The sequence below is a fragment of the Gallinula chloropus genome, assembly GCF_964237585.1.
Source record: "Gallinula chloropus genome assembly, chromosome: 7".
In the NCBI taxonomy this organism is placed as follows: domain Eukaryota; kingdom Metazoa; phylum Chordata; class Aves; order Gruiformes; family Rallidae; genus Gallinula; species Gallinula chloropus.
In genome coordinates this window covers 21,043,348-21,185,264 of record NC_140092.1, presented here as the reverse complement: position 1 = coordinate 21,185,264, position 141,917 = coordinate 21,043,348, and the positions used below count along the sequence as shown (strand labels likewise).

At 40.8% G+C, this 141,917-nt stretch overlaps 4 protein-coding genes across 4 annotated transcripts; 3 read left to right on the top strand and 1 right to left on the bottom strand.

Moving 5' to 3' along the window:
- Positions 1–5,502: 5,502 nt before the first annotated feature.
- Positions 5,503–20,851, top strand: ASAH1 (N-acylsphingosine amidohydrolase 1). Its single transcript, XM_084267000.1, has 14 exons — positions 5,503–5,603; positions 10,212–10,258; positions 10,453–10,543; positions 11,786–11,872; positions 12,833–12,911; positions 13,824–13,898; positions 14,706–14,751; positions 16,178–16,322; positions 17,353–17,407; positions 17,576–17,657; positions 18,241–18,372; positions 18,635–18,758; positions 19,332–19,388; positions 20,048–20,851. The coding sequence occupies exons 1-14, from the start codon at positions 5,526–5,528 to the stop codon at positions 20,135–20,137; spliced, it is 1,188 nt and encodes a 395-aa protein (XP_084123126.1). The 5' UTR covers positions 5,503–5,525; the 3' UTR covers positions 20,138–20,851.
- A 3,976-nt stretch (positions 20,852–24,827) lies between these two features.
- Positions 24,828–34,875, top strand: LOC311193962 (general transcription factor IIE subunit 1-like; the record flags this gene model as incomplete). The annotated part of the gene is made up of 5 exons (XM_084266954.1): positions 24,828–24,864; positions 31,217–31,678; positions 32,953–33,154; positions 33,903–34,129; positions 34,502–34,875. Exons 2-5 carry the CDS (start codon positions 31,231–31,233, stop codon positions 34,873–34,875), a joined length of 1,251 nt encoding a protein of 416 aa, XP_084123080.1. The 5' UTR covers positions 24,828–24,864; positions 31,217–31,230.
- Positions 34,876–36,808: 1,933 nt separating this feature from the next.
- Positions 36,809–76,857, bottom strand: PCM1 (pericentriolar material 1). Its single transcript, XM_084267048.1, has 36 exons — positions 76,843–76,857; positions 72,270–72,388; positions 71,424–71,669; positions 70,070–70,243; positions 65,543–65,720; positions 63,155–63,264; positions 62,518–62,734; positions 60,904–61,087; positions 60,442–60,618; positions 59,592–59,749; positions 59,165–59,379; positions 58,427–58,581; positions 58,215–58,345; positions 57,408–57,535; positions 55,031–55,221; positions 54,443–54,640; positions 53,242–53,464; positions 52,976–53,121; positions 51,871–52,064; positions 50,435–50,624; positions 49,437–49,792; positions 49,015–49,173; positions 46,827–46,999; positions 46,614–46,742; positions 45,941–46,061; positions 45,517–45,654; positions 45,149–45,282; positions 44,677–44,811; positions 44,250–44,447; positions 41,252–41,390; positions 40,363–40,511; positions 39,755–39,830; positions 38,545–38,795; positions 38,216–38,308; positions 37,976–38,099; positions 36,809–37,126 (listed from the first exon to the last, which is right to left on the bottom strand). Exons 2-36 carry the CDS (start codon positions 72,363–72,365, stop codon positions 37,101–37,103), a joined length of 5,712 nt encoding a protein of 1,903 aa, XP_084123174.1. The 5' UTR covers positions 72,366–72,388; positions 76,843–76,857; the 3' UTR covers positions 36,809–37,100.
- Positions 76,858–89,671: 12,814 nt separating this feature from the next.
- Positions 89,672–106,720, top strand: FGL1 (fibrinogen like 1; the record flags this gene model as incomplete). The annotated part of the gene is made up of 7 exons (XM_084266789.1): positions 89,672–89,737; positions 95,613–95,793; positions 98,213–98,372; positions 100,362–100,459; positions 101,420–101,508; positions 101,984–102,171; positions 106,546–106,720. 7 exons carry the CDS (start codon positions 89,672–89,674, stop codon positions 106,703–106,705), a joined length of 942 nt encoding a protein of 313 aa, XP_084122915.1. The 3' UTR covers positions 106,706–106,720.
- Between the last annotated feature and the right edge of the window lie 35,197 nt (positions 106,721–141,917).

The window sequence follows — 141,917 nt, the reverse complement described above, 5'->3', positions numbered from 1 at the left end:
AAATATGGTTACCACAATAAACCATTAAGAAATCATAGAATCTCAGGGGCTGGAAGGGACCCTGAGAGGTGATCGGGTCCAACCTGGTGGGTAACTGCATTGAACAAGAAGAAATAATTGCAAATGCATGTCTTAAAACATCATCCTGCCAGGTCCTGAGCAGGACATCTGTGGGGCATCTATACTGCATCAGGTAGGGACTGGGCCAGAATTCTCAGGCTTCATAAGACAATGTCCCGAAGAGACACGCTGTTGGGGTTGGGAAGCGGCATAATCCATATGCTGGGAAAAGCGCTGACAAGTCACGAGAACCCTATGGTGAATGAAAAATGCAGGTGCTCCCTAAGAGAAGGGGATGGCTCTTCTGTGTTAGCAGGCCACTTATTTTACAAGAGGGGCAAATTAATGTTGAAAGCTTGGTGGTTTCTCCACAGCATGGACTTTAATTTGTGTAATAAACCAGCAGGGACTTTTCCAGGTCATACTACAGAGCACATTCTGAGTGTTTCATAAAATATGGTTACCCTGTCTGCTCTGATTACACAGACTCTTTTCAGAAACAGCATCTCTGTAGGAACTACCTCAGTTGGAGCAAGTCCTTACTCTGTCCATAGCTTCTGAAATCTGTATTATAAAGATAACTTGATAAGAACGTTGAGGATTTTTATGGTGATATGAATTGTCCTTACGGAGCATCTATCTGTCAGGTTCAACTGCACATGTAATACAAACTGTAAGCTCCCACAAGGTAATGCTGTGTCTAAAAAGAGCACAAGAACAGACCACTAAAGTGCAGTCAGTAACAGCAACTTATATCAGTCTGATTTCATAGGCAGTTGGTCTTGAGGAAGAACCACAAAGAATTTAAGTACATCATAATTGTTTAAACCCTCTATTGACTCTTAAGCATGAAAGCAAATGACAGCTGGTATGGGAATGCTAGCTGAGGTCAGCAATAAAAGCATTTATTTTGGAAAAAAAATTAAGAAAAAATCTAGCCCATACAGATTTTTATGGAACTGAAAGAAGAAAATCACAGGCTGGGCACATTGGTGATATAACAGGAATATATATATATATATTTATTTTTTTACAAACTAATTGTTTCCAAGCTTTTCTTTGATGCTATTTTTAAGCTTTCCATACCCAGCTTTATCCCACTGAGGACAGACATTTTTGCTGCAGGGCCTTTTGCTCTAAGGCAGTAGATCTTTCTTTTTTTAGACCTGCTAAACCTATTGTTCACTTAATACCTATTTTACAAGAATAGGCATGCTCACTAGTTCCTTGTATTGATATCTCTGTTGAAAGGAGTGCCTTTCCACTTCAGCTTTTTCTGTTGAGATACTAAATGAGAACTCAAAATGCTCACTCTCGAGCTGGTTTGTGGCAGCTGTGTTGGGACAGTTGTGCTTGTAGCTTTCTTGTGTGGACAAATCCTTGGAGACCTTCCTATCATTCCAGCTGCTCTGTAAGATTTGGTATCTTAATGCTGATAGAAGTTGTTAGAAATTAAATAAAAGCTAAATTAAAAAAAAAGTAAAATTCTTGTTTGATAATTTCCCTTTACTTTTTTTGAGGTACAAAAGACTTCTCAGTTGCCAGGGTGTTTAGAACTTACATGACCTGCTAGAGAATTGTCTTTTCCCTGTATCTATCACTTACCTGATTAATATTTTTTGGGAAATACTGTTAACCAAAATGTAATAATACCAGATGGTCACATAAATTGATTAAATCTTTTACCTGTATCAAGTTCAACAGCTTCATTTTAACTTGCCCCATAGCAAGAATGGCTCAAAGTTATTTTTATTTCCCATTAGTTTCTATTAACTATGCATTCTTTCAAAGGAAGCAATAGCTGGGAGTGTTGATGTGATTGTAGGGAGACTGCATTAAAACATTTGTAAAAAGAAACTACCTAGCACAACTGATCTGTCATTTCTAATTTTGTAGATATCTCCAGAATGGTGTTAAAATTCCCTCACAGATCAATAACCCAGTTATAAAGATCTATTAACTGTATCACTTGTGAATATTTGGCTTGTATGAAGGGAATGGCTCCAGGAACAATTAAAGGTATACGGATTGCCAATGGTAAGCTGTTTGCCATATAGCTTAACCTGTGGGAGGCAGACTGTACAAGCTCCCTGGCTTTTAGTGATCTTGGGAGAGAATAGTTAAGCTTTTCCAGGGAATTCTGACACCTTATCAGTCAGTGCTATGTAAGCAGAGGTTGTGGCTAGGCTTTGTCAGCAGCAGCAGTGGTGAAGCAGATAAAACTGATTGTATATGTAGTTCAGAGGCTTTTGAATCGCCGTGCGTATCCATGTGTGCTGGGGCTTGGGTTTTGTGAAGAAGAGGGCTGTGCTGCCTTTCCTCTGGTGAGTGAAATCTGTATTTGGAGTTCTTACATTGTTAGAAACACGCATTGTGCTCGCTCAGGAGGTCTGGTGTGTGGACACAGATTTGTGGGGGGAAGGCCAAAAGCAGGAAATAAATAGATAGTTGTTGGCAAATGCTTCTGGCCAAGGTCTGAGGAATTACTGGATGAAAATGCAGCGTAGCTGTGGGTATGCTGCTGAAGAAAAAATTTAATTTCCCCACCACCACCTCCCCCCAAGGCTCCTCAGTATGTTTAGGACTAGGAATTAAAGCTCATTAAGTAGTTCTGATTGTAGGTATCACACTACATGTCCCTCCCCAGAAATGTAAGCAAGCTGATGTACAACCGTTGCAACATCATGGACCTGGAAGTGGCCTCCTGCCAAAACTACTCCCAGAGACACTGGGAAAGATGCAGCACCACAAGCAGCAGGCTGAGGGACAGAGTAATTACCTGTTGCAGTTGAGTGTCACTGATCCACAATCACTGTGAATCCTAAATACACCTGAAGTGAATGGTGATGGTTGAAGTAGAGCGATGTTACAGGGTTCTGGTTTTTCTTCCAGTAATACATTGGTTTTAAAAAAACCCTGTCTGATAGAAATCATTAAAAATGATTATTCAGCTGCAACTCAAAGCAGAAATTTGTGGTGGTGGAAAGGAGTACTCAGAATCTGAAGAGCCTTGAGAATCACCTGGAATTTTCCTTTTGCTATCTATCACTGTAAATAGAAGAATGCAAGGTATAGGCACTCTAAGTAGCTATGGGTGATAATAAAGGAAAAATGGAGATGAAAGGCATGTATTTGTTAGAGAGCTAGGAATAAATGGAGCAAAAAATGTCAGGGCAGATGAACTGACACTGTCTTAAGCAGAAGAGAAAGTACAGGACTGGGAAAGAGATTGGCAGCCCTGCAAGGGATAAGGATGTTGTAGTAGCATAGGGGTTGCCTACTGTGCTGGGATTAATGATTTAAAAAAAAAGAAGATAGAAAAAAAAATATCCTAAGAACACATAAGCAGAGGACGGTTCCAGGAAAAAGAAATGAAAGGTATGACAAAACAGTGAAGATGCTCTGACTTGGCTGGCCCTGTGTGCAGTAAGGAGTTGGGACTTGATGATCCTTACAGGTACCTTCCAATTCAGTGTATTCTATGAGTAGTGTATTGGGATATTTTTCCCATTTGAGGTAATCATGGAGTCTTCTTGATTCTGTGTCCTGCCAGTAGCACAAGGAGCTATAATTTACCTGCAGCAGAGAAAAGGGGAAATAATTTGTGCAGGTTCTACTTCTGGAAGAAGGAACAGATCTGGGGGAGTGGTGGTACAGTACTGGATAGGTGAGTATGAGAAATTTGTGGGATGGCCGTGAAGGAAAGGGTACAGGTGATACCAGCTGTGAGGTAATAAAAGATCATGACCAAACTGCATGTCTTAACAGGCTTTTTTTTCTTCTGACTTGACTTAGATATTTGAAAACTGACAGAAGTAATAAGACAACAAAGTGGAAGACCTAAAGTATTGTGGACCCAGGGAACACAGCAGAATAGCCATAGTCAGAGCAGGACAAGTGCTGGAGGATGTTAACTATTCCTAAAACTGTGAATTTCATTACCAGTGAAAGAACTAAACCAGAAGTACAAAGAGGCTTCAAAAAAGTAAGTTGTGAATGTGTAGTGAGACAATGGCACTGTTTTGTCTTCAGAGTATTCAGAAAGAGGTTTTTTCCTTTTCCAAATCATTTTTTTTCTGCTGTTAAAAAGTGTCATAAAGGTAGTAAAGCACCTAAAAGCTGTTCAAGAGATAAGGCTGAGCAAAAGGTCTGCAGATGTTATTTTCTACACAGGATCAATTTAATCTATTTCTTACATAGACTCTTAATTATCAGCTTCCTGCAAGTAAATACAGAATTGTCTTGCAGGTATTTCTTTTCAGTCAAAGAAAAAAATTGCCTGGGCCTTATAGAAACTGCCCAGCTTCCTCTTTATGAAAATCTCGAGGTTTCTCCTGTTACGCTGTAATTTTCCTCATTTCCTAGTTGCCCAGATGGTGGGTTCTGTATCTCCCAGTGTTTAACACTTCCCAGCCTTGGTCTCACCCGCTTGGAATTGCACAGAGCTTTAGCCTGAGCCCGTTTCTTCCTACGCACTGCTGCACGCCTTCCCTTTGCCCGAGGCTTCCACTCCTCACTCCTCTTACCCTTTCCTGGTGCTTAATTTCTGCAGTGCCATGCAGCTTTCCAGTCAACCATGTGCCAAGGCCTTGGCAAGACTTCTTTTTAATGCCACCTCCCCTAACACCCCCACACCCCCTGTTTGTTTTGTAAGAAAGTTAATTGCACGGCCAATTAAGTCATGATCTTAAAGACACTGTTGCTTCTTTTCTGTGTGCACGTGGCACGTCTTGGGCGCTGTGTAAAGCATGAGACACAAACACCACCAGCCCAGGAGGTTTTTAGTGTTTAGTTGGGGTGCGCCCGCTGCCTGTTGCTAACATAGCCAGTCACTGTAAGCTTGTTTGCTCGCACTAAAATGATACTTTTATTATTATTATTATTATTATTGTGAGCTGTTTGGAGCATGCCCCTTACTCTGCTGCTGGGTTTTACTCAATATTACAACAAATACAGCCTTTGCATATGGCAGTAAATAAATAATAGGCGGTGTGCTTAGCCAGATGCATCTTGTACCCTGTATTTCTCATTAGCCTGTCTCACCAGTTTTAAGCAGGCAAGATGGAGAAAACTCCTTAAGGTGCCTGGTCTGGCATCTCCCGTCACCATAAAAACCTGCCTACACTTTCCTGAGGGCACAACAGCAACTAAAAATCAGAGTGTTTATGAAGCGAAAGCCAGTGCTGTGGGTTTGCTTATAGCGTTGCCTAAAAGAGGGGAGTTTCTTGTACGGGGCTTCCCTCTTTTAGAAGTATGACTGGAAATCAATTCTTCTGCTTTATTAAAAACAATAAAGAGGGTCGGGGCGACGAGGGCACGGCTCGGGAGGCGGTGGCAGGGCCGGGGCGGCGACTGCAGGGACCCGCCGCCGGCCCGGCCCTGCCGCCGCCTCCCTCCTCTGACAGGCGGGGCGGTGTCATGTGGGCCGCCACACCGGGAAGGGCCTTGCCGAGCCGGGAAGGAGGATGGCGGGTTGGGGCTGGGCGCTGCTCTCGCCCGCCGCTTTGTTAGTCGTGGCGCAGCTCGTTTGGGCGCCGGACCCGGTGAGTTTGGAGACGTGAGGGGAAAAGGGTGGGCGCGGATCGGACCGTCCCTCGGGAAATGGCGGGGTGGGATCCGATCCGGCCCGGCCCGGCCCGATCCGCCGGGTGGGTGTGAGGGGAGCTGCTCGGCCGGTACCCCTCTTCCCCCACGCAAGAAGGGCAAGAGTGCCTTTAAATTCACCCGTGTGGATTTAAAGTAGCGTCTCGCTTCACTCACGGACTTCGTAACTTTTAAATGGCTCCTCTGGCAACCGGCGCGGCCGTGGCTGCGGGTTACAAGCCTCGGTGTGTTTCACTAGCCCTTGCGCATTCCTGCTTTCAGTTTCATATACCCGATAATGTAAATAACACAACGTTACACCACGGCAACGATTTGTGAAAGGAAAGTTAAGAAAGGCTGGCTAAAAGCGCGTGGTATCCCTCAGTGGTTTTGCTGTAGCTTCACCCAGTGGGAGAAGTGTGGAGCAGGTGAGCGTGGGGGTGTCTTTTAGGGTGCTTAGTTTTGGGGTTTTTAGCTGAATAGATGAAGCATTTAACTTCTGGTGGAATTGGTAAATCAGGGGGGAGTTGTTTGGAACAGGCCGACTTCCATCTTCTGGGCATGTAAACAGCTGTTCTGGCTTCCTGGTGGATTTTCCATTCCTTGAAGCAGCGAAGCAGTCATTCGTCTCGTCAGCTTCAGAACCCCCCCATCCTCTGTGAAGGGGACAGCTTTTTAAATATCTCAGGATCTCAAATATTCTTTTGCAATGTGTTTTTAAATATTTTGAGAACGTATTCTTTGGTGTTTGCTCTAAGCCAAGCAGATTATACTGGTTTCAGGAAAATGGCAATGGGTTGAGGGAGAGGGCAGAACTGCAGGAAAGGCTGTGGAGGGCTGTGGACATCTGGATGTCCCATGTTCCCTTGGCACCCTGACTACATAGAATTAAGTCCTCTTCTCTTCTGTGCACCCAATCCCATCTTCTCCCCCCGCTCCCCAAGAGCAGCTTCCCTATAGTGTAAATCAGCTTCAGCTTAAAACACCTTCAGAATTTTAAGCTTCCTGGGGTGTGGAGTGGGAGAGAAAGTGCCAGCCATCAGCAAAATCTATCATCAAAGCTTGATTTTGCATTTGATTGCACTTGATGTGGTATATTTTCACACTGGGACTGCTGCAGCATGATACAGTGCTGCATTGGCAACGTCCCCTGTGGGAAGAGGAGTGGAGAGAAAAATGTGTTAGACCTCAGAGCCCATAGACCAGCAGATGCTAAATACAACAGAAACACTTTGTCTGGAAGAGATTGAATGCCACGTCTTTAAACAATGGAACTGTATTTCATAGTGCAAAGAGGGCATTTTGTATTTATTTTTTTCTCATGAAGATGAGAAATATTAATGAATATTAAGGGAGGATGCCAGAGGTGGTTCACCTTAAAAATACTTTTCACAGTAGTAAAGAAAATGCTGGAATTCTGTAGGCTGGACAGGCTGCATTCAGCCTACTTTATATTAATGAAATCAGGCCAGGTTTTAAAATACTCAGGAGTCATTAAGCCATGCATTCATTTTCTTTACTGCAGTGCATAATAACTGTTATCACTTGGTATTTTTCTTCCAGGTAGCAATTCATCTTGTCAGTTTGCTAGCTATTTAGTTACTGTCCTGCTCAACTATTTTTTCATATAGTCATAAATATTCTACTTCTATTGCTACTTCCATTTTTTCTTACTATTTCTGTCTTTCCCCATAGCATGCTCTGTTTCTCCTCCACTGTGGTGTTCTAGTGCTTTGATCCTGTGCTGCCACACATCTGTATGTGAATCATTACATACATGCAAATTCAAAAGTCCACAGCCCATCAGATAATCAAAATATGAGGCCTATTAGTAACAGGAGAGAAAGGAAAAGGAAAGGAAAGGGAAAAGGGAAAGGGGAAAGAAAAGCAAAAAAGCATTTAATCACCATTCAAGAAGAGCTATATTCCTCCTAGGGGTTCAATGCATGTTTGAAAAGCAAATTTATAGTGATGACCTCCAGTTTGGAGCCAGTTTCTCGTGACTCTCTCTAGAAGACCATCTCTGATTTGTCATGTTAGAAGCTCCAGGCAATCCTCTCACACTGGAAGGCTGCTCCTGCTTCTCTCAGACAACATTTATTGTCCTTCTTGCAGTGTCAAGCCTCTGCAAAGAGGAGGATCTCACTGACCACAGCAGTAATTTCATGGCTGTTTATTTTGGTCTGGTGATAGAAAGTCCCTGGTGTTTTTTCTGCTGCTGTAAGAAAATCCTTTAGGTGTCTTTTCTGTTTACCTTGCCAGAAATGTTTGCAGTTGGTTTTGCTCATTTCCTCGTTAGAATTTTGTGGAAAAAAATACCCAAAGCACTTCTAGTTTTCTGTTTGTCTTTTCAAATTAGTGCTTATGTGTCTGCATATCATCTAAAGAGACTGTTAATAATCTTGCCTTTCTTCAGACAGTTCAATCAGTTTTGAAAGATGTCTGGGTTGTTTTGGGGATTATTGGTTTCTTTAGCTTGCTTCCTATCTAGACAGGTGTAGAAGTCTAAAATAGTACTGACATGGAAGGAGGAAACATTTTCTCTGTATCTCTCCCTTAAGTCTTCATTTAGCTGTTGCTTTCCCCACCTCTTTTGTGGCTTAGGCTGCACAGGGCTGGGAAGATAAAAATAGCTTCAAATACAAGATTAAAATCTCAGGACAGAACATCAGGAGTGACATGACATTCAGCACCTGGAACATCATGGAAAATCCTCCAGAGTCCCTTGCCTTGGTCAGTGCTGTGTAAGCGTGGGCTGTGCTGACAGAGCAACTGAACCTTTCTTACCTTCCTGACAAGTTTTTGTCACAGGCTTCCTTTGTCAAGAAAGGTATTTTGACAGCAAATATTTGCTGAAGGTCCAAATATCTGTGTCCATTGCAGTAGGGTGTCTGTGCAATGTCACTTTTTCTGATAGATTTTAGTACTGCACAGGAAAAATCTCACAAGACAATTGCATTAACATTTTTAAGTATTTGCTTGGCTTTGTGTGAAGCCTCTGACTTTTGTTGCCTAATTAGTCATCGGACAGCCTGCCTTGCCCTCCTTGCCTTGAAACTTCCTCATTTTGAAAATTAAATGGCCTCTTCTGCTGACCCTTTGTTCCAGCTAAGCAAAGGCTATGACTGCACCACAGTGAAGTGTAGGAAAGACATAGCTGCTGGTCCTACACCTTCATCCCGCGTGTAGGGAAACCAAAATTCACCTCATGCTTTCTCCCAGCTAAGGGAAACCATACAAGAAGAGAACACTTTGATAACACAGAGCAACCAGTCCCACTTTAAAATTCCTGCTTCCCACTGTAACAAACTACACTGGTGTTTAAAGTCTGTGGCATTGGTTAAGACATTGTGTTTTCTAGACAAATGCATCAAGAACAGGTAGTGTTGATCAGCCCAAAGAGAACAGGGACTTTAGTTCTCTCGTTTGTCCCAGATCAATAGCTGCTAGAGATCTTGCCTCGGTTTTTACTGGAGGCGGAACACCTTTTAAGGACACACTAGTAATCTAATTAGTTCAGCCAAATTGGAAATGGAGGGTGAGGAGGGGGAGAAGTGGTGGAAGGTCCCTGCCCCTCTGTATTCTTGTTTCTGTTCTGTCTCCCAAACACCTGTGCATTGGGAGCCTTTGTATGGGCCGCCAGATGAGCAGGTGACCTTTCCTTTTTCCCAGTGGGGGACACTGTGCTTGTAGGAGCTTCCTGCTCTGCTCAGATAGCTTGGGGACCAAATCTCGTCTGCTCTCAGCTGGCTGGAAGCACGAGTGTGGCTAGTAGGCATTTGCTTGCATTTCACTGGGTAAAACATGCAGTTATAATTGTGGCGTGTATATGCATATGTTTATGTATGTATGTGCATGCTTTATGTGATTGATGGGAAAACACCCTTGCATTCACTGAGGCCTAAATATAGGTCTCGGGCTTTCACTTGTAACTTGCCATACTTTACAGGAAGGCAGGCAACTAGTTTTTAGTGATATTCCTGAAATGCTCCTCTCAACACTTAGCACCAGTTCAGCAGCACATGCCTGTGCTAGATAAAGCCATGCTGTACAGCTCATCCCTCTGGCTGAGTAATTTGCCCAATGTCCAGTGCACTTTCCCTGCCCCAGCTGCACAGTGAAGCCTAACACTAAGCACAATTATGAGTGAGGCTATAAAATGAGATTATGAACTGAACAAAAGGAACAAACTGGTCCATACTGAGATTTAAAGTTTCTGCAGTTGTCTGAAGAAAGACGCTTTTGAAGTGCTCTTTGTTGAATCATGCCGAGTAAGAATGAGTTTGTATATTTATCATAAACTTGTGCTTGCCTCAGACCAGACCACATTAGGCAAATTGCCTGAAGGTCTGTCAGACAACAGGGGGAAGTTGCTGTTTGTCACCTACCTCTTGTATTCTCCTCTGCACCCTTTCCTAAGTCCCAAGACTTTCTCTTCCTTGATTATCGAATCATCATGAGTTGAATTAGCTGGCTAGTCCTAAAGACTTTGTTCGAAACTAAGTCTGATAGATCAATCAAGTGTTTTAATGAAGCAGCTAAATAGTAATGTTTTACTGCCTTTACAGTATGGAGAGGAGTGCAGAAGTAACACATACCCTCCTTCAGGACCAACGTAAGTAATCTGATTCAACTCGTCTAACAAATGACAGAAAAGCAGTGATTTGCAAGTCTGAACAGGACTTTTTTGGTAACTTGTCCCTGCTGCAGATCCAGAACATGTAACATTACAGGTGGGGAGCACCTACTTTGTCATTTTATCTTTTTCAAAACATTCTTTAAATTTGAACACTGGTACTTATCTTTCAGGTTCAAAGGGAATGTACCCAGATATGTCATAAATCTTGATTTACCTCCCAGCAAAAGGTGGGATAACTTGATGCGTGACAAAAAGACAGAGGTATGAAATGCAGAGGTTGCTTTGAAGCTTAGCAGGTATAAAACTAAAAGTCTGTGGCCTTTTATTTTGGGGAGAAAAAAAAAGGTTTGGAAAGGAATACCTGTGCTAAAATTCTCTGAAAGGGATAATATTTCTAGTTGACTTGTTTAGTATGATTCTAGACTAAAATAATTGCTTGAGTAGAACTTTTTTCTGTTCAGAACTTGAGCTAGCAGCGTCAGGTCTGAGGGCACTGATGTTTGGGATGTAGAGGAATAAAAGTTGGTGTGGCATAAAGCAGGTTTTAATTTCTCAAAGCTCTCTGGTTATGAAGTAATACAGAATGAAGGGGGAGGAGTACACCAAAGGGGTAACCTCACTAAACTGAAGTGAAACTGAGGCAGCATCCCTTCTCCTCTGCACATCCCTGCTTCTCTCAAAACACTGCATGAAATGAGGAAAAAGGGGCAATGAAGACCTCCTGTGCCCTTCTCAGGGATACTGTTTGCAGCACTCATGTTTAGATGGTGGAAATATCTCTTTAATACTTGAGTCTATTTCAAACTATTTAGAACAGCAGTTTTTCTGAAGTTGCTGAAAATTCAGTTCAGGAATGCTTAGTTTCACAAAACAGGCCAGGGATTTTTCCCATATCCCTGCTGACTTTGACCTTTCAACTCTGAAAACCAGACAAATTCTACTTACACTGTAATATTTATTTTTAAAGTCTCCTTTAAACCAGTGGGTGTTGGAAGCTTCAGGTTGCACCTTAAATTCTGAAAGGTTTTATCTCTCATGTACTTTGGAGTTAGATCACATAGAGTGGAACTGTTATTTATGGCCATTCACCTGTCACAAAATGGAAAACATGTACTTTTATAAGAATTTATTCAACCTTTTGGCTTTGAGATCATCAGTGCTTAAGTAAAGAGCTTTTCATTAACATTTTTAAAGATAGAAGAGTGCATAGTGTTAAAATGTATCAAAGGAGCAGAGGATTAGGGTGGCTTTTTCCTGTAATTTGTTTTCTCTGGTAGAGGGACATGTTGGAGCTAATCTAGAAAGTTAATAAAGCTTGACGTGTGACTCTTTAATGGGGAGTTTGGGGTGTTTTTCTCACCAAGTACACTACATTTAGCACTTTCTTTAAATATATAGTTTTTCAACAAAATGTGTTTTGAAAAGCATGTTAAGGAGTTCTGTTTGTATTCTAGGAAATACGCTCTATATCTTCTACTCAGTAAAAACCCTTGTTCTTTTTAGCTGAAGACTGTGGTTCAGAATATTAAAGATATAGCAAATACCTTCTTCCCCAGTGGCAAAGTTGTTGACATAGTGGATAACAAAGTAGTAAGTATTTTCACTTTAATTATTTTGTTACTGTGTTCTCTGAGGACCAGAATTAGAATGATACTACATTTGGCAGCCAGGAACTTTACAAGTGATAATTCTTCCACTTCCAAAACAAAATCCTGTTTTGAAGACACTGAAATTTTGTCTTCTTGCCTCCTCTGAATTACTCTGAAACCATGAAACCTATAATGTATGTGTCTCTTCCTCCTCTTTAATTTTTTCAGAGAGTTTTACAGGTTTGGATTAGTAGTGCTAGGGATACATACTACTGACTTCATCCCTGTAGTAAATACATCACTGAAATTCTCTTTGCCGTGTTCAACCCCTTTTAAAGAGTAAAATAAAATCAGTCTTGAAAACTGCACTAAATGTCTGATCACAGGGGCAGCTTTGAGCAGGCCTCATCTTAAAAAATAATTTGGTTCTGGCTAAAATAGGCATTGGTGTAGAACCAGGATGGGGGAAAAGAGTGTGGTGGTAGAGACAGTGTAAGGTCACGTCTGTCCCCATCTTCCTTTACAGCCGCCTCAGGTCACGCTGGCCACGCTGGACTTGTACAGTGTGCCTGAGTGGGGTTGGCATAAAGGTAGCATACACAGGTAGGGAGCAAGGGATTACCTTAAATGCTGACATCAAGCTCGGTTCCAGTTGTGCTCTTAACACATAAGAGTCCTAATTCATCCTGTTCTGTCTTACTGCTGCTAGCAGTAATTAAGAGACTGTGCTAAGTGCCATTGCTCACACATCAGAATTTTGAGAAGTCAGAGTTGTTGCTACCCCTGAGTGTGTACTGTTCTTCCAAGTACTCTACAAACACACTCAAGTTCTACAGGTTGCAGAGAAATTAAACACTAAATTTAATCGCTATGAGAAGGATATACCTACTGAGGAGGGGCTGAAGTAACAAAATAGTCTTAATTTGCACTTACTAATTTACTACAAAACTTTGCCTTTCAGGCTCATCTGACTGCCACGCTTCCTTATCCTTTCAATGAAGAACTCCAAGGGATTGCAAATTCATCTGGGATTCCTTTGGGTAATGGTTTCCAACACTAGTTCATGTAGTGGAAAACTAGGAATCCAGTTTCAAATCAGTATGTGTACCAATCTGCCGCATAGTTGTAGTCATCTGTGAGTTTAACAAGTAAATAATTGATTAATAGATAAAGCAATAAATTGCAAATGAAAAATGAAAACGCAAAATGACAACTGTTTTAGAGGTGAATGGCAATACATCACATAAGTCTTTCATCAAGCTGAGATTTCTCTGTGGAACTGTAGCCTCTTGCTTCTGAGATTTGGGAACTGGAGCAAGTCTCAGCTCCTGTGCACCAAAATTTGGGGGAATCCTTGGTTCTCACTGGTTTTCCATTGAGCTGTGTGGCTGGTGTTGACATAGTAAGAACTCAGGGCTCAGTTTCATGCAGTGTTTACTTTCCCTTGTGATCCTTGCCACACCACCCCGCCTTTCTTCTGCACCTCCTGCAAAAATTTCAGTCCCAGGTGAGAAGTCATCACTGAATTCTCCCAGCATCAAGACAGAGGAGGTCCACAGACCGGATTTCACTGCTTCCCTTATACAGGAGCAGGACCCTCTGGTGCTAGTCAGCAGCTCTTAGATGGGAATAGTGGCACACATAGCAGCTTGCTGCTTTAATAAAGTGAATTTCATAGCTTGTTTTAAAGTTTCCAGAGGAGGAAGTAGCAATGACTGTCAGCTTTCTGCGTGGCAAGGCAGAAGGCCAAGGCATTCTGGTCCTTCTCTTTGCCTTTCAGGAAGCCCTTGGCTTTACTGAGCTGGTTGTTTCAAAGATCAAATGAGATTTAAGTGGAAATTCTTAAGAGAAACGTTACAGAATGCTGAACTTTGCAGAATGCTTTTTTCTATTTTTTTTTCCTGTTTGTGGCAAAAGTTTCAAATTATTGAACTCTGTTTCTTTTGTTCTAGGGGAAATTGTTATTTTTAACATCTTTTATGAAATCTTTACTGTATGTACATCGATAGTGGCAGAAGATAAAACAGGTAATGCAACCCAGAATAGTGTTAACAGTTTCCTCTTACGTAGGAGAGGGTCCTCTTCAATTATACAAACATAGTCCTTGTCAGCTGTGGGCAAGGTCTAGTAGGAGAGACAAAAGTGATGATAGTAAAAAGGTGTTCCTTGAGGAGGCAGTAAGGGATTACAGGTGCCTTAGGTTAAAGGAAAAAAATACTTGCCTTTGCAAAAACCATGGCTTGGGGTTGGTTAATGGGGGGGCGGGTGTGGTGGATCTGGGAGTGGGGGAGGGATGTGGGTTTGTTTTTTTTTTGATAAGGAGAGGGTTTTTTAATAGGGAGAGAAGAAACACCATCCAGGCACCTGGTTGCCATGGGGGATTGTAGTGCAATACACGTCACATCTAGTTCCTAGCTATCGCATACATATGGTGCTAGGGAAGATGGGTGGTGTGTTTTAAGAAAGAGAATCTTCTGTCTTTGTTGTGCAGCTCTTGTCTGTGCCTGTTCCAGCTTCAGAAATTTCTGAGGGGTTCTCACAGGGCTTACAAATGTCTCACAGAATTACCATTGCATTAAGATAATGTGGAAAGCAACTGAGGCTGAGATAGAGAGACAGCAGTTTATGAGATTGCTTGATTTCAATTACGGCAAAACACTTCTCTGATCCAAAGAACCTCACCATTGTGTTGTGCTTATGAAAAGAGCAGCCAGACAATGTTACTTTCCCGGGTTATTTTCCTGCTTACTCATTTCCTGGTTTTCTAAGCTGAAGTTTATGTCTCTTTCTTTCCAAAAAACTATTTATTTATTTGTTTATTTGTGGTTACATAGGGAAGCTGTACCATGCCAGAAACTTGGATTTTGGACTCTTTCTTGGGTAAGTACCCAAACTTGTGCCTTTTTCTTTGGGCTTTTTTTAAAGCCAAAGGAAAAAATAGCTGCACCTGAGCTCTACGTGCATTTTTTGAGTCTGAATGATGAATTAATGTTGAATCTGAATTATGTCATATAGACTGTGACAAGTAACTCCCCATGGCATGTGGTGAGAAGGCTGAAATGGACAAAAGGATTGTTTTGCTGATATTATATCAACCTACACCAAGTTTTACCTCTGTGAAACAGTTTTGTTCTGTGTCACTCAGAGTTTTCTCAGCTCCAGTTAAAACTGTCCAGGAGCAAAGAGTGGTCCATCTACCCTAGTCTCTAAGCCACAGTATATTGTGTTCTTTACATGATGGGACAGAAGCATCAATTTTAATATATGCAGTGAAACATGGACTGGATTGGGGCTTGGTTTTGTGGTTGTTTTTTTCCAAATTATCCCCCAGTTTGCTGTACTGTGCTCTCCTGGCACTTACTGTCATTCAGCATTTCTACTCAGAGGCCAGTGATTTGTATTCCACCAGTCTCACATTATCATTTACTTGGATACAAACGCTGCCCTCTGTTTCCCAGCACTGGATTCTCCTTTAGTTCTCATTTCATATCTCCTGATGAGGCAGTTCAGTGTTTGCTTTTATTACCCCAGTATATTTCGTAATATCACTCACCCAGATGACTCTCAACACCCAGGCAGAATTTAAACATCCATCTTCGTTAAAACTCTTACCTGTCTGTCAAAAAAAATGTTATAAACTGCCACTCTACCTGTCCTGTGGTTTGGCTTGTGGTGAACTTCTCCCACTTGTCAGAAATACTGGGAACATGCTCCCTGAAAATTAGGGCAGCTTTCAAAGCTGTTCCCAGACCCTGAGAGAACTTAATTGTCCGCTAAACATTCCTTAGCATCTCTTGCCTACAGCCTGTTATGAATTATTTTACAAACTAGGATGGGGACTTCCCTTCATGTAGAGCAAATCTCCAGTAGTTTATAGTTTGTTTTCTGCCTTTGAAAAGGACGAATTTGAGGGAACCAGCTCATTCTGCTGCAGAAGCAGCTGCAGATGCTTTCAGGATGCAGTAGGTTTGGTGTCCCAGGCAGTACCTGTAGCAGCCTCCCTTTGCCAGCAGGAATAGAACCAAGTTATGTGTGTACAGAACAAAGCAGCTGCAATGGTGGTGCTGCCTAACACTGAGCAGTGTATCTGCTCTTGGTTCCAACAAGACCTGGTTCTTTTCACTGCCTGCCTGTGCATTTAGACGTCCTAGCTGCCCCTTGCTCAGGTAGTAGCACTTGGCAGCGGTGTTGGATGACATGAGAAAGATCAGAGGGCAGACATCACACACAGAAAATCTGCATGCTGCCAAGGGAGGTTTAAGCAACTGAGGGGAGGAGGTTTCAAATGCTGTACCATCTTCTGCAGGTGGGATGTTAAAAATAACTCCTGGACTCTAACTCGGGAACTGAAGCCTCTAGTGGTAAACTTGGACTTCCAGAGAAACAACAAAACAGTATTCAAGTCAACAAATTTTGCAGGATATATAGGCATGGTGTCTGGAGTCAAACCAGTAAGTATGGGGAAGGGGGCTTGTCAATTTGTTAATGATGCTTCAGGCTTTCCTTTAACATGTCAGTGTTCCTGCTTTCACCCTCAGCCCTGGGGTGTGTGTTTAATTAATTGTTCTGGTACACAGTATAGCTCTTTGAAGAAAGGTAAAAGAAAAAAAATGCTGCACTCTTCCTTATGAAAGGTGGTTGCCTACATGAAACAGTGATGTTCAGACAGCTCTTAACAACCAGTGCTGAATTCTGAGTGTGAAGAGGAGTCAATACAATGTGCTAATGTGGTTGGAGTTTCTTGCTGGACAGCGATCCCAGAGGTGAAACCACATGCTTGGGCTGTTTAGTTCTTGCTCAAGCCCTTCTTGGAAAAAGGCTCCTACATTGCAGGGGTTTTTAATTTACTTCTCAAATGGGCACCTGAAACCTGGGGTTCATCTACATCTTAGAAAGCACCAGTATGGAACAATACCTGGGTCTCCAGCTTACCACAACTGCTCCTTTTCTACACGCTTTGCCACCATCCTCTATTATAGGTGGCCCTTTCATAGCAGGGCAATTCTGGCATAACCTGTGTTATATCCACTTATTTTTGTTTTCTGGCCAAATAAATTGGGAATACTCCATTTGGAAAATGCTCCTGTGTAGCTGAATTCCCCTTTTCTCTGAAAGAAACCCTAGTTGGAGGAGACTGGGATTTGAGTTTGAATTGTTTGTTGGATGTAGCACAGTGTGGGCTTTATGCCCACACGACAGTGATAAGGTATCAGGGTGTATGTAGCACTGGGACTTAAAAATCCACCTCCATGTTGGGATAGTATTCTGAGGTCTGAGAGGAAGGGGAAGGAAAACTGGTAATCGAGTGATGCAGCAGGGACCAAGGGGGAAACGTCCACAGGCTTGACATGCTCAGCATAGAGGCAAAGTCTAGCGAGCAAGAATCTCAACTGGCACATGAATTGCCACGCTGCCTCTTGTTAATTACTGGTATCAGTGGGCCAGTGATGGATGCAGCTTGACTTGTTTGATGCTTTTCAGGACTTGTTCACCCTGACAATGAACGAGCGTTTCAGTCTCGATGGTGGTTACGTGGGTGAGTAATGCTCATTCTCATTATTCCCATACACCGGTCCCAGGCCTCACGGAGGGAAAAAAGGTTCCAGATGAGTGAGATGAAGTGGTTTGTGTTAAAGGCTGTGAAAGTTAGAACAGTGAGTGAACCTTCTGAAAACAAATTACTGTAACCAGTGCTGTTTTGCAGGAATCTTTGAATGGTTTCTTGGTAGAAGAGATGGTATGTGGATGGGCTTCCTTACAAGAACAGTATTGGAGAATGCTACCAGGTATTTGTCACCCCCCACACAAACATTCTGCTGCTTTAATCTGCTTTCGACTGCCATGAATACTGCAGGTGTATGCTGATAACGATGCCTTCCTAGAAGCCTCAGCATTAAACAGCTCTGTGTTTGCTGGTACTCTGGTGGGGGGAGGCATCACACATAATCCCTTTAAACTCCCCAAATGGTTCTCTCAAATTGAAATTTTTTTCCTAATGAACCTATTGGTATCTGAATGCCTAACAGCATTCTGCATCAGAACACATCCAACAAGTACTGTAGGAAGTAAATAGAAACACAGCTTTCATGCAGTAAACTAATTAGGTGGAATAGATGTAGCACATTATTCCTGTTTTAAATGTAGAAAAAGTGCAAAGAGCCCCTCACATCAACCTTACGTTCAGAGGAAAGTAAGTGGAGGAGTTTTGCTGAAATGCATTCCTTCACTGTGATGCTGTCTGCCCATATGTGCATGAAAGGGGAAGCAACACGTAACTACCCAAACTTTTCCTGGGTCCATGAAACTCCTTTTCCTGTACTTGAACCATTTGTAGCGTTTGGTCATCCAACAGCACTTTGTTATCTGCAGTTACCAGGACGCCAAAGACAGACTGGCAAAAACACGACTGCTGGCTCCAGCTTACTTTATACTGGGTGGAAAAAACTCTGGAGAAGGGTGTGTGATAACTCGTTCCAGGACAGCTGCCCTGGATATCTGGGAGTGAGTATGCTTATATCTGGGAGTGAGTATGCTTGACCTGGCACCTGACTCAGCCTGCCAGAAGAGGACAGGTTCCACCAATAATAGTGTCTTAGACTCTTGTGACTTCTGCTGTGCAAGAAGTCGCTTCTTTAGTGTCACTGAAAAATACCACAGCAAACCTAAAGAAGTCTGCCTGTAGATAGTGTATGCTATATATATGTGTGTGTGTACTTACTGTATACTTAGAGAAGCAAAACACATATAAATACCTCTTTTGCAGCCTTGATATCCAGAAAGGCACGTGGTATGTGTTGGAAACAAACTACGATCGCTGGAAGCCTCCGCTGGTGTTGGATAATCGCAGGGGACCCGCAATGAAATGCCTGAACCAGACGATGCAAGAGGTAAACATCCTGCCGATACCTCATCATGCCGTTTTGAAACTCCCAAGTTAGGGTGCTGATCTGATGGAGCCCAGAGCGTTCAGGGTGTTTGCAAGCCCAGCTGCAGTGATGGAAGCAGCTGATGGTTTTGTGACAGTTTGTCTGTGCTTCTGGATAATGAAGTGCCAGGCAGGTCTTCACGTGGATGTTATTTAGTTTTCAGCTGTCACTTCATCTAGGTGGGTTTCCTGCAGGTGTTTTCCATGGCTGCATATGCAGGGGGCTAAACCTGGAGACAGTATGAGAGAGATGTTCATTGTTTCCTGAGCTGTTGTATCACCAGTGAAATTTGGACATGCACTGTCAGGCAGCAGACACTGACACAAGTGTCCTGTGCTGCACTGAGATCTGGTCTGCTTGAGTTTCTGCAGCCCACGTTCTTCCGATCTCCAGATGTATGGGTACCTTATTATCTGATCCCATGTTATTGATAAGCCTTACCTTATTATCCCATCAAGCAGTAAAAGTTACACGTCTTAGCACTTACACTAACAGGCTAATGTCCATTCACATCAATGTATTATTTTCTTTCAGAACATCTCCTTACCAAGAATTTATGATGTCCTCTCCACAAAGCCTGTCCTCAACAAGGTAATGCTTCTGTCTTTGCAGAGGGTTTGGAATGAGGGGTGAGGGCAGACTGCTGACAGCTGTGCATTGAAGAAGGAGGTCACAGTGGTACATTCAAGGTTTTAGGTGAACACCTGCATGTAGCAATGAAATAAGTGCCTCGTTATGGTGTAACAGCAAGATCTAATTGCTGGAACAGGGTTTTCCAAAGGCCCTACAGCTTTAAAGCTCTGCATAGCCTGAGCCCTTTCCTCATGGCTGCCTCTGCCTTCGGGCAGCATTTGCACTACAGAGATCTTAAGGACCTTCTAACTGGCAATAAGCTGTGACACACGTCCTTATAAGGAGCATGAAGCAGGTTAATATACACCATGGGTCACACATACTGCAGTCACGTGCTTCCTGAAACAGAAGATGTTTTGGTCTGAACTTGAGGTTCTGGTGTTTAGGGAGAAAAAAAAGACTAAAGGGGTGAGAAGAGTGTTTGAATGAGAAGTTTGGTTACTGTGTTCAGTATGGCAGCATTTTGGCTGAGGCCACGAGCTGTTCATACTTGCATGTTGATGACTAAATAAGATAAATGCTTCTTTGACCCATTCAGTCAGTGTCAGAGCCAGTTTTTCACTAATTACCGTAATGAGACTTTCTCTTTCTTTCTTTCCCCTCCTCCCTCCGGCCAGCTGACTGTGTGCACCACGCTGATGGAGGTGTACAGCGGCCACACAGAGACTTACCTGCGGGAGTGCCCAGACCCCTGCAGTCCCTGGTAGTCCCTCTCCCAGGCTGGAACCTGCTTGTCTGCACTGAAGGTCCTCCAAGAAAAAAATACTTCTGGAAAAAGATTCCTCAGCCTAAATCCTTTCCTCAGAAATCTGATGGCTATATAGAAACATCAGTGAGCTTCTAACACTGGAGGGCCCTATCTCACACTGGACTTGCTTGCAGTTCTGCTGGCGAGAAATGAATACTAACGTACGTCTGGTTTGATTTCAGCCACTTTACCAAATGAGTTCAGCAGTTAGCTCTAGATCTCTCCAGTCTTTATGGTATCCTTGGCTTGGTTTGTTGTTCGTTTGTGGGTTTTTGATCTTTTGTTGTTTGGTTGGAGGGGTTTTTTTTAAATTAAAACACTCCTAAAGCACACTTAATTTAAAATGGCACCTTCCAAGCGTGAAAAAGAACTAGGTATCAGGCAGCCACCTGGGACAGTGCTGGTCTGTTCTTCTTTCCTACGCACTTAGGATGAATTGGTAGCGTTCTGGTCCTGTATGAGGGTAAAGGCTAAGCTGCCCTGTTGTAAAATAACTAAGTGTCATATCTAATCACAGAAACAAGTTCTTAGGGAAGTACCAAAAATGAGATCTGAGCCAAAAGATGTCTTCACACTTACACAAAGATTTACAGAACTTACTTGGCCTGTTTAGATATATTATTTTCTAATACAGATTTTTCTGTTGTATCAAAAAAAAATAATAAATACTAATACCATAAATAATCTTAAGAACAACTTACTTTCAGTGCAGCGCACATGTGCTGACTTCGTGCCTCAGTGGAAGTCAGCATGCAGGTTGTATCCTATGGCAAAAAGGGCATTTGCTTCCAGACCCACTGATTTTAACAGTGTGTGAAGAGCTGCTGGTTTTCTTAAACTGGCAGTTAGAACTGTTACTATAATGGGAAGGAGCCAACTACCAGCAGTGCTTGGGCTGTCTTTGGGAGTTTGGTAGGGTTTTGGGATGTAGGGGAGGTGAAGCCAAGTCAGACCCCACCATTGGCCAGAATTCAAATAAATTAAGAAATGAAAGGTCCTTTAGCACCGGAGAGGAGAACAAGCAGCCTGATATATCCCAGGGAGCAGATAACATAGAAGGCAGCATTTGTGTCTGTGTCACTGGCTGCATCGCTGCGACATGTTTCCCATGCCCATTCTCATGGTGTGTAACACACAAGGAGCAGCCCCTGGAGAGCGAGCTCAGGGACTGGACTGTGTGGTGTTTCGCTGCTCATCTTCCCTTGGCAGCCAGGGAAAGAGGTGCTGCTCATACTCCCGGTGAGCTGGGAATTGCAGGGAAGCGTTTGCTGTCTCCTTGGCGTCCGCAGAGACACCATCACATGGTGTGTCCCAACTAGAGCCTGCCCATTCGCCACAAGGGGACTGGTGATGCCCAGGACACGCAGAAGAGCGTCAGTGGAGCGCGGAGGTTCAGCACAGAGCACGATCCTACTACCGGGGTCTGTCTTACATCTCTGTCACCTGTACCAAACCTATGTAAACCAACACCTCTGTGACTCAGTCACAGATGCATGTGCAGTGTGAAATGCAGCTTCTGGGGCATCTGATTCATGGCTTAAACCAAAGGAAACGTTACAGTCTGTACTGTGAAGGGCATGTCCTGCGCTGCTGGGTTTGCACCTTAATCGGGTAGGGGCTTGGTCGGATTTATTTGGAAGTTGGTTGTGTAACAGCCATAAGCAAATTACTTTATCACTTAAAAATAAGGAGTAAGTTTACTTGCTTAATTAGTCTTGTCCCACTTTAGCGTATGTGGAGCAAGGCAGTGCAGGCTATTTACAGTCATTAACTAATAAGCTTTCGGTATGTCCCTTGTGCAAGGCAATCCGCATTTCCACACTGGAAATTGCTTTCCCATTGCAAAAGCCCAGCTAAATCCCAGGGGTGTCTGGCCTGAGCCTGAACGCCTCTGCCTGCTCGTGACCGAAATGCAGCTCTCAATCAGCCTCACTTCTGTCCCTGGAAAGGTGATGGAACAGCCCGTGTCCATCACCAGGTGGACTCTCTTCTGCTTCCGGAGGACCAGAGGCGGTGGTGAGAAAAAGGGCACACCCAAGCTCTCCAAGCAGCAAAACCTCTCCTCCTTTGCACCAGGAGAATACGATGAGCCAGAAAGAGTATGTTCAAAGCAGTGGCAGAAACCACAATTTGCCTTGGGAAGGAATCTTCAGGTACTTAGGCATTTTCTAAGCAGATGCTTTTGAAGCTCAGAGTCTGGGAAGACAACATGCCAGTTGGCCAAATACTCTGATCAAGAAGCAAGCAGACCACGCACTTGTTCCCACCCAGTTTTTCAGAGCATCATAACTTGCAGCATCAATGATTTTAAAGGTCTTTTGTAGCTCAGTCTGCTCCCACACTCTGCCTTAGAGAGGACAGTAATTACAGAGTAGAGTTCGCCTGTTTACGTACCGAGAAGTGCTGTGCTTGGGACACCTTCTGATCTACACTGAATCAGCTCTAGATGGTATTAATTGTCATGGGGACAACCTCTTCCAGTCTAATTTGGTTTGCAAAGTCTGGTCTCCTCCTGAGCCAGGGTTATGCATGAGCAATAGGAGAGTCCCAGCAGCGGGGCTGCCTCTGTTGGGTATTCTGTAGCTAAGGCAGTCGCAGGGCTTGCTTAGCACTTCCCACCATTAGCCTTGTCTGTCTCGTTCTGGCTGAGCTTTCCCTGTTAGGCAGGTACTTGCTGTAGGAAAAAAAACAACTCATCCCTAGAGTTTTCCTTCTTTATATTTCAGTGAAAATTTTTCATCAGACAAAAACTTAAGTAACTAAATAAATTTGCCTATAGTAAAAGAGCACTGAGGTGTAGTGGAGCGCTGAAGTGCCACCTTGTTTTTGAAGCGGAGCTTTAATTCAGGTACCTGGAGGCATTTGGATTAGACATGGCCTTTTCTCAGGCTACACCCACCATCTGAATTACACCAGTGTTTAAACCTTTGAGTAGTTACGTACGGTTTGCACCAAGCTCCCAAAATGCTACATCTGCGCTCCTGCAAGAGGTGTGCGTGCACCATCTCCTGAGAGCTGGAAGCGGTTGTGTTGTGAAAGCCAGGACCAGCTGCAGGAGGTGTGTATGGCTTCTGCAGGGAGAGGGTGGGAGGGAGCAGCAGAATGACAGGGGGGGAGTGGGGAAACAGGAAAAACAAAAGTCCCCAAACAAAAACCTGAGAAGGAGCAGGAGCCAGAGTGTCAGGAGCTGTCTGAGGAAAGAGAAGAAAGACAACAAGAAGACAGCTGAGAGTGGCAGGCTGTGGAGACGTAGAAGCTGCAGTGTAGTCCCCTACTGACCCCACCATCCCGAAATGAAGCATTCCTCTGTTCTCATCTGAAACCCCAGCCAAAACGGGCCTCCCCTCCCACAGCGGCCGAAGTAACTGCCGTTACCTCATTTTTCAGATTACACTGAGGGGCAGTAGGTCTAACTGAGCCTCTGAGAAAAACACACTGAAATTAAGAACATTTTTTATCCCAATCAGCCATGCTCTAGGTAGAAAAGCAAGGGGCGTTAAATGAGAAGTGCAATGAGGCTGTGAAGTGCCCAGAAGCCAACAAGCCACTTGTTCCCCTTCCTCCTTGGATGGATACAATCTCTTTGGATCATTCCAAATTTCCTTTTGCAGAGATCCCTCGTTTCACTTGGGGTTTTTGTGATGAATGAGGATGCCAGAATAAAGGAGAAAGGCTTCTGCCCTGTTCCAGCCTTCAAGACAGTGAAGATAATGCCCTGCAAGAGATTGGGTGGTGTGACAGACCAGGCAGGTCTAAGTACCTACTGGGACAACTGAATTCTCTCCCCGTATCTGCCCAGTGCTGCACAGGCACCCCAGCAGGCTGGTGTCTGGCAAGCACCCTGTTTGCGGTACCAATGGTCACGTTCTGGAAGTACCAAGCACAGCTGCCATCAAGATGGAGGGAGCTACACTGCAATCACACCAAGCACTGTAACATGGAAAACAGGGAACATTTCACTTCTCAGTTCAGGTTCTCAGAATTATCTGGCGCTCTTGGTTACAAACCCAGTACCTCAGAGCTCTGTACATGACACAGTCACGATGCCCTCCAGCTTTCCAGATAGTGGGAAGACGACAACATGAACTAGTCTGAAAAAGTGGTCTAAAGCCCTCAAACAAAGTTGATCTAGTTTGGTACTGGCACATCTTCAAGGATTTAGGTAATACAGGGAGAGCACCATAGGAAAACTGGTGAGAAAATGAATGGTCTCAGTGTGAAGTTTGGGTGGTTCACAAAATAAGCTGGGCTCAGGGCCGCGCACCGAGCGCTGAACATTAACACCCCGCGTGTTGGCTTGGGCAGAGACTGAACCGGCCAGCACGGGGAGAAAGAGGAGAGATGTAGCTGGGCAGCAGAGCCTTGCATGTGCAAGGCAGCAGGTTACATCCAGGCATTTACTATGATCCTTGGTGTTTTCTTACTTTGCAGTGCTTGAGCATATGAGCTAGGCAGCTAGAGCCTGTACTTTGTAAACTGGGGGCTGGCTGTCAGTTGGTGTGGAGAATACAGAACACAGCAGAATGTAGCTTCCACGTGCCTGTCCAGAGACTGGCAGAGCAGCAGCTGTTGGGCCTGGAGAGACAATAAAGAAACTTGGAACAGTTCCCCCTTGCCTGAGATGCACATTGCAGTCTCTCAGCAGGCCCTCTACACCAACCTCTGCTCTGCCAACAGGGAAAACACGTTGCTGCATTTGCCCTGTGAGGATCTTGCTTATACCTTTGACCCCCAAAGCAGCGACCCACTACCTCTCTCCTTCCACCTCCAAGCAGGCTCTACAGACCGCTCCATCAGTTACCTGCCTCCTCTCAAGCTGCAGCCTGTGAGTGCAGTGCAAGCCCATACCCTTTGATGTCCCAGTCACCCACATGACTTTGAAATGAAGCCAGGAGACTCTGCCTATCCCCATCTCAAGCTCACACTTTCAATAACGTCTCTGTTACACAACAGCACAGTAGCACGACTCCTGCTTCCCACGGTCCCCGGTGCCAGGGCCGCCTGCAGCCAGAATTACCTGCTGAAGCCAAACTCTAGGTTTTTGGGTTGTGATCTGCCCTCCCGCTCCAAGCGCGCCCCAGCCCGCACAGAGGTGCCTCCCAGCTGCCAAACAGGTAGTGCCTGGCCGAGCAGCACCCCTGCTACCTGCAGACCCAGCTCTGCTACGTGGAGTTTAACTGTCCGTGTACTACAGCCCAGGCTCTGTCAGCTGCAGCAGCTCCCTGGGATTTCCCGCTTCTAGAAGCTGCGTTACCAGCCAGACCGTCACTGTCCTTCATTTAGAAAGCTGTTCGGTGTTTTCTTGTGATCTGGTTCCACAGCTCCACACGCAGGCTGAGGAGTGTCACACAAGTAACAGCACTGAGGTTACACGGTGCTTTCCCTGTCCAAAACACTCAGTGAGGAAACCCACACGTATCCCTTGTAAACATTTCCCACAGACCCAGCCCAGCAGGTACCAGCAGGTACCCTCCTGCTCTTCCCATTTTCTGCTGCGACACAACAACAGAGGAGCACGCTCAGGAACCACTGCAGGGAATGAGGTGTATCTGCCTGATTGTACCTGTGTGAATGCCTTGAATTTGCAGTAGAAGGCTTGCACCAGTTACACAACTCACTTGTGGGTACCTGCCAAGGGGGTTCTTACTGGATGGAACAAAAAAGAGCAGTAGCAGGGTTGTTCCCAGCATGAGGCATGGAACTGATCCCTGCTGCTCTAAATCACAAGGATTTTTTCTAGTCCCTTGTTCCTGAAGCTCCTACACTACCATCTAAAACCTTTTCAAATCTAAATTCTGCTACATTGACTAAAACATGAGGTTTCCTTCCCAGTACTGAGCATTTCTCAGAGGCACTACCTTCTCCAGTGATGTTTACAGATGCCAACCCCACAACCTGCCCCATGCTGACAAACTCCCATGCCTCTGGGGCTCTCTGTGGACCCACGTTCCAGGTAAGCTGAAAAGTCAAAGTTCCAGCAACAAACAGGGGTAGTGAAAGCACAGTATGTGCTGCAACACATACTGAGATGACCCAAGTCACATCACCACAAAACTCCAGCCTCCACTGTGCCCGTATTAAAAAACCCACACAGAAGAGAGACACGTAGATTTGAGATGGAATGTGATGATCTCAATCCTACCTCAGTTCAGCATGGTAACCCTGGACTGTACAGGTCAACCCTGTTCTCAAACACAGATACCCACCCACAAAAGTAAACCATTGATTCCATAACTTTGCCTTCTAAAGAAACAGAGTGAAAATGTGCTTTTTGTTTCCTTTTGAAAGCATAAACCACCTAAAAAGACTGATAAGTAAAAATTCAGAATCTGGTAAACATATAAATCCCACCTTTTCCCCCCCCCCCCAAGATACTCAAGTCTCTAGGTTTGGTTACAAAAGCTTCTGAGCACAACTTACATAAACTGCCTGTATGGAACATTTGGGTTACAACAACAAAGAAAGAGTTAATTATTACGTTACTTTTAGTCTCCTCAAGTCATGCTAATGAAACCACTCATCAAAGATTGCAGTCACTGACATTTTTCAGCCCTTGCCAGTGGTAGGTGGATTCTGTTGAGCAATAAGATTTAGAACTTCATCGTGATGCAAGGTACACAAAGCCAAATTCATGCAGCTGCTCATGCAATGTGCTCTGGGGACTCTTGCTCCAGCTGGGTGATAACGAGGGCTTATCACAGATAGGTCTAGGAAAGGCTAGGAACTACTTAAGCTTGTTTTGGAGTTACTTTGAGCTCTTAGGAAAGGAGCTACAATATCAACCTGTGGTTTTCTGCTGGTACAAGAAAGGTAATGACAAGATTTGTAACTTATTTGTAAATGATGTGGCTACTTTAACAAATCTTTCTGGTTTTAGTGTCCTTTAAAGCATGAGATGGGGAGTTTGCCTTCTCAGGTAGCTCAAGTAAAATGTTAATTAAGCAACTGGCTTGGGAGAGACCTTGCAGAACTTGCTCCATATGATGAATGTTAACTTGAAATTCTGCTTTTGATAGCTGCACACCAACATGCCAAGCAGCTCTGGGAAGGTTTCCCAGAGCATAAAGAGGATTCTAAAGGTAATCCCTGCTTACAGGGAAAACAAAGTCTCTGTAATGAAGACTTTAATGTCTCCATGTTACCTACAAGCAGAAAGGCCTCTCAGGCATTTAAGTTACTGAGTAATCTTAAAAATTATCAATGTAGTAAGAAGGCAGCTCCAGCTCTTACAAAAACGAGTGCTTTAAAAGCAGATAAAGGTAGAAGCTAGACTGTGGCTTGTAAGATACCTTGTCTGTACATGCTTTTAGCTGGGGGGGAAGAAAAAATTCAAAGTAAGCAGCAAATACCTGTGTAACCTAGGCTGTAGCTCAGCTGTGGAGCTGGTTCCTATTTAAAGCCCTTAGCAACTGCAGGGAGCTACTGCTCCTCTTCCTCCTCTTTTCCTTGACGTGAGTGATCTCAAGCTCTGCTTGAAGGACAGCTGCAGCTTCTGAGCTGAAAACCACACTACAGGGAGGTTTTTCCAAATGGTCTGGAGAAATACAACCCCAGATACACCAAAGCACTCTAGGGAAAGCTTCTCCCTGTTTTGATTTTCTGTAGTTTTTACTATAAAATACATAGAAATGTTGTTCTTTTGTAGTGTAAAGAAACATTTCTTGAGGGGGGTGTATTTCCCATGAAGGTTCTTCATTCAGGGCAAGTCCATTCATTGTTGTGAAAACAAGCTGTTTCCTTGTACACTGAATCAAGGGTTTGCATATCTAAGCTTCCACTGCAAACAGACAGGGGGTTCTATAGATTGGCTGCTGAAGAAAGCTTTTTTCATTCTTCTCCCAGGATATATGAATGATATTTACACTACCTGTGTGCACAGGTGGGTTTTGTCTGGGTATGGTGGGGTATTTGTGGGTGACTTTTGGTTGGGGAGTTTTGGGTTGGGTTCTTTATGTTGGTTCTTTTTTCTTTCCCCAAATAGTTTATGTAGTTGTAAGACTCTGGCTGTGAAGAGCTTTTGACATGGAGGTGCTTGGAAGCACTTCAGTGCAGCCCAGATGACCTAGCACTTAGCTCTGCTTGCTTTAGAGATGCAAATACGCCGCGTAGCAAGCCTAGGATAAGGAGTCATCCAGGGAACTGGTAGGTCAGTAAACCTCAAGCTCACAGTTCAGGTCCTACTTCTTGCTGAATGAGGCTATCTACTTGTCACACTCCCTTTGAAACCATTTCATCCTGTACTTGACTTAGAGTAAGAAAAATCAGTCATGAGACCTACTCTTAAGAAAAGTCCTTGAAGTGTCCCTGTGCCTGCCAAGGACTAGGTGCACAAGTGGTTTTGTTGTTTTGTCCTGTAAAACTGACCCCCACAGGGGGCACCTTGGCCCTTTTTAAGGTGCTAAGCCTGGAGTAGTGTGTGTGATTGGCATCATGTTCCATACGGATGCTGGGGCTGCACTCAGCACTCCTCAGTGGGGTTCTAGAAACACATGATGGCTGCTTGTCTCTGGGCCTGTACTTGAGGCTACTGTGGCCACAGCATAGGAGGACAATGCCCAGTGCTCTCCAGAGCCTGAGGAGACTCAAAGCTGCACTTCTGATCTCTGGGGCTGGCTGAGGACGCTGTCTGTCCTTCCTTCCTTCCTGCTGTGCATAAGTCACTGCACGGAAGCAAATTCTAAATTTGTGAGGCCAGAAAGAGAATCTTTCTGTGGAAGAAGCCTGAGGTTTGTCTTGTGCTCCAGAAATGGTGTGGAATATGCTCAAGTGCCCCTGGTGTTAAAGCACTACGGACCAGAGGTGCGAATTCAGCTTATAGTCCCCAGTCATCAGCAGTCATCTAAGCTGTCCTGCACACTGGTAGCTTCTCTGGTGTCTGAAGCTTCTTGGCCATTTTTACTGCATAGGTTACATCCTCTGCATACCCTTATCCTGACTGGAGAGGAAATGCTTCTCAGCTGTAAGAGAAATGAGCCCTGGCTGTAGATGGGGAAAGGAAAATTGTCTGCTGAGCACTGCAGGGGCATGGATGTGGTTGAGTGGCTCAAGGACACCTGCCATGCTCACTGACTTGCTAGCCAGTACCTGTGCAGATGGCTTTATGTGGCAGAAAGTGCACTGGTGCTTTGAGGTAGCTCATTCATCAAAGGGCAAGCTGGAAATGGGGTTGCAGCCAAAAAGATTTCACTGAACAGCTGTTCACTTTTCAGCTGATGGAATTGCTGGCTCTTGACTGCAGTGTCCATGCCCCACCACAGACACACCCACATGCAGGTACACAGGCTGTGCCATCCCCTTGCTAGGGCCTGGCTGGCAGCTGGAACAAGATTTAGCTTCTGGGAGACATGAACACAAGCTTGAGACCCCAGGCATTCCCACCTGTGGACAGGGTCGGTCTAGTCATGCGATGAGCTGTGCTGCCCTGCTCACATGTGACAGTCAGGAGATCTGTTAGTTAAGCCTCTTTTGAGGAGGACAAAGGAGAAGTGAAAGAGTAAAACTGTCACAATAAGAAGCCCCCCCCCCCCCAAATGATTCTTCCTCAAAGCTGATGTGAAAAAGCATAGAAATGATCTTCTTCCAGTCTCAGGGCTATCAACTGACTGAGGCTCCCAAAGCTTACTATGGTCACATTTAACTCTCTTGGAACAAAAGAACATAGGTTGGATTATCTGGTCCAACAAGCTGCTCATGGCAAACTACTCTCAAAGCAGAGTCAGGCTTCTTGGGCTCTTGGGCAGCCTATTCCAGTGTTCTCCCACTCTTCCTGTGGGAAATTCAGGTCAGCATGGTGCTATTTATTGCCTTCAAGGGTTTAGAGCCTCAGACCAGCAGGTTTACGTTTAGTTTAGGTCAGCCAAAATGTACTGCTTCCCCTGGGAGATACAAACTTAATTATGGCTCAACTACTAAGCTACTGCGAACAGGTGTTGTTAGAACCCCTAGTTAAACAAACAAAGGTCACCTGGAAGCTCTGTGTAGCAATCTGCAACGACCTGGGTTTGAGCAAGGTCCCCCTCAGCAGTGGATGCCAGTGGGAGAGCCAGAATGTACCATGTGCAATGTGCCACCTCACTCCCTGCCCGCCTTCGATCCAGCCAGTGGCTACATCAGGAATACTGGCTGTCAGTAAAGGAATCTGGCCAGAGACTGTGGCATTGGTATTACTGTTGGATTTTAACATGCCTCTGAGAAGGGAATTGGGATGTGGCTTTATTTAAACACACCTCAGTTTTCTTTCTTCTCCCTCCATTCCTCACAAGTCAGGTTACATTTTAGCTAACAGGATTAGGAGTTGCTTGTTGCCAGAAGCCCTATTTCTATAGTGGAGAAGAATACTTAAGGAGGAAAAAATTCTGGTGCAAATATTCCCTGGTGATGTAGCGGGGTGGAACACAGGCACAGCCCCAGATGCACTGTGCTGTGTGAGGACAGTGCCAGAGAAGATGTCCCAGCTTTGCTAGGCCTTTGTTTGACCACAGCAGCCAGCAGAAAAAAATCATGAAGAGCGAGCAAAAAGGTGCTAAAACACCTCTTGTGGCTTTGCCACAAAGGGAGATAAATCTGTCTCATCTATTTCACACTTTGTTATGAATTCAACTAGAAGTATTTTGCCCAGCTTGTGTCCTGAGCTTTACTTTTGAAGGCATAAAGTGTTTGCTTCAGATCTTGCATAGCTGGCTGTAAATGAAAACAGAAACCTCAGGCAGACTTAGACATTTAAATTAACTGTGGCATCCCCTGTAAAGAGGATTATTCTGAACTTTCCATAACCCCTTTTCCTAGATGTCTTCTGTGGGTTTTTACACAAGAGGACATGAATATTTCAGATGCAATCTTTGTACTCAAAGATTAGGTAATCTTTGATATCTGCTGATACCTTCCCCGTCCATGGGCACAGGTTAGGGATTTTACACTAGTCTGCTCAGTGAGGGCTCTTGTAGAAGTGCAGCACAGCAAATTACCTGGCCGTGAGCTCGGAGAAAGGCTCACTACAGCTCACCTCCCTTCTGTTGTACAGCTCTTCTCTTTCTGACAGTGGTTCAGCTCCTGATGGAAGAGCAAAACATTATCACTGAGGTCCCAGCGACCCTAAAGCGCCTGGCCAAATACATAGTGCGCGGTTTCTATGGAGTGGAGTTCTCCCTGGCTCTGGATATACTCATCCGCTACCCCTGTGTGAAGGAGGACGACTTGCTACAGCTGCTCAAGTACGAGCGCAAGCAGCTGCGGCCCATCCTCAGCACGCTCAAGGCAGACAAGCTTGTGAAGCACCATGTGCGAGTCGAAACGGGGCCCAGCGGGAAGAGCACGAGGCACAGTTACTATTACATCAATTACAAGGTGCTGGTGGATGTTGTCAAGTACAAACTGGATCACATACGCCACAAGATAGAAGCAGCCGAGCGGGATTTGACCACCAGGTCCTCTTTTAAATGCCCCTCTTGCTCCAGCACTTACACAGACCTGGAAGTCAACCAGCTCTTTGATGTGTTTACAGGTATGTTGCTTGTTTGCTCTTAGAATCAATTTTGTGCTAACTCTGCAATAAAAATCATTTGTTAGGATATACTTGTCTGCTGGTGGATAGGGGCCTGGGACAGAAGCTGGGAGGTGACAGTAAGAGGAAAAGCTCTCTCTGGAGAGCAGGCCAAGGAAATGGAAGAATAATCTTGAATATAAGACCTGGAGTTGGGGATCAGATTCAGGCTAGGAATTCTCCTTGGAACAAGATGCTTAACCTGGTTTAAGATCACTCATCCAAGCCCTCATCCCCTTCCTCACATGGAAACCAGAGTACAGTACTCCTTTTACTGTTTTGAATTTGTTAGTTAATGCATCTGTGTGATCAATTCTTCTGATGGAAGAGCTGGACAAGATGGATAAAGCTGTTTGCAGCCACCTATGGTAACAAGTGTCTTGCAGCTGGGCAGCAGCAGGGAGGCATTTCTGTCACTCCCATGCTGGAAACAGGCAAGTTCAGGCTCCTGGGCAACGAGACCTGTCCACAGCACAGGTGGCATTGCAGCTTATGGGTTTCCTCTTCTCTAAAGTAACTGGAGAGTACTCTAGTTATGTACATCGAATTGCAGTATGTTACTCTAAGCACAGCTACTGTGTGAACATGCAGGCCATGGTACTTGCAAAGGAAGGCAGAGCCAGGGAGAGAGAACTTTATGCAGCTAACTGGAAATGTCAAGGGTGAAGCAAGGCTACTGTCAGTTAGCAAAACTCACCCTTTGCTCTAAATGAAGGGATTCTGTCAAGTTGCTGAAATGCAAACATTTGAGGCTAGTGATGTATTTAATAGAATATACTTCACTAGTTTTTTTGCTTAAGACCTAAATATAGGGTTTTAGTATATGCTTTGACTCAAAAAGGATTCATTTAAACTTCAGAACTTTGAACAGCTAAAACCAGATGCTATTTATGCTCACAAATGTGTGGGTTTTTTTTTTCTCCTTACGTTATGAACTAAGATGAGTTCAGAGCAGGAAGATAAACCTTATCACCTGATGATACTCTCTGCTTAGCTGACTAAATTTTTTCCCTCCCAATATAGACATCTCTCTCAAGTCCTTCTCAAAAAAAAAAAAAAACCAACCTTCAACTTGGCTTGCCTTGTAACTCGAGTTCCCCTAGTTAATGTGAATGAAGGGATTCTGTAAATAGATAAGGTCTAGTGATGTCAGAACACTGGGGTCGTTACCCAGGCTGTGGATTCCTTACCAAGGCACTGTTAACAGGAGCATTTTCAATTCGCTGCCGTTGCAGAGACCTTCCGCTGCACTTTCTGCAACACTGAAGTAGAGGAAGACGCCTCGGCGCTTCCCAAGCGCGACGCCCGAGCCCTGTTAGCCAAGTTCAACGAGCAGATCGAGCCCATCTTCGTGCTGCTGCGCGAGACAGAAGATATTGTTCTGCCACACAGCTTGCTGGAGCCTCAGCCTACAGAAATACCAGAGCTGTCAGAAAGGTACAGATTTAGATTAGATATTAGGGGGAAGTTTTTTACAGAAAGAGTGGTGAGGTGCTGGAACAGGCTGCCCAGAAAGGTAGTGGATTCCCCGTCCCTGGAGGTGTTCAAGGACAGGTTGGATGGGGCCCTGGGCAGCCTTGTGTAGATCCAGGCCTGGAGGTTGGTGTCCCTGCCTGTGGCAGGGGGTTGGAGCTCTGTGATCCCTGGGGTCCCTCCCAACCCAGACCAATCTGGGATTCTGTGATTCTATGATAACCCTGGAACTTATGATCAATACAGAACTCCCCGTCTTTCCAGTCGCAGGATCTTTGAAACACTCTTGCAGCCTTTCCTCTCCGTTCCTGCTTTGTTCACTACTGTCAGCTGCTGAAAGAAGCTGGCAATACCTAAAGCATCCTAGATTGTTATGCATTTATAGTTTGTTTTGCTATCTTCTTTTAAGTAAGTAACTTTCCAGGCTTCTCCCTCAGCTAACGTTCACAGCCATGTGAGGAAGTAAGGTTTCCCTGTTGGTGTGCTTCATCCAGAGATGCACTACTGAACAGACCATGCAAAAATCAATGGCTCAGAATCAGTTGCCTCTGAGATGAAGTAATAGGGAATGAAAATTGTGATTAATACAGGGCTCTTGTTAAAGCCTCTGTTGACAAAACATGTTTGTTTTGTTTGTTTTTTAATGGGAAAACGGGAACTGGGGGGTTGTGCCTGAACTTAACCTGTCCCAAATGGGTGACACTTCTCACAGCTTTGATCAGAAGGTGAGTTCCAGTGTGCTGGAATCCTGCAACCGACCTGAAAAATGGGCCAAAAGAAGTTCCTCTGTTGGCAACATGTACACTCAGAATGTAGTGATCAAGGTCCAAGACTCGGAGCCCGAAAAGAAAACAAGAGAAAAAGCTGCTAGAGAGCAACCTATCTGGATGACCCGGAGCACTGTGGAAGGAGCAACAACAGCCACTAACAATAGTGTTGGTAAGTTTTAAGCATTGGCAAAAACTGAATTTCAGCAGCCTTACTGCATTTAAATATAGCTGTCCTGATGCTAGTGTAGTGAGCTTGGCTTAGAATATGAGTATGCATCAGTTCTTCACTAATGGCTATTGGATCGTCATCTTTAAAAGCCAGTCCTTAGCCTAACTTAGGTAGCACACCTAAAGCCAGAGGTCAGGCCTAACCTTGCAGTAACATTAGTAGTAATTTTAAAAGTGGAAACTTCTTGGAAATGGCTGCACTTTCAAGAGAATGCTGATGGGTAAAAAATACCCAGAGTTGAAAAATAATATATGTAGTATGGCTGTGGTAACTAAACTACTGGTATGACTAACACTTTGTATTGTGTATTAGGAGTAAATGCTTCTGAAGAAACTGTTAAAGAAACTGTCACTGATCATGAAATCATCAAGACTCTTCTGATCCATGAATTCAAGTTGTCATCTAACACAGATGTTGTTCAAAGCAAACTACCTGAGTCAGGCAATGATACCAGTGAGTCTGAAGCTGTCAAATACCCAAAAAGAGAGAGAATGAAAGTAGCAGGCACCAACTTTGAACAAGAGGAAGAACAGGAAGCACAAGGCCCTGTTGTAATGGTTGGTGGCCAGCCTCGTTCATATGATGAGGTCAGTGAACATCCAGAGCTTGTGTCCCTCATGACAAGTGAGGAGAGAGAAGCTTATATAAAAATAGGACAAGAAATGTTCCAGTCTGTCTTTGAATAAATACTGCCTGAATATGCAAACCAGTACAGACTGGGTGAAAGCTTCTTTTGAAATAGGAGTTTATTAGTTCAATTTATATTCTTCAAACTTTACCACTGAAAGGTTTAGTTTTCTTTGAAGTCCTTGCTGTTGTGCAAGATGGTAATCCTGTAGTAGGTAACTACAGTTCAAAACACTGGCATTGCAAAAAAAGCACCCCGAAGTTACTAGGGGGTTTCTGTTGCCTTAATGTTTACTTTGTGAATGTTGTAATGAGTTTTGGAGCACAAACTGTTTTAGGTTACAAGGGGATATAATCTGACTAAAATAAACATTTCAAAAAGCTATGTTGCAATCTATTGTGAGAGATCACCTATTCTACCTTCCTCCCAGAAGCAGCAGCTATTTCTAGTAGTACAAGTGGGTCAGACTTCATTGTGATGGGGTTTTGCTCCATCCTATTGTTTTGTTAGGTCATTCACTAGAGAGCACTTGACAGGCAGGTGTCACACAGCAACCAGCTCGGAGTGGCCCTGCTTGAGTGGGGGTTTGGATAATGTGACATCCAGAGGTCCCTGACAACCTCAGCCATTCTGAGAAAAAAAGAGTGAAGAGAAAGTATAGCAAAAGAAATACCATTTCAGTGCATTGTTCATACATTCCAAGCCAGGGCAAGAATTAGGGACTATACTCATCCTACTTCTTAAGCTAAGAGTTTATAGGGTAAACCATTAAACTACATTTGTCTCATATGGACAAATCATCTTGTTCTAATTTATGAAAATGTAGTTTTTTTACATCTACCACGTTTCTAGTGCTGAGTGATCAAAAATTCCCAAAAACCTGTTGTTTCAGATTGACTGTTTTGCCTATAGGAAATACATTGTGACACTGTCCTTAAAATGCAAGGGTTTTTTCCTATAGTATCACCCTGAGTTTAAAGCCTGAACAGTAACTAAGCTGTCTTCAAACCTTTTAATATCCTCATGGCCTTTAGAGATGAGGCATGTGACAGTGATCTGCCATTTCAAAATTCATTCATAAAACCTGGAGATGAAACTTTAAAAAAACCCACAGAAGAATCACACTCTTATTTTATTCAAACTGAAGATATATAGATATCTCTTTGCTGGCACTAGGCAGTATCCCACAGCACATACCCATATTGTTACACTAACCTCCAAGAGAAGACAATCCTGGATTAAAGATGGTCACTGCTTTTTAAATAGTTTGAGAAAAGCCTTGTGTTTAAGGTAAACAGGATCTCCATACAGGAGCAGATATTCTGAGTAAGCTATCTTTAGCTCGATGTTACAACTTACTGTATTAGCAGTTTTAATCTGAAAAAGTGCAGAAAACAACAAAAATTTTATCTGCTTTTCTACCTTTGCTACAAGACTCCATTAGATGCAGACTTCAAAAAAACCCCAGTTAAACCTTAACTTTAATTGTATTTTCATCAATGTCTTCCTTTCCACTTAAAAACTCTTTAGAAAGTCTAATACTTTAGGAATGAATTCTATGCACTTTCAGTGGCAGCATTTTTAAGTGTTACTAAAATTTGCAGACAGGTTTGTCCTTTTGCACATTGAAAGTGCAAAGCAGAAAACGCAGAGAAACACAGATGCTTCTGCAGTTAACTACAAAACCAGGATATTCACTTCACCTCAAGTAAATGTGCTGACTGAAATGAATTCCACAGGCCATGAACAGGAACTTCCACAGACCAGCTCTACTCTAGGGTATAAAGGCAGAATGTAGGTATGTATGGTGTCTATGCCTCCTATTTGCAGAAGAGTTTCTTGTCCCAGGAAAGTTAGCAGTGGCTCTCCAAAGAGGAGTAACAAGCTGCTGCAAAAGCATGACAACACTTAGAAGTCAGTTAACTTCCTACAGCAAACTCTGCAAACTGTTTTGTAAGCCAGAGGCAAATTTTTCAAAGGACAAATTTACAGACAAGTCCAAACTTTATTTAAAACTACAATTTTGAACAAGTTTAAAATGACTAAACAAGTCACAATAAAAAATAAAAAATATTAAGACGGAAAAAGAACGGTGCAGCAAAGCTGAATAGAAGATGATTCAGTTCCAGCTGTTCCAACTGCCCCAGGCAGAAGTTAACATACCTATTCTAAGAGGCAGCGCATCAAAAATTGTACATTTTTATACACTTCTGGGAAATTAGTGCTGATCTTCCATATGCATTTGTATAGATGGAGTTTATAAATGCAGGTATCTTCAGGTTCTCAAGCACTCTGAGCTCCAAAAGTTTCTGTAAAATGAGAGCATATTTATTATTGTCTAACAGCTACAAAGCATCAAACACCTCTCTTGACCACATTTTAACTCCTTTTAAGTATCCACTAAAGCACCTTAATGAAGTATTTCCTCACTTTTTTTTCCACAGACATTTTGAGCTATGGTTTATTTGAACAGTATCCCTCCCCTACACAAAGGAAGGCTGACTTATTTGCTAGCTATCAGCTTTGTGTGGCACAGCAGTCTTAGCCACTGTTCCCACACCAGGCACACGTGTCACTTCACCACACTGACAGGACAGAGTTCTGCAGCACCACAGAACAGCGATGGGCAGAAGGAATGGCACACTTTCCTTCACAGTTTGTTCTGGAAAATCCTATGTTGTCACTGCAACTGCATTAAAAAGCATTTTCATCAACTTGTACTGCCTGAGGAATAGGAAATAGCTACACTACTCTAGCAGAAAACTACTACTGTCAGAAAACCCAGTTCATGCACTTATATGTGCAATTACTACACCCTTCACTGGAGAATCACAAGGCCAACAAGAGAACAGAACCCTCTAACACTAACTTGTGTCATAGTCTTAACGTTACATTAAAAACAAATTTCATCTGTGTTACCTTCAAGTTTTTGTAGCTGCAGAAATACTAGTTCATGAAAATGACAAATCTTTATTGCTCTCACACACACTGAAAGCTGCTCCTTTATCATTTTCAAATGTATAATTAAACAAAAAAAGGATATCCTTTCAGCATCTTGATAACTGCTTGCTTCAATCAGTAATAACAAGATATTTAAATTCTAAGCCATTCCAGACTCTTTTCTCAATAGCTGTAGAGGATTTAGAAAAAGTCCTTACCAGGTTCTTTTAAACTTTGGGCATCTCCTACTAACTCTTGATCTTGAGCTCCACCTCCATCCAGTAATTCATCAGACAAACTGTTTGTTTGGGCCTCCGTTGCCATTTTCTTCATTAAATCTGCCTTTGTAACAGATAAATCCAGAATACTGAGTTTTGCTAATTCTTACTGCTGTCAATATAATTAGGACATTTACAGCACACACTTCTGAACCACCCCACAAACAAAATGCAAAATACCTCTGAATATACTGCAAGTTTAAGGGGCAAGTCTTCAACCTTCACAAAATCATCTTCATCAGATTTTTGACTTACATTTCCAGAACCAGCTTCCTGTCAATACAAAGAGTGATATTTAAGAGAATAGCATGACTTGATTTTCACTTCAAAACTAGACCTTTTACTATTGTAATGAAGTACAAATCAAAGTAGTACAAAGTACTAAGTAGTACAAAGAAGTACTGGATCAAATTTGTAGATGAAAACAAGACTTGAAACTAGAAATAAGACTGAAACATAAAAAAAGCTTCTAATTTTCCTTGCATTTATCTTAGCTGAAATATACGCACGTATTCATTCACCAGCACAGGTGACTCCGTATCGGGGCTGCCAGCCATGGAGCTCTCAGAACTTGCAGCAGATTTGTTTCCTACACACGTTGTATCTAGTGTTTGAGTTTCATTTACTGGTAAAGATGAGCTTGATTCTTCTGTTTTCATACTGGCTGTTATAAAGGGTTCCTGGGCACTGACTGCTAAAAGTGGTGTATTCTCCATGACACTGAGATAATGAGGCAAAATTGTAGCTGCATCTTGTTCACCTAAAACCACAAAACTACATTTTAACTAGGCAGGGAAATGGAAAGATTCTGAGCATACAAAAATCTGAAATTGTTATTTTTTAAAATCATGATCCAAAGCAACAAATGAGCAGTGAAAGTGAATTACAGTCTCAGATCAACACAAAGCTAACTGAAATAAGACTTAAATTACTTGTACTTACCTTAAGTGCCAGTGATTATCACAAAGCAGTACCCAACTTAAAAATGTGACTTGATACAGTTAAAAAGAAACCCCACAAAAACCCCAAACCCCCACAGCTTCCAGAACTATATGACCTGTTTAAAATATTCATTCTAGGTATAATGAGATATAACACAGAACAAGAATTCCTTAACATTTTGCCACATTCTTGTGGCAACACAGGATCTACTCAAACACTGTTTTCCGTCTACAAAGAAAAAAAGAGCAAGAATAAAACAGAAAACCACAGGAAAAAGTGGTAGCAGCAGTTAGATTAGAAGTAATGTTCTTACCACCTGGTAGAGATTCTGTCTTTTGACAGTTCTTAATCAGTTAAAACACAGCATTACTATTACAAAAATAAGTATGTAGAATATAAAGTCATTTCAATGGCCAGTAAATGGCAGTAGCAGAGAAAGCAAGTGCTAGAGAAATCTAAACATCAAAATACTGTAATGGACAACTCTGCTACAGTTGGGGGCTGAGGGCTGCAGCAATCAACTGACATTCACACTACTATCAAGCATCAAAATCACATCTGCCTATGTGTCTCTTACCAATACAGACATATCAAGTCACCGGATACAGTTCCATAAAAAACCCAACTGCTCCCCACAAAAATAACCCAGTCCAGTAAATTCTTGCCAATTCCATCATCTTCCTCTTAATCACAAGTGACAGGCACTGCCCATAATTCTCACAGTATGCAAATTCACACACAAGAGTTAATCTCTCAGTCACTGCACACAGGGCCTACCTTTGACATTAAGGGAGTCCTGTTCTGATGACAGAACCTCGCTGCCTTTTGGCTTACTCAATTCTTGGTTTGAAGTCTAATGGGGAAGGTGAAAACAAATTAGTACAAACTATAAATTTACTCTTCCTTGCTAACTAGAAACACACTGTACACTTGCTCCATATTTCTGTTCCTTCTGTAGTTTGAAATCAAGACAGCAAGCTCTACATTCTATTTATCAGCAGTCAACAGCACTTTAAGGAACTATTAACATGTGAGTTTTATCCAAACATTTCATTTTCACTACATTAGTTCTGTAGTTTAAAAAAAATGATGCTTTTTGAAAGTTTGTAATTTCTACTGCAGCTTGACATTTTTTCTCTGTGACAGCAGATTTAAACATTAGTTCTTCTGTGTCCATCTGACCATTCTGACATCAGCTATACCAATAATAAATTCAGGTGAGGAATGCTGTGTTTTGTACATAGGAGCTACTGTCTGCATCACGCTGGTACTGCTCCACTTTCATTAGCATGCAACACTAAGAACTCAGCTACATAACAGATCCACACTGAAAAGCTGTGTGCAGGCTTAGATTTGCTCTGCAATTACAAATACACCAGTGATACCTGTTCAATTTCAGTTGTTGTTTCACTGCTGGCTTGTAGTGATGTTTGCACATCAACAGGTCCTTCCTCAAATTCTATTTCTTCATCTTCATTCTCATCTTCTCCACTGCCATAGTTAGTCAGAGCTTGGGTTTCTGCTTTTGATAAACCTGAAGGCAAAACAATGTAAAACCACCTTCATGTTGGATTGACATATTGACAGAGCTGAAGTCAGGCTGCAAAATCCAAATCCCTTTGGGGAATTTTTTGCAACAACCAATCTTAACTCTTCCTTCAAAAACATTCTTTGAAATTAAGATCCAGTGATGACTTCACTTCCAAAGATCCATCCACTCCACAAAAACTGTATTATAAACAAACATCAATTTGATGGTGCTAAAACATCTGAAGTTATTTATATTCTTCATACAGACTTGTTTAACAAGGGAAACCAAGCAATGAGCAGTTAGTCTAAGATGACAAACAGAACTAAAAATTACTAGGAATAAATAAATGTAAGCTTAAGTACAAGCATATTAAAAAGAATAAAATAATAAATGAAAAACTGCATAAAATTTCAGCAGCTTTCACATAATTCAGGCTAAAGGCTGGGAAGTTTCAAATTTAGCTGAGACAGGACATGCAACTTAACCAATTAATCTGATTCTGACATGTTTTTACAGATTACATACTTTTACTGACTGCAAAGAGGAAAAACTCTAACTGCAATGTTTACCCCTTGACACAATACTGGTAAATATACTACTTGAAAACTTTCACTGGCAAAGGCTAGAAAATCTGTGAGGGAAGGCGTTACACAGCAGTATGACATGCAAATCCTGTTGTAAAATTAGATGGTCAAAACTAAAGTGAAAGCACTGAAGAGTGAGCTATACAAAAAATCACTCACTTATTGCCACTGGACCACCTTCACTTTCCTCATCTTCCTCTTGGTCAGATGCATCAGACCTAATGCCTTCAGGAACTCCATTACCATCATACATTTCTGAGTCTGGCACTTGTTTAACAGTTTCAGTCTCATCCTTGTCCTAGGAAAACAAGTAACACTGTGCACTTTCATGTTTGTTTACCTAAAAATTAAGTTATGGTTTCTGTACGTAGGAGTCACCTGTAATTCTCCAAAATAAAATAAAAAATCTAGAGACTAAAACCTGATGTTTAAGTAGTCCTTACAGCCTTGAAATGAATACTGCAAAGCTACTCCTACTAAAACCTACTAAAAGATCATGCACTGTCCAGACAGAGCTATCAGGACATTGTAAACTGAGTATTTCATTATCTGAAACAGCTCACACTAATCAGCATGCTAGCTTATAAAAAATAAATTACTGAATTTTGAATTGCCATTATCCAGAGGAGGAGACACCTGCATTATTACCTTCACTGACTTCCCTGCTTCTCTTAAATGATCACTAGTAACAACCAGGGATATTCTAACTGCAACTTCTCATTTCTTTAGCAATAGCTACTCAGCAGTTTCCCTGTGGAATGATTTCCTAAATACCCTGACTGAGAAAATTCTGTTCACCCCATATGAACCCAAATTAGAGCCCTGAGTTTGACTCCAAATGTTGAAAGGGCTCTTCTATAATAGAGCAGCTATTACAAGTGATATACAGTTTCCCACTTTCACTTCCAAAGCAGTGTGACAGAAGCTCCAAGCCCTAGAAGAAAGCACTGAGACTATGCCCATACATGCCTACACATATGTTGATGCCCAATTAGGAAAGCATTCAACACTATACTTGGCACATTACCTATATAATTTTTCCTTGGCTGGAAAATCTGAACATTCCAAAAGAAAATATAAAACTTCATATACAACCCCTGTCCTAAACACAATTATTTCAGTGGTTTTCAAAACAAAGTTAAAGAGAAAAGGGAGAAGTTTTGGGCACTGACATTTAATACTCAGAGCACACACAGACTTTGACTCTGAGGGCCTCAAATACCACATGTCCAGACTCAGAACATCTGCCACCTTCTTAAGATGAAAGATAACATAACTTCTTATCCCTAAAAATTAAAATGTTAAATACTAAAAATAGTTAAACTGCCCTTACTATTTAATTCTTAAGTGAATTCTTTGTGCTCTGAGCTGAGAATACAGGCAACAGCTCCAGACCATGGTCACCTTCAGAACAGGTCTTTTTTTTTTTCCCCCTCTTTAAAATACAGAAAATGAACACTAAAAGGAAAAGCAAGATGCTACCCTGAAGCTGCTCAGCAAGTATCATAAATTATTCCATTTCAGTTTTGCAGCATTCAGCATGAATGTTGCACTTTTTAGGACTTCAAATTGTCAGTCCTAAAGCAAAGCTCATTCTACATAAAGGTAACCAACAACGACAGAAAATCATCTTTAATACTATCTTTGTTGACCTGAATGCTCTTTTTGAAAGGCAGCAAGATGTTTTATAAGAAATGCATCAGACAGGTTTTACACTGGTAATGGCTCTACAGTGAAGGAACAGCTATCCAGGTCATGTTTACTGTATGCATGTAACAACAAAGACATACTGATGAAGGCAGATTTCTGCTAGTCATTTCCCAGACCATCAACTCAAATTTTAAAGAAAAGGAAATTTAAATTTACTTTTTTACTTTTGATAATGTACATCACTGAAAATAATAGAAAGAAGATACACCCCATGATGATTAATAAATTTATAAACACTAGAAAACTGGCTGTTTACAGATACTGGATTTATGTAACAGAAAACAGTAAGATTAAGTGATCTGTGAAATTATCTGAGGAATAAAAACAGTTGAGAAGCATAAACATACTTTGTCCTCATCGACATCTTCAGCAGATGAGCAAACATCCACCTGGAGACCTTTTTTTGCCTAGAAGAAACACAAACTGTCTTCAATTCTAAACTGAAATAACTTTGAAATACTGAACCAAACTAGGGTCTCATGAAAGCCTGGCTGAAATGCCAGTCCCACATGAACCGCTATCTCAAAACAGCAGTGAGCCACAGACTTCTATACTACAAGAGAGATTAACACAGACGTCTTCAAAATTTTAGGAGCTGCAAAGCACCACAAAAAACTATGTTAACCCTTTTTATTTAAACATGGGATAATTCTCCCATCTGTGGTTGAATCATATTTAACAGAGAATTAGATATACAAGCTCTGGTCAAGACAGAGATGTGCTTTTCAGTGTGGAATCTAAAACCAGTTAGTGCACTGGATTCAAGGCAGCCACACAATCAAGCAAGATCAGATGTGCCTGCAACAGGATCCCAGGGTTGAAAGCTAAGATAAGACCATATAGAGATAATTGTGCAGGTCTCTACAAAGTAACCTAATTCTCAGTCTTCCAGGAGAGGAGAGAAAATACCATAGATTGGGTCCTGCTTTCCTGGGTGTGGCTAAACATCTCCCTGCCGATGAGAAACAGTGAGGGAATTTTCTTTTGCTTTGGTTGCACACAGTTTTTGCTTTACCTCAGCTCACAAGTTTTCTCACTTTTACCCTACTGATTCTCTCCCTCATCCCACTGGCAGGCTGTGTAGTGCTTAGATGCCTGCTGAGGATAAACCACAACTACTTAATGGCCCCAGATGTTAATAGTATGTCCACACTTGACTATTCGTTCTTATGTGCACATATAACCATTAAAAGACATTTCCTCTGAATTGCCAACAGAGTCTATGCAACTAATTATCTGTAACAGACTCCAGTCTGTTACATCTCCCTTACTGACAAACACCAGTTCCTGCTTCTACACAAGTAATACTGTGACTAAACCAGCCCTAGTTTGTTAAAAAAAATAATATATGTAACACATGAACTAAGGTACTCAAAGTAGTTTAGGAAATACAGGTATTGAGAAAACTCAGAAAAGGTACATGTTTCAAAAATATAATAAAACAAACCTCTTTAGCATAAGACTGGATCACTTCAGTAGCCTCCATTTTTCTTTTACATCTCTGCTTTACAGAAATACTGTTGTTGTCCAGGTCTTGCATGAGTTTAAAAAAGGCTAATTCATTAAATAACACTTCAGAAATCTCCACAAGAAGATCCTCCCCACAATCTTTTAATTTCCTGCCAGCAAATTTTGCCAGTGAATCCTGTGAAGAGAAATAATAGTTTTTGAAACAGGCTTTCAAATGTCAAAGGGTATTTGTCATGTTCCTAATAACTCAAAATTAGATATATAGCAACTCACATGTATTAGTATGGTTTAGCACCTTAAACAGATTTTAAGCACATAATTCAACTTGAGGGAAGCTGGTTTGTGTGTTGCTTATTAATCAAAGTTGTAACAGTATTGCAAAACAACACTGAACAACTACTAACCTGAAGTATACTGCCAAGCTGCTTATGAAAGAACTTCACAAATTCTTTACTTTCATCGTTTTGTTGTGTAAGAGTCAAGACCATACGTCTCACTGATGTCAGTAATTGAGAAGAGCAGACTTCATCCATGTGTTCCTGAACAAGTATCAGAGTGAGCTTAGTTACCACTTAAAAAAATAAAAATGAAATAATAAATTTAAGTAATAAAAAAGAAGTATCTATTCTTGATGTCAAGCCCACTAGCCCTATGCAATATAAAAACTTCACCACTTCTTTCTCGAATTAAAAACTTTACAGAACCTCTCTCTTGGAATAGTTAATTCTTACTTCAACCTCAGCAAGGTCTGTAACTTCACATATTACTGGGAGCTGTTGCTAAGATGCAAATTATCCATTTTGTTTAATATTCTAGGCAATTACCCCAGTCCTTTTCCTATTCCCCTAATTCACACATTATCAGTAGAAGTTTCACCTTCAGGAAAGGAATGACCTCCTTCATAATTGCTTTAATCTGCCGATCAAGCTGCTGCGTATCTATACGAGGACATGGAACAGCAGAAACTTCACTGGACTGTGGCACAGGAAGACATTCAGTGGTACTTGGACCTCAATTTGAAGAAAGAGTTATTCAGCATTACTATTAAAGAAACAACAATTTCAAACCCACGTATTTTCCTTTAAAAAAACCCAAATCATATACACGAAAGTGGGTAAAAATCCCTTGAGACTTTGCAAAGTTTTCAATATAAATGAAGAGGAAAGCAAGTCAGCCAATTAAAAGATCCTTGATTCTTAAAATCATTTTCTAAAACTAAACAGAATACGTATATATGTGCATACCTTCTAATTTAGCAGCAGAAGCACCCTGAAAATTACTAGAGCAGCCCTCAGAGTCAAGGGTACTTTCAGCTTCAATTTTCACACGCTCATATTCCCTCATCCTAGCCAAAGCTTGATCTAAGTGAATCACTGTGTTGCCTATATTTAGAATAAAAACACTTTTTAATCTAAATAAAAAAAATTCAATTGATAGACAAGTAAACAAGCCACAAGTTTTGAAATCTACATATAACCATAGCTGAGTTATAGATTTTACTACACACTTTGATCAAAGTGTTTCACAAGTAGCTAATTTCTCCAAGTGTTGTTTTACAAAACATGGTTACATACTAAAAATCAAAGAATAGCATACTATGCAGGACTAGACAATGGCAGGCATTCTAGGGGGGGATGCTCACAATGCTGTAAACTACATCATCCTTACCAAGGTCATCAGTGGCAAAGGGTTCAAAATTTGAAGACGTAGACATAGTACTCCCATTGTCTGCATCAACTTGTTCACAATCTTGACAGGCTTCTGTAGGAAAGTTCTTGCCAAATGTCTCCTAAAGAAAACCCATGGAAGAGCTGAACACAAAGCAGGAATGTGCTATCCCCTCACAGATGTGCCAACGTATCATCAATTCTTTTCAGCCACATGCTGTGGTTCCCCAGGCTGCCTGACTGGGGAACAACCTTACTTTCCAGATATAAATTGATCAGGTGATTCTACCATGTTTGTTTCAAATACTTCACCAATAAAATATATAAGAATCTGTACAGAGACATCAGTGCTTTCTTAAATACAAAAATAGCAAAAAAAACCCCACTGGGAATCTTGTGATCAGTACTTGCCCTAACCTTATGAGGGGATTTGGGCTCTTTTTGAATTTTCTGCTTCGTACCTTATCCGAGATCTATTCCTCCCCCATTTACAGCATCAAGAATCCTACTACGTTTAATCCCTTTTGCATTAAGATTTTCTTGAATTTATTTGTTTGGAAAAGACTCTGTAGCTATTGAATTGCTAGTATGAATATTTCAGTACACAAGCATGCACAGAAATTGGAAGATAGGAAATGGTGACAGCAAACTAGCTTCTAAACTTGAAAACTTACATCATCTGTAGAGGCAAGGCTTTCACTGGGAGTGAGTTCAGAATTTGATGCCACCCACACTGCAGAATTCATTGGTTTTGTGCACTTCCCATTTTCATTGTTCTCAGACAAATGTCTGGTCACTATATCCTGGAAAAGGTAGCAAATCGGTACTGTAAAACAGGATCTAAGATTTGTTTGATTCACATAAAAGATCAAAGATTTTGTGCATACCTGCAAAGCATATAGAGCCCTTTGCCTCAGGTAATCTGTGTTTAGCAGCTGAAGCTCATGGAAAAGTTCAATAAGAAAGTGGGGACGAGACTCATTTTGAGAAATAAGTGTTGCCACTTCAGAATAAATTGTGTCTCGTAAAGCTTCAAACATAGAGAGATCACTACCAGTTTCTGTAGGAAAGAAATTTACTCGTTAAGTCCTTGACATGCATCCAGTGCAAGAAAACTGCTTACTGGGTAATGCAATTTACAGGTACAAAACCAATCTCTCACTCATTGTAGATTCCATTATATAGCTGCTTTCTTAAAGCTTATTCATTTCCTGAAGGGCAGCAAGGATTTAAAACATTCTGAAATAAAACTTTATGCAATCCTTCATATAGGAAATAAAGAGAAAGCATTCATGGGAATAGTTTTCTTTATCGTTCTGAACACTGCCTTTAGAAAGTATTCTTCATTAAAGAAAATATGGCACAATGTTACTTACAACAGCTATTTAACAGGGAGAATAGTTTTAAGATATGTCAAATGACATACATAAACTTGAGAACTTTTGCTGATACTAGTCCATGCTTTGCAGCCTAAGCAAACATTAAGAAAGGTCTAGAATGAATTCAAGAAAGTCACTCCTTCCCACTCCTCCCACACAAGCAGAAATCCCACCATCTCATACATGTCTAATATCAGTTCTGAGGCTCACATAAACCCTCTTACCCTTATGCTCTACTGCATATGTATGAGAAGACAATGTGTTCCCTAGTAAGTCTCCCATTCCTTTGAAAATTAAGGATTATACTTGTATCACAACAGTTATGACATATGTATTTTGGCAAGTGTTGAATGGAAAAAAGTTAAATTTGGAAAACTCAGCTTGGTTTAACAGATGCATATTTGTTAGTATTCAAGTTAATGAAGTTATTAGCAATACAGCAAATGTTACTGTGCAATTTGATTATCTGCAAATAGTTTGCCAGTATTTTTAAGCATAAAGGCAAGCTTTTTGTACCTTTAATAAGCCACTAGAAATCGCTTCCCTATTCCATTAATAAAATGTAATAGCAGCTTTTAAACACACAAAGTGTCTACTAAAGTAAGGTTCTTCTTGTAGTATCTACCTGCATATCTCCCACTTCTCATTAACACATTCTCCACAATTATAATTCCAAGTAATTTCTATCACTGCCTTTCATGCAAATTTCAAGTAACTTCGCTTGCCTTGTTTACCAGAGAAGGTGCTGCAATAGTACTGGATGTGAACATCTGCTAAACAGTCTGAGTTAGGGGACCAAAGGTAAGAGAAAAAAAATAAATAATAGGACATTGTTGAAGCTAAGCAGTGAATGCATTACCTGGCGCTTCAGTGCATGCATTTCTGTTAGACTGCTGCAGAATTCTCCTAGCATGCGCTGTAGGAAAGTGGGGATAGACAGTGATAAACACAAAAATGTGCACCAGAAATAAAGACAGGGTCTATACAAAACAGCAGGAGGAAGACTGTTTAGCCATCCAAACCACAACAGAGCTGCTTATTGTGACAACTTGACTGGTAAAGGTTTATTACATAGACCAATAAACAGCGCTTAGTGTGGACACAGCTACACTGACAAAGCTGTATGTCGTGCTACAATGACTAAAATTTCTGCATCTTTCAAACAAAACAAAGGTACTGGCAGGACCTAAAAAGACACAGAAGAGAGTATTTTTGTGATCTAGATACAAGAAAAGCAGTGCAGGTGGCAAAAATGTAAGGGTTTATGTGATGTTATAAGACTTAATTGAATGGTATTTGATAGAGCACTTTAAAGCATGAGCAGAAAGAAAACATGTATGCAGTACAGGATGGAGTTCAAATGCTAAACAGTCTCAGCTGTTGTGCAGTTACTTCCCATAAAAACACCAACAAATGGGTGACATTTTTGGTTGCCTAGGTTTTTCTTTCAGTGACAGATTTGTTTCTCAAGTATTTTAATCAAGGAAACACTGCAGATCAATCAGTACCCACTTTTATTTTAAACACACTTTGGTGTTTACAGCACCCTTAGAAATGAAAAAGCAAAACCTACATGCTCAATACACAGTACTGTGATGTCATAACATACTGCTTTTAAGCAATACAATAGCAACAAAGTATGGAGGTCCTTTACTCTGAGAAGTTCTCAAGATTACTGCCACTCAGAAAAGAATACCTGAAGACATTTCTGTAGATCTACTGTATTTAATTATCTTTTCCAGTTGTTCCCGATTCCTTTTGCTGAACACCTTTCCATGAACAACCTCTTCAGAGTGTCTGCTTTTACTGCTCTTGCAGGGTTCACACGCACTAGAAGCACTTGCACTTTCATAACCTAATGGGATGGGATAAGATAATAGGTTATCAAACGGTTTATTACTTTAAAAAGATCGTTCAAGGGCAATTTCAAAGATGCAAACATCAATTACGTTTCCTAGCAAAATGTTTTTCTCTGTACACTGAAGCCATGCAGTAGCACTAAATCCTCAGCAACTGCACCAGTACTACACATGCTAGTACCATCCCTCTCTCCTCACTCTGCCTTTTACTAAAGCACACCTTTTCACAACTCGTACTTAAGATTCATTTAGAACCTACCAGTATTTTTAATTCTGCCTTTTAGCTGAGAAGAACTCTTCCTCTTATTCTTTGATTTGGGGGTTTTATCTTTTGATGCCAAGCTTGCTTGTGCTGATGCTTTTCTAGATTTAAATGTCTTTGTCACAGTAGTTGGGTCTACCGGATCAGGCATGCTACTAAAACTCTCCAAAGACTCTTCATCAAACTCTCTTCTTCTGCTCATATCAGACTGATTTTTATGACCAGAACCAATGTTTTGTACTGGAACAGCAAAACCTCCTTTCAGCTGAGACTGATCAGCTTTTTTCATTTCGTGGCTATCGTTAAGCCAAGTTGATCTTTTTTCCATTTCCTCTTCAGGTTGCCTGTAACTCCTTCTGCCAGAATGAAAAAGAGAAAAAGGTTGTCAGCAGTGTATCATAACCTACTCTCACAGATAGGAACAGGGTGTATTACTAAGGAAATAGGTTTATCCATAATTCAAGTTATCTGCCCAGTTACTTAGCCATCCACTGAACACTTAAAAAAAAGCCAGTGTGAACTCTTCCATATGGAAAATGGAAGACATTTGAAGAAATTCACATTTATCACCATTTCCAACCTGAATATACTGAGGCAGATATTGCTGTGCTCACGTAATACTATAGGAGAAAACAATTCTTAAAATAAAATTCATTGCAATCCACTGTAGCACAAAAAATCAGCAATCTCTGAAATTATATGCTCTAGTTATTCAAGCAGCTCCATTTGAAAAAAAACACGGAGATGAAAGCTTCCTTCACTTACAAAATGTATCACAAAGCCATTCTAACACTATATCTGATCTTAAAATACTCATGCAATGGAACATTAGTTAATATACAGAAAAGCAGCACACTTCACTGAAAAAGTAACCCCCCACCAGCAAATGCAAATTGCAAAAGTAAAGCTCATCTTGCAATTCTATTATAATAAACTCCCTAAAAGAATAACAAATTCTCAGAAGCCCCAGAAAAGGGAAGAGAGACATTAAATACCTTTGTTTATCTGCTCCATTAGAGGAACTGCTTTCAAAAGGTTTGGGGAATGCCATATACTCAGGTTTCACAGAAGCATTATGATCTAGAGGATGTTGCTGCTGCTGCTGCTGCTGCTCACTGCTGTGTGGTGAAACATTGTGTGCAAAATCTCCAAAACCAGAAGGGAACACTGGATTATAGTTAATACCTACAAAGTAAAGAAGAGTTAAAAACCACTTATTTATCTGTGGGACAAATTCATAGAATTATAGAATCACAGAACAGGTTTAGTTGGAAGGGACCATCTAGTTCCAACCTCCTGCCATAAGCAGGGACACCCTCCACTAGACCAGGTTGCCCAAAGCCAATGAGACATATGAGATATATTGTGTGGCAACATAAAACTGTGAAGCAAAATACAGCAGGGAAGTAAGCAAAAATGGGTTTTCTCCTTGAAGTACTGCAATGATCAGAATTTATCTTAAATGCAAGTTTCAATCGTTAGAGGACATACTATATGCCACTACAATCCCACCAGCAGAGAGATGAATGTACTTCAGGAAATCTTAATAAAGAGCTCTTCCAAGATAAGGTAAAAATAACATCAGTTCCAAGACCGCAGAGCTCTGTCTGGATAAATGCTTCATCAATACTTTAACAGCCATCAAACTGAAATTCCAATGGTACAAGTATTCATAGGGCCAAAGACATCATGAACTTGTCATACTTTTTTAACTTTAAAATCCTTATAGTCGTCGGTAATTGCACATTCTTCTATGCAAGTATAATTAAAATCTGTCCTTAAACAGAAAAAACCCTACAGAATCTGAAAGCTACAATCCAAGTTTGTGTCTATTTCCTGGTTTCCTGCAAAGGCTGAAATGTATTAAGACAACTTTAACAGATTTTAATGATTCTGTAAAATACCTAATTTTTTCTCCATTTCAAATTCAACAATAAAAGTAGATTTGGTAAAAATATTAAGAACACTGTATCCAAGTCAATAGTTACTCTATACCTCTAATGGGAACAAAAATTAGTAACAGTCCATTTACTGGCATTTCAAACTAAAATGAGTGCTGGAAGTTCTACAGGTAAGAAAAATACTTACTAAGTGCTACCTTAAAATTTGAGGATTCACTTAGAATATTAAGTGAATGCTGCAAGTATGTAAAAGCTTCAAACATTTTGTCCCCATTTAAAACTTAACTTTAGGAAGTAGGTGTTTTCAACTATGACCAACTTCAGTATGAAAAGCAAGGCTTTCTCAGTAAGAAGTCAATATATACAATTGTTCAGCAATAAAACTTAAAGTTCTGCTAGGATAATATGGGCAATCAAGTACTGTTGAAGACCATTTCAACATAAAGGAAGAGACTCACGAGTTTTAGCAAGTTCACATTAAGATTTCAAATCTTTGCAATTGTTATTACTCTTTACACCCATAGTAATACCTGGAGCAAAGGAAGAAAAATTAGTAAATCCTGGTACATTAAACAGGTTCACAGGTTGTGGAGGAAAGCTGAATGGACAGAACACAGGAGACGGAGGTGGTGGAGCACTACTGCCTCTCTCCTTTCTTGATGGCTTCTCTTGAGACTGTTGTTCTTCTTGCTGACGCATAAGATCATTTAACATTTGTTTCAACCTTGGAGACAAAAATATGCACTTAGGGAAAAGCAAAAAAGAATGCTAATGGAAAGCAAGTAGTTTGTGATTCATATTATTTTCACCTACCCCATGTAAGATGCATACAGAACTGTTCCATTTAACTAGCATAAAGAAAAATCAAGAGAAAACCCAACTTCTATTTCATCTTCAGTGACAAGACAGGAATGGTTTTGAAATCCAACTGCTCTGCATTAGTGGTCGTGTTTACAAGAATTAAACATAATTGCAAGAACAACAAAAATTTGACTGCATACTAAAAAATAAGCAGACTAAAAAGCAAACAAATAGAAAAATACAAAAATACAAAATATTTGCAGAAGGCCAGTAACTCTATACTAAATACAAACCAGAAATTAATTTAATTCATTACACGAGCCTGAACTCTTGTCTAATGAATTAAAATGACTATTACAACTTTTTTTTTAAAAAAAAAAGATCAGAAGGTAAAAGTTGTACATTCAAGTGGAGCATAAGAAGGAAGGATAAGTTCTGGCAACTCTAAGGAAGGACAAAAAGCTTTTTCACCACCTTTCCATAAATGTTAGGATCCAGAAACTTGCCAGTGGTCCAGCAAAGACTACTGATGTAAAAGCATGTTCAAGGAAAGCAAGTCTCAACCAAAAAAGCCAAAGATACCACAACAGATTTTTGGAAAGATACCATATTTTGGTTCTCTTCCCTAATAACATTACTCAAAAAAAACCATATCTACGGCGTTAAAGCAGTGGTGAAAAAACCCAACTAAAAAAGGTATATACGATTTCAAAAGCTTGTAATCAACTCAGAAGATCAACAGTCCCATATTTAACCATTATCTGTAACCTTCCACTCACTTCCACACTGAAGCATTTCAAATTCCACAGTGAAACACTAACATGGCCAACAAACCTTTGGACGTTATTCTGCTGCCAAATCAGTTGAGTGTAACACTGGTTTAACTGATGCATAATAAGATGTACTTGAGAAGATGCAACATTATTGGGCATCATACTATAAGGGCCTGTAAGCAAAGTCTGCAGAAGACAAGAGAGGGTCTGTGGAAAGAAAACACACAACAGTGACAAAACTACCAAACCCAGAATTATTACTGGAAAGATGTAAAGAAAAAAAACAGTCCAAGAAAGAACAGCAAAGTATCTGCGCTTCATATCTACCTGTTGATCCTGCATCAAAGTTTGACAAATGCTGACACTAAATTCGTGCTGTTTCTTCAGCTGATTGATCTGCTCTTGCCATTGTTCCTTTTCTTCCACATAGGAAAGTTCAGACATCCACCTAAGGTTTTCCTGTCGTCGCATACTTATGTTTTGCTGTTGCCTTGCCTTAGACAATGGACGATGATTCCCTTCTGCTGAAAGAGGACAGCAATTTTTCCACCTGGGTAGGGGAAAAAAAAAAGAGGACAAAAGCTGCCATTTCAAACAATGTCTTCTAATGATACCTCCATTATTCAATTTATGTTTCAGTTGTACATCAACAAACTCACTTGGGCAGAGGCCATTTCAGCATGCCAGCTAATCACCCATGCCATTTTGTCAGTCCAACTTTATCCGAAACAAATGGAAAAATAACATCCATCCAACTGACTATCACTGCCAAAGAGAGTTCCTAAGGATGTTTCTGGATCTTGTTTTTAGTAACATCCACTACTGATATACAATATGTATTCAGATTAGAAGAGAAACCACCAACATGAAACAGCAAGAATTAAAGAGGCCCAGCTCCTGACTAGAAGGCCACTACTTAACATTATTTTGGTATCAAAAGCAGAGGAAATAAATTGACCAGATATACATTACTTTTAACATGGTGTTTTCATATAGTCATACAAAGCTTATCAAGGAAGCCAATCAGGTAAACAAGAATTTGAAATATTCAAGTTAATTAAGAAATCTAGTTCATTAAATCAAGTTAATTAAGAGACTGTTTCCAAAACTGCAAAAGCCAACACTCTGAAAGCAAAAATTTCAGTTAGTTTAATTATCTGAACCACTTTTTTTGAAGAGGCTGATAATTATCATGGCAAAAGTTTTATACCGGTTATCTTTTAACCTGATTAAAACAACATGGAAATGTAAGGAGTTACTGCAATGCAACTGGAAAGCTCAATGGCAGACATTGAATATGACTGAAAACAGAAAAAACAATTGAATTAGTTATACACATTGCAGCTACAGAGACTCAGACAAGAAAGCACCACTGTACACAGCTCCCTAGCAAACTGAAAGAAATTGCAGCTTGCTGTAACGAGGATGCCTTGTGGTTAATGCGATGCTTCTACTGCATAGTGGTTTAACCCCAGCCAGCAACTAATCCCTACACAGTTTTGTCAGAGCAGCAAGTAATCCTACTAACCTATCCTTATTTTCTTTTATAAAATATTCATTTTCTGGTATGTTGTTATTAGGATAAACAGATAAACTGTCATTCAAGCTTGACGCATCTTCTTCCTCCTCTTCTGCCTGAGCAACTCCATCAGAGAGATATCCATCTTCATCTCCCTCCTCTTCATCCAGTGCACACTGGGTAGAACCTCCCCAGGTAGCCATTGTCCTAGTGAACCACAAAAGAAGGAAAAAGAGGAGAGAGAGGGGGGAAAAAAAAGGGAGATGAGTTTTGGGGAAGAGGAGTTGTAGTCTGTAACAAAGTATTACAACAATCTGTTGACAACTACAAGTATATCTTCAGTTAATCAAGCTTCACCAAACATCTCACCAATGCAAAGCAAAACTAGTATTCTTGTGATACTGGAACAGTTACATAAAATTACTTACTGTTTTGGAAAATCACTACTTTATTATTGTTACAAAGTCACTTCAGATAGTTGAGAAATTAATTTACTGCTCTGTTGTATCATCACATTCAGTGCTCAGGTGAAAACAGGTAACTGCCCCAAGACCGACATCTCGCTAAACAAAAGTGCCCACTAACACACCGACTTACTTTTCAGTCCTGCTCTGCTGTGGAGTGTGCTGAGCTTCTGATCCTTCACTTTTAACAGATGCAGCAACAGTAGATATTGTTTCTACAAGCTCTCTCCTCCTCTGATACTCAGCCATTAAAGCTTCAAGCTGCTTTCTTCGCTGTCGCAATTCTTCTCTTAAAATCTCATGTCTTCTCATTTCAGACCACAACTGTTTACAGTAAAACAAAAGACATTAGAATGTAAACAAAAGAAACACAATTTAAAGTGTATTGAAATTCTAATATTTAATACAATATTGGTACCCTTTTGTTCAGGCATTAAACTAACTGAAGCCATACCACAGAAAGCTGCAAAATACATCCAGTATTTCCTATTCATGCCTAATAGGCAAAATCTAAGGTGGTAATTAAACATTATAGGACAAAATTTTTAAGAAGAAATGGCATATTTTACTCAACACTGCTTTTATCACATAATTTATGCAGCTAGCTGGCTTTAAGTAGCATGACAGACTACCCTCTGGAGAAACCTGAACACTGTGCTGAGTACTACTTTAATAAAGTAGAGGATACAACAAAAAGATTTTCTGCAACCTGCAGAAACTTTAAGTTGCAGTGTTTGCTTGCACAAGGCTTAGAGGAAGCCGTGACTTACAGAGAAGAGCACGTAAAGGGAAAGGTACATGTAGAAAGAAATCCTTACTTACCTTAAATTACATACAGTGAAAGCATAAATAGCAAGGTGCTTTTACAAACACACAAACAGCATAACAAAACAGTGTGATATACAACAACAATCATGTAAGGGAACTTGACTGAAAAACACTGGCTCAAGAGAAACAGGCAAGTGACATGTTATTTGAGTCTGAAAGCAAGTGAACTACCTGTTAGCACTGGAGGTAAGTTTTCCAGCAAAAATCCATACAGGTGAGAATTAATATCCCAAGCTCTTTGTTGATGTTAGCAACAGCATCAGCATGTTCATTTTAGTAAGTTTATTTATAGCAGGGAGAATTCAGTCAGAATTCCGGGGTGGGAGTTCGGGAGTTTCCTTTGCCAAGGAAATACTGGGAAAGCAGAGTGACCTGACAGCTCTCACAGCAGAGGCTGACATGGCCAGGCCAATAGAGACCACTCTCACACCCCTAAAAGAAGCCTCAGGGAGGCAATGCTGCCCACCAAGCACAGGGAGGGGTAATCAGCACATGTGTGTTACCCACAGCGTGCTGCAGGGCTGCTGCGGCAGGGCACTGAAGTTCTGACAGATCTAGAAGCGAGGGGGTGCTCATTCTAACTGACCCTCAAGGCAGAATGGTGAGCACTTGACACTGAGCAAAGACTGGAGCTCTGGAAGGGAGGTATGCACCCTCCGTCCCAGAGATGATCAATGCCTCCACCCAAACAGAGCTCCTGAGGGGAGACATGGCTGGGTAGTCCTCAGGCTGTGGGAAGGGTGTAGGCTTTCTCATGGAGTTGAGGTGGGTGGCAATCTAGTCTGCACAGAGTGTGCCCAGGTGGAAGACCTCCTGCAACAGGTGACAGAGCTTCCAGAGGCCATCAAAAGGTTGCGTAGTGTCAGGGACTCAAAACCGGAGATAAATAGCTGGACTCGAGTGTGACCTGCACTGAATCCACAGTCAGAGCTGTGTCACAGTGGTGAGAAATAGCAAGTGGCCAGGACAAGGACCACAAAGACACCTCCCTCAGAGCCAGAGGTGCCACTCTAAGGTCCCTTCCAACCAAAACCATTCTGTGCTTCCATAATTTTATTTCGCAAAAAGAGACAGGTTGTCCTATAACGTTTATTTGTAAGATGCCAAAGTTCTGAAATTTTCAGATAAGGAAAATTTGGCTCTTAATACCTCTTAGTACAGGCATTGCTCAATCAGCCCCACCTAAACTGTTAAAACACAATTTACAAGAAAGCCAACACAAGTCACAGAGAAAGGTATCTTTGATATTTGTTTCAGATGCCTAGTCTAGCCAGCAAACACTTAACACATATTCCTCCCATCCCTACAAATGTTAGCTTTCATAAAGACCAGGTAATATCCAGATCATTAGGCCATGAATTTTTGGGGATAAGGGGAAGGAAGATGTGTAAAATATAAACTAAGTTTCAAATATCGAAATATTTTCTTCATCCATACTTTTCTTCATGGATGACTTGCCTGTGGCACGCACTGTTAAATATTCACAGTGCGAATTCAAAATTCACTCAACTTCCACATTAATATTTGACAAAGGGGAAACAAAGAAGTTACACAGACTTTGTAAAAACTGCTACTCCTCTTCTCCCCATACTTTAACTTGGACACATAAAGATGTAACAAAGTTACTTAGAACTTTTTTCCTTTTTAAACCTTTAAGTCACAGAAAGCCAAGTATGAAATACCTCATTGCCCACTGGTACAGATTCATCAAATTCAAGTAAAGGCTTTCCAGCTGTGTTACACTCGTTCATGGCTGGAGTTGAGGTTGCTGGTGAAGTCTGCCTATTTGCAGGGCAGTTACCCAGGCCAGCTGACAACTGAAAGAGAAAGCAAAATGGCAAATTAGAGTAGAGTAGCTTCCCAGAACTTACCTGCTGTTAAAACCCATCACACTACAGGCTATAGGAGACAGAAGAATCAGTACTTAGTGAAAAGGGATTTTTCAAATCAAGGCTAAATACTTCTTTCAGAACTTAGCTAGGTATCAGTAACACTTACTTTTATGTAATGAGTGTTTCTGAATGCTGTAAGTACATTGGTAATTTACTGCTTATTTCATTAAAAAAATACTTTCATCTTCAGAGTATGAAGAACACTACAGCACTTTGCATTTAAGTTTGAACACAACAAAGCAATGATCATGCTTGTGAGACACAATATTGTTTCAAAATACCAGACACTGCAAATGCTTACTAAGAGGAGTTAAGATGCAATGACTAGCAGGTATGGACAGACAAATTTCAGGATAAGAGTAAGACAGAAAGTTCTCTGTCCTTGAAGACTTGATATAGTAATCACTGGGCAAGAACCTATGATGGAATGAGGTAGCCAGAGGTATTTCCTAGGCTTAGAAGCCAGCTGCTTACAGTATGAAAGTATTATGAATTCTAAGTTTTGTTCTAATTACAGTAAAATAAAATAATATGGTGCAAGTAGTATTTTATGTTTTGTTGCTCAACAGCGTAAGAAAGCAAAGAAATATATTCTACCCACTTGAAGGTCAGGACATGCCTTCTGCAACACTTGAATTTTTTCTTGAATTTCGATCAGTTTTCTTTTTTCTTCTTGTAACTGCTTCAGCTCCCGTTGCTGCTGAAGTTTAGCTTCATAAAACTTCTCTCTGCATAAATAAGTTAGCCACATATTACTCAGAAAGAAGTTGCCTAAAGTATGATTCTGCTATCCTTTGCCAAAGGTGTACCTTGCTTTTTCATTCAATGATACATCTTTTTGTAACTTGTTAGCACTGGCTCGGACATTGTTTGGTTGTTGCTTTGTCTCTTCCATCTCACCCAAAAACAAGTCACCAACATTAGATGCATTTGCAAGTGCTGCTTGAGGTTCTGGATCGTCATCCTGAAAGGAAGTCAGAAAGACAATTAGGCTACTTTCAAACTGATACACAAAATGTAACAAGTTTAGTCTGTCAAAATAATTTTTCAATACTAAAAAGTCTGAATAAGCTTTATCTTTAGTTCAGATCATAAATTGAGAAGCCATCATCTTCACAGCATGATGACTACGATAAGTTAGAAAGAATTAATGTTAGAAAGCTCATGCTGCTGAAACTACTATAAATGCAAGATAGCTTGTCTCATTCTGGAACCATAAACCACTTGGACTGTATTTTATGCATACAGCCAAGTACATTGTTTATTGACACGTCTGTGTGTTTCTAAGGAGGAGGTAAAAAGTGGAACAGAAGGTTAAGCATTAAGGCCCTCCTGTCAGGTTAACATCCCCCAAGAAAATCAGAGATTTGAACTTCAGAACCATCAGCCTTGACATCAGAAAAGTCTAGCAGTATCTCTTCTTCCAGCCCTGAAATGAGCATTTATAATGTTATACTAAGCACAGTGTTTTTCCCGATGAAAAGTTACATATCACATGAAATAATCCATGTTACACTTTTGTACACAGATTTATATTAAAAAAGTACCTGCACCATAGCAGCAAGGTTTTGTAACTGTCGAAGTTTCTGCTTTGCAGCTATAAGTCTATTGATCTTCTGCTCAAACTCAGCATCTGCAGCAGCGTCACCCAGGCTGCTTCTGTGACTAGACATGGAATCTTCACTACCTCTATCTTCTTCCACTTCATCATCTTCAGCTTGGGGTAGGTCTATGTCTTTGTCATCCTCCTTATTATGACAGTCTGTTGGCAGGGAGAGGAAGAAACAAAGCAGTACCAATGATGGTGTATTATTAAACATGAAGTCCGCTGTAATTACTTAACATTAGAAAAACATCAGCTTAACGATTAGACTTGGATATTTTGCTCATCAAGTAAGTTTTTCCCAAACTATGTGCAGCTATCAGAATTGTTTGCCCTCAGACTTAAAATCATTAAAAGATTTCAAAACATACCTAGAGCAGAAGACATTTTTAGAGTCCTTATATTAGCAGCAGATCGGTTATTTATTTCACAGTCTGTATTAAGATGTCTTCCATCTCTGTTGTTAGTTCCACACTGCACATTTGTGTTGCTATTTATTTCACTCCAACTACAGATTCCTTGAGGGTTTCTAGGGTAAAATACATTACCTCACGTCAACTTTTTAAGAATGGATATGAATGGAATTTTATTTCAGACATTTTATTAACTTTTATAGGAATGTGTCTACACCTTTTTAAAATAAAAAACAATCCCAAATAAAATTGGTTCAGACATTCAGAATTTTTCAATATCCATCTGATAGCTTAAAAAAATAATCAGAAGCAGCTATGATTTATCCCCTTCTACACCTACAATGTAAGAGGCTTTCAAGGTATACAAAGGCTGTATTATAAAAGCTTTATATGATTCATAGCTAAATTAGTGTTCCTTTCTGTATAGTGACGATCTTTGATGCACAGTTGCCCTGTTAAGACTATAGCTCTAAACATCTCTGAACTAAATTTTTGTTCCAGTTCTCTAGTCAAGGCCTGTTAACCTTCTACTGGAATTCTATACACATAATTCAGTCCTTAAACCTGAAGGAGTTACAGATTTTTCGCATATATGGATTTTCTAAATGTTCTATAGTTGCTATGGAAATAAGTTACCAAGGACATGATTATTAGCAAGTCTTCTGTATAAGAAAGCAACTTAAAATTTTTTGAAAGTTAATGTAATCACAGAATTAAAATACTTCTGGTTGCCTCAAATAACGTATTGCTTCAGGAAGCCTGTAACAACTTAGCTACAAAGACTGAGGATGACAAAAATTATGACAACCTAATATTTGTAACTGGCTGTGGATTCTCATGTTCAGATTCACTTTCTGATTCTTCTGTTTCTTCCTCTTCCTTAGTGTTTTCATTCACAGCATCTGTCATCATATCAGATGTTTGCTCATAGTAGTGAACTAACTCGCGTAGCTCATTCAGCCTTTTACGAACTTCATTTAGCTTCCTGAGGAGAAATAAAAATAAGCTATGTGTTTTATTCAAATCTATGTAGAGTTTAGAAGTGTAAAATAAATTTTCAATTCTTGGAGTTTACTGCAATTTTCCTAGCTGTAAGAACCTTCTGCTTGAAGCTCTCAACTCATTTAACCACCTGGAACCATTTACTAAATAGTCTGTAACATTAAGGAGATTAAAGTATGAAACAGTTTCTTGACACAGAACTTTTTACATAAGTAATACTGAAAGTCACTAAAGCACCTAATGAAAAAAAAAACCAAAAAAAATTTACTGAAGCTTTTCTGTTGGATTTAGATTGTCATCCTCTTCACTCTCATTCTGAGAAACCAATGAGTCAGGAAGATAGGGAGCAGATTCGCCATTGACAACAGTTACTATGCCTGCAGGACCAGAAGCAGCTGAAGTTGTACTTCTTTGATCAATACTTCTTTGAGGAGAACCTGAAGCAGAAAAAACTAAAGAAAAAAGAAATATAGCTCATCAGAACAACTTAAAAAAGGAACCTGCTTAACAATCATATTGAAACATAACTACAGAGAATATTACCAACATACAGAACAGCAGTTAGTAACTTTTTTCTTAGAACACAAAATTTTGTCTTCAGATTGATGGCATGAAATGCTAATAGGCACAGAGTAATAAGTAGCTTTTGGAAACATGACTTCTGTCCTTTAAGCTTTATTGCATGTTGGGAAAAATTCCTTGACCAACAGGGTGTTATCAAGCACTGAAACAGGCAACCCAGGAAAATGTTTGAGTCACCATCCCTGGAAGTATTCAAAAGATGTGTAGATGTGGTGCTTAGGGACATGGTTTAGTGGTGGACTTGGAAGTGCTACATTAAGTTCATAGCGTCCAACCATTAAAGGTCTTTTCTAACATAAATGATTCTATGATTATTCAACTACACAGGTGGAAGCTTTCGTGCTATGAATCCACCCAAGAGTTTATTTACAGCTGAATTGCTTTTTTTGAAATTCAGCTTCCAACATGATGAAAATAAAAACCCTATTTTTTTTCCTCTGCTAAGTTCGTTCTTTCTTATGTTGCAGAACATAAATTTGAAGCTTGCTTTTCCCAGCTACAGGGAGTCATATTCAAACACATTCATCTGACAATGCATTAAGTACATGCAAAAAACAGGGCAGGGTAAAGTAACTATTAAAACAGTCTGCCCTCCTCCAGGAGCAGAGAGCAGTGTCTCATTTCTTAATGCTAACCACAATATGCTGTGATCACCCCTCAGAAGTTTCCAGGTACAGGACACACTTCACCAGCACAAATGTATTTCTAGAAACACAAAGTAAGATCAGCATGTAGGCCCACATCAAGATTCAAGGAGGAAAAAAAAAGCCATCTAAGGAACAGGCCAAAAAAACCTCTAGTCCATTCAGACAGCTAAGCTCCGCTGGTATAGCCTATGATCGGGGTCCTTGTGACTAGTGCATGAGAAAGTGCTTTGAAAGCAGACAAGCAAACATCCTAATGCCAGTACCACCTACTAACACCTGAAGTGCTGAGTACATACAGACATACTGCCATAAAAATACAGAAAATTCATGTGGTACACTCCACAAGTAAGATGTCACACACAAGCCTTGAAGAACAAAAAACTCACATCCTCACATTAGTTAACTTTGATAATTTTATAAACAAGAGTGCTATTAGCATAAACACTCATCATCATTACTTGTAGGGCTCCCCATTAAGGCAGAAACTTAAGACAGCATTAAAAAAAATTTACATAATATTGCCCTAGCACAAGTTTATCACCTGCATTTCATTAACCAGTCAAGTTAAAAAACACATAATAAACACATTATGAACACACACATTTTAAGAATACACCTTTTATAAAGATATAATTCTGCCTATATTTACTTACAGGAGGAGTTATTTAGATGTTGGTCACGAAGAGAATGAAGTTCTCCTAAGAGCTTGTCCATTTTTTGCTTTTTCCCCTGCAACATTCTCATCTTGTTGAAGAGCTGTGCCTTCTCATCCGGCACATGTTCGGCCATTGAAGAGTTTCTGCTTTGTGAAATTTCCCTGGTAAGTGAAAGACTTTCTGCTTGCCTTCTGTTGTCTGGCACAGACTGGGTCTAAAAAAGTAATTGCATTTTATTCAAAGTACTATGAAAAAAAAAGCCAAATAAATGCTAAGAAACAAAAATACCTTTTATGGGCTTGCTAGGCTCAACACTACAATAAAGAACATGTAAATGGAAACTGATACAGAAAACACTCATGATATCCCAGTTATATATTGAGCTAATATATGATTATATTGCAATATAGAAACTACTACTCTGGATTTTTACAGGAAACTGTGAGACACAGTATAGATCAGTCACCTAGTAACTCTTAACACAAACATGCTGAGCTTTCAAGTTCTGGGGAACCCTAATTACTCCATTAGCAAATACACACAAACAAGCAAACCAACGACTTAACCACACTGTTCAAAAGAATAAGAAAACCAGACAGTGGCAAACCTTACAGAGTGCAATCCAGGGACTGACCTGGGAATCATGAAGTTGGTTGTGAAAGCGCTGAATTAAGTCGTTCAATTCTTCATTCAGTTCGGATGTAAGGCTTACTCCTGAAACACTACCTGTAGTCTCTGTTACAACTGGGCATGCAGGAGGAGGAAAACACACAAATGCTTTGTCAGTGATGAAATAAGGACTATTTGATGAAAACGTTTAGTTTAACAAGAACATCAATGTACTGTACCTCTTAAAACACAGAAATTATTTTTAATCCTGTGTCCCTCCCACCAGCTTTACTCATGAAAGACTATTTATTTCCATTACAGAAGTATTGACAAGCCAACTTACAAGGACAACATAACAGGACTTTGTAAGTCTGGTTTGTATTTTGCTAAAAAGGTCTGAGCAAAATAGAAACAACCGAGTTGTCTAAGGTTGATGGAAACATTTTGCTTGTGAGAAACAAATTCTTACTACTTAGTACAGCCAAACTAAGAACAGGGCATGCAGTTTTACTGCCCTAAAATCATAAATTAACAGGACACCAACCTTCCACTGTGGTGTCAGTTATAACAACAACTTGCAAACAAGAGTCTTGGGGGGTTGTTCTTCAAAAAGCTTTATGAGAGGAATACATTAAAAAGAAAGGTTTTTTTCTCTCTCTGAAAACTCAAACAATACAAAGAAATGGAACTGGCAGCTGAGAGATCTAAACTGCTCTTTTCTTTTCCCCAAGTAAGAACTAACACTTCGTAAGAAAAATGAAGCACAGATAGTATTTATTACATTATTTTCACCAGAGATCACGACTCTGTTACCTGGTTTAGTCACAATAACATGTTAATAATTTCAAATTTAAACACACTTATTTTGCCCTACGCTTATGTTTTCTATAGTCCAGGAACACAGATCTTTAAGTAAGCCAACAAAAAACAGCAGTAAGAAACTGTTAAGAGTGACATATATGGAAATGTGAAACATAAAACCACCACCAAATAATTGAGAACAGTTACATTTCTTTCATAAGCCATCCTGTTTCGTACCCACTTCACCTACACATGTCTCAAGATGGAATTCTGTACATATAAGGAAAGAAGAGAAAACAGATTCCATCACAGGTCTACTCCTGTAGAGCAGATAGGAGAAAAGCAATTACTGAAAACTATTTAAGAAAAAAGGAAACACCTTTCAAAGACACCTACTCCTTTTGCTCCTGTGGTAGCTTTCTAAAAGCTCTCTACCTACCAACTTCTCTGCTGCTTTGCCTACAATATAATCTCAAGCTTTCTTAACCAGTTCACCTTCTTGCCTACAGTCTATCAAATGCAGGACAGGAGAGAAAAAAAACACAACCAAAACCAGAGATCATCAGAGCAAGGAACCTTAAAATGAGACTTTTTGTAAAATGTATAATTTGTATTTATACAAATACAAAGAATTATACAAATACAAAAGAATTTGTATTTATACAAATTAATCTATTTGAAATACAAAAACTAACTATAATAAGAACTGCTATGCCATATACCCTCTAATTAAGTCTGATGGCACCTGTTACAGGGAAGAGTCATGGAACAGTAACACAGACTGAATTTGAACTTGCTCAGTGCAAAAATGCAGTTCCCTACAACCACACACATAACTAACTGTAAACAATAACTGAAGAGAATTAAGGGAGAGCCAGGGGGCAGAGTGAGTCTCCAACAAAAAAAAAAGGTAATTCAAATGACAACAGTGCACAAACCAAGGACACCTCTCTCCCTTTTAAGAGCAGGCACTTGAGAAAGCAATTCTGCTGACAACCTTTAAGCAGATATCAAGAAGTTGCCTCTGTCCCAAAGATAGTTTTTGAAAATTTGGAAATACACAATCATAAAATGTTTTGGGTTGAAAGGACCTTAAAGATTATCTAGTACTTACATAACTGTTTTTGCAACTTCCTCTTTGCTTTTATTGGATAAACCAATGGCTATTAAACTGTCAAGCAGCCAGCCACCAAGAACAACCCAACAAAGAATCTCATAAAAAAACAGGAAAAACTGAAACTACGAACTGCCTATAGCCAGAAGGATGCAGAAAGGAGGAGAACACTCTGCGTACCCCACCTCAATTCTCTCCTTCAAAGGCCCAACACAATGGTGGATGTGAGGGCCAGACTCCTGGTCTGATGTGGTAGACCAATTCTTAGGAGAAAAACCCACGCTTTTAGTATTTTACAAGTAAGCCACAGAAATCAGCTGTGTGGTTTGCAACTGATTTTTTAAATGTTACACTGTCAATTCTTTTCAGAATTGTGAATTTTTTAAGGAGCCCGTTATATAAAAAAAAAAAACCTTTTATTTGTATTCCACAATTCCAGCTTTAATAATTCAACTAGCATGCTAGTGTGCTGTCAAAGACACCATCAATTCCACATACCAGAATCATCCATGACAGCAATTTCCTGCTCTGCTTTATGCTGCAAAGCAAGCAAAGCTGCCTGTCTTCCTTGAAGAGCTTTCAATTGCTCCTGCTGCTGTAGCATTCTTTTCAATAAGTCATGCTGTTTCTTCAAGTTCTCCAACTCCTCTTTAGCTTCCTGCTGAGGATCTCTGGCCTGCAAGGTATGAAAGAACCTTACCATAATTGTGACAATCTGTTTTTTGATTACTAGCTACTGAAGTGTCAAAACAAACAGAGCATTTTTGTGTAAAAAGGTGAAAATGTCACCTTTGCCTTTCCAGTAGTCCTTTTCCATCTACAAGTTTCAGACATCCAAAGACAGGGAGAAGCCTGTACCACCAAGACACGCTTACCATTCCTGGGGGTCAGATTTTCCTCAGAAATCCAGTGAGTCACCCTAACATGTCTAAAAGAGTAGCTCAAGCATCCCTCTGTCTTTTGAATCATGAGGGCACTGAGCTATGAAACTGCTAAAGCTAGGCAAGGTAAAGCATAGTATTATGGAGCTACACGTAATACACAATCTAGAATGACTTACTGACCTAAAGTCTCTTAAGTTTTCAACAGAATATTTCAGGCAGCTATTCTTCTCTTACCTATAATGTATTTAGCTTTGTATGCTATATTTATGCCATGGATACTAGCACAGACCAGATTTAGGTAAAACATATTTCAAAGCAAAATCCTGAATAGAATTGCCTCTATATTGCACTTTGAGACACATGGAAATATATCTGAAGGAATGAAAGCACTGGGCAGCTAAAATATATTAGAACTGAATTATATTCCTTATTATAACCTAACTAAATGCTGGAGATTTGCCTCAAAACTTTTGTTCAAGGACTGTCAGCAAATTAAGAACTTCAACAAGACACCCACAGTTAAGATCCTGATCCTGTTTGAAGCTGCATTCTTACACCACGCAGATGAAACCAGGGGAAAATTTGCCTCCTTTTAGTTAGGACTGACAAGTATTTTAATCGAACATCGCTAACTTAAAAGCATCCTCTTCTTACACTGCTGAGTTCCTGAAATACAAAGTTCTCATGCCAAAATTCCTACACCAAATGCCAGAACAGAAGCAGGCATCTTAAATTAACTAGTACTGGGTACCAGATGATGTTCAACTTTCCAGCAGATAAAGTCCAGAATTCTAAACTTCTCAAAGAAGTGTTACTATAATATGCACTGCAACTGCCACTGATGATTCCTGTTAAAAATTCATCTTCTATCTAAGAGGCAGACTAGAGGCAAAGTAAGAGTACACAATGAAATCAAACCAGGAAGGAACAAGGGGAACAAACAATAAGAGGGGATACACCTCAGTCTTGCTTATGGAATAACTGAAGCTTTTTAAAGCACCAGATTTGCTTGTGTTCATTAAAATCACATCACAAGATTTTCAAGCTTAGTTCTACATGTAGACAAATAAGCTTCACAAAAGACTTAAGCCTTTTATTTTACAGAAAAAAAAAAATCGAACTTAGACTTTAAAAAAATAAATAAAATCAGTAAAAGACAAAGCTATAGAAAAACTACTAACAGGTAACAAAAGAAGTTTCAGAGTCTAAGTCCCTTAGTCTTCCCCCTTCCAGTATTTAAACAGATCAGACTTGTATATACAAACAAAGTATTTTTATAAACAGCTATACAAAAATTTGTTGAACAGTTTAAGGCTACTACTCTTGAATTTATTTTCTCTATATGGTATCAGCTTAAATTTGCATTGGCAGACTATTCCCCTAAACATGACAAGTTATCTGAAAGACACATTTACAGTATGTTTTCCAAGGAAGAGAACAGCAAAACCGGAAGGATGATCTACGTAAGATCAGAACACCCGCTGTACAGTTATCTGTAGGGCTCTCTCTGTCAGAGGTGACACTTCAGAAGACAAAGTTGTCTAGCATCTCTATTTAAAGAAAAAAACCTCTAGGCAAAGAAGATTCATTCACTCAATGAAGAGAGCTGGGTACAGATAAGCAGGCCAAATGGGAACATTCAATGTAAGCAATAAATACATTTGAAGCAGTTAACAGGAGGGAAAAAGGAAAAAAAATAATCAGCATGTATAAACCCTGTTTGAGTCTAAGATAATATTTTGAAGTGTACCTTTGAAGGCAATCCATGTTCTTGGCTATTAATCCTACAAGGCCAGATTTCCCTGTCATTCACAGCAGCTCTGTCACTTTTCCCTTTAGGGCTTGCTGTAACATCAATGTCTGTAACCTGTTCTTGTGAAGCTGAATTCCCTAGTTTGTCTTCAATGCGGGGCCGAATGCTCAAACTAAAAGATACCTCCTTCATCAAATAGTTTAGTATGTTAGATTTTAAACACTCCAACTTAACATGCAAGTTATAAACCTACCCACTTCTATCTTGTCAAATAATGAAAATTAGTACCAAATAAAATCTAGAGCAAAGACATTTTTAGTCATTCTTAGATTTTTCAGAACAGTAAGGCTCCATACAGCAATCAACTTTCTAAGATGAGAAGAATTCGCTCTACATGTAATATATTCAAGCTGCATGTAAACAAAAATTAGATGCAAAATGAAGAGCCAAACTTAAAACTAAAACCCCTTTTGCAAAGATGAAGAAAACCACAATTTTACATGCATACTTCTTAACAACTGTACTGGTCTTTCTCTGCATTTTTTCATTTTTTATTATTTTTTAAAAGTTAAAAGTGTATCTTCCATATCTATGATTTTATTTCTTTACAGGGACAGAAAAAGTTCTTACAAAGCTAAAAATAATTACAAAACCTTTTTCATGTTTTAACTGCTGTTGTACTTCCAAGTATTTAAATTCTCCTAATCTGCAGAGCAGAGTACTGACTGGCTAAAAGAGTACCAGCACTTTAGTACTTTTCCTCAGTATAACAGCATTGGAAGATGTAAAATGCAAGTTGTTATTAAAACACTTTCCTATCTACTACAAGAACTGTTTACCATGTTAATATAAAAGCTTTTATACATAGAAAGAAAGATTGTTTATCTTAGAACTAAATTAAGATCATGTTTTCTAAAAGATGCTCATCCCTCAAAAAAAAAAGGCAAAACTTCTGTGTTGGTGTGATAGAACTGACTCACTAGGAAGATGGTTGGGTAATGGCTCATTTCTAACCCTCTCCTTACCCAACATCAGCAAGTTTTTCCCACTAACAGAAACAAACTCATAGAAGAAAAATTGTTCCTTCCTACACAAACCAGTGCATGCTCTGCCAAAGTAAATGCTTAACATTTCATCCTACTTTGAAAAAAGACTAAAATATTTTTAAAATAATCAAGACGTTGTGAGAGAATCATTAAGATTTTTCCCCATATAAAAGAAATAAAATAAAAAATTCACACATGTCAACAGTCTCTGAACAGAGTGCTTGGGGATTCTTAAATTTTTAATTAACTGCAGATTATGATGCTATCACAACAATCAGGACACAACCAAAACAAAGTCTTCATTTCCAGCACCTTAATTACCAAAAGGCAGCTTACCGTGGTATCTGAAGCCTCAGACTGCACATCAATGTTTAGCGATGTGCTCTCACCTACAGAACCAGATCCCACAGCTGAATCTATAGTCCGAACATCATCCTCCTCATTTTCTCTAGCCTGAAACATTTCATTGGCATAAATCAAAAGCTATATAAAGGGGGCAGTAAAAATGAATTATGGAAGGTACTACATATCCAAACCAACACCCCCAGTAGCACCATCAAAACATCAATGGTCAACTCCTAAAAAAGCTTACAGTGCAGAAACAAAGATATTTATGTTCTCAAACTTACAAGCATCTTTTGCAAAAATTTCAGATAGGATTTCTCCTGCTCTTTAAGGTGATCTATAAGGTGTGATAAACGCTCAACATTGGCCGATCTCTCATTTTTCTCTACAAGATCATCCCGCATGGAGCTGGCCTTAGCAATATAGTCGCGAATTTGAACTAGTCTGCTCACAATCTGTAAAGACACTGAAATTACTGAATGCATTCAGCTACAGCTTTAACGTATTTAATGCACAAAACATGGGGACAGCAACAGCAAAGTAGTAATTAGAGAGGTGACATACTAGTACTTTCAAACCTCTAAAAACACTTTTGCAAGTCATTAAAAGTCAACGGCTTTATAAGGACAGATCTATGCACGTCTGAAGCTGCAAGGCTGAAGCACAGGACTTCTTACTGACACAGGGTAAGCCAGAACTGAGCTCACCAACATGTGAAGATACTAAACTGTAAGTATTATTATGCATAAAAGAGAACTAACCTCTGAGATGAAAATTAATACTGCTTCTGTTACCAATAAGCAGATTTCTAAAGAACAATATTTGATTAAGTTTGTTTTCCTCAAGTTGCTTTTTTAGAGCAGTGGGAAGATAAGCATTTCCAGTAAAGATTTAGTGGTTATACTTTTCAGAAATTTACAAAGAAGCACTGAAAAATAACAAAATAATTAAAACCTAAGAGTCAATATTCTTTAGACTTTATAGGCTATGTAAATACCTGGCTACTATCCATAGCTGGTTCTCCCCTTCCATCTTCTTGAGAAGAGACTTGACAATTTTGCAAGAAATCCTTGCTTAGAGCAGCTCCAAACAACTCTTTACATTGTACTGATACCCCACTTTCCTTTCTTGGGGAACCTGAGGCAGGATCTTTGCTTTTATTGGTGTTTATTTGTAGTGACAGGAAGTTGAATGGCTTTTTGTTTTCATTAAGTTGACGTTTGTTGTTAGCAGCTGTTGCCCTGCCTTGAGAGTCACTTCCAATGCTTCTCTATAAACAAACAAACAAGAACAATTGCTTTATTTTTTTTCCTCAAACATATTCTCAACACTAATTAGCTTCACTGTTTGGATTACTGGTTCTGCAGTATTATTAGAGTGATTTTAAAGTTACCATATTAGTCACTGACTAGCCAAAAGCTAAAGGAAGTATGAGTGATTTTGCCATATAGTTTTCAGAAGAGAAGCCCACCCTCCCAAAAGAGTTGAGAAGCAAAAGGGTTCTGCAGTTCCTCAGAGCTTAGTTCCTCATCATTCTGTGGCCTCCACCTTTATTACAGTGAAAGGCATCCTGCCTTCCCAGGTAATTTGAGAGAATAATAATAAAGCAATACACACAGAATACTACACCTCGTACTTCAGCTGTTATTTAGAACCTATTGAGTAGCAACTTGTTGCCATAACATACATTTGGGGAGGAAGCTATGCCTGGTCTTTATATTCAAAATCTAAGCAACAAGTCACATTTGAAAGAATCTTCACAACCCAAACAACTTAACAACAAACTTTCACAAATATTAGCAAGCCTCTATTATGTAACTGTTAGCACAAATTTATGCCTTGTTACCAAAGAATTAATCCCTCATATTATTCACCGTTTTGGACAAGATGAATATGCCATATCCTTAAAGAAGCATTTATGTCTCAAGAATTCATGCCATACGTTTCTCTACACTCTACTGAGAAGCAGTTTTTAATGCTAGTCTTCTGCTTAATCCCCAATGAAAAAATGTTTGGAATCACAAACTGCCACTGCAAAAACAGATGTTCAAAATAAGGTAGCATATTCTCAAGTGGTAGACAATACGATAAGAAATATTGATTTGAGGACACAGGAATTTGTTAACAATTGAGAGAAAGAAAGTGAAGACATCTGGTGTACTCTAAAGCATAGGAAAGCCATAGGCCTTCCACAATTTTCTCAAGTTCAAAACCAGAATTTTGATTTAGATCCCATAGCGCATGTAAGTTTTTAATATTAATCACTTATGAAAGCTTATTTATCTGTCAAACTATTAAGGGGAATAAATTTTGTAGTCACATTTACAGTGGAAACTAATATTCATACAAACCTGATCCAGATCACTGAAGTTTATTCTTTGCTTAAGCCTTTCTAGCTCAGCCTGCTCCGGAACAGACATCTGGGTCATGTATCGAGCATGAGGAAAACTATGAGGAGTTCTGGTCTTCCGTCGTCCGATTCCAGGTGAGGATTCTGGAGATATGTCATTAGTAAGCCTTTTTTCAGCTGCCCCACCAAGCTTTTTCTTGTTTTTTTCTGAAGATCTGTTTGCTTTCTTCTGCTGACTTCCCCAGTCCTTACGTGGAAGGAGGGAAAAAAAGTGTCATATTTGTTATCTATGTGGATAACGTGGAAAGTAAATATTCTAATTCACTGAAATAAAGTTTACTTCCATTTTGGAAGTAAGAAGTGGTATCAAAATATGACCTAAGTTTTCTAGAGCAAATGTCACATTACAAAATACCACTTTCTCCACAGCATAAAGTAAAAACAGCTTGTAATTTTAAACCCATTTCATCCTACAATGCATTACATTAATTTCAAACGAAGCTAAAAATGTATTTTTCTTCTTCATGGAAGACTCTTCAGCAGTTTAGAACTTCTAATAATAGTTTTCCTTTTCAAGGCATCTACAACACCTTTGTAAAAACAGCTCCTTTATTTACCCGAAACTCTTCCCATACAAACATCTACAGACTTCACCACCTCTGAATTACACTCATTGCTTGCTTACTTCTACCTCTATTATTTTTACTGGGTTTGCAGATACTCACTTGTAAATTTGTACTGACAAAGCTTAGGGTTTTTCATTGTTACCTCCCACTAACACAATCTACTGGTCATTTTAGTGTACAGCATAAAAGGACAACTGAAAGAGGAGATAGATGAATTTTACCGTGTTGTTCAACCGGTCATCAAGGCTCTCATTGCTCCAGCTAGGCAAGTCCTGATCATTCATGCCTTCTTCAAAGGGACCACCTCCTGTTGCCATGACAAGCAGTCAATAAAAAGAATCTAAAAGGAACAGTTGAAAGAATTGTGCTGTATTAAAATCAGTTTATGTACAATACTTTAACGATTCATAATGTGACAACTACATATCCATCATAAAATGCAAACACAAGGCTGTTTTAGGAAACAATAGCCCCTATTTTATAAACCCTGCTACTAATGATGTAACAGTGAGAACACCACAGACACCGGCATTTAAAATTAAACAAGTAGTAGTTGTGGGTTGGGGTTTCTAAATTTTGTTTTTAAATCCCTGCTCTTAGAAAGCAAACATTTTTTATTCTTTCTTTAGTCTCTCAATATTCCTCACTTGAAAACACACTGCACAGTGCTTAGAAAGACTGCTTTGCACTTCACAAAGCCTGCACTTTCAGGTCTAGGGTGATGTCTATTTGATACAATAAGCAACTCTGGAGATCTAGGATGTCAAACTTTCACACTGATTTCAATACTAATATGCTGATAACATCAACACAATACTTGACAAACACCACCAAAAGGAATTTTACTTTCTTTACTGTAAACTTTAAGCAGTGAATGCTTATAGCTTCTAGCAAAAACAAGTTTGGGTTTCCTAGAGTTTTGCTGCTCGCGAATAGTGTCTTTCTGTGCAGTATAAAGCAATCTACATGTTAAAAGTTCTCATTTCCACTTCTAGTTTTGACATTAGTAATAAAAAAGCTGTTAAAGCTGAAATATTAGAAAGTATTCCTTTATAGCAGTAAAATTTGATTAGCCTGTTCAAAAAGGTGAAGAACACAGTACTGCATATACTCTGAGGCTGCAATAAAAGCTGTGTAGCCTCAGTGCTGCCAGCATAGTTCCACTGCACAGAGGTACAAACCTTTTCCTTAGAACAGCTATGAAGTGTTGTTACAGATGTAAAAGAAAGAGAGTCCTGCAGAGAATTAGTGTTTCCAGTGTTTTAACTGCTATGTTAGGACATGATCCTAGCTTTATTTTTAACTGGGAAAAAAAAATGTAAAAGAAATATTTATTTCTAAACATTTCATTACAACCTACCTACCATTAACCTTCACACAAAGATTTCACAGTGCAGGTGAAGAAATCACGTAGAACTCAATATTAAGAAGTATCAAAGAAGTTTTGGTATTTTTTTAATAATCAGTTCCAGAAAGACAAACCAAAAAAAAAAAAAAAAAAATCACAACAAAACAACAAACAACCCTGAACTAAGTTTAAAAGCTGTACTAGAACACCTACCTTCTTAAGTATAGTAGTTAGTTAAAATCACAGAGCGGAGTGCTCTCAGTAAGTGCACTTGCACACCGCAGTATTTCTATGCAGACACAGCCTATTTACTATACCATTAAGGAAACAGGATCTATCAGGTACACTCGTTATACTGTAACCACATCTCCACTCGGCAGTATACCAACCCAAGTCACACTGCACAGTTAGGAGTAATTCAGCTTCTGCTTCTCACAATCAGAACTGGAACACAAGTGTAATTAAGTTCCACCTACTTTGGGAAGAGGCAGATCTGTGCCCTACTATCCTTCCACATTCATTCGTACTTTGTCCCAGCAGAAGTGTCACAGAATCACAAGGTTGGAAAAGACCTTTGAAGATCATCAAGTCCAACCATTCCCATCCTAAGCTAAACCATATCCCAACTACATCATCTAGCCTTTTTTTGAACACATCCAGGGAAGGTGGCTCAACCCCCTCCCTGGGCAGCCTGTTCCAGGCCCTGACAACTCTCTCAGTTAATTTTTTTTTTTTCTAATATCCAATCTGACCCTGCCCTGGCACAGCTTCATGCCACTTCCTCTTGTCCCATCTCCTATCCCCTGGCTGAAGAGACCATCGCCCACCTCTCTACAACCTCCCTTCAGGTAGTTGTAGGTTGGGAGAAGGTCTCCCCTCAGCCTCCTCCAAGAGGAACACCCCCAGCTCCCTCAGCAGCTCCTCAGAGGATTTTCCCTCCAGCCCCTTCCCCAACCTGGTTGCCCTTCTCTGCACTTGCTCAAGGACCTCAATGTCCTTCTTATGGTGAGGAGCCCAGAACTGGACACAGTATTCAAGGTGTGGCCTCATCAATGCCAAGTACAGGGGCACAATTACTTCCCTAGACCTACTGGCCACACTTTTTGATACAGGCCAAGATGCCACTGGCCTTCTTGACTGCCTGGGCACACTGCTGGCTTATATTCAGCCTGCAGTGAACCAACACCCCCAGGTCCTTCTCTTCCTGACAGCTCTCCAGCCAGTCTCCCCCAAGCCTGTAGCGCTGCATGGGGTTGTTATGTCCCATGTTCAGCACTCTACACTTGGCCTTGTTACACTTCATCCGATTGGTCTCTGCCCATTGGTCCAGTCTGTTCAGATCCCTCTGAAGAGCCTCCCCACCCTCAGGCAGATCACACTTCAAACAGTGTCCAGTAGGCCATGCAACCAGAGGGTACCATCTGTAAACCAGCCAGCCAACAAACCAAACCAAAATTAACAAAACCCAAACCAAACCAAACAAAAAACCTAACACAAAACAACCACACGACACAGTTGAGTTCTCAACTAGATAAGCTCCCTGATCTGGCTAACCTTACACCTACGTAAGAACCATCTGTAGGCTCAAGGAAGGCAAATGAAATCCACGACATCAGGAGCGCAACACAGACAGGTCAACTGTAAAACCACACCTTCTGTGCAACTTTCAACCAGGTCAACTGTCAGATTTACTTAGAAAATAAGAACCCAATGCCTTTTCACAATTTCTTTGTTTTCAGGTAGAAGCACAAGCATCCTATGAGAAGTTTGCAGGGAAGCTCTTCCTGCTAGCTCAAGATGTATCTGACAACAATTGAAAACAAATGCATAATTATTGGATTAGCATATTCTATAAAAAAAGCAGTTTTCTAAGAACTTTCTTCAGTTACAGACAAACTGTCCAGCTTTCTAGATGTGCAATAGCCAACATTTCAACTGGCACTGTTCTGACCTATGCCATTAAGTATGACAAGTTCATCTTGACAAGATTAGAGGCCATCTGGCTTTACAGACCAGTTCGGTAAGCTGTTTCCCACCATGTTACATAATTCTACTGAACCCACAGCAAAAGTTTTTCCCCACCTTCCACTGTAAAAACAAGATGTGTCAGTCCTTGCCTTCATGTAATGCAAATAACTATTCACATACTTAATGCTTTCACACAAGTTGTCTCCAACTATTTCTGCTGTAGCAGTTTCTCATTACCTCTGAAGTAAATTCACTGCCACAGAATATTCTTAAACAGTATTTTCAAGCAAGGACACTAGATTTTTAAGTCTTCTAACAGAACTGTGTCCTTCCCAGAAAGCAAGTCTCTAATCACTCCTATTGCAGACTTTGATATTTCCTAATGAGTTATATTCAGGTGAGCTTAAGATCACAGAGCTATGCTGATATTTTATCCTTTCATCTATATTAAAAGCACAAAGCAGTTCAGCAAGCTTTTTTCTTAAAGGTGAAGCCCTCCCATATGAAGCTGTGTTTTTCAGTTCCCTATCATTAATTTGTATTTTTTCTTACTTTCCATTTTAGCAGCTATTTCCAGAATAAATCCTGTTATAAAAACTTTGTTATCTTCCCACTGTGCTATTTCTGCATCCAGCTACCCATGAGAAATCTCAGCTTCTTGAACGTCAGAGAACCTGTATAAAAGCTTTATCTGAGCATGTGCATCCCGCCTTACTACACTAACTATTTGGGGGGGGGGGGGGGAAAGGCTTTCTGTATATTTTCTGTAGAAGTAATAATTTAAGATAACATCTGATTATAGTAAAAAACATCGAAGATGGTAGTCAAAACATTTTGTACATTTAACAGCACTATGCAAATTGTTCAAAAGCATCAGCACAAAACACATGAAAGGACATATTTTAAACAGCTTTATTTCCTACTGTGGATTATTTTCATATTTTTCCCCCCGTAACATCATGTGAAGTACAAGAGCTCTTAATTCTGCACACACATAAAGTTTTGAAAATTAAATGGAAAACACAAGGTTGTTATATGCCATCACAATCATAGAATTGTTAAGGTTGACAAAGACCTCTAAGATCATGTAGCCCAACTGTCCCCCTACCACTTATATTACTTATTAAACCGTGTCCCTAAGTACCTCATCCAACCTTTTCTTAAACACCCCGAGGGACAGTAACTCCACCACCTCCCTGGGCAATCCATCCATTGAGCCATAAATACTGAAAATGGGATTTCTTTAGGTTTAACTTTAGAGAGGTGCTCCTCAGTGAGCATTAATTTAGCGTTAACTCACTACACGCCTACAAAGTACTTCCAGTCACATAGCATCATCAAACCGGAGCAGACAACGGAGCAAGTCCTCCCTTCTCGCATCGGACAGCCCTCACACGAGCAAGCGGCTAGAGACACCCGCGCCCGAAGAGGGATGCCCAGCACCACCAGCCGCGCAGAGCTGGGGCCGAGCCGCGCACCTCAGTCCCGCCGGCTGACTTCCCGACCTGGTCCGCTAACACTGCGAGGCACCGTGCCCAGGCCCGGCGCTTCTCGTCGCCGCCAAGGGGACCTGCAGACCGATGGAAGCCCCGGCGGCTCTGCCCGCCTGGCTGCAGCGCCAGGCAGGCGAGGCGCTCCCCGCGCCGGGGGCGGTCGGAAGGCGCGCGGAAAGCCCGCTCCTTCGCGGCGCCAAAACCTGAGGCAGCAGGGGGGAGGGAGGGAAGGGGTAGGCGGGCTCTGCTTAGAAGCGCCTCAGGCAAAAAAGCTCGGCCGTTGCCACTGCCCCGCCGGCATCTCCTTGGGAAGCGGGTAACGCGCGCTTCTCCAGGGCGGAGGGGAGCGACCCGCCCAGCCTGCTCACACCGCAAGGCTCCCCCGGGCCTGCGGAACCCGGCTCCTCCTCCGCCGCCTCAGACCCCTTCTTCCCCAGGCAGCGAGCCTAATTCCCTCTCCTCACCGGCCCGGTGCCCACCCACGCGGGGACGCGAAGGCCAGGCCAGGCCAGGCGGCCCTGCTCCGCCAGCGGCGGCGCCCGCCGCTCCCCGTGGTCCGCTGCCAGCGAGAGACGGTGGGGAGCCCGCCGCGCGAGAGGGAGGAGAGGGCGGCTCACCCCGCGGCGGAGGGGAGGGGAGGTCAGCCAGGCCTGGTTTCTCCTCCACCGCCGTTCGCGACCCGCGGGGCCCGAGCTGCCCGTCTGAGAGTTTCGCCTTCCGGCAGCGGAGAAAAGCAGTCGCCTCGCCTCGCTTCGCCCAACGCAGCGGAACAGCGCTAAGACAGGGACTCAAAACCCTTCCCCAACGGCCGCCACCGCCGCCGCCATCTTGGCCGTCACTCCGGGAGGGGTGCGGGAGGCGGGACCCAGCGGACGGATACACACCGTTACCTAGTAACCCCGCCCGCGATGCCCTTCCGCGCCGCGCAAACGCCGCCTGCCCCGGGCCACGTGACGGGAGGGTGGCAGAGGCGGCCCTTTCCCGCGCTTCCAGGGACCGACGCGGCAGTTGGGGGGGGGGCGACCGAAACTCCAGCTCCCAGCGTGCCCCGCGCCAGCGGCGCGTTCGCGCCCGCGGACCGGCGGGCAGCGCCTCCCGGGACCTGTAGTTTTCCAGTCAGGGCACCGCCGGGCCCTGTCACAGGCTGAGCCCCTGTCTGCCGGCGAGCTGCGGGGCGGCTGGCGCGTTTCACTCGCAGAACAAAATACGGCGACGATTGTGAACTCTATAAATTATTTCACCCGCCTGGAAGACAAGTGACAGCATGTCAAAGCCCCCAGCGCGGGCAGGGGTCAGATCCCGCCCTCATCTGGGGCCGTATCAACTTGCAGCGCCAGCGTGTACCTGCCTTTGGTGTCCCGGGTGACAAGGTGCACATCGGTGTCGTTTGCTCTACCCTTTCTCCTTTTTTCCACAGTGCCCTTATTTTCTGCTACTTGCTTTAAGGCTTGGAGTTTACAGATCCAGGTTCTCCTGGGGAAAAAAAAAATATAGAAAAAAAAGGAGGATTTAGCATTTTAAAGACTAGTTGTGGGTAATAGTTGAGCTGTGCTTCACAGTTATGCTCCGGTCACCTGGTTGTGCCAAGATAGACCTGTATTTCACAGAAATTTTTGCTAGTCCTGAGGGAGCTGGGCTTCCATCACGTACTCAGAGTTATCGGTTTAGTTTCTGATATCTTCTATAATTTCTCTCATTTTGGAGGGTTGTTCCTCAATAGAATTGGAAAAAATGAGGTATCATTTTTAGCATTTCCATTACACTGAGTTTCTAAAGCAGAAGCATTAATTATTTACGTAGGTCTCACAATTCGTCCTGGACAAGAAACATGCTACAAGTTGCATGTGAAAATGTAGTCATGTTTCCCCCCCTTCTCCCATCTCTCCTATATTGGTACTTAAACTGATGTATTTTGCACCACCAAAAAGTATATGAAACATTAATCCTTTTCAGTGACACATTCATCTATCTAATTTAGAAAAATAATTAATTATTTGAAATCCTTTCAAAAATATCTTTCACTACAATACTGTTTTCTCCAGCAGATGCCCCACTATCAAAGGAACAGTTCTGGACAATATGTAGTGCCTGAAAGAGGTGAGTGTAAGACTGCCTGTTATAGCAGCATTTTTCTCCCTTTTCTCCCATTTCTCCCATGGCTACATGACTGTATATCCTTAAGAGAAATTACTTTTAAAAGAATATGCCACAGTCTGATGGAAGCTCTCTGTAAGGATATATATGTTATTCATTTGTATTGCAATTTTGGACCTAATAAAAATTAATTATTCAGCATCTTTTTAAAAAAAAAAAAACTAATTACCTTTTATTCTGGCCTCAGATAACATGTCTGGATATTCAGCACAATATTGGCAACGTTGCTGCTGTTGGCAAGATGCTTTGTATTGTGAAGTGGCATACTTCTCACAGCCCGGCAGGTGGAGGCAGAATTTCAGAGAAAATAGTGCCTTAACACAATGTCTATCGTTATTTTTGTTGCTATGGTTTATTCTTAAAACACAACTCCTTCATTCCTATCTTTTCCATCAGGGAAAAAAATATCTTGCATAAAAATACAATACACTGTTAAGGAAAAACAATAAATTATTTAGATTTTAGTATGCTTTAGTAACAGTGTCTTTACTGTAGTCACCTATATGTCATAACTGCATATATTCCTTATCATATGTTGGAATTATATCTCTCACAGGAGCTTGCAGAATACTCACTGATTCCTATTTGACATTTGCAGGATGATTTTTTTCCCTTATTTTTGTTTTCTGTCTCTCTTTTGGAATTTGCTGCAGATTTTTTCTTTAAAAAAAAAAAAGAAAAGAAAAAAGCATTTCAAAGAAATACAAGAGTACCAGTTCCTCAGAGCATTCTTCAGTGGGGACAGGGACTGAAAAAAAAGATACAAGAAGCATTAAGGAATCATGGAGTGCACTGCAAGAAGCATTATTTCCAGTAGGTGGTTCTCCACTACTGTTAAAACATCTCATGTTTGGGAATGACTGTGAGCCAAATTAATATGGCTTAAAGAATGTCTTGTTTATTTAAAAGAAAAAAAAAATCTTTCAGGGGAAGTCTTATATCAGCGCTAATGAGCCTCTAGATTGACAGTAACTAATTCCTCCTACAAAGATCTCTGTTATAAGTGCTTCAACCAGCAGACATGCTAATGAATGCACCCTCACAGAAACAGAATGGATTATCTGCGAGATAGTCCAATTTAATTAGAATTGAAAGCTCTGTGAGAGATGAGTGATTATTTTTTCCTTGTGCTTCTGCTGGTTGTATCTTGTTAATTCTATTTTTATTATTCCAGAGTCAAAGAAAGCAAGCAAAATACTGGCATGTAAGGACTAGAAACAAGATGTGAAAGATTAAAGTTTTACTGAGACAGAGGAGATGTGAAGGAGTAGTTGGGGAGAGAGATTTTTAAAGGCCCTGAGACAAAGGCAGTAACTAATAGGGTGTTTGGTTCAAATAGTAATTTTCCACTTTTTTGCTGATTTTGTGAGGTTTTTACTGCAAAAATGAAACTATCCAAAAATGATTAGTCTACCATAATATGGCTACACATGACTGTCAAGCTAGTATACTAAAGGTTGTTTTTCTTTCTTTGTGTAACATCTTTTAAGGCATTAACAAGGAGTTTTGTAGTTGATATACACAGGAACATAGTCTCTATATATCCCTAGAGGATCTGATAACTTAAGCAGGTGTAGGGGAGAGACATAGGTATTTAAGACTCCAAAACCACATTTTAGGCTGGTCAAGGATTAACCAAATCACTACCAGTGAAAAAGAAAGCAATTTTTTATGATCTGTTCAAGCATAATAATCATCAGTAGTAATAAATAAGAGTAATTGGGAAATAGGTATTAGCTAACCTGGTCAGACCCTGGAAATGCACCTGAATCTCAGCTGAAGAATAGACAGAATCACTGTTGCAAGTCTTACCCTGCACTTGTAGGGATGTGGAATGTAATGCTCTTGATACTGCTATTAGCTCATCAGTATGTAGTATTTACAGTTATATGCACTCCAGGTATTACATTCTAGTAAAATATTAGTAACTGGTAACAAAGCTAGTGCTAAAAAGGGATTGGCTGGAGCCAGGAAACATAACCAGTTTTGGTTTATTAAGTATGGTTAATTCACATAACCAAAAAGTATCAGGAACACCGCCCCTGCCCTGTCTAGAAGTACTAGAACTACGTTTTTCTCTTTGAAGTCAGGCTCCATTAAAGCCTATTTTGAAAACCGTTTTAAAAGAGATCTCTATAGCACGGAAATTAGCAAGGTCATAAGCAGTATTTCACTCTAAGGAAATTAAGATCAAGTTTCACAATCAACCTACAAATACAGCGCTTAATCTGGATGTCCCTCTTTGTCTTCTAGTCCAACACTATATTTGATATACTGCACTTCTATTTATGTGGTCCCTTCTATTTAATTTTCCTTCCTATTTCTATTCCAGTACCATCTCCAGTTTATCCCTTGGCTAACAAAAGTAACACAAGAAACAGCAACAATGCAAGCAGAAGACTGAAGTACAGGAAGGAGGCAACAGTGTTGCCCAGAGACAAAAAAATCAGTAGCCCACAGTAAAAGGTAGTACTGGGTAAGTGGAGAACTGGAATAGTGAACAAGAATGCTGTTTCCTTTGTTGATTTCTGTTTGTGTTTCCTCATACACTTCCCTGTGAATAAGCAGAACTGCATGAAGGATGTCTGTCATCAACATCCCATGAACTTCAGGGAGCTGTGCTACCCAAAGCATGTCACTTGAATTTGATCTTGTTTTGTAGCAGTTTTAATACTTTGGTGCATACTCTTGTATATAAATGAGACAGCCCATGAAAAGAATTTCTGTCAGTTAACTAAGTAGGATGTTAAAATGGTATAGATTATTCCGAAAGAATCCTGAAATGCCACACTGCTTTGGATAGAATGAACCTTGATAATCTATTAATGAAAAAGTGCCACACTGCTTTGGATAGAATGAACCTTGATAATCTATTAATGAAAAAGTAAGTATGACATACTCTGTTTATTAATGTGTCTCTAAAAAATACAGTCTTTGACCCTTCCATATTTTTATTTCACAGTTGAAGGTGATTTAAAGGTTTCCTAAGTAAAAATCATACATGTGAGAAAAAGTAAAGCTTTATATTTTATAAATGGTGCTTAACACTTGCATTACAGCTTAAAAGGGAAAAAAATGGTGTTTATTTGTACCATGAAAGCATCTTGGGTGAAGCAACTTCTTTTGAATCTGCATGATAAAAGGATGATATTATGAACACATGATCTTGTGTTTGCTGATTTTAGAATCATAGAATGGTTTGGGTTGGAGGTACCTTAAAGATCACCTAGTTACAAACCCCTGCCATGGGCAGGGACACCCTCCACTAGACCAGGTTGCCCAAAGCTCCATCCAACCTGGCCACCTTGAATACTGCCAGGGAGGGGGCATCCACAACTTCTTTGGGCAACCTGTTCCAGTGCCTCCTATCATTAATGGACAACGAAGGAAAGGTCTCACTCCAGGAACCCTGCCCTTCAAAATTCTGTGTAGAAACCCTTTTTCTGTTTATTCCACAGTCTCTAGCAAAACCAGGGCTGTCCTGCTGCTGTAAAACTCTGTCCTTCTGTTGCTTCTCCCACCAACATTTCAGATCTCCATCCACAATATTTGCATAAGACATAAGCAGACACCTGTGTTTTTAACCTCTTAGGTGCAATTCCCACACTCTCTCAGCCTGTTTTCATAGGAGAGGGGCTCCAGCCTCCTGATCATCTTTGTGGCCCTCCTCTGGACTTGCTCCAGCAGGTCCCTGTCTTTGTTGTATTGGGTACCCCAGAGCTGGACACAGTACTCCAGGTGGGGTCTCATGAGAGTGGAGTAGAGGGGGAGAATCATCATCTTCGACCTGCTGATCACATCGGTTTTGATGCAGCCCAGGATACGGTTGGCTCTCTGGGCTGTCAGTGTGCACTGCTGGCTCATGTCCAGCTTTTCACCCATCAAGCTCTTCTCCTCAGGGCTGCTCTCAATCCATTCTGATCTCCCAGCCTGTACCCATGTTTGGGATTGCCCAAAGCTGTTAAAACTTCTTGTCAGATAAAATACCCAGGGAGGTACTCGGCTCTAAGTGCTAATACAATGGGAACAAAGACCACCAATTTCTTGTCCTAGCTATTACTTTTAAACATTCACAAAAGGTATAAGATGGTTTTAAAGTGACTGTTTATACCTTGCTTATAGGAAGTAATAAAGGTGTTGATTTTGATTTGGTATAGAAGTGAGAAACAGCATTTTATTCTTTATACATATTTTGTCCAAAAACTAATAAAAGAGTAATTAATGATCCCTGACATGTTTTGCTTCACTTGTGTGCAAACTCTCCCAAGAGCAGCAAATCTGGGTATGGTTTGTCTGAACAGCCAGGTCCTCACTGGCGGCGTTAATGTTGGTGACATTTGCCCGTATTGGGTATTAGATGTATCCAACATGTCAAAGACAGACCCTTCTCTCTTTTATGCTTACGTGACTTCCATTTGTCTACTCTTTGAGAGTCTTCTATTTAATCTTTATTCTTGCAAAATCATTCTGATGATGGGTAGCCTATAGACTTCTGGAATAACACAAATCTCTGACTTGATGATGTATAAAATTCTTGTTTAAATGAATCCCAACCATACATTTTAGTCATGAAGTCGTTGTTTAAAGACTTCAAGTGTGGCAGAATCTTCATGTAACCTTCAATAAATTGTTTAAATGGTTAATAAAACTAAGTTTAAAATGCCATGTGTTATTAATTCAGACCCCACCCACCAAATAACAATCACTTAAGTTAAGAGTCATGCTATGAACAGGTATCTCCCTCCTTGCAAAAGTCATTAGGCATTGTAAGATTCCCAGTAAAAATTACTTGCTGAATGATTTTGAATTTTTGAATGATTCTTAGTGTAGACTACTCAGGAGAAATTTATTGCAACTATGAAATATTCAAAATCCAGAATATGAAGTTAATTACCTGATGTAATTAATTATAAAATTACTGCCAGGTAAACAGATTCCAAATAATACACCAGAAATTATTCAGAGGAAGTGTGCAACAAGTATTAGTCTTCAAAAGGAAGTTGATGGTCTGAATATTTATGTTGTGGAATGTAAAAGTCCTTTTACTGCTTTTGTTCAGTATTTCCTGAAGAGTTCACTTCTTCCATAAGCATTCCTTTAAGCATACTCATTTATTGAACTTTTTGGAAAGAGCCAACATAGAAGGAGGACAAATACTAAAAGCACATTGCATTTTAAAACATTCTCTGATGTATTCATCTGCCTCTAAAAAGCTTATATACAAAGTGATTTTGTCTAACCAAGTCACTGAGATCTTATGCTTCTGAGTGCCTTCTAATTTAGATAAAAATACTGGCTTATATCAAACAAGATTCCTTGTCCCTTTTTTTTTTTCTTGTTCCCTTTGGCTTTGACTGCACTATGTTTATTACTTTGGGTTTAGTTTGGGTGCTTTTTGGAGGGTAGCAGATTTTATTTTATCACCTCTGATATGTAACTTCTAGTCTGAGTGATTTATGTTTTATTTCTAAATCAGTTGAGTCAGTTATGCTGTCTGTATACCTCTGAACCTTAAGAGATTCAGGCTCTGATTCAGGACATCACTGGAGTATACAGCTGAATATGATGTTGAAAGCAATTTCCTGGGTCATAGCAGTGAAAGGGAATGCACGATCCCGTGTTATTTTTGGTCTATTTTTATTTCAGAAGTGTTGTGTTAGGCACAGAATTACCATCTTCTACTTATGTTGCAATTTAGTCTTGATAACTGCAACTTCTCAGTAACATTCCTGCCCAGTGACTCATAGCAGATGTAAGCCTCAACTCTACAGAATTTAATAGCAAAAACAATTGCAGCCTGGGAAGAGCTCTGGAATTCTTTGCACCAGCTTAAGAAGATTTAACAACTCTGAGTTCTGTCCAGAGGGTAAAGGTAAACATTTTAGGTACCTGTGAGGGAATAAGGAAGAATTTTGGGTAATTGCTATAGTTGTAGTTTAAAAGTAGTAGGTTTTTGAAGGCCATGTAACTGCTGCAATATTGCTAACAATGTATGAATGTTTTAGCAAGATCTAGCTGGTTTTGCTATATCTAGTTACTTAATAAAACTTGTATTCAGATCTGTAGTTTCTAAGGTATGGCTCTATGAACAAGGTGGCTTTTTAAGCCTAAAAGTAGATCATATCATGAATTATTGCCCATTTCTCAGATGAGGAAAATGGGGCAGTATTTTTAACACTTTAAAGCAAAATTTATGCATGTGTTTAATCATTACAATCAGTTTGAATTTTAAGAAGGCAAACAAAAAACTTTAAAATCATTATCCTTTTGACAGTTTCTCTTATACTGTATTTATTAGTAATTAAATTCTTATTGACACTGTACAAACAGAAATAGGCATCTGAATTACACCTAGTTTGCTGGTTGCAGAATTCAAGAACAAGAAAACAGGCTGAGAGCTCAAAATTTTTGTAGCACAGAGTTTCTTTAATGTCACCAAATCTATTTAGTAGCTTACTATTGAAAGACTTGAGCAAACATCCAATTTAGGGGGAATTTGAACATAGGAGTGATTGTCTGAATAGCCTATAAAGAAAGCTCAGGCACAGGTACTTTTTATTCCATAGTTGAGTATAAATCTGCACAGCTGTGCAAATGCACTATCCAGGTGCCAACTTTGCATAGTAAATGAGTAAACTCATGGATAAAATTTCAAGGTTTCACAAGAGTGGTCCTTAAACTTCAATATTATTAAAACAGAAAGTGATTCTTTTTTCAGACAATTTTTAAGGGCTTGTGCTTTCAAATCGAACACATTACCTGTTTTCCTCATTCTGTCACATGCTATAATTAATCCATAGGTCTGTTGTCTGAGATTAAGATTTTCCTGAAAAGGGATCACCCCCACAGAAATTTGGGGATTTGTTTTTGTTAAACCAACAGAGGTGTTATAACAAATGTCTTGGAAGTCTCTCAGCACATATTAACTCTTTGGGTTCACTAGTATCAGCAACAAACCCAGTATTTGCTAAGTAATGCCTTTGTTTTGATCTGTGACATGGATTGAGATTTGTCATTTTTGCATTCTTGTTGGAGTGAATGTTTTTACTGAATCGTTTGTGAATGTTTATCAGCAGCTGTACTCTCTCTGCATTTTTAATTAATTACCCTGCATGTACATTTCTGGATAATGCATTTTAAATAGTTCTATAACAATCAGATTAAATATCTAAATGAGTGGAGAAATTGGTTTAAGTGACTTTCAAAGCAGTCTTCCTATAGCAAGATTTTAAGTATCCCTTGATCAGAAATTTAGCTTTGCTCAAGAAGATGGATGTATGCTCTCAAAGAAATGTTACTAATGGAATCTTTTCTGAAACTTTTCTAGAGATGTGGAAATCTCTGTAAAGACCTGCCCACATTGATTCCAAGACTGAACTTGTTTCGGTTAGTGGATGCACAGTGCTTTGAACCCATATGGGGCCTGACCCTATTTACATGTGTTCTTGTCACTGTAGGTTTGACCACTGGGTCATCTCATGTGGCTGCCACTGTGGGATCAGATAAACTGTGTGAGTTTATGCTGAGGAATTGGCTCACAGGTGCGGGGTATTGCCCCTTCCAGGATCAGCACTGCTCTCTGTCCTCCATCGTGTCCAGGTCTTCCTGCTGGGCAGTGACAAGCAGAGAAACACTGTTAGATCAGCCATTTCCTTTCAGAGCTTGAGTTTTCATGTCTCCTCATACTCTTGACCTTTCTCCTTTTTTGGGAGGACAACAGTACAAAGATCTTGGTACTCTCAACCCTTGTTCTTACTGCAGCCAGACTCTGTGGTTTTTTTCCCCGTGTCCTCTCAGTTTCAGTGTCTTCCCTGTTTCTGGCTGACAGATCTGCCAAGTGGGGCACTCAGTTGCTCCCTCTTTATACAGCTCTTAATTCTCTTACAGTCATATTGTGAGTGGCTACAAGATCAATAATCCTTCTTGGGTTTACTGTCAACTACCTTTCTTAAAAATTAAACTCCAGGATTAAAATATCTTGAGCAATGTATCTAAATAATCACATTTAGAACTTTATTTACGGTATATCTTTTGAGCGTGTCATAGTTCAATTCTAAAGCTGATATATGCAAAGTTGTCTCCCAACTGCAGCCCTTTTGAAGTTCCCCACAACAGGAACATGCTTTAGGAAGAGGCACCCTTTAAATAGAAAGGTGATTTCATCTGAAGATGACAAACCAAACCAACTGCACACACTTTACACTCAGCTCTTCATTCCTTTTGTGCAGCTTGCTCATAGTAGCTCACACATGCTATAAGGGAAATCATCTGCCTTGATTGTGCCTGATAGTCACTTTTATTTATTTTTTTTAACTAACATAATTTTCTCTGAATAGTATGCCAGATTTGCTTGATAGTCTTTTTTAAAAAAATAGGAGTACTGTACTTGTAAACCGCATGACCCTTTTAAGACTGATTGTGGTATTCTGGCAGTCACAGTCAGTGAAATCATGATAGAACAATTTGAATATTAAGACTGTATGTGGGAGAACAGTGTGTTTTTATAATGAAAATAACAGAATGAAGCAGAGCAGTTAAATATGAATTTTCCAGAGGAAAAAAAAATGCAGTCATTTCTCTCCTAGAAAACGTGTTTAAGATGTCCATGGAGTCAGGACAGAAGTTATCAGAGAAAGATCATTTGTGGGTTGTCCAGATAGCTAACGTACCCTTTGATCACTTCTCTCACAGACAATGTCATTCCAATAGATGGCAACAACTGTTTTCAAAACATTAGTGGCTACTATAACCATAATTACTGCTGTTGTAAGGTGAAAGTTCATGTTTAGTCACGGGATAAACTTCTGAAATCTAAATGAATAACAGAATTCAATGCTAAGCAATTCTTCAGATCCCCCCCCCTTTTTTTTTAAGACTAAAATTCATAGGATTCACCACTTCAGACAGTAGAGCTTGTTGCATTGAATGATGGTAAAGTTTCTAATTAAAATGATATAGCATTTATTTGGTTAGCATGAAGAACAATTTAAAATTCAGAAATTTTATGGCATAGAAATAATTTGGCCTAAGATTATCAATTCATGTTTTCTACTAAAAAAAAATTATAGCTAATTTTTAATTGATTCCTTTGGAATCTTTAGAGATAGACATCAGCTTAATATAGTGCCTTGCAGCTTAACCGTGCATGTTGCATCTCCAAAATGCTTGGAAAAAACCTTCTGAGCTGTTTGTAACATGAGTCACTGGCTACAGAGTACCCTCCACACCTTGTGCCTGCATCAGTACAGTTTAAATGTAGTATAACAATCTTTATATAGATGTACTTGGGTCTTATAACTCTGTGCTTTCAAATATCATCCTTTCAAACCAGCAAAACTTGGATTTAAAAATAAAATAACTGTTGCTTACTTATGTAAGATAACTGTAATTCTAAAAAGCATCCTATGTATTTTATTGAGGTGTGCTAAAACCATGAAATTTAGCTGGGCTGTAACTTGTACTCTTGCATGAGGGTTTTCAGAGATAGGTGAAAATAAAGTTGGACTTGTCCAATTTTACAGGAACTTAAAGCATACTTTGTATAAGCAGCTTGCTTATCTTTTAACAGTAAAAAGTACAGTCTGCCAAGTTCCAATGGTGTTTTACATTAATTTCTGTAGAAACATGAGTGGAAATTTCCATAAAGTTGGTGTTTAAATAACCACATGCTGACATCGAATCATTAATCTCTATTATAGATTTTATGCTTTGTTTAACCACAAATATTTTAACATGTAGTTAGCTGGTTTAGTTTAATAAGTAGAAAAGGCAGAGTAGACACATATTTTGGTTTGCACAGGCGTTAGCATATGGTAAATGAAAATATTTCAAGTTAAAAAAAGAAGAAACATTCCTCAGTTGATAGATTGCAGCAGTTTGACTAATCAATTTAAAATTGGTTCATGTACAATCTATGTAAATATTTTAGTAATTAGAGGCATTGGTTTCTCATCTCTGAGCTGGAAAGCACATATCTACCTTACAGAAAAAAAACTGGAGAAATTATATGAGCTAATGTTTGCAAGGCAATGAGATACAATGGTGATAACTTTGGCATATAACATAATTTTCATATGAAACAATGGGATGTCATATGCTATGGGCCGTACAGTACAAAATATGCATAGCTACCAGTTAAAAGACGTCATCCTTGCTACCATTACATTAAAAGCTGATAACTGTTATTCACTCTTTGCAAAAAATTTATAACAGTGGAGTTATCTCCATCTTCTCCTGGCACATGGAAGTTGCACAAATCTTCTTCAAGGACAACTAGCCTAATTCAGATTTTGCTTACTTGAATATGAGAGAGCTTTCTTCCAACTTTGAAGGGGCAACAAGGAATACTGTCCTGCTTTGTAGATCATTTTCAATTGCTATTGTCTTGTTTCACAGAGCTGTCCTGAAATTCATGGAGAGCTCTGGTACGAAGTGGCCTAGAAGTGATACCTTCTGTTTTTACTGGGGTTTGGAGTTGTACTTGATCAGACTATTTTAGTCATTTATAATGAAGCCTAACTATACACTATATTTACAACATGCAAGAAAATAATTATAGGTTAAAGAGGTTAGAATAAAATTTGTCAGGTGTAAATATTTATTTTTAATGTTTAAGTTAACTAGTATTTTGTTTGTTCCTCTACTTCACAGCTTCCAAAGAATGAAGGTTTTGATAAGGATTGGTTTTGTCCTTGCAGCTATCTTGATGGATGCCACTAGCAGCTCCGTAAGTTCTAGTAATTAAATTTGCTTATAAAGTTTCTTGTAAGTATGTCACACCTTATGCTCACAATGTAGCTCAGCTACACGAGGTGGCAGGTCCTTTGATGGACGAGGTTAGAATTCACAACAAAACTGAAAGACTAGGGAAATAATGTGACATGATGTTCAGTGGGGACAAATTTCGGGTAAGGAAAGAGGAAAAAAGAATGCATTAATATACAGTGGGAGACCAATGACGGGGCAGTAGTACTGAAGAAAGTAATCCAGTCAGTTTGTTACTGGGTCTCACATAAAATAGGAGGCGACAGGATATCTTTGCTAAAGAAGGTATCATACAACGCATTAACAGGCACATTGTACTGAAGGCACACAAGAGAGTAGTAGGGCTAATATTAACTCAGAGTAACACCTTGAGTTGTGAGCAGCATAGTTACAAAAAGGCAAAACCTAGGAACTCCTAAAGTGGTGGCTGCAATATTTTGGTCACTGACACTTGAGATGAAGAATGTCTCTATCCTTTTCTACCTTATCCACTTGCCATACAAATTTTTTCACAACTCAGATCCACAGCTTCATATTCTTACTTGCTCCCATGTTACTGTCTTACAATTCACGCTCAGATAAAATGATCAAAGCTCCATTTACTTCTCGCTCCTCAAACCTTCTGCTATGTACTGTGCTTTCTAACAAAAACTCTGTGTGCATGTGCACACACACACGTATTTACTCCACTGCCTAAAATACTTCTAACCTCACCAGTCCTGTACCACCTGCCTTGGCTGTCCTTCCTAGTTTCAGGTCCTAACTAGCAGGGACCTGAGGGTTGAGCTGTTGATTCATAATTGCCCCAGTGGTAGCGGTTTCTGAATTTAAAGCTAGGTGAGCATCATTGTGGCTTATGTTATCTTATGGAAGTCTTTTGTTCACAGAAGTAGCACTGTAGGGGCAGAATAGGAAGCACACGACTCTGTAATGACTTCTGTTTGGTGGGGAAAAACTGTACTAGTTTTTATAGAAGCCTACTGAGAAGAAGGCATTACAGTGAAATGTCTTTGCATTCTTTTGATTTTTCATTTGAATTTTATGGACTATCTGACTCTGCGACTAAAAACCTGGAACATTCTGAAATTTATCTATAGGTTTTCACATTTTAATCTTATTAAAACACTTATCACAATAGAGTGTTTTAGGAACTCATTTGATTTCTAAAAGGGAGCAACACCTCAAGTAAAAATTTTCTGGTTTTATAATTTTCATAACGTGTTCTGAGTCTAATTTACAGCATTGATTTTAATAGCAGGTCACTAGCTGCTAAATAATTCACACAATAAAGAAATAGAAGTTTTAAATGCACATTAATTGCAGCAGCTGGTTAAATATGGGACCACATGTCCATGAGCAGAGCTGTCAGCAGTTGTTAGATAATTGCTTCTCAATGTCTAGTGCAAACAGTTGCTTCACTGAAACAGACAGAATCGGTTATGTTCAGTCTGGTTTCAATCAGTGGGCACTACTGTCCACTGGAGACAATAAACATCAAGTTCATATTATTATTTTTTTTAATTTTTTTTTTTAGTATTTCAACATCATAATAGTTTAACTTTGGTCCCTATCTAACAAAAGGAATAGCAATATGTTGCAAGTGCTGACTCTTACAACCCTAGGTTACATTTTCCTTCTATATCACACTAGCTGTGCGCTCATTTAATGATTTTTAAAGAGTCATCCTGTGAAAAAGTGTAGTAGTGCATTAAAAGAACAGTCTGGTAACCTGCAGATCTAAAAGCCACATTGATCCACCTTGAAGTTGCACAGCCAACATGTGATTGTCCCATGGAAAAATGGGTGTGGAATTCCAAATATGAGAATTGTTTTTGCTGTTCAGCAGCAAAATGTAATGGGATTTGTCTGCAGTTGGCAGAAAGAAACATCAGTGAGGAGCCAGCAGTCAGGGAGAGAAAGCAAAGTATCAGATACCAGTACTTCCCCTACGCAGGCTACTTTCAGAACTCCTTGCTCTGCCATTTCTTTCTTAGGGTGTAGTTATTCAGTATGGCTGCTCGTTTATTGATTATCACTCTCTTTACCAGTACTGTGAGCTTAAAACCTTTTTGTCAGGAAATTTCTATATGTAGTGTAGATACATTAACAGTTCATCCCATAATAAGTGTAAAGCAGATGAGAATAAGTAAGTTCAGTGTTAGATTTTCATTTTCATGAATTAATTCACAATTTTTAAGTAAGCAAAAAGAAAATATTCATTAAAATGCAAAGGCAGTAATATTTATAGACATAGCCTGTTGTAGATTTGGGATTAATTTGATTCAATGGACAGGACCTTTGGTGGTGGTATATGAAGTAGTGTCATCCTGAATTTAGATACCAAGTTTTTCTAAGGTATGATAATATTTTTGAGATGTTCTGTACTTTTAATACATAATTTAATCACAGTAGGAGAATGGCTTTTAGCAGCATGAATAGATGAAGTGATGCATTTTCACTACACCTGAAACAAACACACTTGGCTGCCTGTAGCAGCCTCGCCTCAAGTGTGCAGACTCGTGCTCTCTCCAGAACTGAAAGCCTGAGCTCTTTGTGGCTCAGACATTGCCATGTGTTAGAGACTACCCACCCAAAGGCTTGCCCATGCAAGTGCAGGGGTCTGGTGACAGCAGCCACCATTTCCAGCATCACCCAGGTCTTTCCTAAGGTCTTTTACCATGTTCTCCACTGTTGCGAGTACCAAGTTAAGACTGACAGAGGCTGACCTGCTCAATAAACAAACACGGCAGTAAAACTGCCAAGTGTGGCATGGTGGCTCCCTTATCACCCTTAACAATATGATTAGGATTAATATTTGGTCTTGCTTCTGTAGTTAGCATTAGCTCATCAGGGTGAGCCTGGAAATACTATTTTTAATTATTTATTCACTTTTTCTCAACCCACGTGTGCAGCTCTCCAGTTCTCCATAATTATCTGGATGCACTCAGGACTAGGCTGAGTATTTTGAGAGACCTGTATATGAAGCCTCTTCTGGACTTCCCAATTCAACTCAGCTTTTGTGAAGGGTTTACATGAAGCTGCAGATACCTGTTGAGACAACTGCCCTGGAAAGAGTGCAAAATAGTGCATCTTTTCCTTTTACTCTGCAGCATGTCACACATTAACCAGTGCTTATGGTCATATAACACCCCTCCAAACCACTGTAGCAAGTTTGTCTGTGAATGTACATATATTTCAAGTATTTTCTTGTCTCGTTTCCTGCCAGAGGAAAAGGAGAGTATGCTAGGGATCTCATATAGCTTCCAACAACAGGAAATGCTTTTCAAGGGAGTAATCTTAAATAAGTTAGGACTCTAAGGGATATTAGGTCATTGGCTGCTTTGTTTATGCTGGTGTTTGATAAACAGGCCTGTCGCTTTACAGCTCCTCCTTGTGGTCAAGCATCTTTATGGCTTCTCAGAACCTAGTAGCAAGCAGTGTCTGCAGACACATCTGCTGTCCAAGTAGCCTGACGTGGGCAGCCTAAACCCAGGGAGGCAGTCGAACCTTTTCCTCTCGAACAGCTCATTGACAAACTGCCTAGTCCTGCCACCTGTATATTCCTCATTCTTTTCTTCGACCATGTGTATTAGATTGCTGTTAAGTATGAATTAAAGGAAGCATGTGATACACTTCAGGAATACTCAAAGCAGAAGCCCTATATTCAGGATTGTTCTGCAAAATTAGCATGCCTGATCATAAAATCTTTCAACGTGACTAATTTTGCAGGAAAGTGGACCATCATGGCTAAGAAAAATCTACTGAACTCATGGACATGCATTCTTCTATCTTTAAATACTCTCTTGAAATAACTCTAGTTCATTTGTCTGTTTGTTGGAAGTGAATTGTATCCACTCTAGTGAAAAAGCAAAGGGACCTGGACATCTGCAGCACTTATTTTTGTCAGAAATGCCAGGTTATAGTCATGACATGGTTTAAATGGAAGTTCCTTGACAGTAGCAGAAGTTTCTCTGCTTTTTAGCTAGTAACAGAAATTAATTATGAAAAAATATGCATATAGTACAGTCACAAAATGCACATTGTAATTAATACTGATAATTTAATTCAAAAAGTTTATTCTTGGAGTTGTAGTGAATGGTATTGTAAGGAACTGTGGTAGGATGAAGGGTAATGGTTTTAAACTAGAAAAGGGTGGATTTAGGTTGGATAATAGGAAAAAGTTCTTCAATATGAGGGTGGTGGATCACTGACCCAGGGTGCCCAGAGAGGTGGTGGAGGCCCCATCCCTGGAGACATTCAAGGTCAGGCTGGTTGGGGCTCTGAGTAACCTGATCTACTGAAGATGTCCCTGCTCACTGCGGGGGGGGGTTGGACTAGATGACCTCTAAAGGTCCCTTCCAACCTTACACATTCTATGATTCTATGAAATCTAACCAAAACCTTGTTTGTGCTACATAGAAACTCACAGAATAGTATCAGCTTTTCAGATAGGAGGAAAAAAAAATCACTGCAGCAAGAAAATGACAAGAAACATTTTGGTGTGAGTGTTCATGAAAAACAGGGGAAACCTGAGCCACTAGAGATGAAAGTATACAGATGCCAGTGGAGGTACACATCAGTGTGCTGCTTCAGATCTCTCTGTAGTTCAGTGTGATAGGGCAATGTTCTAAGATGTCGTCTCTTCCATAGGGATGGCAAATGTTAGAGGTCTGTAGCCTCAGCTCCTGTAAATACTGTTGCCAACCTATGAATAAGGTTGCACCAATTTAGAACGACAGCGTATCTGATCATGCATATCAGATTTCCAAAAGGTTGCCCTGTGATTTTCCTTTTACAGTGCTAGTGGCACTCTGGTCGAACCACCATAGCTACTAAACTCTGCTCATACAAAATTGCAGGCACAACGTTTCTGATGCAGAACCTCATGTCACATTTGTAAAATGCATCATGAAATCCCTCAGGCTTGTTCCACCATGTTGAAATCAAACTTCTTGAATACCTATCTGAAACTGCACAGGCTATTTTAATTTAAGCTGCTTAGATTGGGTTCTGTTCACTTTGGCTATTTTACCACAGTCATTAATCAAAAGCAATTATTTATTGCTCTGTGTATGTTCAGCATGTCGGAATTTGGAACAGTTACTCCAGCTCTCTTGTCATATATCAGTATCTGCACCAGGTGCTAGGTATTGCCATAGCAGAATCACCACATTTCTCACCTACTCTGCATGGTAAAATTACATGTGTAAGTCATAGCACAATAAAAAAACCCAATTTTAAAAAAAAATATTTTTCATGCACACTCACAGCTTCTTAGGGACTATTTATTTTAGCATGCCAAAAATGAGCTTGAAACTTTACAGTATTTACGTTGGCAATGTTAAGATTCTTATCAGAAGTGTGTGAAGTATTTGAAAAATGCACAGTGAAGTTGAAAACATATCAGTGAGGACTGTATTTCTTCAAAACTGGAGTTTTTAGAACCATCACAATGTGAAGCAGGCCTCATGGAGTAGTAACTCTATGTACCTGGCAGGTGACAGAATAAGCAATCTTTGTGATAGGGTCTGTACCACAGTGTATCTCCCTAAAGTCGTCTGCATGTTCACAGTGAGAGTTGGAAGTTACAGCCACTAAAGAGAAGGTTTCTTTGCATAGCAGGTATATATTTGAGCATTCTGTATTATACAAAAGAATTTTAAATAAGAGGTAGCAATTGAGGTGGAAGTCAACATTGTATCTGCAGGAAATTGTAACCAAAATGTTGTAGTCAAATTAAATTTTGTTTGTGGTTTTGGGGTTTTTTGTGTGTGTGTCACATGTTAAACAAGATACAGTTTTCTAGATTTTACAATAATGTGTGTTTTCCTCTCTAGGATCTACAGAACTGCTTTCAAGAGCAGTTACGGCTTCAGGGCCAGGTGAGACTTCTAGAACACCGTGTGAAACAGCAGCAGTTAAAAATTGTACAGCTTTTAGAGAAGAAAGAGATTCAGTACAGTGACAGAGGAGATGAAAACAGTGTCATTGACTTGGGAGGAAAAAGACAGTATTCAGGTTAGAAATGAAGCTATTCTTTTCATTTCCATTCATTGTGATGATAACCAGAAGCTTTAGCACAATTGGGCCCATTGACTTATTGTTTTAAAAGCTCATAGACAACTGTTTGTTTAAAACACAGTGTTCAGCTTTTACCTAGGCCTGGTGCTGCAGGGAAGAGCTGTTAATGTCAGTGTAAATCAAATCAGGATTGAAACAGTTTATTGATTTATGAATAGCACATAATTAAAAAAAATCAGTGAACTATAAATACAGTAATACAACAGATAAAAGCCAATAATAGACATTTACAAACTGTTAATAAAGAGTTACAGATTTCTAAACACCCTTCTTTGATTAATCTCAAACAGTTCCAACCCCCAGGGTCAGTTCACATTCACACATTCATGGGGTCACATGGGTTATAAGCACAAAACCAACTCTGTTCCAATCTGTAAAGTTCCTGAGACATCCATATTTACATTCATAAGCCTGGCATGATGACATCTATGTCTCACTTTAATAATATTCTCTATCTTGCACCATTTTGACTAAGTTAGGTTCAGTTCAGGACATCACAGCTTCTAAAATACTGCTTTTAAATTGTTTTTGTAAACTCACCAGCATTCTGGTGATCTAGTCCCTCTGCAGTGGTAGAAGGCTAGATGTCTTAGCCTGTAACAGCTGGAGTTAGGCCCAAACTCTTAAAATAATAAACCACTATGCAAAACAATAGTTAGATTGAAAATAAAATTTGTGAGTGTGATTTTTGGATAGTGTTCATTTATAGTTGTCCAGTCTAAATTTCTATATTTTTAAATAGCCTTGTTTGAATATTCTTGTAGTGTTTATGCTGCTGGAAGAAATCACAACATATATCAAGGCATCAAATACAGTAAAGCACCATTAAAATGAAATTAAGAGCAGTTGTAAATCTCACTCCAGCTGTGTATGTATGTATTCAGCATCCTGGAATACTTTGTTTTTAATTATTGTTATGGCTGATTCATTTGTTACTGGAAAAGATTATTAAAGCCACATTTAGCTGGAAAGTATTTGTCCTTTCTTAGCATATGCCTCAGTTTATTTTCTTAAAATGTGATTCTAAATAACACATCTAAGTTGTTCTGGTTTCTGATTATTTTTTCCCCATTATTTTTTCACTTTCCTTATAGCTTTGAGAACACTTTTCCCTGCTGATACCACATTCTGGCATTCAAACAACTGTAGCATTTGAATGTCAACAGAGCTGGATAATTTAGGGTTAGATAGTGAGGGAGTAATTCCATACTATATACATCTGCTAAAAATTAAAATTATGCTTCCATGTTTTGCTAACTTACTAAGAAAATAATAGACAAGAAAAGGTACTTGCTATAACCCAATCAGACATTTTCTAGAACAGCTTAGCTGTTATTTTAATCATGTTTTCTATTAAATTTTTTCAAGTCCTGGCACAGCTACTTGTTTTCAGTATAAAGTGTTTATTTTCTATGTCTAATCTTCACTGACACTTTCCCTGAGAAGAAATATAGTAGTTCAGAAAGTTCCATACTGGCCTGGAAGTTAACCCAACATGTTCATAAATGTCTCAGGGAAAATCTTATAACTAATCAGCCCTACCTGTGCCAGGAAAAACAGGAGTCTTGAAAATTATACGTCTTTCCTGTATGACTGCTTGATGGTAGATTACATACAAAGAAAGAACTCTTTTCATTTCTTAACTCCTAGAGGAAAAAAGATAAGATTATGCAATTACATTGCTGTCATATTTTCATGATCTCTGAATTTTGTCATAGCTCTAAATGTTGATTAGTCCTTAACACCAACAGAGACCAGAATGTAAATGATATCAAGCTGAACTGGTATCATTTTACCCATACATTGCACTTTTTGGAGGTAGTCTTCTATGAATTTCTGCACCTGTTTGGTACAAGGAACAAGAGTATCAGGCCCAGCAGTTGTTTCCCTTTTCTAACCCAAGTGATTCCATACTCTTGTTTTTGCAGTTCTCCTGTGGACTTTCAGAGCACAGAAGTACATATTTGTTATGGTGTTATGGTCTGTTTTATATGTAGAGAAGTCATATGATTGTAACAGGAATTCAGTGTGGAGTATACCATTGTAAATTGAAAGGGACACCTCTTACACCAAAGGAATTATTTTAAAGTCAAATGAAAAAAAATAATACTGTTTTATGGTGGTCTTTTAAAGAAATGTCAAAATATTTACAGCTCAATAAGGTTTTAAAGCAACACAAATGTGGGTAAGTACACAAAAGTAATAAAAATGTGTTTGCTGAGGTATTTCCTTTGTATTAGCCTGGTCCATACGTGACTCATATGACTTGATCATTTCTGTTATTAAGTTGATTTCTGATTTTGCCAGTAAGTAAATGACAAAAAAAAATCCTGTCCAATGAATGTTTTGTGAACAGATTGTGCAGAAATCTACAATGATGGCCATAAGCAAAGTGGATTTTATAAGATTAAACCTATCCAGAGCCCTGCTGAATTCCTTGCTTTCTGTGACATGTCTGAAGGAGGTGGTTGGACTGTTTTTCAGAGGCGTTCTGATGGCAGCCAAAATTTTGACAGGTAGGTACAAGACTTAGTCATTAGTATTGGAATCAAAGCAGAGAAACATTAAACCAGATGGAACTAGGTTAAATCTTACCTTTAGAATTATATGAATAAGTTGTTGTCTCAGATAAAAGGGAGGAATGGTTATTCTGTGGGACAGCCTTCAGATGAGATACCACTTCCAGCTCTGTCTTCTGGGAGACATCTCTTCTAGTATTTTTCTGACAGCTTGTCCTTACATGAGGACATTTCAGTGTCAAATGTGGTAACAATTGTTGGAGCAATAACTCTTAATGACAAATAAAGGACTCCCTTGTCTTTTGGAAACAGTAAAAGTCTAAAAAAGTAAAAATGTAAGCAATCTGCTTGAACCAAAATACCATCAGCAAACAAGTATGAGAGAAACTGAAGCCTCCAATAAAAAGAAGATGAATGAGAATTTGATTTGTAGACATCTAATCTCCTTGCCTTTGCCAAGAGTCAAGCATTTTTGTGAAATGTCCAGAGGTGAAATTTTTGGTGCTGTGAGACTTGAATACAAAAGCCCTAAACTTTTACAGATATTAGAAACAAGAAAGTTTTTAGAACCCCCACTTTGTCCAATTTGCTTTTTACATATCTTCATCCTTCTGTGGATTTGTGTCTTACCTGTGTTTATAATTACTGTAACTAACTTTACAATACCCTTATAAAACAGAGAAGCAAAGCGACCCCCAGAGAGAATGAAAGACCATAAACCAGCCAAGAAAGCATTGCTATTCTTATTTTATAAAATATTGTCAGAAAAGCTACAGGAGCATTCTGCAGCAATTTGTTACCACTCCACACCACCTATACTTATTCCTTGCCAGAGACTGCTTTCTCTTATGACTGCCTGTCCGCAGCTTACAGCTTAATACTTTCATCTGTTGGATGAAGCATTGAAGTATTGTTGCTTCTTGTCAAGGAAACAGATCATATTTTTGTCCCCATTAAACTTGTAATAAAACCAAAACCACCAAGAAAGTGTTTCAAAACCACTGTAGACCGGGAAAAGATTCCATATGCTTTCACTATATAGATTAATTCTTCAAGCTATGCACCAGTATGAGTTAAAAAATTATTAGACTCCATCTTAGCTAGCTGGAAACAGCTAGCTAATGCCTGCATTTACAAAATTACATATCCAGCTGCAGGAGTTTCACAGCATAATCAAATCACAGAAAATAGAGACAATGCTTGTGATAAACCTGTACATTCACTTAGATCTCCTGGATTTAACCAGGATTTTTTTTTTTTCCACTTCAGGTAAATATCACTATACCAGAGATTGAGCTGAACTAATGTGATTTCTTCTGGTCTTAAAATCTGTTAACATTAAACCACTTTGCATGTACCTCTGAGGACCAGTGTAGTGTGGGATTCAGCCTTTCTGTGATCATCAATGATGTAAATAAGATAATAAAATGTAAAATATTTGTTTATAAATGTTTCAATATATAATGACCCTACAAAGAGTTCAGCAGAGGAGTACCAAGATGGTCAAGGACTGGAGCACTTGCCCTGTGAGAACAGGCTAAGGCTTGTTCATCTTGCAGAAGAGATATCATCAGAACCTAATAGTAGCCTGCTTGTACCTACAAGGAGGTCATTAAGAAAACAGAGCAGTTTGAGAGCTTGCTGGGTAAACTCACTCTTTGCAGTGATGTCTTGTGGGAGGATGAGAGACAAAGTACCTAAGTTGGAACAAAAGAGGTTCAGACTGGGTATAAGGGAAAACTTTTTCACAGTGAGAACAGTCAGCAGATTGCCCAAAGAGGATGTGCAGCCTTCATCCTTGGAGGTTTTCAAGACCTGACTGGACAAGCCCTGAGCAACCTGGTCTCATCTCATGGTTGATCCTGCCTTGAGCAGCATATTGGACTAGATTATGTCCTGAGATTCCTTCCAATTTGAATTATTCAGTGGTCTATGATCCAAGGAAGCTTGCATTATTGATAAACCAGTATTTGATATTCTTCTTAGAGTCTGGACTGACTATGAAGAAGGCTTTGGAAATTTTGTTTTGGCAAATGGTGAATACTGGCTTGGAAATAAAAATCTTCATTATTTGACTAATCAAGGTAAGATTTGTATTGTAACAATAGTCTTCTATTATTTGTTTCTTTGCTCTTTCCAGGCCATTTTTCTTACCCTTTTTGTTAGCATAAATTCTGAGTTCTGTTGTTAGTCTGCATAGACTTTTCCAAGTTTCAAAACAAAACACATTGGAATGTATTCTGTGATTCTGTGATGTATGTTTTCTAACAAAAGGTTCAAAACTCATGGGGCCAATGGTATGCAGGGGCCCCCTGCAAAATGGGGAACAGTACATAGGAAGGTACCTTAAAATCATTGTCTTTACCCATTTCACAGTCAGCATTGTTAGCAACCCAGTCAGGTAGTATGCTGTACCATTTCATTTAGTCAGGTCTTTACATAGCTCCATATCCTATTGCATGAAGGTAACTCTAAGCCTGTCCTGTTGATTAGGCCAGTCTTATAAAGCTATTTCCATCTTTCTAGTAATCACTCATTCTAAGATAACTTCTGCTTTGCTGTAGGATACTGCATATACAAAACTTACCCATTACCTTAATCAACTAATTCATCTAAAAATCATTGCCACCAGGATGTGGTCCTAATATAACTTTTATCTTCAGAGCTCAAAAATCTAATCTTCTTAAGTCTAAGCTTATTGTTTGATTCTCACTCTCCTTTCATTACCACCTCAAACACCTCACTAAAATATAAAAAACCATAGGGCCATTAAAAAAAATATTTCTTTTTTTCTACACTTGAAAATCTGTATTGGAATAATTCTAAAATTTTCTAAGATGAACCAGGTGAATAAAGACAAACAATAGCAAGATATGCTTTAATATGCACAAAGGAGATAAACCCTCAGAGAATACGCTGTGATGACTGAGATGAGATGCATAATTTAAAAAATAGTATTTAAATCTTCTGCTAATAATATCTGTTCTGAAAAGTACAGAGATAGGCTAGTTTAACCAAAATAATTTGTGCTGTTATTTCTTAAGGGAATTATACTTTAAGAATCGATCTGGCTGATTTTGAAGGAGAACGACGTTTTGCACAGTATGCAAGTTTCAGAGTCGCCAGTGAGGAGGTAACAATGTGTTGAATAATGACTGGAGGTTCCCTAACTTTTGTAGTTTGTGTAGAACCTTATTATAATGTTTTTGTTCTTACAAATGCTTGGAATTTTCAAATATGTAATAATAGTGGTTTACACTGATACAGCAATTTCACTCTTTCTGCAAGATGAATGAATAACTTGGTTTAACAGCCACAGATAAAAGCAGTTTTTCTATTTTTGTTATTTAACTCTGATTTGTGAATATTCACTGCAAAGTAACTCTAATATTGTTTTTATCATGTTATTTATACATAAGATTATTGGCAAGTTTTACCCCTGCTAAGTATCTTTACATCCCTTCAGTATCTAGTACACAGTGTTTGAGTGGCATGACATTTCTAAGTGTAAATATAGTAGCAAATGGAACAGATTAATTCCTTCTTTATGGTTTTACTCTCTGACAAGCAAAAGGTTGAAGACATAATGGATTTTTATTTTTCATTAGCATTCTTATGAGATGAGCTGTGGTGAATATTCTGGTACAGCTGGTGATTCCCTCACTGGTGGATTTCATCCTGAAGTGAAATGGTGGGCTGATCATCGAGGAATGAAGTTCAGTACTAGAGACAGGGATAATGACAACTATGAAGGGAACTGTGCTGAAGAGGAAAAGGCTGGCTGGTGGTTTAACAGGTATTTTGATTTTATATCAGGGCTGTTAACTCTTCTGTTTCATGTGTATTCATACAATAATATCCTATGGTAGAAGATGGGACAGGGATTTTGTGTTACATCTGCAGTCTGCCCTTGACCCTACCAGAGATCTCAGTGCTCTAAGACCAAGACAGGGTCTAGTGCACAGCTCAAGCTGGTGTGTGATAATGGTATGTGCCGGACGCCTTCATCTTTGTTATCATACAGTAAGAAGATCATTTTGTCCCTTTAAGGTAACCAGTTTTTACACAAATAGGTCATGTGGATTTTGCAGATGTACCCCTGCTGTACCTCACTTACATTGCTCATGCCTTGCAGTAGACCAGATGTGGCAGTGCTGCAGAATATCTGACAAGTTAAGCTAGTGCCAGGTTATTAAGCCTCATTTTTTTCACCTCAGTTCACAGCATCTCACTCTTGTTACTCCTTCTATATGAAGATGGGAATGTGTCCACTCAGTTTCTGTCAGTGAGTATGGCTGGACTGAGAGGAAGATTTTTTTTTTTTTAATAGGGTTCAGTAAAAGAATTTTCAAATCCTACTAATTTACAGAATACCAATTCAAAAAGAAAGGATAAAACTGGTGACCTTAGCACTGTCTGTACAGGCAGCTATGTTCTTTCCCTTAATTAATTAGGTAAATATAGCCATGAAGAGAAACTGCAATCTAGCTGTGTAATAGGTTTAAAATACAACTCAAGGAAGCGTACTACCCTCTCACTCTGATCTCAGCTCACTTGGCAAGAGCTGCCAGGTTGGATCAGCTCCATTGTTTCTCTCTGTTGTGTCATCCTTTGTTTCTGTTTTTTAACTCCTCTTTTTCCAAATTCTGTTTCTGTAAGTAGTCTGTGATCACCTTAGCTATAAACTCAGAGTTTCACAATTATTTATTTTTTAATACATTTTAATATAGTTGCATGGATAGTAGGTCAGCAGAATGTTTGAGACGTGGGAAAAAAAGCACATGTAGACTGCTGTTCTTATAAAAGCTAAGATATAAAAGGGAAAGGCAACTTTTGTGGATTTAAAGGAATATCTAGACCTCAGGCAACATAAAACTGTGGTATTATGACTTCATTGAGAGTGAATCAGCAAGTCAACTGCATACATTTTTTGTCTTTTAATTATTTATTTTTTTAAAAAATATTGGACTGGTCTAGAAAAAAGTGTCACCCCTTTGTCAAAGTAGCAGTACAGCAGAACCTGACAGTTATTAATACCTTGTAGTTGGTGCTACATAACTACTAAAGATAGCTGGCTCCTAGCAGGCCAGTTCCTATTATGGCTGTGTAGTTCACACGCTTAAAATGACAGCCTACTCTGGATAATGAAAATGAGTTACTAGTAGTATTATTACACTGCATTGCTACTGACATTTTAATGTTAAGCCTAACATAAAACTGAATGCTGAAAGTACTAGAAAATTTCAGTATCCTTAAATCCTACCCAAACAAACAGTGCTGACAGAAAGGACAGCACTCAGAACACATATTCGTCATGCACAGATTAGCAAACATAGAAGGAATTAGTGCTCTTGGCTGGTTTGTATAGGAGCTCCCAGCGAGGAAGGAATTTCTTATAGCCAGCTCGATGCTGTCTGGACTAATGAAATACAGAAACACCCAGATAATATGAGCACCAAGGGATGTGACACAACTAAGGGCACATGGAATTCACTCAGATCCCAGTTTAAATCCACTGGTCCTGTTCCAGCTCAGCACTTGTTATCCCAGACTTCTGCAGAAAAATATCCTGCCTTCCTTCTTTTGTAAGCAAAGCTCTAGAAGAGATACACAGCTCAGATATAAATCCATAGAGCTGGGTTCACTCTGGTTCTACACCCAGGTCATAAGCTTTCCTGCATCCAGGCATTGCAAGGGTCAATAGTTTCATAATTGGTAAAAAGAACGTCTACAGAGTCTTGTTGGACGTGAGCTGGTTCTCTCCCCAGCACTCCCAGTTTTAGTTACACCATGTGTGGATGATCACAGTGGATCTGCCAGGCCACAAATCTAAACTAACTCAGGCTCCCCACCTCATCAATCATCCTGCAGACAACATAGCTACAGCCATGTGGGGCTGGAGTCAGTACTGCAGTCACTAAGTCCAGGCAGAACTCAAACAGTTCCTCAGGTAACCAGCTCCATCTCTCCACATCTGTCATACAGTTAATATATAATTCAGATAAAATATCAACAGATAATTAAGACTTTAATTTAATTTGTGGCTTTTGAAACTAGTACAGTGAGGTTTTTACTTTAAAAATTAGCCTAACAGAAAGAAAGGAAGAACGTAGGCTAACTTGAAGGTGTTTATTGACTTGTGAACTGTGAATGCTGCTTCAGAGTATCATGCCAGTAACCACATGCCAGTTGTTTCTTTAGTCTGTCCAGTTACTGCCGGCAGCATCCTCTCAGCTACACAATACTGTATATTTCTGCTATTAGGGCCTCCCAGCACTAATTAAGAGTTGGTACTGACTCTTGTTGCTGTTGACATGTTGTCGTGTTTTGCCTGCTTCCATCAAAGGGAGTAAAAGAAAGGATTCAGTTGATCTAGATACCTCTTAGAAATTATAATTCTTCTAATCAAGCCTATGCTTTGATTCGAAGTAGGCAGAGTGCCTGCTCAGTGCAAAATTTGTATGGCTACAGAGATAATGTCAGCTGATACAAGTTTGTCATTCTCAAGAACAAAGTCCCTTTTGGTGTCTGCAGTTTATAAGCTTTCAACCAACCCATTAGTGAAACTGAGCTTACAAACCCTCAGCAATGGCTAACACAGAGCAGAATTTTCCTATGAGATTTTATCACAGTTTGCAGGTCAGTCCTCAAAGACCGTTGTTAACGTGTGTGTAAGCAAAGCCAAAGAGACCAAGATTTGCCAGTAATAATACCCATAAGGTTCATTTGGACTGTTTTCTGCTTGCCCATTTCCTGAGGTCTGCTTTTGAAATCCAGCATGGTGTTTGACAGCCAGATATTAACAGCACTTAGAACAAAATACTGAGTTGGCAGATAAACCACAATGATTCCTTACAGCATGCTGCAGGATAAACAACTGTTTTGCTCTCCACATGGTCATGCAAGGATCACAGAATCACAGAATCACAGGGGTTGGAAGGGACCTCAAGAGATCATCGGGTCCAACCCCCCTGCCAAAGCAGCTCCCCAGCTCATATTGCACAGGTCGGCATCCAGACAGGTCTTGAGTATCTCTAGAGAAGGAGACTCCACACCCCCCGGGCAGCCTGTCCCAGGGCTCCCTCACCGTGTAAAAGTTCTCCCACGTATTGGTGCAGAACATCCTATGCTCTAACTTGCAGCCATTGCCCCTTGTCCTGTCCCCACAGACCACTGAAAAGGGGCTGGCCATTTCCCCATGTCCCACACTTCAGATATTTATAAACATTAATAAGATCCCCTCTCAGTCTTCTTTTCTCAAGGCTGAACAGCCCCAGTTCTTTCAGCCTTTCCTCACAGGACAGATGTTCCAAGCCCTTAGTCATCTTTGTATCCCTCCCCTGGACTCTCTCCAGGACACCCCTGTCTTTTTTATACCAGGGAGCCCAGAACTGGATACAGTACTCCAGGTGGGGCCTGACCAGGGCAGAGCAGAGGGGGAGGATCCCCTCCTTCTTTCTTGTAGAAACCAAATGAGTCTGAAGGTTGTGCTCATACCTATTCAAGTCTTTTGGGTTTTGCTAGTTTGTTTTAAGCAAGATATTTAATAAAGTATCACAGCATTTCTGCTTCAGTGTGTTAAAGAAACAAAAAAAGTTTACTTCATAATAAATGAAATGCCATTTCCAGTGATCCAGTAAATTCCTATACCTGTGTTTAATTGGCTGTCAGGTTTAATCAATCTGTAAATACAAGTCCACAGCTGAACAGGCAAACTGATAGTGATAGCCAGGTTTTGTCATACTAAACACCCAGTGGGATAGCTGCAAACCTTACAAGGGGTTCCTCTGGAACAGCAAAAAGCAGCACAGTATTTCTTTCCTGGAGTTTTGCTTGGTGTGTGCCCTGCTGCCACCCATGACCTGAAGGAGCCTGGAGTAACTCTCCACTGAAACAGATCAGCAGGTACTGACCTTACTCAGGTGGCAACATCAGAAAACGTGTGGAAAGACCACAAGGAACTTTTGTTTCGAAGAAGCTAAGGGCAGTCGTGCCCTGATTAAACTGTTACTGTCCAGGCACACTGAAGTCCACAAACGCAGAATGCTTTGGAGCTGTCAAACCGGGCTGTTACCAACACGGCCAAGTTTCTGTCTCGCACAGACACCACAAATGCTTGCGAGGTTTGGGGAGGAGGGCTCACGTCTGTTCTTCTGTGCTTTCCCACCAGGTGTCACTCTGCCAACTTGAACGGTTTGTACTACAAGGGCCCCTACACTGCAAAGACAGACAACGGCGTGGTGTGGTACACTTGGCACGGGTGGTGGTATTCCCTGAAATCCGTGGTCATGAAGGTCAGACCAGCAGATTTTGAACCTAATGTTCTTTAAAATTTGTTTAAGATTTGTCAGTCCAAATTGATTCTTCCTTCTCATCTATGTATATATATAAATCGGGAAGAATTCCTCTGCAACCAGTAGTTTTATGATACACATATGGGAAGAGAGTCTGGCCTGTGAATCTGTAGCTACAAATACCAGGGCTAGTATCTGTACAGCATTTTTCTTAAAAGGCAGGCGTTCACCTAGGAATAAGGACACCTTCATCAACATGGAGAATGTTTGGCTTCTGCAGTAAATACAAATCTTTTCACCTTTTAAAAACCAGGACAGTCACTGTGTTGTCACAAAAATGGAAAGGAATTGTATGTATTAGAACAAAAAATGTATTTAAATCCAAGTGTAAGGCTGATTTACTCAGTGGATTGAACATACTTTCTTTGGAATGATTGATGGTTTTAGAAGTGAGTTGTCTATAAATTCCTCTGATTTATTTGTTGCCTGTGTTGTGTACATAGCATACATAAAAAGCATAAAGAATAAGGCAGAGAACCATAGACAGAGAAGGGATACAACAGTCTAGAAGGAATGAACCCAGCAGACAGAAGTGGACTGTCTGTTGTTGCTGAAGCAGTTCTAGGGCTGCTCACATCATTTCATTCTAACATTTTTATATAGCTAGTAATTATGCCATTCTTTCTGGCAATCATTATGTCTTTCTTTTTGGGGATAAAATTTGGTAACAACACCCAAACTTTCATGTATTGACTTTTGGATTTTACCGAAAGGCTAAATAGCAAAAGCTGCAACTAATTTTAATGTGAGCTATTCTTTGAACATAAACTATCATAATGCATGTGTAGAGGGAAGTATATTTCATGTGCTCCTAAAATCTGGCCTTTTAGAAGTTCTTAGTGCATGACACTATAAATCCTTACTTAATGTATTTGATAAGACTCAACAACTCTAAATTTTAATGCCCTACTCAGTTGCTTCAGAGCAGTTCTGCTTCTAAGCCTAATATCTTCTCTTTTTCCTATGTTCTTGTCATGGCTCTGTGAGGTTTCTCTCTTCTCAAGCTGCAGATCCACATTTTTCTTGTACAAAACAAATGGTATGACAAACACTGCCTACCACTGGCTTTTGTGCCTAGCACCACAATAGACTCTAATAGGCTGTAATAAGGAGAATTGCTTATTAGTGCTGCCATGGAAAAGATAGAAACATGCTCTAGAGAGCTGTATCTGATTAATTGTAATCCATTTCTGCCGAGCAGATTGAAAACAAGATTTAAAAACCACATGGATCTGAGACAAACTTTGCTACTTTAATTTCCCTGCTTTCCTAAAATAATTTTTCTTTTATGTTTGGACTGCCAGTCTCTCTCTCTCTCTGTCCAAATACAATTTCTGAACCTGGTAGCCACTTTTAGTCAAGATGAACTGTGGTTTCACCCTGGCTGGAGGCCAGATGCCCATCAAATCTGCTCTATCACTCCCCTTTTCAGTTGGACAGGGGAGAAAATATATATTGAGGGGCTTAGGAGTCAAGATAAGGGCAGGGAGAGATCATCCTGCAATCAGAGTCATGGGCAAAACAGACTCAACACAGAATAAAATTGCATCTAATTTATTATGCACATGCATACCCCCCCCCCCAAAGAAAAACAGAGTAGGATAATAAGAAATCTTAAAACAACTCTCCCCACTCCTCCCTTCTTCCCAGGCTCAGCTTTATTCGTGATTTCTCTCCCTCTTCTCCCTTCCCAAGCAGCACAGAGGAAGATGGGAATGGGGGTTTCAGTCAGTTCATCATGAGTTTTCTCTGCTGGTCCTTTCTTTGTAGGGGGAGTATTTTTCACACTCCTCCCCTGCTCCACCGTGGGGTCCCACCCACGGGAGAGTGTCCTCCATGAACTTCCCCAATGTGAGTCCTTTCCTGTGGGGTATCAGCTCTTCACCAACTGCCCCAGGGTGGCTTCTGTGGGGTGCTGGCCTTCAGGCCCAGACTGCTCCAGCACAGTGTCCCACGGGGTTTCCATGTTTGCAAAACATGGATGGCATTATGTTGAAATTGTAAAATATTCTGAGTTTGTCAGAGGAAAATGGAAAGATTAGCTCATGTATTTGGAGAGTATCATATTCCATATAATTTAGATCATAGGATTTAAGCACAGCAAAGCTGGAACTCTAGCACACACAAAAAAGACTCTTAATGTGTACACATTGTGCTCATAAAATCTGCAGTATTATTTTTGTTTGCTGCAGCATATATCGACCCTCTTTACTTATGAGAATGCTAATGAAATATTTCAGCTCAGTTAGGGTGCTTTTGTCATATTTTGATATAACATTCTGACTCCCTCTCTCCACTGGAAATCATAAAATAAAAGAGAATCACATATTACCTTGTATATCTTACATTTTCTTTGTATGTTTATTTGAACTGAATGCTTTTCAGGACAAAGACTTTGATATCTCCCTTCTTCCCTTCCCCCTTCCCCTTCCCCTTCCCCTTCCCCTTCCTTCCCTTCCTTCTCTTCTTAATGACAGTCAAATCTTTAACCTTGCCTGTTAGTCATGGTTTGGGTACCTGTGAATGCCTGGCTTAAGGAACCTGGGTAGCTGGGAGGTTCTGCAGCAGCTGAGCAAAGGCTCTGGGAGCCAAATGGTGTACTTAGGGCAACTGAAATGGCAGTTGGATCTCTGTTGTGAGAATCAGTGTCCAAACTAGTTTATCAATGGATTGGATTGAATTATTTCATGAGTGTATTGTGCAACACTGTGGGCAAGAAGATAAGAAGAGTCCTCTAAAAAGTATATGCTTCTCACAAATGATTCCATGAATTTCACTATATCCAGTTTTTTGTCCTTGCAGAAGATCCCAAGTAATCTTCAATCCATGGTCTCTCAGGTAATTGCAAGATTATATTGCCAAGGTAGCCACTGGGCTGGCATTTTCTGCAACACATTAGTTAAATTAACTAGCTTAGCTAATTATATTAGCTCAACACAGACAAGTGACATAGGAGCAGAAAGGCTTTATGTTAGTGATATCCTGCACTAGATGGTGCTCTGTACAAGTATTTTCTTAGGCAGTACCCCATTTGTAAACAAGTACAAACATTTCTTCTGCTAGTTAATTATTAAATGATAGAAAACAAGTAAAAAATCTTTAAGTGAATTTAGTCCTTAACTCACTTTTGACATCATAACTGACTTCCCCAGGCTACCTAAAGCCTATGGAAATTAACAGCATCTAATTACCTTGAGGTATGGCACATTTCAGCAGTAAAATGGTGGTCTCTAATTTAAAAAGCCTTGCATTACAACAGTAGTTCTTATCTTCTGCTGATTAGCAAACAGAAACAAAACTCTGCAAGTTCCAGACACCTGAACTAACATACCTGCATGAGTCTATTCCTGCTGTGATTCCTCTACTTCTCTGCCCTGATGCAATCTCTTTCTGTGTTTCACCTCTCAACTACCTTGAAATTGAAGGGAACTTTATTGGAGTGAGGCCCATCTTTATATCATAACACAAATAATAAAGCATTTGAATGTTTCTTCTGATCAGGAAACAGATTTCATGAAGACTTGTGGCACGAGCATGCTTCTGTTGTGCACCATGCTTCAGCACAGTTCTCATCTACTCCTCCCCTTGACTTTCCCTAACAAGGGACTGACCAGCTTGTGAGTTGGTTTCATTACCCCTCTGACTCAGTACAGAAAGAACTCAGAAAAATCACATGCATCTAGAAGATCACAAGTCATTCTTAACCTAAAATTTATTTTCTAAGCAAGAAGTTCTAGAGTATTGAAGGAAGGGAAGGGCTTCCTTTTTATGTTTACACAACTTGGAAAAAAAAAAGTAACTAACAACACAACCTGAAAAGAAAAGTAATTAATACTTGAAATTCATGGCAATAACTTTATATTGTACTTTATCCTTCTCTTTAACTCCCCAACATTAAACTAAACCAATTGAACTTCTAAACCTGGTATAAAAGTTTCCTATATAAGATACTAACTGGACACTTTCCCAGCTGTGTAATTTTCAACTACTTTTTTTTTCTCTCCCCAAAAGAATGTACAAAATTAATCTCACGTAAATCAACCAAGTACAGTAGAGTTATACTGGGGATGAATTAGGCCTCTCACCTGCTCCTCAAGCAGAACATTTATATCATATCCCAAAGAAAACACAGCTTTAATAACCAATCCTTTCTGTTCTACTGTCTCATTAAAAAGCTATCAGCCATATTCGTTATACAGCACCCTGTAGGAAGTGTAGCCCCATAAATCTGTATGTGCTTGGTAGTTCATCATACACTAATGGTCAACAACTTTCTCCCATGTTACCAGAACAGAAGAACTGGAGTTGGAAAGCAAGGAAGAGATTGCTCATGACATCTGACTTACTTGTTGATGCATGTGGGAACAGGCAATACATTCTCTATATAGGTCTCACAATGCCTGTCATTTGTACAGTAATTAAGCAGAACTTGAGAGAAATTAAGACATCCTGCAGCTTTTCAAAAAGCACCATCACTAAAGACAAGGAGTGAGCATCAGGTTGTGCAACACAGGAAGATTTCCTGACAGAAATAATAGTTATCAAATTCACTCTGGAGGCTGATTGAGGGAGGGGGAGTGCAAGTGGTGTTTTCTTCCATCTGGGGCAGCGAAGAACACAAAGTGGGCTAGCAAAGTAGAGGTGTTGAAAAGGTGCCTGAGGGGCTGGTGCCACCTCAGGAACTTTGAGTGGATGACAGGTTGGCCATGAGACAGCAGTGTGCCCTGGTGGCTAAGAGAGCCAATGGGATCCTGGGGTGCATCAGGAGGAGTGTGGCCAGCAGGTCAAAGGAGGGGATCCTCCCCCTCTATTGTGCCCTGGTCGGGTCCCACCTGGAGTGTTGTGTCCAGTGCTGGGCTCCCTGGGACAAAACAGCCAGGGGTCTCCTGGAAAGAGTCCAACGGAGGCTACGAAGATGATTAAGGGCCTGGAGCATCTCCCTTATGAGGAAAGGCTGAGTGAGCTGGGGCTGTTCAGCCTTGAGAAAAGAAGGTTAAGAGGGGATCTTATTAATGTTTATAAATATCTTAAGTGTGCGAGACAGGGGGAAATGGGCAGCCTCTTTTCTATGGTCTGTGGGGACAGGACAAGGGGCAATGGCTGCAAGTTGGAGCACAGGAACTTCCGCACCAACATGTGGAAGAACTTTTTCCCAGTGAGGGTGAGGGAGCCCTGGGACAGGCTGCCCAGGGGGTGTGGAGTCTCCTTCTCTGGAGAGATTCAAGACCCGTCTGGACGCCGACCTGTGCAATATGAGCTGGGGAGCTGCTTTGGCAGGGGGGTTGGACCCGATGATCTCTGGAGGTCCCTTCCAACCCCTGTGATTCTCTGATTCCGATACATCACAGAGTGATGGTAGGGAAAATATGGACTTCCATAGGGAACAGCACTGCCATATGATTTCAGCAGATGAAATACAATTGACAGATACTTGGTTCTTACTTGATGTGCAGCCTCTTCATCTGTGACAGCTTTAAAAAAATACTGAGCTCTGTATTGTAGACTTTGCTGATGAAAAGCTCTTCCCAGAGAACACAAAAGCCTGCCTGTTTCACAAGGCAAGATGCCACATTACAGTTCTTTATGATATCAGTGAGGATACAGGTATTTCTGAAGAACACCATGCAAGCTGATGTCTGGCACCTGCCTTGTCTCTGTTATTTGCCTTTTTTTTTTTTTTTTTACCTTCAGTATCTCCTTTCAGTGGAATAGTGCTGGAACCAGAAATGTAAAATGAGACTTGGGAGAAGTCAGCTGCTAATAAAAGGTTCCACTGTCCTTTCTTGCTGACCCACTAATTTAAATGCAAGCAACTCTGACGTGGTATCAGAGAAAGCCTTCACTGGGGTGTATTTATGCTTTCTTATTAAAAACAAAGACGTTTCAGCAGACTGCTTCTTGGAAATGTTGTGACATAAATCTTCAGCTACAAATGCATTTCTTGGATTATGTGATAAAAATGAGTATTTTAAGCAAGCCTGAAAGAAAAAAAGTACTGCAATGCTGTTTATTTCACTATTTTAGCATCAAGGAGTCCAATCATAGTGGGAGGTGAACAAGTGACCAAAATAAGAATCCTTTCTCTGAGACATGAAGTTTTCAAAAGACAGGAAACATCTGGAACCCTTTGGACTCATGGATCTCATTTTCTTATTGTGAAGAACAAACCCCAAGTGTCTGTATTTTCAGTTTAAGAAGTAAAACCTAGGATTCACAGGAGTGAGAATGAATGTTTTCCCCCATCACCTCTCATTTTCTCAGTATCACGTAGCAAGTCCTGAACTCTGATGCTCTCCTCATATATGAGGGAAATGCGATTTTACCATTTCACAGAGCACTTGGAAACCTCCTCAGGAACCATGTAATTCAAGTGCTACGTTTTATTCTGTGACTAGCCTAGGCTATGAGTTCTGTCTGTTCCCTGTCTGTAATCCGGATTCTTCTGGTTTTTCACTTGGATAAAACCTTACTAGTAGCAGGTCCTAAACTACATACAATGTAGGGAGAGAGGTTAAGGCTTTTGTGCACTGTCTGCACACTGGTTTGAGGTAGCAGAACAGCTCCATTTCAGAAGCACTTCCCACAAGGATGAGTTCTGTCTCTGGGAAAGGTGTACAGCACAAATATTTCAGGGTGTGTTTAAAACAGCCAGAGTTGTCCCTGAAAGATTACCTTGGCTAGCTTACATCCAAGCTGTGCATTTAGAGGAAAGAAGTGCTGACTATAGCAGAAGGCTCCACTATACTTAGTCCATATTGTGTTCAGTTTCCAGACTGGCATGATTAATTAAGGAAGTCTGCAGCTTTAACTTCCATGGAGACAGTCGCGCTGGAGAGCAGGAAGTAATCAGCTCGAGTTGGCACCACCATCCATTATATCAATATTCAGAGAGATGGGAGCAGAAACTCTTAATAAGAGCACTGCCTGTTACAGTCATTTTAAACACACTGCAAGCTGCTCATCCTAAATGGCAAAGGAGGTCTGGAAGCATGTGCACAGTGTGGTATTTCAGTCAGTTTTCTGTGATACATATCAAGCAGGGAAGAAAAAGTCAGGCACACAAGGATTCTTCAGAGAATTCTTGTAATGCATAAGGGCTTAGCAAATGCCATTAGATACTTCAGTTTGCATGTCAGGCTGTGGAAAATTATAAAAGCTGGCAAATGCCCACTAATAGGAGGCTGAGCAAGAGATTGTGGTTAAGGAGGGCGCCATGTGGGACAGCAGGGATGAGTACTCTTCCGCTGCACCTTCCAGCTCTGACTCAGGAGTTTGTCACAATAGAAACCATAGATGTTTTTATAATCCCTTGTGCAAATAAACTGACTTCTTCCTTCAAAAGGTTCCAACACTTGGTGGTTTATCTGCATGCAAGTTCAGCTAAGAGGAAGCAAATAGCTAGCAATGAAGAAACTAACATGGTTGTTCCTACTCCAATCTAAGTTTTCCTCCTACTGTCCAGGACTACTGGCCTATCAGAAAAAGGAACTGAAGTGAAAACATAAAGGAATAGCTTGCCCAAACAGTGTTAATGATTTGGGGACTTTATCTTTTTAGCTTTTTCTTTTTTGTTACAGTTCATTACACTTCAGATTAACCCAGAAGACTGCACAATAGCCAAAATAACACATCAAATATTAATTCAAATTTTATCTGGTTTATAAATAATTTATTTACAATGTCTTTACAGTATTAAATATCAACAAAACATAATTTCATAGATAAATCCCACCGCATTCCAGGTGAAGGGTGTTGTAGAGATGTAACACACGCATGACTTTATATACCTGCGATTTTCCAACCAAATAACATTATTCTTATTCCAGGTGCACCTAATTCAACAGTAATCTTGTCCACATTGCAAAGCTGAGTGGCTTGAACCCAAGACCTTGTCCAGCCATTGAAACTGTGTAAAGAACAGCAGCCTTCTGGGCTGTTCCATTTAAGTTGTGGTGGTTTTTTCTCCAGTAAAGGTTCTTTGGTCAGTTAGAACAAATATTGGGGGGAGCAAATAATGCATCAGACCTGTTCTAAGGAAAATAAGGATTGGTTTAGACATGAGTTCATGTAGATCTAGGTAATCTATGTTGCAATGGAAAACACGGACTAAATGACATTAAGTGCAAATAAGAAAATTGGTACTTTTTCCCAAAATTGTATAATTTTCACTCTAAATTCCATATGTGTTTTTCTCATCTTCTTCTCTGTGGTTTGTGTTACCATCAAGGAAGGAAAAATTCCTAAGTTTACATTCATTTTCTTGCTCCCATCAGAAGCATACCACTTCTTAATAATGACATGTAGAAAAGGCTGGGTTTGTGTTTTCTTTACTTGTTTCCCTCAGTCCCTTATTGCCCATTCAGTAACCTTTCATGCATACAGAACAGCATTCAGTTTCAATCACCAAAGCAAAAGCACATGCTGTCCCTTCACTAATGCTGGAATTCATCTGTCCATATTAGAGAGGCCAGGGAAAGAGGAAAGGCTTTCAATCTCCAATTATCTGAATTTTCACCTGCTAAATTGTCTCTTGAGCAATCAGAGCTAAATCCTGCCATAGGCTGCTGCAACACAGCTTCTTCATGGCATTGTTTTGCTCTATCCTGTCTCAGTAAGGCTCAGATGGGGACGTCTTTCAGCTTACACAGAACCAGACTTGAGCTTTTCCTCTGTTTTGTTGGTGCAAGTTTCTGTTTGGTACCCACGGCCTTTATCACAATTACTGTTGGTTCTCTGTTGTTTCTGGCCTGTTACATATGCCATACACTGGCATAACTTGCAGTATTAAGGTGCTGCCTGTCTAATGCAATATCCATCCTCATACACAGAGATGTGAAGCCCACAAAAGCCAACTGAAAGACCAGACAAATCCCATTACCGATAGAACAGGGCCTAAGCAGTGTGGTACACCACATTACCTTATCTCCTGAGCTCAGAAGCACCAGCAAGTTAGCACCTATTAACAACAGTTACTATGCATCAGCTGGGCTGCAGAAACTGTCAGTATGTATTACTTTGCATTTGCTATAGGCAAACTGCAGGCAAGTTAGCTTTGCCCTCCCTCCTGTCAGAACAAGTCCTATCACTGTGTATTTGCTTCTGGCTAAGAGCCTATTCATCCCTCTGTCCACATTTACCACTGTGCACATGATACTTGCTAAACCCTGCTAACTTAATCTCACACCCAAGCCTCAGACTGGGGAAATGCTGCAATAGCAATGTGATTTATTTGCTCCTTAATCACAGAAAAGTCACAGAAGCAAATAATATTCAGCACCATTTAAACAGCTGATCTACTACAGATAAGAATGGATTTGGTTTTACTTCATCAAAATTTTATTTCTTCAAAACATGAAGTCTATAGTGAGCTAGTGATGAAACCACCAAAAACAGGAGAAGAAACTGGTTGTACAACCTTTTTCTTCTATTAGTTTCCTTTAAGTCTTAGTGCCAGTAATTCTTCTGCAGACCCCTGTTGACTACCTTGGATACAGCTGAAGGCAAGCATATCTTGGAGCTGCTGCAGAGGTATATCCCTTAAAGGCTCAGGAGCACTTGCTTCCTGGAAAGAAAGACTTTCAAATAGGTCTGTGCAAGTGTCTTCTTAGAATTTTATCTTCACCTTCATTTCTTTCCCACAGATGGTTCCTTGAACAGAAAGATCTCAAGGAGGATTTTTAGAAGAAAAGGTATTTCCCTTTAAAGAACAAAGCAGCAAAGAAAAAATCACTAATAAAAAAAAGTAAGAACATGTGGTGCTGGCTGTTTTATCCTGCACTCAAGACTCAAAGTTTCCATTCCCTGTTTATTTTCTCTAATAGATTATCTCCCACTCCTCCTCCAGCTTCTCTGACCCATCCCAGTTTGGAGAGCTCCTCCAATATTTCCTTCAATTTGCTATGGGTGCCACAAAAATTTGTTGTCAACCAGTGTTTCTTTAGCACATAAAATAGTTGTACCCACAGAGAGATCCAGCTAATGTCTGTAGGCACTTTTTTCACAAGTGCCTTCCTCTCTCCTCTGACCAAGTCTACATCAAGTTAGCACCACTGTGGTTATTTAAACATCAGCTCCAGCTCAGCACATGAGTGAAACCCAGGATTATAAATTGTTTTTCTGCTCAGTATTTCTTGATATCTATTCTCTTGGCCACTATTCTCTTACAGAGTGCGCAGGTGTAACAGGAGCCTTTGTATGGCAGCAATATATGAACCTCTCAGTGATCATCTTCGCATGATCTGCGATTTACCCTGTCCTAGCAGCCATCCTCCCAGACATCCTCCAAGCCATCCTCCCAGCCATGTTTTTCTTAGCCATGTCCCTTGCCACACTCTCCCTTCCCCATTGCCTTAACAAAAGCAATTAAATGCTCAATTGTACTCACAGGGATTGGAAGTACTTTTTTGAAAAGGTAACTCTGCTGACCCATCATGTTCACTATACAATCTCCTTTCCCCCCCCCTCAGAACAGATAAATAGCCACATTGTTGTTTTTACATAAACCTGCTTATGTGCAAGTATGTTTGCTTAGGAAACAGCATATGTGAAGCATGAACTATGGGAACAACTGTAGATACAGAACAGTCAAGTTGTCATTCTGCAGAGCATGTATGAGCTATGTATGCTCATTGACATGACACTAAAGGAGGAAGGGGGAAGAATTGGTCAATTTTTTTTTCTAACTAGAAAAAATAGAAAAGTAATTAAAAGAGTCTAGTAGAATAATATACAAATACTCAATCACTGATATCAGGAAAGATAAAACCTATCTGGGTTTCTTAAAATACTAATAGGAATAAAACAGTTAAACTGATATCTTAACTCCACAGAACATTAAACTTACTGTTTTCCTTATTACTTTGTCGTAAGAAAATGCTTCAAAAAATCATCAAATAGATTTGTTCTTATCAATTGTGCTGGAAGTTATGCACCAAATCTTTAACGCGCATTTAAGACTAATGGAAGGAGTAAATAATTAATAACACATATAGTGTAGGGGTACATCTAACAGATAAATGGCCCATGAAAGGAAGAGGTTTATTACATTAGGGAATCAAGTGTACTACAATTAATCTAATGGATAAAGCATTAGGCGTATTTTTTACTTCTCTACCAGTGCTGCTTCAAAGTTGAAGACTGAACCTCATTCTAGTGAAAAGCAAATAAAAATAAAATATGAAATAATAAGTATATAAACAGATAATATTTATTAATATTAATAATAATAATTATTATAAAGGATTAATTCAGGGCAAATATCTGTGATCTGCTCACCAATTATGTTTGTGGGGATACCCACAGTCTGTGAGTCTTTTCTGAACTGTGGAGAACTACCAAAGATTCTTAGAATTATTTCACTTCTGGCTATTACCAGTAAAATTACCAGTAAAATTACAGAATTGAGCCCAAATTACTTCCAAAAACATTTTCAAAATTTTCAGCAAGACTACTCAGAATGATTTTCTCTAGCACACATCACAAGCATGTTGTCAAAGCAGGAAATATACAATTCTATTTAAATAGGCCTTGGGCAAAAGAGAAGTCATATGAATGTGAAGTGTGTGGTAACAAAAATTAAAGAATATTCATTAGTAATTGAGCCTCAGATGATAATGATGTCTTTCAACTGTGGTGCTATTTTTTTCTTCAACCAAAATTGGCACTGGCCTCCAGAAAGGTTTGCACTATATTATGCAGTACTTTAAATATAGTCTGCATAAGAAAACAAAGGGGAAGAGTACTTACCCTTTACCAAAGAAATTAAATGTAGCTGTTGACATTCATTACATGTCTCCACTGGTCCTCTCCCCACCTCAAAAAACTCACAACAGAGAACATTAACCTCCAGCCTGATGGAATTTCATCTGGCAGAAGCCAGCCCCAGCCTCGCCATGCGAGAATCACCCAGGAACACACCTCTGCGCAACACCAACAAATCCACAACAGGGTGTTTTCCCAAACACAGCCAATATCAGACTTATCACAAACTACAAATCCACCTCAGGCCAAGCTGCTGTAGTGTTATGAGCTGCAATCCTCAACTTCTGGCACCACTCTCCTAGCCAGAAGCTCCCACTCCCCACCCGACCAGAAGCATCAGCACCTTGTACCAGAATCTCTATCAGCCAGTGTGAGAAGTACCTGAGTTGCCAATTACCCACACTGCAACCACAACCTTTGTGGCCTCTGTTTAATTCTTGAGTTATGCTGGAGCAGGGTCAGCACTTAGACTTTGGCATCTTTCAAAAGCGTTACAGGAGGAAGGAGAGGTTCTCTCAGCAGCTAAACAGGTAGAGCTTGGACCTTGCGAGTCCCAAGAACAACACCTAACTGGCAATTTTCAGGAAATTCCCTTCCTCACCAGGCCAGAGGCTAGATGGGAGGAATGCCTTTCATTGTGCCTCCTGAAAGGCTGTTATGCGAGCAAACTAATCCACATTCATTGGGCCGGGGAAGCAAGGCATCACTTTGCAATGCAACAATTAAGGTATCTGCCTGGGAGTGGGGAAATTTGAATTTCAGTCCCTGATACAAGGCTGCTTTTCTAGCTGATTACCATGTAATGTTAAAGTACACAAGCAACCATTAAGGGTCAGGAGCAGAAACCAGTGAGTTCCCTAATAACCTATTCAAAACCATCCATTACCCTGGATACCAACAGGACACAGACTTGGCCATCCTGTGCTGCAGCATTTTTACTGCTATTGATACTCAAGTTACCTGGTACTAGTTCAAATTATTTACACCTGCTGCAATCATATCTATTATTAAAGACAGACATACACCCATCTCAGTGTAGTTTTTCTTCCAGCCCCTTCGAAGGTATTTATGGGCCTTATTCCTAACTAACTCCTATTGACAAAAAGGAAAGGCTATTAAAAAAACATCTCTGTTCCATCCCTTTCTCACCCCTGTGATATTTACCCCTTGCTCTGATCTTTCCAATTCTTCCCCATGCTTTATTCCTTTTTGAGGTCTTGGTTACCTTCCCCATCATCCCCATCATCCTTTGTTTTCCATTTCTCTTCCTCAGGTAAGTTTGTGGTTTTTTTTTTTTTTTTTTTCCTATCCTCTTTCTTTTTCTTTTCCTTCCCTCATTTTTCAACATCCATGACACTGCAGTCTTCCTCCTACATTTCTGAAATTCAAAAATGCATTAACCAGAAGAGCTGTGGAGAAAAAAAAATGGCAGAGAAGCAAAAGTCTTTCATGGCTACTTAGGAAGAGAAGGGTTATCACGACTTTTGTCAGAACAACTCTTTTTTTCAACAGCTTTTGATTGGAATCACTGGAAAAGGACTAAAGGACTTCGAAGAACAAAATGATGCAAAAAATGTAAATAGTGCAGATTCCAGTGTCTGCTATATGTCCTTTTCCTTCCTGGCATTGGCCTGTTAGAAACTCTTCTTGATGAGATTTGACAAAAGTTTCCACCATGTAGTGACTTTGAGCTGTCCCCATCAACCTGAATGCCATCTTCCCAGGTGGGTAGATTTTACAGGAATAGCAGCACAACTGTTCCTAAATTCCCCCATCATTATCTTGTTGTAAAAGAATCTTAGTCTCTGCTTTCAATTGATTATTTTTCCCCTTGATTATCGCTCTATGAAAGGCCTAGACCAACACCAACCAAGAAAAATGAGAGCCATCAGAGTGGAATGACTGCAGCGAAGGCTGAATGAAGTGTGATCTTTGTTGGGATAAAGATCTACGTGACAAGCTTTCAGCTGTAGCGATCAGTTGATACTTTCCAGACCATCCCCACAGTGACAAAGACAGAGTCATTTTTAAGTTGTAATTGAGATTAGCCTCGATACATACAGTTGGAGCCGTGCCTGTGAACTCTGCTAAAAGGCTGGCTATGTAAACTATCCATCACTCAGTTTCACATGAGCAGTAATCTAATGACACCACAAAAATCTCACGATGTCCCTCACTCCACACGTCCAGCCGCAGCAGCAGAGTCCTGCCAGGGTGCTTCAGCTGTGCTACAGAAGGGTTTGCTTCCCAAGGCCTGGAGCACCGTATAGACCCTCACTAAAGACTGGCATTAACCCCTCTCAGCGTGTCCAAGCCTTTTACAGTGCTCCGTTTTGTAGCCCAAAAGTGCTCCTGCTCTAATCCGGCTTACTAGGTTGGTAATCACGTGCTAGCTGAAAGCCCATGCGTAGTACTACTGACTTGGGCACGTTTTGGATGAAGCCCATAAAGATGGGCAAGATTGCTTTGCATGGATGGGAATAAAATATTTTGTTTGTTACTACTAAGCTAACCACAATAAAAATAAATAGTTCCCTTTCATGTGGTGATGAAACAAAGCAATCATGCTATATTCCTTCTTTAATTATTAGGTTGAAAGATTCAGTGTCTTCTCGGCATGTTTAATTTTGAATCATATTCATCACATATATAAATAGCCAACAACTGTATATAGTAGCGGAGGGTGGAGGGGAAGGTCAGGGAATTAGCTTGATGTCAGGAAAGCATTTCCTATGGAGTCACCAAATCTGTCCTGGATACAGACTCCCACGTCGGCACACAGGGAGCCCGGAGGCTGCCGTGCCCTTGTGCACCAGACAAGCTGGGTCAGCGTCTCCGACCTCGCTGGCAGTTGAAAGCTTCTCCTCCTTGGGCACTCCGCAAGCACAGCTTACTTTTGGGGCTCTGTAAAGATGAGTAAAAGATCTTCCTTCTCCACCTCCTGTTGCGGGCAGCACCACCAGCTGAATTCCCAACAGCTGCTCCACGGGGTCAGCAAGGCCGCCGTGAGATGTACTGTCTGAACCGAAACCCCCTGAGAGGACAGATCCTGGAGGGAAGCTCAAATCCAGGACATCCAGCACAAGGAAGAGTCACCAAACAGTATCACTGGCAGGGTGCTACAAGGCAGAGTTAAAGCCATGGCCCTTCGCTACTGAACTCTTTGTATGTCTTTTGCATTCGCAAGCTATTTTGCATAAACACAAAGGGCAGCATCAGTCCAGCGCGGGGCTGCTCAGCCCGTCCGGAGAGAGTCAAGCCAGACCACCCTGGGAAACCTCTGGCCATTGCCTCAGTGCTGCTGCGCGCCACGACGCTAACCCCAGGCCCGTGACGTTTCTCAGCTTCAGAAGAGCAATGTGCGTTTTCCACCTTCCCGCATTTGCGACTGCGGTACCGGTCGGGCATCCACCTTCCGCAGAGGCCGGGGTGTGAGGGCGCGCTTTCCAGCCGGTCCCGGCCGGGCCAGGGCGCTGCCGGGGAATGCGGCCCGTCCTGACCCGTCGCTCCCCGGGGCTGATGATTTACCTCAGGCCCGGCCCTCCAGCTACGGGACATCCCAAAACATCACACCCCACGCGCTGCCGGTGAGGGCACGCGTGGTTTCAAAGTCGAAGCGAGAGATTTTTGTCGTCCTCGTCGGCTGTGATTTTGAGACGCCCGTGACCACCTGCCTGGCCGCGGAACGGTCCCTCCGCCCGGAGAGGGGCCACCCCAGGAGGGGCGGCGGGCCCCCCGGGCGCCTCGGGGAGATCCTTCTCCGCGCTCCCGCGCGTATTTTTAGTCGCTGACCCAGTTCCCCCGCTCGGCTACCTGCGGCTCCCTCACCGGCCTCCGCAGCGCGGCCGGCCTCCCCGGGGCGGGCGGCAAAGCCCCGCGCCCCCGCTGACAAAAGCACCGCCCAGGGGCGGCCCGGCCCTGCGGCCCGGCGCCAGGTAAGGGGAGCGGAGCGCGGGGCCCGCTGTGGGGCAGGTGCGGCCGGAGCGCGGTTGCGGGGACTCGCTCGGGCCGACCCGATCCGGCCCGGGAGGGGGCGCGGAGCCGCTTGCGAGGCGGAGAAGGGGCGCAGCGCGGGAGGGGGAGCTGCTGCGGCCGCCCCGGCGCTAGCGAGGAGCGCGGCGGGCTGGGCGCGGGCACAGCTCTGCTGGGCCTCCGCGGGGGCGGCGGGGGCCGCGCTGCCGGCGCGCCGGTTTAGGACAGTGTTCTTCTGTGTAACCTCGCTACAAGTGGAGGGCGGCGGGTAAGCGCCCGCGTAAGTACGGGCTTCTTTCTTAAAGCCAGCGTGAGTTTCACACGTCGCCTCGGCACCCCGTCGCGGACTTGTCGGGGCGGTACGCGGGGGCGGCCGAATAACGGGGCTCGGGAGAGGCGCGGCGCGGGGCCGCGCTGTGCGGCCGGGGAAGTGGGTCAGCGTCGCGGCGCGGGGACAGCCGCCGCTCTGCGCCGCCCTTACTTTCTTTTCCCTCTTCTTGGCAGCGATTCACCGCCCTGTCCCGCTCCCGGGTGCTCCGCGGAGGTGCGACAGCGCGACAGCCTCGGTAAGGGGCACAGGTGCCGCTGCGGCCCGCCCCGCGCTGAGGGGCCTTCCCCGTGGGCTGTGGAGAGAAACTTCGGCGGTGTCTGGCTGTGCGGCGGCGTCTTTTAACTCCAAGGTATGGAAATCGTGCGCGGCTGGTGTAACTTTTTGGTTTTTAAGCAGTTTGAGTGCGGGTGCTGTGTTTGAAACGTGTACAGTACGGTAGAGCTTGCTTTGGTGCACCTGGGCTGCCCTGCTCCCGCAGCAGTAAGTTGTGACGCTCCTGAGACTTCAAGGGGATATCTTCAGCGCTCGCTCCTCCGCTTGCTGCTATTTATACCGCCAAGGTTGGCAAGCAGAGGAGAGCCTGCGTTTGGAAAGGACATTGAGCTTTTAAACCTGATACCATTGTTCTAAGGTCAAGGCAAGAGCGCAGATATTTAAAATAAAACAGAATTTTAAAAGGCACAGTAAACATCCCCCTCAAAGCAGCCTCAAGCTCCCCCTCGCCCCTCCCTCCCCCCCCCCCCCCCCCCCCCCCCGTTTTTCTAGTGTATAATCAGAGCAGAGAAATGAGCATCCCTTGCTCCTTAGGGATATGTAGGTTCTTGCTTCAGACATGGCTCAAAGTCCGCCACCAGCACTAAGGCTTGCTTTGGTGGGGGCTTTTAGGGTATTTTTAATGTTCGTTTTATACTACAGAATCATAGAATTGCCCAGGTTGGAAGAGACCCTTTAGGTCATTGAATCCAACCATGATGGGATGCACAGTATAGCTGGTTAAACCCTCCATGAGGGGATTAGCCAAAAAGCAAAATCTCACACTGTGATAGATGCGTGACTTTTCCTTGGGCAGGTAAAATTAATTGTTATTTGTAGTAGTCTATGGATTATGAAGTTGATAAGAGTATAAAAGAAGCTATAATGTAACAGTGTTAATATTAAATCTAACAAATCAGGTGATACACTGTTGAACAGGTATTTATGGTTAATAACTTCCTTCTTTTTCTAAATCAACTCAGTGCACAGTAATACCTCTCTGAAGTGAGGAGAGGTAAGCTTTTCCTATAACGACACCGCTTTTTGTGGGAGCGGAAAAGCTTTAACCTGCCTGATTTATATCACCAAGGTTTTCAGAGTGGCTGGTGGTGACCTGTATGATGGAGTTCACTGGATTACTAAATCAGAGTGGTGTTAACAGTTTGTTGCCCGTGACGTGCACCACGCTCCTGTGGAGCTACAGCCATGCCTCATAGCGGCTGGCTCGTGTGACCAGCCGCTGGGGCTAGCCTAGTGCTAATTATCGTGGGTGAGCAATAGGTGGCTTTTTGAGCTCTGTTTTTATGGCACTTAACTGCACATGTGGTAACAAGGCTGTATTTAAAATTCATAGAGTCAGTTTTGAACTATTGCAGTTCTGGTTGCTGCCTGGGATCAGGCTGCCTCAGAAGCATGCCTAAAATGATCCGATAATTCTCCTAAAACTTTACCTAGTCTCACTTTCCATCCAGGGTAAATGTTATTCTGTGTGTAAAGATTCCATAAGTTGAAGATTTTTGGCACCTTAAACCTGTTTTGACTGTATGTTTTTGAACAATTTAGATCCAGCACGTAGCAAGCCTTACTGTTTGCATAACTGTCCCTGGTTTTCTTGTGTCTAAGTCACTTCTGAGGTATTTGGTTTCAGCTGTAAGACCAAGTCTGCAAAACAGCAATGTGAAGGCCTTGACAAAGTCAAGAATTGACAGAGTAATGACACTCTAAATGCATTTGGGGCTCCTGTTTCTAACATACTGTGGTTTCAAACTTGTGGTGTCTGCAACCATGTATGGAAGTGGGTTTCTTTTATTTTTCTTTTTTTTAAGTAAGAGGCAGGGTTATTGTGCAGAGGTGGATTTTTATGAAAAATGTCAACTATCAGGAGGTGCTTTTTTTGAAGTTGTTACATTTCAGCTCGCTATTATGTACTACATGTCAAGTAGCTAATGATCTCAGCAATCTAGCAAGCTAATTAGACTTGTAATAGAAACTGGAATGCAGATTAGCTCGCTGATAACACAGGACAGATGTGGGTGTATAAAAATGTTTTTTATATATATAAAACCATATATAGAATTTATACAATGTATATATGTAAAAATTTATGTGTTTTACATGTGGTATGTTCATATCAGCTGCTAAAGTGTGGCATTGCTGTACAGTGATTGTGTGATTGCTGATATGTGTGTTGGTAAAAGTGACACGTGTGGTATGATCCAGCAGAAACCGCGGAAGGGATTGCCTGTCCCAAAGTCCCTATCTCTATTTACGTCATTTTGTTATCTTCATTCAGTTTCAGAGTTTATCCTGATTTACTGCTTAATTGGGAAAATCAAGCCCTTTTAAAGGTGCCGTTATTTCATGATTACCGGACAAGGTTGTGGAGTGTTCAGTCTGTGCAGTAGTTCGGAGTTAAAGCACACCAAAGTTAATGGTCTTTATTCTGCTTTATTTGATTCCTTCTTGTGGAAGGGAAAACAAGAGTTAATGCTTCTTCAGTGTTTGTGAAGTGTAACTGGCTGTTGTACAGTCCCTTTAAGGAAACATAAAAATGAGAATGATAACAGCCTAGGCTTTTTCAGGGAGTACTTGCACTGTGGGAATTTTTCCTTTTCCTAATTAGTGTGTGAAGATGTTTTTAGACTCAGCGGTTGCTCTTGATAGAGCCATGGGAAGAGTTGTGTTCTGCTTTCCTAAGTTTCCTACGAATGAGCTAGGAGGTACCTTTAGAGGTTGCTTTTTCTAACCTGCAGCTCAAAGTAAGGGTGCTGGATCAGGTCACCCATGAAAGGGTCTGGCTGAGTCTTGGAAATCTCTGTGGATGGAGCTTCTGTAGCCTGTTCTGGATGCTCTTGCAAATAACTTTGTTCAAGGAAAGACATAACCTGACCCGGGAAAGGCTGATGAGGCATTCACTTGGGGGGATGTTACAGAAGTTGGTTGGCAACTGTACCCAGTTTTGGGGTTTGGTACTGCACTCTGAACAGATGAAATGCAGAGACACCTTCAAGGAAACTGGTCTGTAGTAAGTTGTTGGTGCCCCTTGCCTCTAAAATTACACTGATTTGTGATCAGATGATTCATCCTGGTGCTGTGCAGGGCCCTAGCTCTTTATTTGCAGCTCCAAGTTGCAGAAGGGTTGTAGTTGTGCTTGTAGATGCTGCAGCTCTTTGACTGCCTGTTCCTGCTGTGAGAAATCCACATAAGTTCCCTTTGAGGTGTTTCCTGCCTTTTGACTGGCCTGTCCTTTCATCTAGTTGAAGTTGCAGTGTGTCAAGTGTCCTTATGATGTCTTTTAGCATGGGGAAAGGATTCCCTTAGGTCTTCTGGGAGAAACTAGCAGGGAACCTGACTCTCTTTAGTGGTATATGAGTAAATGGTGAGAAATTGGAAGGCTGCTTTGTGATATAAGTACAAATAGCTTGATAAATAATTATCCTGCAGGAAAGTGGTGTATATACAGTGTGTGATCTTGGAAGTGTCAGTGCAAGGTCTATCTGGAGTTCTGCCAATCTATGCTAGCTGGTGTACAGCTCCCAGGCTGTGGAGCAAAACCTACGTGCACAGCTGGTTGATACTTGTAAGCTGGGTGTCCTGTTTTAGAGAAGTAGAAAGGATTGCTTGATTGGAGAGTCTCAGAATTGGATGTGCTTTTCACTTCAGTTTTATGGTTTTATTGTTTGGTTTTTTTTCCTCCAACATACTCTATTAATTTTGGTGTCTTCCAGTTCAACATCGTTCAGTGTCACTTCTGTGTAGCTGCAGTATTTTGTACTGGTAGTTTTCTTGTCTCTGTCTTGGCCTTTGGGTTGCTCAATTAACAAGAGAGTGTAGGGCAAAATCATTCACTATGAACATTTGGAAATAAGTGGGGTAAGTATTCCTTTTGGGAGATGCTGATCCATAAACAAAACCAATGCACAATATGCATCTCAATGTTACAATTATTTATATCAACATGAAATTACTAATTCATTGTTTAAATTGTGAATCAACAGCAAACTTTCTCTAGTAGCATGAGGATGCTGTCCTGTTCTTGAATTTCTATGTTCTCTTAAGAAAAAAAAATTGAGAAAAGCCTTAAAACTTTGATTGAAAGATTAACACTCTTCTCAGCAGTGATGTCACTTGGATATTAAAGTCTTGTTTTGATGGAGTTTTTAGCTGTCCTGAACCTTCAATTTTCTGCACATCTTCACTGCCAGGCTTTGTTTAAACACTTGTTAAGCTTTCTGATTTGCACCGGTTCTGCTCATACTTGAATAGTGTTTTTCTCTTTGGGGTTAGCAAACCAAAAGTCATGCTTTTCAGAAACCACAGCTTCTAGTGAGTCCTTTTCTATGGGTTAAATCACTTTATAATTTTTCCATAAACTCAAGTAATTAAATGCAGTGAAAAATGAACTATTCCACCCTGATTTGTTGGCCTGCGTCTGCCTGAAAACTGATTCGTGTTGGCAGAGGAGCTGGCAGTTAAACACACTAATGCTCAAATAAAAGCAAAACCCACTGGGGTGAAGGACAGGTAGTATGTGCAACTGATTCTTGCAGCAGTGTGTGTGTGTGTGTATGCACTAGTAGGGTTTTCACATTGTGGAATGTAAACCCAAACTTTTCTTGATGGATCTTCTATCTTCATTCTGGGGTTACGCTTCACTCAGCGTTGGGCTGAAATAGTGAGCTTGGTCAGCTGGTCTAAGAAACCAGCACTAAGATCATCCTCTGATATAGTTACTCAGTGCAGAGATCTGATCTGGCCTGTTAGAGATTATTTTTATTACTTTTTAGAGATTGAACAACAGCATTTGGCATGCTTGACAGAACCTCCCCTGTTGCCTTTAACGCCATGTACAGTTCTCAGCATAAAGCTCAGTGCCATTTGGTACAGGTGTTCCTGTCCTGCTCCATGGCCTTCTGTAGATACATTGGTTGAAACTAGGTGGTGCTTGGAATTTGGACGTGGTGATTCCCTGAGATGCATGGCAGCTTTTGGTTTTGCAAATGTGCTGGTGGCCAGAACATTACTGTGTGAGTCTTTCATGGCTTTTGGTTGGGTTTTGTGGGCACTTTTGTGGTGTTTTTATTCTTTTTTTACCCCTTCTCTCTGAGGCCCACCCCACCCCTTCCTAGTTTTTGATTTGGGAGAAGAAAAGAGGAAGAAGAGTGCTTGTAGTCAGTGGCTGCTTTCCAGATTTTGGACATCAGTCATTCAGTCATGTGTGTACATGATTATTTGTGACTCATAGCTGATGCTCTTGGTGGTTCTGTGGATTCTCTGTTGATGCTGACTGTCTGTGCATGTGAGGAGTTTCACATTGATGCTGTCTCCACCGAGTCCATCTCAACAGTGTTGCATGACAACGTCAACCTCACCTCTGATAGTGCTTGTTTGTGGCTGTTTGATGCAGGCCACTTCTGGATGTACTGGCTTAGCGGTTCTTGGCACCGTAAGCAGACTCCATCGGTTGCAGCACCCTCATCTGATTTCTGCACTGGTTATTACTTTCCTCCCATCAGTAGTCAAGGATCTTGAAACCATTACTATGTGCTTTTGACTATTATCTGATCTGGGAAGGGTATTGATTGCAATATTCCACTGTTGCAATGTTACCTCATCACATGGCTGGTCTGCCAGCTTTGTCTCTGCAAGACACCCTGTATTGCTGACTCTGTGGTCTTACTGCACTGTAGTTATCCAGGATATGTCTGTAGGAATTTGGTGGTTTTTGATGTTTGAACAATCTGGACAACTCCCTGTTTCAGGTATGCTTTCTACCAGATATTTGTAACTGGGCAGCCTACATGACAGCCATATAACCTCAGTTCTACTTCAGGTGCACAAGCTAAGCTCTCCTGCAGGATTCCACTAAAGAGTGCTATGTTGTATGTTTGATTTACTCCTCATTTAGTGATCCAAGCCAGACTTAGGGCACTTCAGTCTTTCATCTTTTATGCATTATATTTTAATTGACTGTAAAAATGCATCCTTTTCAGGTCTCAATTACCTGTAGCTGCCATCAATAGTGTGAAAATATGAGGGGGGGGAAAAAGCTGCTGATGTGTTTCATAGCTCATAGAGCAGCACATGTTATCATGTAACAGGGGCTCAACCTAATGCATCTCTTGCCATGTAATTCTCTTTCTGAGAATTGATCTTCCCGCACATGATAGAATACTTATCATAGGCTTTATTGGATGCAGTGAGGGTCATCTTCTTTGGTGCTCAGTTGCAGGTAGTCAGATTTTTGTCAAGTTTGTATCTCCAGGTGGGTTGCTGGAGATACTCCTTTGCAAGCTTTCCCTAAATGAAAGGAATTTCGCATGGCTGTGTTGGTCTAGTTGTATCCCTAACTTGTGACTTGATATAAAAGTGTCTCAAAGCTGCAGATGTCCCCTGCAGTGCATCTGTGTTTCCTCTGCTTTGTTTCTGGCTCATAAACAGTTCATGGGACCTGTTCAGGTATTGTTATAGCTGGGTATTATGCAACCGAACCGTCTGGGTGTTGTCTCCTACTACAGTAATATAATCGGCCAGAGCCTTGATGCCAGGAGATAATAGTGGCTGGTTCTGCAATCAGCATGCCGTGGTGGCCTTGGGCAGCTGGATGCCTTTAGGCATTTGCACTTTCTGTATCTGCCTAGAAGGATGGTGGAGGCTTGCCAAGCAGTTAGGAAGCTTGCTTATTTTAGCATGCTGAAATCTGTACTTACAGAATAAATGTTCCTGCTTTGCACCAGCTCATCTAATGAATAGCTGCTCTGAGACTCACTTGGAGTTGTGCAGAGCACTGCTTCACCTAAGAATTCTTTGTCCTTTGTAGCTCCTTGATACTCTAATAGCAAGTTGTACAAATCTCATGAGCATGGTGGTTTTCTCAGGGCATTACAGAGGCTCTGGGTCATCCCCTTCATGGTAAAAATTTACTTCTACCTTATTGCACAGTTCCAGATATCTGAGAAGTTTCTGTGCGTGGTCAGGATTCATCATTACCTTTCTTTCCTTGCCCTGAATGTATTTGGGTTTGTGTGCCATGGATTTAGTGTAATAAAATGTCCTGCTGCTCAGCAGGTGGGCTGCAAGGTCAAATACCATGAAGGAAGTATTTTGTCACAAATCTCCCATCGGTTTCATAATGGCTGTATTGGGCATAACTTGTATTGAATTGTGCTTCTCCACTCTATTAATGCTTCATCTCAACACCTAAGATGTTAGTAAATATGGTTCTGAATTTCAGGCAGCTTGAGCTGGCTACTCATTTAATAGCTTAATTGCAAGGTGATAATTGAATAGCAGCTGTCTTCAGTTTCCTAGATGAGGAGGGTGTATCATTAGATCTTCTCAAGTCTTGCTTCAAAACTGCTTCTACTGGAAGAGGTATTGTAGCTTTAGCTATTACTTAAGCAAGAAGAGTATTGATCATGTGGTGTTGTTGGTTTTGATTTGGGCTAGTAGGTTCCTTGCCCTGTAACGTGTTGGCTGGGTGCTTCAGGCACAAGGCAGTGATGCCTGTTGTTTTAGCTGGGGTCTCTGGATTATTTTTTTTCCACGTACAGCTTTTTCCACCTGTCTCAGCACAGTGGTGATCAGTACTGTAATTCTTTCCCTCTGTGCCCAGCTATCTTTATAGCAGCGTCTCCTGTAAGCTGAACTGTTGGTGTCCCACAGGTCACTGTGCTGTTGTGCTGGTGTGTAAGCCTTGCCCTGGGCTTCAGTGGCACAGCTTGGCATGTGGGCATGCCTCCAGCCTTTGCTCTGGTGTGGGGTACCCTGTAGGTAAGTTAGCATCTAAACAAATAAAGTCTGTATGGTGTTTTTTTTTTTTCTCCTCAATGAGCTATTTTCAGTGCAGAGTAAGTGGGGAAGCTTTGTTTTCTATGGTGTAGTTCTAACATCGGCTTTCAGCTATTTCTAGTTATTTAGCTTGCTTATTGAAGACCATGTGGAAGCTGTGTGGAGGACCTTGAATTCAGTCTTTTAGGTCCCTAATCTGTAATGGGATGCATATCATTGATAAAAGAAGTCTAGTTCTGTAGAGGTCATTCCATAGTATCCACAGAAGTTATATTTAGAGCTTGTTTATATCAGATTGGTGTCAGAGTAAAGCTACTGTTACAAACTGCTTGCTTATTTATAAACACACAGCCAATGCCAGCTTCCTGCAGAGGGGCAGCTTAGATTTTATTTTTTCCCCCTTAAAAAAAAGAAAGTGGGGGGAAAGGTTTCAAGGAGAGAAAAAAAATTCCTGTGGTGATGTGTTCGTTGATGGCTGGTGGTTTTTTAGCAGTCAGTGGCTTCATATAAAACTTGCTTTATGCTTGCCAAATTTAAATCATAGAATGCTTTGCATGGGAAGGGACCTCAAAGATCATCTAGTTCCAAACCCCCTGCTGTGGGCAGGGACACCCTCGCTAGACCTGGTTACCCAAAGCCCCATCCAACTTGTCCTTAAACACTGCCAGAGAGGGGCTTCCACAACCTCTCTGGGCAACCTGTGCCAGGGACTCACCACCCTCATAGCAAAGAATTTCTTCCTAATATCTAACTTAAACCTGCCCTCTTTAACCATAAAGCCATTGCCCCTTGTCATATCACTGCACTCCCTGGTGAACAATTCCTCTCCCACTTTCCTGTAGGACCCTCTTAAGTATTGGTAGGCTGCAGTTAGATCACCCCAGAGCCTTCTCTTCTCCAGGCTGAACAAGCCCAACTCTTGCAACCTTGTCTTCATAGAGATGCTCCAGCCCCTTGATGATCTTCGTGGCTCTCCTCTGGACTCCCTCCAGCCCCTCTGCATCTTTCCTGTACTGGGGACCCCAGAGCTGGATGCAGTACTGCAGGTGGGGTCTCATGAGGGCAGAGTAGAAGGGCAGAATCACCTCCTTAGCTCTGCTGGTGACGCTGTTCTTGATGCAGCCCAGGACATGGTTGGCCTTCTGAGCTGCCAGCTCACAGTGCCGGCTCATGTTGAGCTTGTAAATGTAGCCAGGTACAATAGAGAAATAAATTTCTTAATCTATAGAACTAATCATGGTCTCCAGGTAGCAGAAGGTGGCTTACAAAACACTTGCAAAAGTAGTGTGCTGGCAGCTTCCTTTCAGCTGATCATCTCCCCACAACAACATTCTAAAAATTAAAAATGCAATGTTTGTGTTTATCCCAGTTTTTTATTTGTGAGTGAGCAGTTATAATGGTGCACAAAAGCGCAGATCCTTGAATCTCTGAAATGTTAATGGCCTTTCAGTGTGAGGGGCTTGTTTTCTGCTTTGGTTTGAGAAGATTTCTCTGGAATTGTGCTTAAATGGCAATTTCAACTTCTTTTTTCCTCATAATAACATTGAATGACCGGGTAATCGTAAAGCTTGTTAGTAAGAGTAATTGTAGCAACCCTGGGCTTGTTCATTGAGCTTTCAGTTGTCTAGTGTTTGTTTTGTAAATGTACATATGTTGTGGGTTTCTTTTGGTGTGTGGTGGTGTGGTGTTTTCCTTTCAAGCCCTTGCACACCCCCCTCCCCTCCCATTGTCACAGAGAAATATTTAACGCTTGCTGTATTTTGACTTCCAGCTGTTGATGTGAATGCTGGTTGCTACTGTTTGGTAGCTGCATTTTGATGTAGGATAATCAAAGGAGAACTTGCCTATGAAATCTTCAAAATGTTTTTTTTTTACTTCACTAATACCAGAAGAGTAGCATTTTGAAACACTGAAGATGAATCTGTAGTGCCCCAAGGTGAAAGTGTCACAGAATGTGCATGTGTCCATACTTGCAAAGAAAGCATGTCTGTCATTGAAGAGATGATGAATACTCCAGTAACTTTTCCATGCTCTTCAGCTCGTGTAGAAATTGCTTCCAGAAAGTGGCAAAGTGGCCTTTGTACCCAACCATACTGCCTGGAGAACAAACTGAATCTCTCTGGACTAGTGCCTACCTTTCTACAAACCAGTGACTTTGAGGTTAATGTTTAAGTAGTTAAACAGCTTTGGCATATTGCCATTCAAATAGAACAGCATGTGCTGAACCCTGGCACTCAAATGGTTCTGTGGTAACCAAAAGAATTAAAAATTACTCAATAGTGCACTGATCTGGTAACTTCAAAAGCTGTAATTTAAGGTTAATCCTGAACAAGGGTACCCTGAAGGATGTCAATCGATCTGATTTTCCTCTTTAGTTAAGGGAAAGGGAATTTTTAACAGATGGTATCAGAAGTTTTTAGGTGGGTTAAAGTCCAGAATAAACAAGCTGGGCTAGACAGGTAAAAATAACCCTAGAAGATATTGATTTGCATGGAGGAATTGGAAAACTTTTGAAAACATGGTAAGTTGTTCGATTCTGCTAACTTTTTTTGGTTGTTTTTGTTTGGGTTGGAATGCTGTGGTTAAGCAAAGGTTTGGTGAGCGTAAAGCACAAACTTAATTTGGGAGTCTTGGTACTTATGACTTGAAATGGAAAAAATTAAACAAGAAAACCAAGAACAGTTGAACTGGCATTTTTTCAGATGTCTAGTGTTCTTTACCTTCATCTGGAGGGCTGTGGTGCCTGTGTCTGCAAGAAAAGTGGGAGCTTCGATCCTGGGATGACATCTCTAATGCTGTCTTATCCTGACCTTAAGTTTACTCAGAACTCTGCTGAAAACATCCCTCTCAGGAGAGTGCCTCCCGACTCTTGTGCCAGATGATGCAAACCCAGGTTCTCTGCCAAGTATCCTGAGTATTTTCTGTTAGTGGCCAGGTCACAGCCAGGCTGTGTTGGTGACTGGATGGTCTCTAGGTTGAGGGAATGAAGCAGTATACAAGGCGTGCTGAGATAAGCCTGACAGCGGAGTGAGAGAGTTTTCTTTCCTCATCTTATTTTGTTACACACATCTCATGTTCAAGTTAAAGTATGTGAATTTTGCAATGTGTGTAAACATGAAACCTCACACTTAAGAACTGTTAATGAAAATAATTATAAATCCCCTAAGTTCAAGCCTATGAAATAAATATTTCAGGTTGCAACAACTTCTCAGACAAACTAGTAGTTTGCTGAACTTTGAAGTTGTGTGGTACTTGTATTTCAGCATGGAAGTGAAATACTCTGGGCCAGTGTTAGTTAATTGCTTGAGCTCGTGTTTGCATATCCTAAAGAAAGGAACGATACTGCACATGGCCAGCACTGAATTAATACATCACGTATTATGATGTGCTTTATGCGGCCTAAAGGAGTGGTGCCTCAGTAAATAGGTATGAAATCTGCTCAGTGCCAGAAAGCATCCTCCTGTGGGAAATGAGTGCTCCAACTCTTAAACTAGTGTGAGCTGCTTCTAGTTTTCTACCATCCATGTTAATAATTGGAGATAAAATTCTGTGATAATTTAAGGAATTTGGGGATTTCATTATAAATTAAATAAGTTTCTATGTAAATAGCAGTTTCCCTTGTTATCCCAGGAAAGGCAGACATGCTTTTGAATGACCAGCCTTGCACTTCATGTTATCTACTGATGGTTCAGAAGAAAAGGAATCAAACTAAAGAAATGAGGGGTTTCGAGTGCCTTACAGATATATAATAAAATCATAATCTATGTTTCATCTAGGAAATAAGACAGTACCTTGGCTTGAAAACTTCTAGTAGGAGCTTTACTACAGTTTCCTTTTAAGATGAAGAAAAAGGCTCTCTTGTAACTCTCACATGTAAAGTTGGATGAAAGAGAGCAGTGTGTTCAGACTGTGGCTCAGCTCTCTAAAGCTTATGGTGATTTCTGCGCAGTGCTGCCATGAGTAGCTCACTTGCTCTGGTAGCACTATATTGTGTCCTTGGACAAGGGAAAAGACTCTAGCAGCCCAAGTGGTAGGCAAAGCATTGGAGAAACCTGTCCAAGAAAGCTTGCAGGCTTCATCAGCTGAAGAAACATGAGTTGATGGGTCAAACAGAAGATAAGTTTGGATCTAGGTTGTTTTGAAATGGAGAGGATGAGGAGCTTTTTTTAATGGAGCTTGTGTTTAAATAGTGAAAACACTTTTAGACGGGAGATTGTCAGGACCAAAGGGGGGAGAAAGGAGAAACATCTTCTCACAGCTCAGCGTTGAGGTGAGTGGCTACCTTCAGGATTTCTGAAAAGCTGCTCTTTAGCCATACTGACTTCATTTAGTAATCCAGGAAGGTGAAGTGATGAGGCAAAGGCAGCACAGCTGGGGAGGTATGGCCTGGGTGTAAAGACTTCAGCTGGTGATGTTTTTATTTTGGGGGTGCTGGGAGCACATGGTTGTTACAGCTGAGTTTAATGTATCCTGCTCTGCCCCGTGCTCCAGCTGAACTGACTTGCCACCCAGTGAAATTGTGAAGGCAGAATGGCTGTGACGCTGAGGGGCAGCTTTTCAAACTGGGTTTTCCCCTAGTCGGTGGATATATACTCAGTGCTTTGTTTCCTTCCGATTTCTCTGTGGGTTTCTTTGCTCTGAGGGATGGCTGTGGCCAGCAGACACCTGTTCGTGCTCTGTAGGTGCTCAGCACACTGAGTTTCTGTCTGTGTCTCTCCGATAGTAAACGTAACAGACTGGGAAGCCAGTATGTGAGGCCCTGAGGTGGGATCTCCATGGCAATCTGTGTTGTGTCACTACCTCCAGTGTTGTGGTCTTCCACTGGTAACTCAGGGGAGCTGTAGTGTGCTGTGTGGAAGAGTTTGAAGCCGGTTGCCAACCAGGTAACTTTTACAAGGCTCTTTTCCACAACAGAAAGAGAATTGGGATTTGTTAAATGAGTTTATCTGACACCTTGAAGCGCTCTAATGCTCCAAAGCTCATCAGTAGAGATTGTTGTCTAGAAACATGGGATAGCTTAGAGTTCTTTGCTGTCTAGGGAGAAAACATTTTACTCAGTGTCTGTTAACGGAAGTCTTTGTATGATGTAAGAATTTTCATGGGTTTCTGTGTAGAGTGCAGTATTGGTTGATATTCTGTGCTGTCTTTTAAGGATGGTGTCTTATCAATTCTCTTTATAACAGAAGATTACATATTGCCAAGAGGAAGGACTTTAAGAATTTTATACCTTAGATTCCCAAGTTCATTTTCCCAGTAGTATGAGAGGTTGATTTTTTTTTTAATTTACTTAGGTTTTTTTTTTATTGCTTGAAAACCAAGTCATTGTACTGAATAAATTAAATGAATGGAAACTTCTGGGGTGTGTTCAGAAAGAGAAATTATTCTGAAACATTTAGCTCTTGAACTCTAAATTTCTGTACCTGAAGCCAGTGGTTTGTGTTTAAAAGGTTGTTGTTGAGCACATGCCACTCAAATGTCTTAATTTGAATGATGAATATGTTACAGTGAAGTTTAATATAGCTGTCATAATTTCCTATTTAAATTGACTTTGTTAAAATCTATTTGTTTATATTTATTGCAAATCTTTTCTGCCCTGGGGAAAGAAATAATTTCAGAGGGTGAAAGTAGCCTTCACACTTCTTTACACTGCTAGTGTATCCTAGGTTTCCTACCTTTTTTCTTTTACTTTTTCCTGCTGTGCAAAATTAATTGAGAAGGTTACAGTAAATAAGTGTAAGAGCAAATTATATACTTCTAGGGTAAATCTACTATGTGGTTAAGTTAATTGAGTAAAGTCTCCAGTTGAGCTATGGAAGTGCTGTATTTGGCTTTCCTTACCTGTAGCAGACAGTAGTAAGAGACTGTGGTTTCTCTCTCTCACAAAAAAGGTGAGGGAGAACTGCTAGTTTTTAGGGCAGAAATAGTAATTGTTTGAATGCCTGTTCCAAACAGCAGTTCTTTCCTCAGGCTCTCAGAAGGCAGGCTAAGATCACATTTGTCCAAGCTGCTCTGCAGACCTTTTCAATATCAAACTGTCTGAGGGTAGCTGCTGCCTGATGCACGGTGGAAGGACAGTGGCAGGGTGGGGGAGAAACACCTGTGTGCCCATATGCGCCTCTCTTTATGACTTAGGCTGCGGGGGCAGCACTTCCTCATGTGGGTGCATGTGAGCTCTGAGCTTCCAGCTCCTTGGGAGCCCTGTGCAGGCAGCACGGGAGGTACTGTGCAAAAACTCCTGGGAACCATAGCTGCTCTGGGGTAAGTTTGTAGCCTGGCTCTGTATTTGAGTTGTGGTAGCCCACAGCTTTACAGAAACAGTTCTTCCTGCTTTTTAAATCTTACGAGTCTCTCGGTGACACAAATGGGAGTTGAACAACTCCATCCTCCTCTCCGTCCAGACCTGGCCAGGGAAACCAGTTGCTTTGTTGAACAGGGCTCTTGTGCCTCACTGTAAATAAAGTCTGAAGCATTAGAGAAAATATCTCTTCACAAGTATCATCTGTCAAATTTGTGAAATTCTTGTCAAACGTGCTCTTAGGACGTGTTGCTAGCACGCAGGGAGCTTTTGATGCAGAGCTGGCAGACAGTCTAAGGAAAATTCTTCAGCCTGAGCCTTTTATTGCTGCGTGGCTGAACTGATCTTTGAAAGTTAAAATCTCGTGAGAGGACTCTGTATAGTCTGGTTTCTGTGTTTGTGTTTTGGTTCTTTGGGTTTTTTTCTTCTTTTCCCCTTAATCTTCCAGATTGCTTGCGCTCTGATGTATGCCACCAAGGAGAGCTTTTGATGACTAATCTGACTAAGCCTCAAATACTCTCCTTTAAAAAGCTTGTGCTTTGTCTATGGTAGGTAGTTTGTGGTGTGTCTTTCTCCCATGCCCTAGCGTGAGATGCTACTGTATTCCAAATAACTTTCCAAATGTATTGCTCGAAGCTCTTTACTCCATAAATACAGAAGCATGGTCTTACATGTGGCTCTCACAGCTTATTCTTTGCTACTTATCCTCTGATAATAAGATTACTTGTACTTTCTGAAGCTGTGTGCCTAAATGTAGTCCAAAGGACATGTTTTAGTTGCAAAAATTACATAGAAGCTGGTAATCTTTGTGAAGGAGGTTTGCTAACTTCTATCAGACCATGACTGTGTGCTGTCATTGATTTAATGCTCCCTGGTGTTTTAAATTTAACAGCTAAAACAGAAGTATTAGTGGCTTCCACAATTAATGCTAAAAGCATGCCAGGCTGCAAGAGAAATGCCAATAAAACCCTTGCAAGTAGTTTCCATATGTTGCTGACACATTATTTCCTGGAAGGCTGGTTGATGTGTTGGCAAAACTAGTATAATATGCCATTTTCTATTAAAGCTGGGGAAGAACAATCAAGTTGCAATTCTTAAAATGGAGAGCTGGGAATGATAAAAGGCCTCCACTTTGTGGGTTTTATGGTATTCTCAGTGTTTGAGGTGATCTTTGATCATTGATCTTTGCATGCAAAGGCATTGCTTTTTCATCTGTTGCTATCTTTAGCTAAGCTAGTATAGGAAACAAGGAGCTACAACTATTGGATTTCTAAATAAAAGAAAGACCAACCAAACTTCTAAAAGTGATCAAGGAAATTTAGTGTGCCCCTCTTTATGGGGAGGGGAGATCTATAACTAGAACGGGGAAAAAAAAAAGGAAACTAATGTAATGTTGCAAAATGTATTTACACCAATATAGTTATTACTCAAATGTATTATTAAATTGTAATAAATACAATGTCTTATTAGAGCTGATCTGGTTGGTGGGATTCATTAACCTACAAAGAAGCATGCAGATCTCAAGGATAAAGCCCAACACCAGAGATCAGGCAAATCAGTAACTTAAAAAGCTGCAGTCGAGGTGATAGTGGTGGGCTGTTCTTCTCTTGGTGCCATTCCCTATTGGTCATTCAAGGGGTTTGGGCCAAGTAAGCAGGTAGCCATGGCTTCACTTCAGCTTTTAGCTCTGCTGTGATTTTGACCTTTGTTCCTAAAACAGATACGGAGGAGGAAAGGCTGGATGCGGCAGGCAGACCTGCATATGGGGCTCCGCTAGATGAGAGTAGTAATTATTTCCAAAGAAATCCCATAAATAGCTTTAGAAGGATTGTAGGGCAATGGTAATGTCTTTAAGTTTATACTATTTCTTAGGCTATCTAACAGCCTTCTGGGAATAATGCCTATTTTTAATGTCTCCCATTCAAACCCTGAAATGGCAGAAGAGGGGTGGGAGGAATTAGCTTGAGTTCCATGCCTGCATTTGCATCCCTTGCATCTTTACGGTAAGAGGCAGACCCAAGTGGAGTAGGACAGGTAAGAATGCCTGTCCAAAAAGCCTAAGACTTTTCTTAATAAAGTCTCCTTACCTTATTGCCACTGAGAGGTGGAAAGTGCATGTGAGGAATGGTGTTGACCGCATTGAAGCGGTCCGAGTGGAAACTGTGGCCAGTGCTAAGTGTCCTGCACAGGGAGATGGGGTTAGCCCGTAGTGCAGTGGGGCCACATCTCCATCAGAAGGTCTGGAAAGGTGCATTAAGCTGAATCTGCTTAAACATTTGGCAGAAGGGGAACAGTGCAACTACTTTGGGCTCTGACCTACATGTACCCCGTCTGTGTGTAAGCAGATACCCTTTTCAAACAGAAAAGGGGAAACTGCTGCACTTGTCACAGCTGACTAATGTGATGCGTTTTGTTATGCTCCAGAACTGGTCGTTCCCTTGATAGGTGGAGTGAAGGAACATGGTCACTATGATCTGAAGGACTTTAGGTTCTAAGTGATCAGGTAGTGCTGATTGCTGCCTGGAAGGGAGCTTTCATCCCTGGGGAAAAAAGTAACTGTATAGTCCTTGCATATCTTGTCCCATTCCACCTCACTCTACTGTAGACCAGGCAGTCTGTGACAATGTATTCGGGTGCTTGAAAAGCAGATGTGCCCTCCTGTGTCTGGCAACCAAGGTCTCCTGATTTTCAGCTGTCAGCTGGGTTTCTGCTTTACTAGAGAGCCTTTAGTTGATGTAAGGAGGTGCTTTGTGTCTGCATCAGTACAGCTGCTGAGTTTTGTTCTCTGCAGGAAACTGCTGTTGCTACTCAAGTGGTTAACCAGTACCTGAAAGTCTGCAAGCACCTTCTGTCAGGAGAAGGATCTTGTGACTGGTATTTCTCTGTATATATTCTTTCTAAATAAACATGACAGCACTGACATCTTGTTTCTTTCTGAATGTGTTGGGTATTAAGCAGAAAGTGGTCTTGTGACTCTCTCTCACCTCTTACTTTTTTTTCCCCGGACCTAAAGGTAATCTCTGCTGTTCTGCTCTGGGTAGGGACTCTTACTCAGGCCCCCTTCTTTGGGAGGGATCTTAATTTTTCTTCCTATGCTGAGGCTTTTTTCAGGCATCCATAACTTTCTAAAGGAGTGCATGAACTTGTTGGGGGGTTTATTCTTGATGTGGGGAAAAAGTGTGGCAGCCTGCAGTCAGAACAAGTTGGTTTTGGGGTATCCCCCATCCTGATTATGATAAAAACCTTGTAGATGGTGTTGGTGCTGGAGTGAGTAGCACTGACTGCTGCAGCTGCATTTCTTTAGCTGTTGAAAGCTGCTGAGGTGCTCCTCTTGTGCTGGAGGAGCTTTCAGCTTTCCTGGACCTCAGCTGGCTCTGTGCATCTCAGCACAGAGGTGGGATGGCATGACAGGGCTGTCAAACTCTTGTGGCTCATGTAACACAAGATATATAAAACTTGGCAGGCTTAACTTGAGAGAGGTCTGGTGGTGAGACCACAGGAATGTTCTCTAAGCTGGCATTTGGTTTTCCTTTCCATACTAAATTTTTTAAATGCATTGACCTTCTGGGTACGTGCAAGATGAATCTGTCCAGGCCGTGGGGTGAGTCTAGGCGAATGTGGACTGCTGCTTGGTGAGGTGTTGATGGTCATGGTTGCTGGTGCTCTGATTTCCCTTAGCACAGTCTAACTTGGACTTTGCTCTTGCATTGTTTGATTCAGAACAGAAGGAATTCTCCCGTGGTTGTTTTGGCATCCGTATTATTCACCGATCGAACTGTTGATTTGCATACATGCTTCATGCTGAACGTTTAACCTAACGGAGATCTTAGTAAATATATCTTAGTTCTATACTAGAACTGGTATGTTCTCCTTGTAGAATGAGAGTTACACTTTATATCGAAGGATAAGGTAGACATAGCCACCTGGCTCATCCAGCTGTCCTAACAGTAAGCTCTGATGTGTTGTTGCACTAAATCTGTGGCTATGATAAGAGTTGTGATTGCTTTGTCAAATAGCTTTTAAAATGTATTTTTCCATTTTGTGGTTTTACGAGCAAACATGCAGGTACTTAGCATATAAATACACCTGAATACTGAGGATTTTTCCATTTTATTTTTGCATGTGGAAGCTAATGCTGAGCAGGCTTCTTGCAGTGTATGCTCAGTAGGATAGTGCTGTATCTTGTCCTTTCTGTGCAAAGTTACTGAACCATACTTTAATGTGATAGGATGGAGATGTAGGATTGGCTACTGAGATGGTCCACTGAGATTAGAGGTGAACAGAAGATGGTGATGGCTGTAGTCATTCCTGTGTGAGTAAAGACTATTCTGCTTAAACCAAAGCACCACCTCTTTCCCCCCCCCCCCCCCCCAGATCTAAAGCTCTTTCAGTGGAATTACTGGGAATCTTTCAATATACTGGAGATAACAAGCATTCTCAGTATCCTGAATGCTGCTTCTCTACTATAATATGCTTGGTTTGTGTTTGGTTTGTGTTGCTACTCATATGTGAAATCTTTGTATGGAACATGGAAGTTCTGGTTTGTATACTTAAAATAATTTTTAGGAGTGAGTCTAATTTGTCCATAACACATCTGTTAGTTGCCCACACTTAATTTAAATGTGGTAGGGAATAATCAAAACCCCCAAGTTCTTAGTCTTAATAGGCAAATTTGGAATTCAGGGACACACTGGGAAGAAAACAAAAAACAGATTCTGTGCAACTAGGGGTAGGTGCTGAACAGGCAAGACTTAACCTCTAGAAACTGGGAGCTTAAGCAGGCAGTT

Excerpts from the sequence above, each read along its gene's own strand:
- ASAH1 (XM_084267000.1), top strand. The coding sequence starts at position 5,526 with ATGGCGGGTTGGGGCTGGGCGCTGCTCTCGCCCGCCGCTTTGTTAGTC. Across the intron at positions 14,752-16,177 it reads GATTTTGGACTCTTTCTTGG|GTGGGATGTTAAAAATAACT; the intron begins GTAAGTACCCAA and ends CATCTTCTGCAG. Across the intron at positions 17,408-17,575 it reads TCTCGATGGTGGTTACGTGG|GAATCTTTGAATGGTTTCTT; the intron begins GTGAGTAATGCT and ends GCTGTTTTGCAG.
- PCM1 (XM_084267048.1), bottom strand. The coding sequence starts at position 72,365 with ATGGCAACAGGAGGTGGTCCCTTTGAAGAAGGCATGAATGATCAGGAC. Across the intron at positions 47,000-49,014 it reads ATCTACAGAAATGTCTTCAG|AAACTGGTAGTGATCTCTCT; the intron begins GTATTCTTTTCT and ends TCTTTCCTACAG. Across the intron at positions 37,127-37,975 it reads CCAAAGTTTAAAAGAACCTG|AAACTTTTGGAGCTCAGAGT; the intron begins GTAAGGACTTTT and ends CTCATTTTACAG.